Below are 144,179 nucleotides of genomic sequence, written 5' to 3' on the forward strand. Positions count from 1 at the left end.
ACAAAATATGATATATATATATATATATATATATATATATATATATCATGGAGTATTATTATTCTATAAAAAAATCATCAATTGGTGGATGCCAGAAAAACCTGGAATGACTTAAATGAACTAATGCTAAATTAGGTGAGTAGAACTAGTAGTACACTGTATACATTAACAGCAACATAGTTTGATGAACAAATATGACAGGCTTAGATCTCAGCAGCAAAATGATCAAAGACAATTATAAAGGACATGTGATTGAAAATATGATTCATATTCAGAGAAAGAACTATGAAGACTAAATGTAAACCAAAGCACAATATTTTCAATTTTAAAATTTGTTTAATATTTTATTTTTTTCTTTTTCGTTTTTTCCCTTTTTGCTCTGATTGTTGTTTCACAGCATGATCAATATGGAAATATGCTTAATATAGTTGCACATATATAACCTAGCATATATGTATTCAAGGAAGACTAGTAACTCACACAGAGTGTGAAGATAGTCGTTCAAAAGCTTTCTTAAAGCCTTTGGAATTGATTGTGCAGCATGGGAGACACTCTCACAGGATTGCTCAGCATGATTTGCCCTCATCAAAGAGGATTCTGTGCCCTTTAAGCATGATAAAATTGAAAGAAATGAAAGGAAATATGATTTACTTAATTTTAGAATGCCCACTGGAGTTGTTCACATGGGCTATTTGTGCCCAATAAGTGGAATTACTCTGAATAAGGAAAGCCTGACACACTGTAACTTGCCTTCAACATAGTGATGTCATTTTGGTCAATTTTGATAATGAAGGGCAAGAATTAATCAACCAGCCATATCAAATTACTTGCTGTCAAGGGGAGGTGGGAGAAAAGAGGGGGAGGGAGAAGAATGTGGAACTGAAAATCTTAAAAAAATGAAAATTGAAAATGATCTTTTCATGTAATTGGGAAAAAATAAATTTAAATAAATTTAAATAAAAGAAATTGTCAGTGGGATGCTCTCAGAAAAATTTGCAAAGATTTACATGATCTAATACAAAATGAAATGTTCTGCATACAAAATATTAAAAATATTGTAAAATGATCAGACTCAGTAATATAATCATCCAAGATAATACAGAAGTACATATGATAAAATTACTGTTCAACCATAAAAGAACTGATGGTGTCTGAATAGAGACTGAAGTATACTTTTAAAAAAACTTTCTTCATTTTCCTTATTTTGGGGGGAAGGGCCCATATTATTTCCCCAGAATGACTATTATGAAAATGTTTTGCATAATTAAACACATATCAACTATATCAAATTGTCTGTCCTTTCAATGTGGTGTGTGGGATTGATACCAAGGAAAAGAGAGGTTTTGGAACTCAAAATTTTTAAAAAACTTATTTTTATATGTAATTGTGAAAAATACTAAATAAAATAAAATGAATATAAATAGAGAATATTAGGATATGTTTTCAGGGAAGGAAAATTTGTTGTTTTATTTATATTGTATTTTTAAAGTCTGTAGGGCATTGTTATAAAAGTTCACTTATATAACTTATATACATAAATTGATGCTATACAATAGTATTCTGCTCATTGTCTTTCTAGAATACCTGTCTGACACTCATGGGTGAAATATAAATCAGAATAGAGGAAATATTTCTTTTTTATATGCTTAATTATCTGTATATATCTAAAATTGACAGGGTAAGTGGATTGTAAATACCATAATGGTTGATAGTACTATTCTAATTTAACTATTAACATTTGATATAATGATGATGATGATGATGATGATATTGATGGTGATGATGATGAACACCTGACATTATAGAGTACATCATAATAATTTCTTGTTTTCCTAATAAAAAATTATTAAGTAATGACTATGAAGAACACACAGTGCTAGATGTTATGGGTTCCTTTTAATTCTCTTATGAATAATATTTATTCATTTCCAGAGAACTCCTAGGGGGGAAAAAATGCTTTTACCGTGCAGATATGCAATTCTTTTTTTGTTTTTTTGTAATTTTTTTGGGGGGGCTATCTGTTTTATTACAAGACGGGTTAAGTGACATGCCCAAGGCCACTCAGATAAGTAAATTATCAAGTGTTTGTGGCCAGAATAAAACACAATTCTCCCTAATCCCAGGGCCAGTGTTCTGTCCATTGCACTACCTAGCTCCCCCACAAAATCTCATTTCTTACAGAATATATTTGGACATCAAAATTTCTCAGGGGTATTGTGAGGACAAAATTTAATAATATTGTAAAGTATTTTGTAAATCATTAAATATTAAATCTATTATTATAATTAGAATTAATAATATTATTTCTTTATTAATACAATTATTAATTAAATTACTAAGACAAGCATATGAAAAGCAAATGAAATTTTAATGGTTAGGGAACATTAACAATTTGAGAGGGGTGTGGATACTTTGTGGAGTGTACCTGTGCTAAAACTTAGACATGAGACATGAAATCAGATATACAGGAAGCAACTTGAGCCCAGTTTGAGAAGAAAAGAAAGACTATAATGAAAATAGAAGTAATTTATTTATAATAATATTTTAAAATAATCATTACAAATAATTTTGCCATCATTTTGTAGAAATGGAAAATTTGACTTGAAGTGCTTAAATGACTTACTTGCAGCCATCCCACCAAAAAGTGGTGAAATCACTCCTAATGAAATCTGGGGATAGTCCCATGTGTTTTTATTTTCCTTGATACTGCAATGCATGCTAATGTAACATGATGTCAATAATGTTTTAATATAATGACTGTGAAATTGTATTTATTGGCAAAAATGTACCAGTGTTGATATTCATATAAAATTATTTTATTTCATGTATCATGTTGTTATTTGGTTTGGGAATAAATGCACTATAGCATTTGTTCATCTTTTCTGATTTTTAGATTTTTTTGTTTTAATTTTTTTTGCTTAAGTTTAAATTTAAATTTAAGATGTTTTAATATTTTTAGTGTATCTTAAGGGCAATAGTGAATTCAAAGGAAAATATTACTATTTAAAATTTATTTTTGGAAAAATATTTTTCATAAATATGCAACAATTTATTTTGAAATTTGTATAATGATTTAGATAGAACTCAAAAATATTGGACTTGTTTCAGCAATGAACCATTACTGAATTTTTCACCACCATCTTGGAAAACATTCACTAACAAAGCAATATATGGCATCCTAAGACACAATTGGAAGAGACTTTATGTTCTATAATGCCAACTGTAAATTATATTTGATTGTTTTACCTTTGAATTATTTTTTATTTTGTCTTCTTTTCTTACTTCTTTTAACATCATTTTGGATTTATTTATGTGTAAATATACATGCATGTGTATGTGTATGTATAAATGTGGGTAATTAAGAGTTTGTATTCATGTATCCATGTGTGTATATGTATATGTTTATGTATATATATATATATATATATATATATATATATATATATATATATATGTTTGAACTCATTTCCCCTCAATTTATTTTGTTGAGATGAAGATACTCTCAAAGGAAATAAAAAACCCTAAATTATTCACTTCTTAATCTCTATGTAATTTGGGGGATACCTTCCTATCATGACATATTTTGTCTATTGGAAACTTTGATAAATGCCTTGTAATTATAGTGATGATTTCTGAGACAGCAGGAGTAGCTAAAATAGATTAAATTAATGTCGTAGGTTCACTTTCCTCACGACATGCTTCACTTTAATTGATTACTCTATAGCAAAACTTAAATTGCTAATATCAGTGCTGATGGAGGAAAATGAATATTTAATACAACATCCCTTGTGTCAAAGTAGCAAATTAATCTATGTTAATATGGTTTAAAATGTGATAAACTTTAAAGGTTGCTGTGATGGCTTAGAGACCCTCAGGGTAACAGAGCTTATAAATAAAAATTGAAGAAAGTGAAACAATTCAAGAAAGGGAAAAATTCATCTATTTCTGAAATATAAACTATTTATATTTTGAGATATAGTGGTATAGTTAACTTTGATGAAAAGAAATCAGTGGTGTTATAATTTACAATCGTGATACTGAAAAAATATTCTCATTGATCAATAAATTTGTCATATTTATATAAACTACAAGGCAAGAGAATTATTAATACATAATGTTTATTTGATATTATCTATATTACCTTATAGTTTAGAAAAGTGCTGACAGTCTTTATATGGATATGTATTCCATGAATCAAATCACTGTGGTTCATATTCTAATTAGATTAATATTATCATTAGAGCCACTGTGATTATTAAGGGAGTCTCCGGTTATGACAAGTAAAAGCATGCCTAGAATAGTCCAGAACTCTACATTAGTTGACTATACAGAACATAATAATACTAGTATATTAGTACTCACATTACAAAAAAGAAACATTCAAAATGATGGAAAAAAGGAGAAATTTCACATGTTCAAATTCTGCTTCTTTTTATTCCCACCAAACAATGCATATATACACACATACACATGTAATCTGTATATGCATATACATATAAAAATAACACAATATACTTACACACATGCATGCATCTTTATGCAAATGGACACACATGCACATATAGAGACAGACATATATAAAAAGGATACAAGTTTGCATAAACATGCACATTACATGTACACTCACACAAACAAATAATAAATATAAAACTTTATTGAAGTTAGAGTTAAAATAAAATGGTAGAGTATATGTTAGACAGGAAGTTGATTGTCTAAGATTTACTGAGAAAACATATACTTGGAGGTTACCTATTCAAGATGACCATCTGGAACAGAGAGGAGAGTATTTATAAACAAAGGATAAGGGAAACTACCTCTTGAGACTTGTCTGTTAGGTTGCACAATTGCTGGAAAAAGAATATCATACTTATAAAATGCTTTCTAGTCTAAATGAAGAGGAATTATTTTTTCTTCCTGGATTTGAAGAATAATGAGGACAGAACAAGTATTCTAGCTTTTCCAATCATTTGTCTTTCCGAATTTGTAACTAACTTAGTTAAAGATAACATTTCATTTCTCAAAACAGAAATAAGAGATCCAACTTTTTAACAGGAAAATAGATTTGAAATATGTGTTAAACATTCTCATTTTCCTTAAGTTGATGAAAGTTGACTTCTTTATGTCATCTGTAGATTCACCAAAGAAATGTAGGAAAAATGAGGGGCATATTGCTAAACTATTGGAGACCTAGTTACTAGAGGGTTACTAGAAGATAATATGATGTCTTTCTATAAGGGGGTATAAGATAGATGGCACATTTACTAAGTCAAAGGAGTAAGTTATATAGATCAGACATGGACAATTCCCTTTGATTAAATAGCCCATATGATTAGAAAGTGCTAAAGGAAGAAGTTAAACAACAAAACAAAATTCGAGTCCATCCTTTTCTTCCACAGATATCTTTGAGTACTCTCAAGGAGTAAATTCTTCCATGTAAGATTCAGGTTACTTGTAGATGTCTTCCTTTCTGGTAAAATAAACATATTATCATATAAATATCAGCATATTAACCTTTCTGTTAAAAGAAACATGCTTCCTTTATTTAAAAAATGAAGTATGGAACTTCTTAGACTATGGCAATTACAACTTGATTTATCCAGATGTCATACAGAGTTTTTAGTTATAAGTAGGAAATTTGAATACCAAACCAGTTTTTCACAAAACTGTATTAAAACTGTTTTGGAGGGGCGGCTAGGTGGTGCAGTGGATAGAGCACTGGCCCTAAAGTCAGGAGTACCTGAGTTCAAATATGGCCTCAGACATTTAATAATTACCTAGCTGTGTGGCCTTGGGCAAGCCACTTAACCCCATTGCCTTGCAAAAAACCTAAAAAAACTGTTTTGGATTTGACATTATTTCTCCCATGTGTAGGATGATTCTTTCATAAATAGAATAGCTTTCATAATTCTAAGAACTCTACTTAAAATTTTCTCAATTAATTGAATTTTTAGAATATACATTTGATAATCATTTTAGAATAATGTCTCTCTAATAAATAACTTTTAAATAAAAAGTTCTAACCTTTTTGCTTGTGATTAAAAATAATCATAGACTTTTAGGTGAAAATAAATTGCTATTTGAAGTTATTTTAAACATAGATGCTAGGGGTGGCTAGGTGGTGCAGTGGATAAAGCACTGGTCCTGGAGTCAGGAGTACCTGGGTTCAAATCCTGTCTCAGACACTTAATAACTACCTAGCTGTGTGGCCTTGGGCAAGCTACTTAACCCCATTTGCCTTGCAAAAAAAAAAAACCTAAAAAAAAACATAGACCACAGGTCTTCTTTCTTCAAATATACATGGTTCACAAGCCATTCCTCAATTGTCAAATGATTAAGGGATATACAAAGGCAATTTAGAGATGAGGAAATCAAAGCTATCCATAGCCATATGAAAAATTGCTCTAAATCACTGTTTATTAGATAAATGCAAATTAAAGCATCTTTGGTGTACCACCTCATACCTTTCAGACTAGTCAATATGACCAGAAAGGACAATGATCAATGTTGAAAGGGATGTGGGAAATCTGGGACACTAATATATTGTTGGTGGAGCTGTGAACTCAACCAAGAGCAATGTGGAATTGTGCCCAAAGGGCAAAAAAAATGCATACCCTTTGATCTAGCAATATGACTACTGTGTCTATACCCTGAAGAGATTTCTTCTTATATGCTTATATGCTTATATGCTTATATTTTGTCCATCATAGTAGTTTTCTATGGTTAAGGTTTTTCTTCCTTTTTTTTTTTGCAAGGCAATGGGGTTAATTGACTTGCCCAAAGTCACACAGTTATGCCAGTATTAAGTATCTGAACTCAAATTTGAACTCAGGTCCAGTGATCCATCCACTGTGCCAACTAGCTGCCCCTAAATTTTTCTTCTAAGTTTGGTCGGTTTTGAAATTTTAGTTCTGAAAGATGGTAGGGTAAAATCAAATCCTTGCTAATACTTTAAATTTTATTGGTAAACAAATTCTAGAAATGGCAGAATCCACAAAAAGATGGAATGATAAAATTTTCCATCCCAAGGCAACTTGGAAGGTAATGAGAAAATATCTATTGTACCAGAGCAGGAGTGCACAGTCTAGCATGGGCCACACCAACACAGACATGATTTCAACAAATTAAGAGCAGTTCTTGATAGTCACCAAATCAATAGTCCTAGCAGGTGCTTCTGTAACTCTCAGTCAACAAATGGTAAGGGGGTCAAAGAAATGATCAAAAGGAGATTACAGGAGTTTCTTTGGCAGCACTGAGACCAATCTTTGTTGCTTTCCCTTTACCTATACTTGTAATTGGTTTAATTGCCTGTGTGTCAGTCTCAGGGAAAGACAACAGAACTTGTGCTTGCAGAGTGATCCACCTCACATTTCCAGGACAATAAAGCATTTATGTGGTCATTCAGTGACTAGAAGTCAGTTCGGGAGAGTAGTAAATACTTCTCTTTAAATCATAACAATAAATATTTCATAAAAATAGCAGCAAAAATCCCTGAATTTTGTGATAACAGGCTCTCCACCCAGTAATAATAAACAACAAAAATAAAATAAAATCAACTGAATATGCTGGGAACATAAGCGAATAGAAAAAATATGACTGCACTAAGTAACTATGCAGACAAGAAAGATAAAAATACTAACTCAGAAAATCATAGTAAAATTAAAGCTCTTACATCCAAAGCCTCCAAGAAATAAATGAATCTAAAACCATGCAAGAACTCCAAAAGGCATTTGAAATCAAGTGAAAGAGCAAAAGAATCCAATATAAAAATACTAAAACAAGTTATCAAGTCTAGATATTGGAACTTCAGGAAAGGTCAAGGGGAGAATACTTTTGCATATACAGAAGAACTGAGAAGTCAGTTGGAGGACTCAATTGGAGTTATATCACAGTTTTTAGGTCCTGGATGAATAGGTCAGTGGTATAGCAGGCTAGCAGTAAAGTCCCACACCAGGTCAGAAGTGCAAGTTCAAGCCTGGGAACATTGGTGAAGTGGGTGGGATTGGGTCAGGATACTTAATCACAGGGAGCAAACCACTAGCTTCTAGAACTCCAGAGGTTTCAGGACCAGACCCCTGGTCCCCAACACAAAAAAAATTTGGGACTATTCCTGCTGTGCCCTAGGAGCAGAGCACTATCAAAATGAAGAAAATGAGCAAAGAGAGAACTAACCATAGAAAGCTATTATTCTGATAGGGAACATAAAGCTGTCATCTCAGGAGAGGAAAACAGTGACAAAATGCCCATATACAAAGCCTCAAAGGAGTTTATGAATTATTCTCCATTCCCAAATGACCTCTTTCAAGAATTCAAAAAGTACTTTAAAAATCAAAGAGTGGCAGAAGAATAATGGAGAAAAGATATGAGAATCTTGCAAGAGAATTATGAAAAATTGACTAAAGGAAAAATAAATTGCATCTTTAAAATTAAGCTCTCCCAAAAAGAAAAAAGAAAGCTATACATTTCAATGTAAAATAGACCAGTTTAAAAAGAAAAACTACTCCTTTAAAGACACAATTAACAAACTGGAAATGGAAACCCAAAAATTAACTGAAGGAATTAAAACCCAAAACATTAGAATTGAAAAAATTGAACTTAATTATGCTCTGAGACACCAAGATACAATCAAATAAAACCAAAAATGGTCTGAACTATAAAAATAGATTCAGTAGAGATAATTTACAAATTATTGGTCTATCTGAAAGACATGATAAGAAAAAAAGAGCCTAGAAAATATCTTGAAGGAAATTATTATTGAAAACTGTCTTAATCTCCTAGAACAAGAAGAGAACATTTTCTTTGAGAGAACCCATTGAACATATTCCCCTCCATCCACTGAACAAGATCCCAATATAAAACCTAAGGAATATTGTAACCAAATTTCAGAATTAATAGCTAAAGGAGAAAATACTGGCAAGCAGTCATAAAAATACAATTTAAGTACTAGGGAGCCATAGTCAAGATTACATAGGACTTATCATCTTCAATATTAAAAGGCTGGAAGCCTTAAATAGCATATTCTCTAGGACAAAGTAGCTTGAATTGCAACCAAGAATAAACTACTTTGCGAAGTTCAACATATTCTTTCAAGGAAAAATATGAACTTCAATGAAATAGAGGGCTTTTAAACTTACCTGATAAAAAGATAGAATTGATCAGAAAATTGGATTTTCAAATAAAAGCCCTAATATATGTGAAAAAACTAAACTCATAAAAAATGTTAGTCAATAAGACTAAACTACGACAGTAACTCCTGAGAATTGTATTTCTGCTAATAAAGTTGAAAAGATCATACTTAGAGGGTGTAGAGGCATATTGATTATGATTTGATGATACTTTTATCTCTTGACAATTTAATTTCTATTAGGGCATTTGAAAGGATCATACTTCCCCAGAAGGTATAGGAGTAAGTCAACAAATTGTATTTCTGTTGACATTTGAAGGGAGCATACTTGGATAGGAAATGTGGGTAAAAATTGATTATGATGTGATGAAACTTAGAAACTTTAAGAATTGCACTTCTAGGGGCGGCTAGGTGGTGTAGTGGATAAAACACTGGCCCTGGAGTCAGGAGTACCTGGGTTCAAATCCAGTCTCAGACACTTAATAATTACCTAGCTGTGTGGCCTTGGGCAAGCCACTTAACCCCATTTGCCTTGCAAAAGCTAAAAAAAAATTGCACTTCTACTAAGACAATTGAAGTGAATATATTTTGATTGAGGTTGTTCTAAGATAGGTATTAAAAATTAGCAAATGAGTAAAACAGATTATACTGGAAGAAGGCAGAAATATCAAAGGCTAAATAACATCTCATGTTTATGGGCAAAAAAGGTCTATTACAGTAGAGCTAAAGAAAGGATGGTGAGCATTTGAGTCAATCTTCCTCTCAATGGATTTGACTGAAAAAGGAAATAACATACTTGTAATTTAAGTTTAGAAATTTACCCTACTCTACAGGGAAGTAGAAGGAAACAGGTTAAAGAAAGGATGGATAAGGAGAAAAAAGGGAGGGAGGAAAAGTGAACAGGGAAAGGGAGAAGAAAAGGGGTGGCGGCTGATAGATCTAAACAAACGGAAAAATGTCAATTTCTTAGGAGTAAGCTATCTAATATTTTAAAAAACTGAAAATTCTATCCAAATTTAAATAATTGTTCAATATCATATCAATCCAACTATCAAAAACTACTGAACTTGTAAAAATAATGAAATTCATCTGAAAGAAAGTTCTAGTTTATCAAGAAAATTAGTGAAAAAGTATCTAAAAGTAGATTCACTGTATTAGATCTAAAACTATCTTATAAAGTCACAGCCATCAAAACTGTTTGATATGACGATATGACTAAAAAATAGAGAAGTAGACCAGTAGAATAGATTGGGTACAAAATAATTAGTAGTAAATAACAATAGTAATCTACTATTTGATAAATGCAAAGATTCTAACTTCTGTGATAAAAACTAACTAGTTGACAAAAACTGATGGAAAAACTGGAGAATATTGTGTTAAAATGTATGCATTGACCAATATCTCACCCCCTATACAAAGATAAGGTCAAAATGTGTACAGAATTTTGGCATAAAGGGTGTAAGCATAGGCTAACAGACTATTTGAGAACTGGAATAGTCTACCTGTCTGAAAAATTTAAAGAAATCAGAAATTTATGACCATATAAGAGATAGAAAACAGTATAAATTGCAAAATGGATGATTTCAACTACTTTAAAGTAATGAAAAGTTTTGCATGAAGAAAACCAATGCCACAACCATGTAAGCTGGGAAGAAATTTTTACAACTAATATTTCTGATAAAGGATTCATTTATAAACTATATAGATAACTGAGTCAAATTTATAAGAATGCAATATATTCTCCATTAATAAATGGACAAAGTATATGCATAGGTAGTTTTCATATGAAGACATTAAAGCTATCTAAAATCATATGAAAAATAATTCCCAATTATTATAATAAATTAGAGAAATGCAATTTAAAGTAATTATGAGGTATCACTGTGCACATATCTGGCTGCCTAAGACATTTAAAGGAAAATGATCAGTGTTGGATAGGGTATGGGAAAACTGAAACATTGATGCATTAGTGGTTTGTGAGGTTTGTACCTCTAAGAGATCATAAAAAGTGGGAAGGATCCAAATGTACTAAAATATTTATATCAGTTCTGTGTTTATAGGTAACGATTTCAAAATTCAGGGGTATCCATCAATTGGGAAATAGTTGAACAAGTTATGGTATATGAATGTGATGGAATACTATTGTTCTGTAAGAGTTCACTAGTGGAGGATGGAGCAAAGATAGCAACTTGAAAGCAGCATTTTCTGAGAACCTGGATCCCTTTAACCCCCCCAAAACAAAGGATAGCTCTAGCCAAAATTTAGGGCAGAACCCATAGAAAGACTGAGTGATGCATTTTCCCAGTCCAAGATAACTTAGAACTTCCGCGGGAAGGTATGTTTCACCAGGACCAAGGATTGGAAAAAAAGCCAGGGCACAGCCCAGCCCAACCTAGAAATCACCATCAATAGCTTGAAGGGGCGGTGAGAGAACTCTGCTGCACCTGGGTGTATGTGGAGTGAGGAGCAAGGCCACAGAACCTGCAGTGAGAATGGGGACCCCCAGAGAGGGTAAGGGAAGTCTGCAGAGATTTCTCTGCTCTTCCTGGGGTAGAACCCTGATGTTTGCCTACACTCACATATTGCCATTTTGGCTTCCTCCCTCCTTGTAGCCCCAGGCAGAGGGCAGTGCAGTGGTCATCTACATATCAAAGCACAGGCTAGAGAATGTAAGACCTTGGAGGAATAAAGGTCCCAGTGGGGTGTCCCCAAACAAAAAAAAAAAACCCAAAGCCTTGGAAGTGCAGTAAATTAGTCTTGGGCTGAGGAAATGAGTAAACAACAGAAAAAGAAGAATCTGATCATAATTACTGTAGTCCCAGGGAAGATCAAACACATACTCAGATGATGACAAAATGGAAGCTTCCATATCCAAAACCTCCAAGAGAAGTAGAAAATGGGCTCAGACTATGGATGAGCTCAAAAAAGACTTTGAAAAGCAATTAAGGGAGGTAGAGGAAAAATTGGGAGGGGAAAAATGAGAGTTATGCAGGAAAATCATGAAAAAAATCAAAAGCTTGGTGAAAGAAATAGAAATAAAAAAGAAGGAAGTTGAAAGTTGAGAAAAAGTCAGATGTTCTTCAGGAAGTTGAGTATTGTTTAAGGCAAAATGTCTTAATAATGATACTAGATCAATAATATAAGGTGAGTTTCACTCCTTATCTCAAAAACTAAAACAATCAAATGAATGAATGAATGAATAAACATAGAAATAAATATATAATAACATTCATGATTAGAGGAAAATAATATTTATTCAAAAGTACTTATTGAATTCTTAGCAAATATTTTTAAATGGAGAAATATAAATTTTGACATAATAGAAATATAATACCTTGAATTTAATGTTAATTAACTGTTCCTTTTTTCTCTGTGATTTGCGATAAGGTCAACACAAGAGTTGTTGACTAAATAATATTAGCTTGTCATCTTTAAAAGCATTTATTTAGGCAGCAATTGTCAATAACAATTTTTTTTAAAGAGGCTCTTTCTATTCATTTTCTCTCACTCTTTCTACTTTCTTGGTCATTTTCATTAGAACTTTAAGATTTTAGAGTTGAAAGTTACATTAGAATTTCTCTTGGGTAACCCATTCATTTATAGATGAAAAATCTGGGATCCAGAGAAATAAAGTCATTTGATCATTTTTACACAGGTAAATGTCACACTGGTATTCAATTAAGATGTTCCAACATTAAAATTAGAGATATCTGAGTGATTTCCTTTCTGCTCATTGGTATCTTAGACTAGAGAGTGTGACAACTAATTTCCAGGATCTTTAATTTAAAAAAAATGCTTTAATTTTTCTCAAAATTTCCCCAAAGTCACACACTATTGTGGACTTCATTTGAGTTCTGTCCCACCCTGCACTGAAAAACTTCTCTTGGCAATATACTCCACCAAATATTTTAATATATTTTTGTATTCTCTTTCTCCATTACAGACTATAAGTTCCTTGAAGTCAAACTGTCTATTTGTATTGATATTTCCAGAAATTATCACAGTGTCTGTTATATAATAGAACTCAAAAATTATTTATTGAGTTATCAGTGGTTTAGACTTAAGAAGATGTGACTCTCAATAAAGCCTCAGATGCTTCCAATCTCCTGGAGTTGTTATGAAGATCAAATGAGATACTGTAAAGTTCTTCACAAATCTTGAAGACATATAAAGCAGAGCTGTTATTCTTGAAGTTATTATAATTCTTATTTCTGGTATTCTGTTAGAGCCAATAATATTCATATTAAATCACATATTGGATTACTCATTGGATGAAAGGACTTTAAATACTTTCTCTGCACTGTCACCAAGACAAGCATTTGACATTTCTTTTGTTTTAAATAATCTTGTTTTTATTTTTTTGTATATTATTTTTCCTTTTCCTTTTCCTTTTCCATTTTCCATTTTTTCATTTTTTCTATTTTCCATTTTTTCCCATTTACTGTCTTATTTTTCCCTTTTTTCCATTTTTGTAAGATTTTAAGTTCCACATTTTTCTCCTCCCACTCTTCCATCTCACCTCCCTAAGTCATCAAGTAACCTGAAACAGATTATACGTTTAAAATCATATTACACTTATTTTCATATTAGTCTATTGGTAAAAGTAGAATCAGAACAAAAGGGAAAATTAAGAAATTGAATCAAATGTAAAAAAAATGAAAATACTCTACTTTGCCTTGCATTCAGATTCCATAGTTTTTTCCTCTGTATGTATATGGCCTTTTCTATCACAAGTCTTTTGGAATTTTCTTTGATCACTGTATTGTTGAAAATGTCTCAATCTTGGGGCAGCCAGGTGGTGCAGTGGTAGAGCATGGGCCCTATAGTCAGGAGTACCTGATTTCAAATCTGGCCTCATAAACTTAATAATTACCTAGCTGTGTGGCCTTGAGCAAGTTACTTGATCCCATTGCCTTGCCAAAAAAAAATAAAAAATAAATAAAAAAACCTAAAACAATATTTCAATCTAGCAATAGTTAACTCAATGTTCCTATTAATGTGAACAGTGTTCTCCTGGTTCTACTCATTCACTCAATATCAGTTAATATAAGTCTTTTCAGGGATTTATGAAATCTGCCTGCTGATGATTTCTTACAAAATTATAGTATTCTATCATATTCATATACCCCAATTTATTTAGCAATTCCCTGCTTGATGGGCATCACCTCAATTTTCAGTTCTTTGCCACCACCAAAAGAAGTGCTATAAATAGTTTGGGTCCTTTTCCCTTTTTTTATGATCTCTTTGGCATACAGATCTAGGAGTGGTATTGCCAGATCAAAGGATATGCAGTTTTATAATCCTTTGCATAAAGTTCCAAATTGTTATTCAGAATGGTTGCAAAGGTTCACAACTTCACCAGTCATACTTTATTTTTTCAGTTTCCCATATCATTCCAATATTTACCATTTTTCTTTTCTGCCTTATTGGCTATTTGGATAGGCATGAGGAGTACCTCAGGATTGCATTAATTTATATTACTCTAAATTAGGGTGACTTAGATATTTTCATATGATTATGGAAAGTTTAAATTTTTCCATATGAAAACTGCCTGTTTTAATCTTTTTACTATTTATCAACTGAGGATGACTTAGGTTCTTATAAATTTGTTTCAGTTCTCTATATATAATATAAAAATGAAACCTTTATCATAGGTACTAGTTGTAAAAATTGCTTCCCAGTTTTCTATATTCCTTCTATTTAATTTAATGTAATGTAATTTCAGAAAATGTACTGTAACATGTATTTTGAATTTTATAATGTTCTCTGTTTCTTCTTTGGTCATAAATTGTTCCCCTCTCCATATATCTGGTAGATAAACTTCTACTTTTCTCCTAATTAGTTAACAATATCAAGATTTATGTCTAAATCATGAACCAATTTCAATTATATTTTGGTATAGGATCTATGCATATTTTCTGCTATACTATTTTCCAGTTTGACCTAACAGTTTTTATCAAATAATGAGTTCTTGTCAGAGAAGTTGAAGCCTTTGGGATTATCAAATTGTAGATCACTATAATCTTTTGCTATGTTTCATTTGTAAGTAATTTATTCTGCTGATACATCATTCTACTTCTTGGCCAGTTCCAAATAGTTATGATGACTTACATTATAATATATTTTTTATAGAATATGGAAAGGCTACCCTTTCTTTTTCATTTTTTCTTTAATTCCCAGTATTGTTGATTTTTTTCTTGATCCAAATGAATTTTGTTACTACTTCTTCTATCTCTGTAAAATAATTTTGGAATAGTGTGATTAGTATGTCACAAAATATTGAAATCAATTTAGGCAAAAATTGTCATTTAAAAAAATATACTAGCTCAGCCTAACCATGTCAACAGAAATTTTGCCCCTTGTTTGTATTTGACTGTATTTGTGGGAAAAGTATTTTGGAATTGCATTCATATAGTTTCTGGGTTGGTCTTGGTAAGTAGACTCCAAAATATTTAATGTATCTAAAGTTTTGATTAGAATTTGGCTGCTTCTTGCTGCTGGACTTTGATAGTAATGCATAGAAATGCTGTTGATTTTGTGAGTTTATTTTATATCATGGAACTTGGTTGTCAGATGTTTCAAGTTTTTTTTTTAGTGAAATCTATAAGATTCTTCAAGTATACCAATATTATCTGCAAATGTTTTGCTTTGTTTCCTCATTTCTTATTCTAATTTCTTTATTTTATTTTTCCTTTTATTGCTAAAATTAACATTTCTGATTCAATATTGAGCAATATTGGTGATAATAGACATCCTTATTTCATCCCTGATTATGTTGTGATGCTACTAGCTTATCACCATTGTATATGATGCTTACTTAAGTTTTAGATGCTTAAGATTTTAAGGGAAAACTTTTAATACTATACTCTCAACTGTATTTTAAAATATGAATGTATGCTTTGTTTTAATCTTAAACTTTTTGGCCTCTATTGAGATAAAATTATTTGATAGTTTTATTATTTATTTGTTTGATTATGTGGAAAGGTTTCCTAATATTGACTAAAACTTTCATTCGTTGTCTAAATCCCATCTGGTCATAGCATATTATCCTGGTACTTACTTGCTGTAATCTGCTAATATTTTATTTAATTTTTTGAAATCAATATTTATTAGGGAAATTAGCATGTATAAGATCAATAGCTTTCTTACTTTCAATTTTATTAATTTCTCCTTTGATTTATAGGATTTCTACTTTGGTATTTCACTGGAGACTTTTTCTAGTTTTTTATTCACTTGCCCATGCCATTGATCTCTTTTTTCCTCTAATTTATTCATATAAGCATTTAATGATATATATTTTCTCCTAAGATCTGTTTTGATTGTATCCCATAGCATTTGATATGGCATATTATTTTCATTCTCTTGGGTGAAATTTTTGTTTGTTTCTATGATTTGTTGTTTTACCTGCTAATTTCTTAAGATTTGGTTATTTAGTGTATATTTAATTTCTTGTTTATCTTTCCATGACTCTGTGTTATTTTCTTCTTGTTTGTTCTTTTCTCTCTCCTTTCACTTTATATTTCCTCATTAGTATTTTGCTTGATCACTACGTTCCATCAGTTTTCCCATTTTTCTTTCCCTTTCCCCTCCTACCTCTGCCTTCTTTCCTATCAACTGCTCTTTTCTCTTTCTTTTCTCTTTCCATTCTTAATTCAATAAAGGACAAAATAAATTTCTTAACCCAATTAAATATATGTAATTCTTTCATTTTGTTCAATATGTCAGTGTAAATTGTAATGAATTCTCAAACCCTCCCTTCTTTCCCTCTATTACAAAAGGTTCTTTATGCTCTTCATATGATATGACACACCCTCATGTTTCCCTCTTCTCCCTGTAAAATCCTTTTTATGTCTTAATATTTTTAATATCTTCAGTCATAATCAACTTACACCCACTCTTTCTAAATATATTCCTCTCATGTGTTCTAATGGAAATATATTTCCCAGGAGTTAAATGTATTATCTTCCTGTGTGGGGATATTGAAGTTTAATATTATTAACTGACATTTTCTTTCTTTCAGTTTGCCTGTTTTATTTATCTCTTAATTTCTGTATTTTAACATCAATTCTTTTAAGTTCTATTCTTTATTTCAAATAAGTTGAAAGTTCCTTATTGTGTTGAATGTCCAGCTTTTGCACTGAAAGAATATGTTGAATTTTTCAGGGTAGTTCCTTTGCCCTTGTAATATCATATTTCAGGTTTTCTAATTAATTTTGAAGCTGATATATATCCTATGAAATATTGTGATATTTCTTTTTGATTTCTTAAAGTATTTTTTCCTTTTACTGACAATTTTGAAATTTGGTTACAATATTGTTTGAAGATTTTACTTTGGAATCTCAGAAAGAGATAGATGGATGATTTGAAAGATATTTTACCTTCTTATTCTAAGGTCCCAAGGCAGTTGTTCTTGATAACTTCCTAGAGATAATGCCCAGGGTCTTTATTTTATTTTATTTTATTTTATTTTATTTTATTTTATTTTATTTTATTTTATTTTATTTTATTTTATTGATTTTCTATTATTTCTATCAGGTAGTCCAGTTATTCTCAAGTTTTCTCCACAACTCTATTTTACAGATCAATCATTTCCCATTGAGGTAGTTTGCATTGTCTTCTATTTTTTTTCAATCTTTTTTTACTTTGATGAATTCTTTTTTTTTTAACAGTTTATGTAAAAATTTATTTGACCAAAAGCTAGAAAAAGGTGATACTATTACAAATGATAAATTTGGTAAAGATCTAAATGATAAGTACTGGTTTCATTCAGCTTCACATTTCCTAGTATGTTTCTGGGTAGTGTGATGCTTAATAAATAGTAATCAGAAGCAGGGTAATTTTTAAACACAACTGTAAACTTGAGTTTTCATATCTGCTCCACACTGCTGTGGAATGAGGAACGTTTTAGCACTGAGCTGTACACAAGAAAACTGTATAACAATGTCAAATAGGTACTGTGTATTTGATTCTCTGTATCCAGTTAAATCAGGAGGTTTTTGGTCTTTATGAATTGGTCCCAAAAATAAAGATTAAAATCCCTCTGAAATAGAACAAACAATCTTCTATTCACTGTACTATGGCAGTCTAAAATAAAATAAAGACAATTTGAATTTATTTCTCCTTTAGTGACAGTGAGGCACCATTAGAACTGTATTTCTAGCCAACAGATTCGTATTTTGATGAATTCTTGATGTATTACAGATTCATTTTTGAGTATTTGATTTCTTCAGCTAGCTCTTGTATTTTCTTTTCCATTTGGCCAATTCTATTTTTTTTAAGATAGTGTTTTCCTTTTCAGATTTTTCATATTTCTCCTACATTTTCAATACTTTCCTCAAGTTTTATTTTTCTTTTTTTAATCCCTTGTGAGCTTTTCCCAGAGGCTATTTGGATTTTAGACCAATTTATAATCTTCTTTGAGGCTTCAAAAGTAGGAACTTTGTCAGTGCTTTCCTCCTCTGAGCTGGTATTTTGATCTTCCCTCTCACTATAGTAATTTTATATGGTTTGGGCTCTTTTTAGTTTTTTGTTCATTTTGAAACTTGTGCTCAACTCCTTGAGTACAGGGATTATAGTCCCAAACTGCTTGTTCTTTGGGCCAAGGATCTGTTTATCAACTTTCTGCACTGGATTTTCAGATGCTGTCAATTTGTTCCCTGCATTTTTAGAGACTGACCCAGATTTGCTTGTTACAATGGCATTCCATGGCTAACAGTATGTCTTTTATGCTGGATCTGGGGCCCTCAAGGCTGGCTTACTGTACTGCCAACTTGATGAGCTTGGATATGTGCTATTGCTATTAGCCTCCCATTGGCTTACCTACTCCACACGTATGCTAGTCTGTGCTCTCCTTGTACCTATGTGAGACAGACCTTTTGTTAAGTGCCTCCAAGAAATCTTGAGCTGAACAGATGTTTCACTCTGTCTTTTTATATATTCTGAGAGTCTGTTTAGAGAGCTCATTTAAAATTGTTGCAGAGGGAAACTGGGGAAAGGTCAATGAGTTTCCTAACTTCCCTGCACTATCTTGGTTCTGCCCAGAAAATCTGATATTTTCTTGAAAGAAGTTCATGGCTTTCAGTTAGTCAAGCAATTCTTAAATTGTTTCTTCTGCATCTATTTTTCAGATCAGTTGTTTTTTTTCAATCAACTATTTTACATTTCTTCTATTTTTATGCTTTTGATTTTGTTTGACTGATTCTTTATGCCACATAGCCATAAAGGCTCAAAGAGTCATAAATTGCCATCTGCCAAAATCTAATTTTGGGGTTATTTCCTTCATTTTGTTTATGTATCTCATTTTCTATTTGGAAAATTTTACTTTTATTTTTTATTTTATTTTATTACTCCCTGGTTACATGCAAAACAAGCTTGAACATGAATTTTTAATTTTTTGTGTGTCCCAAATTCTCTCCTTTCTTTCCACTCCAGCATCCCTCATTGAGAAAGTAAGTAATTTGATATAGATTAAAAATGAGTTATCACAAAACATTTTCATAATATTCATACTGTGAAAATAAATAGAACATCCCCTGCAAAAGAAACCTCAAAAATAAAGTAAAAGAAAAGAATCCTTCAGTTTCTATTCAGAAATCTACACTTTCTCTTGGGATAGTCCTATAGAATTGTCTTGGTTAATAACACTGCTAAAAAATACCTAATTCATTTACAGCTAATCATCCTACAGTATTCTGTTTATTTTTGTATAGTACATTTCCCATTATTTCCCATTGTATTTACTCATGCAATCTTTTGAGGTTTTAGCAAGAAAATTCTGCTAATCATTTGTTATAACAGAATACCATTCCATAAACATCACATACTGTAGTTTGTTCAGTCATTCCCCAACTGTTTGGAATCTCCTCAATTATCAATTCCTTGGCAGCAGAAAAGAGTTGCTATAAATATTGTTGACATCTAAGTCCTTTTCCTATATTTTTAATTTCTTCTGGAACACAGAGTTAGTGATGGCAATACTAGATGAAATATATTTGTGATTTTATTTTTCTTTGGACATAATTCCAAATTCTCTACAGATTGGTTGAATCAGTTTACAATTCCTCCAATGGTGAATTAATGCCTCATTTTCCCTGTATCTTCTCCAATATATATCATTTTCCCTTTTTGTTTTAGTAGTCAATCCAAAAGCAAAAAGTACTACCTCAGAATTGTTCTAATTTGTGTTAATCCTGTCAATAGTGAACTAGAACATTTTTAATGTGACCATAGATACTATGATAATCTCATCTGAAAACTATTCATTTATTTTGATCCTTTATACATTTGATATAGCCATTGGAGAATGGATGTTATTGTTTAAATTTGAGTCAATTATCAATGTTTGAGAAATAAAATTTTTACCAGAGAACCTTTTTCAATATTCTTCCCACATTTGCTAATGCTATCTGTATTTTCCTCCATCCTATTCCCCCACTCCCATTTATTTTATTCCCTCTCTCCTTTCACTAAATCTCTCCTCAAAAGTGTTTTGCTTTTGAATACCCTCTCCCATAATCTTGCCTCCCTTCTCTCACCTACCATATTTTTTCCCATGCCCTTTACCTCCTACTTTCCTAGAGGGTAAAATAGATTTCTATACCCAAATGGAATGTATCTGTTAATACCTTTCTGAGACAATTCTGATTAGTTAGGCTCATTCACTCTCCCTAATGCCCCCCCCCATTTCACTGCAAAAGCTATTTCTTGTCTTTTTGTGAAATAACCCACTAATTCTTCTATATTTTCCCCCATTTCTCTGAGCATATTCCTCTCTCATCTCTTAATCCATCTATTTAATAATAATTGTCCATTCATATTCAACTCCTAACTGTACACTGTCCATTTATACTCCTAACTGCCCTAATAAATAAGAAAGTTATATGAGTTATCATTATCATCTCATGAAGGAAAATAAACAGTTCAACATAACTGTTTCTCTCTTTATTTCCCTTTCTTGTTTGTCTTATTATTCTTCACTTCAGGATCATATTTGATGATCAAATTTTCTGTTCAACTCTTGTCTTTTCACTATAAAAGTTTGAGAGTCCCCATTTCATTGAATGTTCATCTTTTACCCTGAATTAGTAGGTTCAATTTTACTGGGCAGTTCCCCTTTTTTTCAAGAGGTTTTTTTTTCCTTCCATGATCAATTGTCATTTTTAAGGCTTTTATTTTCAGTCACTTTTATTTCTTCATTTTTAAACTGTTGACTCTCTTTCTAGTCTCCCATTTCCTTTACAATTTATCTTATTGTTCCCTTAATTTCTAAAATTCTTCTTGAACTTCCAAGATAACATTTTCAATTTCAAACCACTTAATTTTCCCCTCTGCTTCACATAAATACCCTTTCCCAATATTTCTTTGTTGTAACCCAGTCTGCAATTTGCATTACAAAAATCATATTCCAACCCATTTGATAATTTGATATAGAAGTTGCAAAATCTTTTGTTGTCCTGACTTTGTCTCTCTTTCTGTTCACTTGCAATATTTTCAACTTGACCTGGGAGCTCAGAAAATTTGGCTCCAATATTCATGGCAGTTTTAATTTTGGGATTTCTTTCAGGAGGTGATCCATGGATTCTTTCTTTTTCATATGTTCTAGAATATCAGGGAAATTTTCCTTAATAATTTCTTGAAAGATGATGGTTAGGTTCTTTTTTTGACCATGGCTTTCAGGTAGTTCAATAAGTTTTAAATTATGTCTCTGGATCTGTTTTTCAGGTCATCTCTAATGAGATGTTTCACATTGTCCTTAGTTTTATATTATTTTGGTTTTATTTAATTGTTTCTTGTGTTCTCACAATTATCAGCTTCCCTTTGCTCCATTCTAAGTAATGAGGAGTTATTTTCTTCACTGAGGTTTGTACCTGCTTTTCCATTTGATCAACTCTATGTTTTAAAGCATTCTTATCCTCATTGACTTTGGTACCTTTTTTTAAAATTTAGCTTAGACTGGTTTTTAAGATGTTATTTTCTTCAGTACTTTTCCTGTCTTTCTTTCATGAAGCTGCTTACTTGATTTCATGATTTTTCCACATCACTCTCATTTCTCTTCCCAATTTTTCCACTACCTCCTGTAACTAATTTCAAAATTCTTTTTGACCTTTCTATGACCTTAGACCAATTCATATTTTTCTTGGAGGCTTTTGATGTAGGAACTTTGTCTTTATTATCTTCTCTTGAGTTGTATTTTGATCTTCCATATGACTATAGTGACTTTCTATGGTCAGATATTTTTTCTTATATTGTTTGTTATGACTTGATTTTAATTATTTACTAAGATAGGATTCTATTTCCATGGTGGGGGGCACACAGTCTGAACTATTTTCACAAATACTCCTGGGAACATGCAAGTCTTCAGGTCTTCTCAAGTTGTTATGACCTCAGGGGAAGTTTTTACTACTCTCCTATCCTTGTTCTGATCTGTAGGTGATCACAAGGACTCTTTTCTTCCCTGGAACTGTGAAGGGAGTGTCCACACCACTCTGGCAGCAAACTCTGTTGTGCTTGCTCCTGCTTCACCTCTTACTGGAACTGTGACCCAGGACTGCTACACAGATCGGCATATAAGTGAAACCACATAGTCCTGCCTCAGTGGTCTCCTGGCCTGTAATCACCTTATACTCTTAACATCTGTAGGCCAAGAGCTCTAGAAGCCTTTACTGCCACTGATTGAGTGCCTTCTAAGGACTGTTCCTGCTCTACTGAGGTTAGAAATGCATCCACTCTTAACCGGAGTGACTGACTTTCCTTGCTAACATTCCAAGTAGTCCTTGGCCGTCTTTGAGATGAAATGTCTGCCAGCTAGCAGTCTTGCCACTGACCCCTTCACCTGGCAGCCTGGCCGACACTGTGCTGTGCTGCTCTCCCACCCCAGTGCAACAGACCTTTCCCACTGATCATTCAAGTTGCCTTGGGATAGAAAATCATTATACTTCCTCTTTTTATGGAGTCTGCCATTCTAGAATTTGTTTAGACTCATTTTTAGAAGTATTTGGAGGGGTTTTTGGGGTTAGCTCATCCTCTCATATTCCAACTTTTACTGTGCCATCTTGACTCCTTCTTTATGCCCTTTTAAACGATATATAGAGTATCTTGCCAATTTTGTTTTTAAAGGAGTTGCTTTGTCTACTGAATTTTTTCTATTTTGTCAATTCCTTTACTTTAAAGAGAGTTTATTTTTGGTTTTTCTTCTGTGGTCAATTGTCATTTTTAAGGATTTTTTCCTCCAGTCAGATTTGTTGCTTCATTTTTCAAGATTTCTCTCTTATGAATTCCAATTTGTCTCTTGATTTTTAAAAATGTTTTCTGAACTTTTTCAAAGAGACCTTTGATGCTTCAAATCAGTAATTTTCCCTTTTGGCTTCACATTAAGGCTCTTTTCCAATATGTTCATCTGAATTAGTATTTTGATATTCCTTGTTGTCAGAGTATCTTTTTTGTAGTCAGTCTTTTCTGTTTGTTTCTTACCCAATTTTAGCCCAGTTCATGGTTTTAAAGAACATCTCTGCTCCTTGGCCACTGGGTACACTGTCCCAAACTTCTTGTACAGGAACTCAGGGATCTGCTCACTGATTGCTCACTACACTGGGGTGGCCTGGCGTAGTCATGCTGGCTATGCAGGGCTCCCAATTTGTTTTCTTATTGGGCTTCACAGTTTACTCGCTGCTAAGCCTTTTGATCCAGGACTGAGATGCCTCCATTGCTATTCCTTGGTGCCACTAAGAGTCTCCTGCTTACTTCTCTCCACCCTTTCAGCCTGGGCTGCTCTCTTCCTTCACTCAATTGATACAAACATTCCTAAAATCTATTCAAGATATCTTAAGCTAGAAAATTCCTCAGGGCGGCTAGGTGGTGCAGTGGATAGAGCATCAGCCCTGGAGTCAGGAGTACCTGAGCTCAAATCTGGTCTCAGACACTTAATAATTACCTAGATGTGTGGCCTTGAGCAAGCCACTTAACTCTGTCTGCCTTGCAAAAAAAAAAAACCCTCAAAAAAAGAAAATTGCTCCATCCATTTTATTTATTTATTTATTTTGGTGAATTCTATCATTCCACAATTAGTTGAAAGCTGTCAGGTGACTGACATTGTCCAGGCCCCTTTTGGGGTAATATTTTTGTCATTTACCTATTCTCTTGATGGCTTCTTCAATAAACTTTAAACCATTTTCTTCTCTCATTACCTTGGTGCTGAAGTTCATAAAGCAACACATTCCATTCCAGTTTCCAGGGACTGACATGGGATCAAATATCGTTATAATTCCAAAATCTTCACAAACTCAATGAAGAATGAAACAGAAAATCCTGAGATTTATTGACCACTTTGCAGCCTCACTGGTTGCTTGACTGGGTGGATTGGAGGCTCTAGACAGTGGCCATGGAGGTGACAGTTGTGGAGAAAGGAATGGCTCTAGCCCAGACAGAAGCTTCCATTCTCACCTCTGCCCCACAATTCTTTATGATTATAAAAAGTTCTGCTGTAAATAGTTAGGGGAACATGGGGTATTTCTGTTCTTTTTCAGTTATCCCCTTTGGATATAGACTTCTAATGAAACCTCTGGGTCAAAGAATGTGAGCATTTTAGTCTTTTTTATTTCTTGATAACCACTTTACAAAATGATTGCTCTAATGCATAGCTTATCAGCAATGAACACGGGTATTCATTTCTCCAGTATCATCCTACATTGACAATTGCCATTTTTTTCAGTTTTGACATTAGAACATGAGAAACAAAATACCAGAGATAGTTCATTTGTGATTCTCTTACTATTAGTAAATGAGAACATTAATCTATATTCTTAATACTCTGCACCTTCAATAGAAAATTATTTGTTCATATCTTCTGACTATTATTTGAGAAATTTTATTGCTATTAATCTTTTGTTATGCTTGCATAAGTCATAAAAGGCTTCTATCCTAACACTTGAATTTCAGTGATATGTTCACATATACATGTTGATGACTCATTTGTATGGCAATAGATCTTTACAAGAGTTAGGGGAAGGATCCTTTTGTATGCAGTGAAAGAAATTGTATATCCATTTCAAAGTAACATCAGGAAATATTAAAAAATGGGAAAAGTCCTACATGTTCCAAAATATTCATAGCAACTCGTTTTGCAGTGGCAAAGAACTGGAAATTGAGGGGATGCCCATCAATTGCGGAATGGCTAAACAAGTAATGGTACATGAATACTATGGAATATTATTGTTCTATAAGAAACCATAAATGATTGGACTCTAGAGAAGCATGAAATGACTTACAGGAATCTAATGGTAAGCGAAGGGAGTAGAGCCAAGAGAACAATGTATATATTATGAGATGAACAATCTTGATGGAAGCAACCCCTCTCAACAGTCTAGAGAGCTGGGACAACTGTATTTGATAATATATGGTCTATATTATCTCCAAATGGAGAAAACAAAACAAAACAAAAAAATACACAGAAAAAAGCACCCTTATTGAATCTGATGACCATGTTATAAAAATTATCTCTTATATATCTCTTTCCCTTAATCCTAATGACTCATGTCAAAAATTACTAATTTGTAAATATGTTTAACAAAATGCTAACATTTAAGAAATGTAAAAAAGATAACTAGACTCTTCCTTACTGAGGGAAAGGGGATGGGAAGGAAAGGAGGAGGGAAATTTTGTAACTTGGAAATATGCATATACAAATGGATGAAAAGAAAAAAATAAATAAAAAAATAACTTCAGAAAAATCTTTGAATTTAGACTTTTCTTCTGGGAACACTGTGTTTGCAGTGACTCCTTAGGTTATCTATAAGAGTTCATAACTAGGCAGTATGCTTTCTTGAAAAAAATATATATATATGAAAAAGCATAAATCATACATATATGGGGAAAAGTATATATCTTTATCTATCTATCTGTATCTATCTATCTACCTATCTATCTAGATAGGCAGAAAGATATGCTTTTTTTACCCTTTCTGGAAATATAAATTAAAATACAAAATCCTGAAAAGTAGAGGGGGATATGGTTTTATATTTTTCTTATGTCTATGATAAAATTGCTATGATAAAAAAATTCCTGATATTTTAGACAATTAATCAATTATTAAAATTCTCACCATAAACTATCACACTTGTTACAGCATCATAATCATATTTCAGCAGATTCTATATTAATTAAAGCAAGTAATTTGTTCTTATACACAATTGCTTAAATTGTGAATCTATTTAATAAAGCTATTCAGAATAAATAGCCAAATAATATTTGCAAGGGATGCAAAATGCATGAATGACAACTGTAGTATCCTCAGAAAACCTACATGAGGAGGACTGAAAGCATGGCAAAGACAGAGAGAAAAAATAAAAATCAAAATCACTCTATGTCTAAAATCTTAGATAAAAGGGAAAGGAATGAAAAACATAACATTTCAAAAAGTAAAATTAAAATATTAAAAATTAATTTTTTGGTTATAGAATAACAATGCAGATGGGAGGAGAGAGAGAGAGAGAGAGAGAGAGAGAGAGAGAGAGAGAGAGAGAGAGAGAGAGAGAGAGCTCATATGAACTATAAAATCATTAGCCTGCCTTCTGAGACACTATACTAGGTAGAAGAATGGACAGTCTATGGGAACAGAGAAACAATCTGAGAAACATAGAGCTTTCATTGCCTAGGCTAGTGGGTTATCATCTAATGACATGTAACATTGGTTGGAAAAGCAAAGTAAGAGGTATAAACAACAGTCAATTTTTTCCTGAGCAAAATATCAAGAGAATCTTGAGTTTCAGGACTAATAATTTCCTTTTTTCTTTTCTTTTTAAAATGTATTTATTTATTTATTTCATTCATATGCACATGTATATTTTTAAGCCACAACATTCCCTTTCACCCTCCCTTACCACCCCCCAACCCCAACCACAGGACTATTAATTTTCACATTTCTTTCTAAGTTCTTCAAAGTTCTCTTGGGTCACAACATTGCTGAGAATGGGTAAATCATTCACAGCTGATCTTGTTTTGAAAACTGAGATCACACTGTTCATTATTTCTTATAATAGAATTACATTTTTACCTTAATTACATATTACATTTTTTTCAGCCATTTCCCAACTAATGGGCATCCCCTCAGTCTACAGTTCCTTAATACCAGAAAAGAGTTGCCAAATATCCTTATGTATATAAGTACTTTTCCTTCCTCATGGTGACAATTGTTATCTCAAAGGGGAAGCATAATTCCAAATTCCTCTACAGAATTTTTGAATAATTTCATAACTCTTCCCCTCCAACATTTGTAATTTTCTCTTTCTGTCCAATAAGGTGGTTCCTCAGAATTTTTCTAATTTGTGTTTCTCCAATCAATTGTGCTAGAGCATTTAAAATATTTTTTGCCATAGATAGCATTAATAACCACATTTGAAAACTGTTTGTATCTTTTAATCATTTGTCAATTAGGGAATAGCTTTTATGCTTTATAAATTTGACTAAGTTCTCTATGTTTGAGAAATGAGGTCTTTATCAGAGAAATTTTGTTTCAATATTTTTTCCAAGTTACTATTGCTAGCTTTATTTGCCTCCATTCTATTACCCACCAGGTCAATTTATCCTTTTCTGTCTCCTTTTATCCTGTCCCTCCTCAAAATTGTTTTTACATCTGACTATCCCTTCCCACAATTTTCCCTGTCTTCTATACTCCGCCTTTCTCATATCCCCTTCACCTCCTACTTTCCTCTAAGGTGAGAGATTTCTATACCAAACTGAGTGTGTATGTTATCACTTCTCTGAGACAATATCAATGAGAATGAGAAAACTGCCCCATCTGCCATTCTATTGCAAAAGCCTTTTCTTTGTTCTTTTATGTGAAATAACACATTTTACCTCCCTTTTCCCCTTTCTCCAGGTATATTCCTTTCTTACCCTTCATATTCAACTTCCACTTGTATGTAATCTATATCTGTTCCTTCTAACTCCCCTCATAAGTGAGAACATTTCTATGAGTTATCAGTTTCCCATGCAGGAATATAAGCAGTTCAACATCATTAAATCCCTTAAGATTTACCATTACTGTTTAGTTGAATCTTATATTTGAAGATCATATTTTCTGGTCAGCTCTGGTCACTTTATCAGAAAATTTCAAATTCCTTTATTTCACTGAGTATCCATCCTTTCCCATGAAAGAATATGTTCAGTTTTCTTAGATGATTCTTGGATGTAATCCAAGCACTTTTTACTTTCTGAAATATCATTTTCCAGTCCTACTACCCCTAATTGCTAAACTGCTAAATCTTGTGTTATCCTGACTATGACACCCAATATATAATTTTTTTTTCTTTCTAGCTGTTTGCAATATTTTCTCCTTTTCTTGGGAACTCTGAAATGTCACTATAATATTCCTCACAATTTTCATCTTTCTAGAAATAATCAATTTCTATTTTTCCCTCTGCTTCTAGAATATCAGGCTCATTTTGTTGGTCTTGGCTTTCAGATAGTCCTTAATTTTTAAATTATTTCTCCAAGAATCCATTTTTTACATCAGTTGTTTTTCACTGAGATACTTGATTTTTTAAAGTTTTTAATTCTTTTGGTTTTGATTTATTTTTATTGATTTCTCACAAAGTCATGAAGTTTCCTTTTCACCATTCTATATTTTAAGGAATTATTTTCTTCAATGAGCTTTTGTATCTCCTTTTCCATTTGACAAATTCTGCTTTTTGAGGCATTCATCTCCTCATTGGTCTTTTGGATCTCTTTCCATTTGGTCCAGTTTAGTTTTTAAGATTTTATTTTCTTCAATATATTTTAGTATCTCATTCACCAAGCTGCTGACTTGGTTTTCATGATTTTCCTGCATCACTCTCATTTCTCTTTCAAATTTTTCTTCTATCTCTTTCACTTGAATTTCAAAATTCTTTTTTGAGTTCTTTTATAGCCTGAGCCCAATTCATATTCTTCTTGGAGATTTTGGATGTAGTAGTTTTGATTTTTTATCTTCTTCTGAGTATGTATTTTTATTGTTCATATGATCTGAGTAACTATCTATAGTAAAAAATTTTCTTCTATTGTTTGCTCATTTTCCCTTTCCAATGACTTTATTTTAACTCTGTTCAGAATGAAGGATGCATTGTCCCAAGCTATTGAAGGATTTTGCAGCTCTTTTCAGAGATAGTTCTAGGCACCTGTAAGCCCTCAGTTTTTCCAGGGTCTTATGGAAGTTTATAATTATCCTCCTGACCTGTGCTCTGGTATCTAGTTGACCACAAGCCCTCTTTTCTGCTTTAGAACTCTGATGTAAGTCCTTTCTCTGCTATGAAAATAAGCTTTGTTGCGGTTCTGCTACTCTGCTTGAGATTGAGACCCCACTGTGAACCAGAACTGAGTATGAATAAAGAAAGAGTGCTGCTTCAGTAATAGCAAAGAGACACCTTTAATCTCCTTCCCACCCAGAAGCAGATGCTGCTTCTGATTCAGTTGCTCCCAAGATCTGCTGAAGTTGGTTCTGCATTGCTGAGGCCAGTAATGGTCTGTGCTCCAAACTCAATCCAGTGTGACAGAGTTTTCTTACTTACCTTCTGAATTGACTTTGGAAATTCCTGGACTGAGAGCTGGAAAGCACCATGACTCTCATTGACCAGTACTTGAATTGGTGGGGTTGGTTTGCTCCAGCAAGGCTGGGGATGCACTGCAGGTCCTTACTAAATTTAGTCCAATAGATTTTTTCCACTGATCTTCCAAGTTGTCTTGGACTGGAAAATTGCTTCACTCAGTCTTTTTGTGATTTCTGCCAGTATAGAATTTGTTGAATGTATATGGAGTGGATGGAGGGAGAACTTGGGCAAGTCACTGCCTTAACTATACTTTTTTGGTTCCAGCTCCAAATAGTGAGTGGTTGTGAAGGAAATTAGGTTGGTCTAATGGAAAGAGTACTGGAAACCAGGAAACCCAGGTTGCAGTTTTACCTTGCTAATAATGGGATATTTGATGTCAGTTTTAACATCTCATTTAAAATTTTTTTTATTTGGGAGAATATTTAGGTAGTTCCCTTCAGGATTTAATAGGAATACAATTGTACTATAATTGCACTCCTTATTGAATATATCAGTTTTATATTTCCATCTCTTGATCATCCCTCCATTTAACTACAATAAATTATGTTACCATCTATTCCTGCTAGGTTCTAGTACCTCATATTTCTACCTTCCATATCTTTCACCCATAGACATTGTTCTTAATGCTACCATAACCTCAGTCCCTAATCTTCTGAACAAGCAAGTATATTTATTTATTTTTTGCTTATTTTACCTTCCTTCCTCCATATGGGCTACCTACCTTTATGAGGGTAAAATAAATCACTTGCCTAAACACTACATATTTTATGTACTTATTTTGTCCAACTTACTTTCATAACATATTATAATAATTTTAAATAAGAATTTCATGCTTTCTCTGCAAATTTGTGATCTATATTATAAATGACCTGCATAAATGTTAACTCTGGCCCTAAAAATAAATTTGAAAAGTTATTTTTTGAAAATAAAAAACTGAGGGCCAATTAGACAGTTTAAACATCTTTTCTCCATAGATGAAAGCTTCTTTTATAGTGCAAATACCTCTTAATTAAAAATCTACATTTAATAATCACAATCCTGGGAAGCTTCTCTTACTGATAGTAGCCTCAGGATAAATAACATTAATGCGAAAATGTACATCTTCCTAAGAAATCATAAAATAGTCTGTGAAGTAGTCTTGTATAAACAGAAGTGTCAATGTTGCTCATTTATCCTTTAAAGGGAAGTAGTATCTCAACTTCTATATTCTTAAAAGTAGTTTGGGTACATCAAACTGAACATGTCCAAAATATAACCAATTGCTCTTTGATGCCTTACTTCAAAGCTATTGAAATAAATTAGTTGAATCTGTTTATTCTACTTTTTTCTTTCCAGTTAAAAGGCACTTTTGGGGATGTATTTCTATAACTTCATGGATGGAAATGTGTAAAATGAAGTGGTTTTAAGGACAACCCCAAATAGTGTTTCTTTTTAATAGGTCTTTTACACTTTTAAGACTAGTTCACTAGAGAAACTGTTTTTTTAATGTTTTTAACACTTTGATAAATAATCAAAGTCAAGAACATTAGCAAGAATCATGAACTTAGAGTTAAAAAACAAATTAGCTTTTTTTAAAGGTTTTTGCAAGGCAATGGGGTTAAGTGGCTTGCCCAAGGCCACATGGCTAGGTAATTATTAAGTGTCTGAGACCAGATTTGAACTCAGGTACTCCTGACTCCAGGGCCAGTGCTTTATCCACTGCACCACTTAGCCGCCTATCTATATGCTTTTAAAAGTCAATCTTACCTATTTTTTTTCTTATATTCTCTCCCCTCCTTTTTTAATAATATAAGTATTTTATTTGGTTTCCAAATATATTCATTAGTAGTTTCGACCTATCATTGTTTGGTAAGGCTTTGAATTTTCCTCATGTACCCCACCCTCCCTTCCCTTCCCCATTAACCCACAGAAGGCAATCTGATAATCTTTACATTTTTTTACATGCTATGCATTGATGAACAATGAATGTGTTGAGAGAAAAAATATCTTTGAGGAAAAAATAAAATATTAGAGTTAGCAAAATTATGTAGTACATAAAACAACCTTTTTCTTAAAAAATGAAAGTAATAGTTTCTGGTCTTTGTTTAAACTCTACGGTTCTTTCTCTGGATACAGATGGTATTATCCAAGGCAGATACCCCTGATTATTGCACTGATGGGATAAGCAAGACCATTAAGTTTGATCATCAACCACATGTTGCTGTTAGGATATATAATGTTCTATTTATGCTCATCTTGCTCAGAATCAACTTCATGGAAGTCTTGGTTCCAGGTTTCTCTAAAGTCCCATACCTCCTGATTTCTAGTAGAACAATACTATTCCATAACATACACATACCACAATTTGATCAGTCATTCCCCATTTGATGTATATCCCCTGGAGTTACAATTCTTTGCCACAAACAGAATTGTAATGAACATTTTTGTACAAGAGATATTTGTATCCTTTTTCATGATCTCTTCAGGGTGTGGACCCATTAGTGGTATTGCTGGATTAAAGGTTATGCACATTTTTATTGCTCTTTGGGCATAATTCCAAATTGTTCTCCAGAAGGCTTGGATTGGTTCATAGCTTCACCAGTGATGCATTAGTATTCCAGATTTCCCACATCCCTCCCAATATTGATCATTTTTCTTTTGGCCAATCTGAGAGGTGGTACCTCAGAGATGCTTTAATTTGCATTTCTTTAAGCAACAATGATTTAGAGCAATTTTTTTCATATGACTATGGATAGCTTTGATTTTCTCATCTGCCTCTTCATATCCTTTGACCCATTTGTCAATTGAGGAATGTTTTTTTTTTAATAAATTTGACACAGTTCTCTATATATTTTAGAAATGAGTCCTTTGTCAGAAATTATTTCCCGATTTACTACATTTCTTTTGATCTTGGTTACAGTGGATTTGTTTGTTCAAAAGCTTTTTAATTTAATGTAATCAAAATTATCCAGTTTGTTTTAATGATGTTCTCAATCTCTTACTTGGTCATGATCTGCTTCTCTTTTCATAGATCTAATACTACCTAATTTTTCTAATGTGATAGTACTGTGAAAAATAGCAGTAAGACTCTACCCAATCTAAGGTAGATGAGTCAGGACTAGGAGCATAAGATTTTCATCATGTTTAAGGTATAGAAAATTAATCAGAAAGAAAGAGAACTATATCAGCATTTAGAATTCTGAATATATGATTTTTGCGGACTAAAGACCAGCAGTTATCTGATTTTATTTTATTAAACCCCTTGATAAACTTAATGGAAATATCTTAGTGCAGAGGTTCCCAGACCACACTTTGAAAACTGCTGTTGTAGAATATGCAGAAGGATACAATGGAATCAGGACTACTACTACTACTACTACTACTACTACTACTACTACTACTACTACTATTCTTACTGCCACTATTACTGCTACTATTACTACTATAACTACTTCTACCACTGTTGTATCCTTCTGCATTATGTAAAGCAACAGTTTTCAAAGTGCGTTCTGTGATCTCCTAGAGAAATCCAAAGCCCATTTTCAGAGGATCTGTAATGGTAGTGGTAGTGATAGTGGTAGTGGTGATAGTAGTGGTAGTAATGGTAGTAGTAGTAGTAGTAGTAGTAGTAGTAGTAAACTTTTCATCTAGGCATTTTGACACTATGAAGCAGCAGAAGCAAAGACTATGACAATGATAGAAGATCAATAACAAATTTCATTCCACATGAATAAATAAATAAGGTTCAATTCATTTATTTTGCTTTTCCTAGATAAATAATTATCAAATGTCACATTTGCACAAAAGTAGCAATTCTAAATTAGCACTTGTGAGGAGTCATTCTTTCTCTAAGCTGGCTTGTTGAACCATTGTTTTTCTTTCTGAGGAAAGAAGCAGTATTAGGTACCAACTCTATTTGTAATAAAGAAATCTGTCAGAATGGTTGATGCATTTAGGAAAGATACTACTTTAATGCCGATTGAATGTTATTCTAAAACACTTCTAAGTTGAACTTTCCATGTCATTAAAGGAATAATGAAAATAAAATGCTCTGTGAGCTGTTATTTGAAACCTGAAGCTTAAGTATAAAAGTTACACATCGAACTTTAAATTGCTTTCTCTTTTACTGTTCAGTTTCTGGCATGTGTTAGTATTCTTCAGGTTGGTAACTTTAACATCACACAATATATCCAGCTAATGAGATTGCAAGAACATTGTTCTCCTCCATCATCTTCTTATCAGTGACAGCCAGTCCATTAAAAACTGTAACCCTGAGAAGTGAACTCCAGGTTTAAACTTTTGCATTCTGGAAATGGTCTTCCTTGGCTGTTAATAGATAAGATGGATGCAGTATTTTGTGACAGTTCAAGGCTTACACCCTCCAAGGACTATTTTGAAATCAACAGCAGCTAACTTTAAAAATATTTTTTCTTCTTTTTAAATAGAATACTGTTTAGTAAATTTGGTAATGCATAATGCTGTGTTGCTTCAATGGACAGGGGTTTCATATTCCCTTACAAAACTCTATATAATACTTATGCTATATTTTCATTGCAAATCTCAAGGAAATTTGAAAGACATGTCACAATAAAAATATAATGAGACATCTGAGATGTCTAATATGAGTTCTGAGAATAGAAGGAAAATGATCCCACGGTGCACCTCTAGCTAGTTAATTTTTTCCAACCGGTGAAACTTAGTCTGAATTGATAGTACTCATAGAATGCTGCAGTACTCATAAGTCTTCTCATTCTTAAGTGGTAAAAGAGTAACAAGCTGAAACATGTAATGTTTCACTCAAATCAACATCTATTAAGTTATTCTATGAGTGCTTGAAGATCATGGCATAATCAACAGCAGTACCTATAGTAAACCCAGTAGATGTTGACAAAGGTAAGGAGAGGGGACAATATGATTAAATTAAGGAGCATTGTATTGCATGATAATAGGCCTCAGAATTGGAACAGTTATGTACCTGGCTGCATCCTCACCATCCCTCATCATTATAGCCTTTTTCAGTATTATGTTTGGTCAGTATTACTGGGCAATGAATGTTTCTCTAATGATAGTGATAACAATTGACATTTACCTAGGACATTAAAGATGAATAAATTTTTTACAATATATATTTTAACATTGATTTTATATTATCCTCATTCTATGGATAAAGACGCTCAGAGAGGTTGAATGATTTGCTTATGATACAACAGCCAATTTAGTGACTGAATATAAATGGATGACATTTTGATTTCAAATACATTAACTTTTTCATTACTGAATGACTTGGGGTCTATAGAGTATTGCATTATTCTTTCCCTTATATAACTTTACATCAATCTTATCTTGCTTTGATGGAAAAAAGTTTCAGGAGACTTTATGTATGTCTGTGTGTGTAATACACACACACACACACACATATACAAAGCACATATTTACACATATTAATATATACATATTCATATTAAAACCATACATACATACTTATAAATGCATATAATATTGTTGTTTGTTGTTCAAATACTTCAACTGTGTCAGACTATTTGTGACCCCATTTGAGGCTGTCTTGACAAAGCTACTGGAGTGATTTGGTATTTTCTTCTTAAGTTCAATTTTTAAATGAGGAATAGAGTTAAGTGATTTGATTAGGGTCATATAACTAGTAAGTTTGAGGACAAATTTGGACTCTAAGAGATGAGTCTTCTTGATTCTCTCTCAGTCTCTCATATACACATATGGATCTATATGTTGCACATATACATTTATAAGATAATTGACATTTATATTATTTAGTTAAATATTTTTATGGAGATTAGCAAAGGCAGTTAAGTGAAGCAGCATATAAAATACTGGGCCTGAAGTCAGAAATATCTGAGAGCAAATCTGACCCGAGACATTTGCTAGCTATGTGACCCTGGAAAAGTCACTTAATCTCCATTCCAGTTTCCTCTGTTAAAAAAGGGGGATCAAAGGCAGCTTGGTGGTGCAATGATTAGAGCACTGGCCCTGGAGTCAGGAGTACCTGAGTTCAAATCTGGCCTCAGACACTTAATAATTACCCAGCTGTGTGGCCTTGGGCAAACCACTTGACCTTGCAAAAAAAAACCTAAATTTTTTTTAAATGGGGATTACATTTAACTTCTAAGGGTTTTGTGTTGATCAAAGAACACACAAAAAATTATAAAACATAACATAGTTCCTAGCATAAAATAGTAACTCAACTTGCATTCTTCTTTCCTTCCCAGTATGAAAGCTATAAATCATTTCCACTGAAATACTTTTCTTTTTTACTACATGTTACTGTTTTGGTTCATTGAAATATTTGATACCTTTTAATTGCTTCATCTTAGTCCCAAGATCATATCTAGTATTTATTAAAGATTTGAAGGGTTTTAGAGATCCTTATATATTGTACCTCCTTTGATCTTTAGAACAAATTTTGAAGGTTAATGCTAATATTATTTCCATTTTATATTTGAAGAAATGTAATTTGAGATGTTTTAAGTGACTTGTACAGGATCACAAAGCTAAGATGTATCTGAGATCTGATTCAAATTCATACTTCACTACAAATCCTGAAATTTCTCCAACATATCAAATCTATTAAAAATACTCTTCCAAAAAGGTGTGTCATTGAAGGAGAACTTGTAGAAGGAAATGGATAAAATGCCTCAAATTAGAATATATAGAGAGGATTATAGTTCAGTATTGGGGGAGGAAGGGTCACTCTTAGGGAAATCATAGATCACTGAAAGGACCAAAATGCTTTATCACCTTTAGAAATTTTAAGTGAAGATGTGTTGTGTCTATAGTGACTTTGGTATATCATTTTCTTCTCAGTTCCATGAAATAATAATTATAATATTTATGTTTCATATATACAATTCCAAAGTTTTTATCTAGCCTATTACCATTTGTGATACTTGACTACTGCCAAGCTCACTCTGTTTGCTCTTGATAACTCTTTCTAATTCTCTGAGAATACTATATAAATGAAACACAAGTCTTCATTTCCTTCTCATCATGGAAATGTATAGTATTATGCATGTGTGTCAATCAAAAGATTGGACATATGAATAGAAAACAAACAAACAAAATCTACAAACTTGCTAAATATCATCACATTAAGCATCAAAAATATTTCATGGGGCATATAGGTGGAGTGGTTCAGTGGATAGAGCAACAACCTTGGAGTTAGGAGGACCTGAGTTCAAGTTTGATCTCAGACAGTTAATAATTGCCTAACTGTATGACTTTGGACAAGGCATGTACCTTTGGACAAGGCACTTAACCCCATTGTCTTAATTTTTTTTAAGAAAAAAAATATTTCAAAATGTGCTGTGTGCATCCTTTTTGGGGTCTGTGTGTGTTGCCTGTGTCTGTGTGTAATAACCAACCTTATTCTACCTACTAACCCTCTTGTTTCCTTAATTCCCAACTAAAATACTTTCTTTTATACGATCCTTCACATTTTTTTTCTGAATTCTGGTGTCTCCCCCCTTATAATTACTTCCTCTGTACACTGTATATACAGTATGGTTTATGTATATGTCTCTACAACTATATATATGTCTGTATCTGTCTATCTATTTCTATATCTTTATCTAATCTATATCTATCTATCTATCTATGTATTTAGACATATTCATGCTACCTCTCATGTTAGATTGTAGGATCCTTGTGGATAGAAATATTTTTTGCCTCTTTTCTAATTACCAGCTCTTGGAAACAGTGCCTTTCATATAGTAGTTGATTAATAAATATTTGCTGTTAATAATAGTATGTGGAGTTCTTTATTACAAAATGCTTTTGGATTTTTCCTTCATGTATTATGAGAGAATTAATGTTTCTTCCATTCACAATATAATTCCTAATCAATTGCATTTTATTGAATCTATGTAATACCCTAATATTTTTTGTTTGCTTCATTGTTTGTTTCTTTTTTTTCTTCTTTCTTTGTTTTTTTGCAAGGCAATAGGGTTAAGTGACTTGACCAAGGTGGCACAACTAGGTAATTATTAAGTGTCTGAGGTCGGATTTGAACTCAGGTCTTCCTGACTCCAGGGCTGGTGCTCTATCCACTGTGCTAACTAGCAACCCCTGCTTCATTGTTTCTTAATACTATCTACAAGGTAAAACAGAGAAGGAATAAATGTATTGGGCAAATATAGCTTATGATTTGGTCAATTCTATCTAATTTAACTAATGGTAATCAAAAAACTACTATGTGTAATGTGCAATAGTCAATATACATAATACAGATTACACCAACTATTTTGTATGGTAAATATTAATGTATGTAGAAACAGGTCAAATTTTCCTCCCAGAAAATATTTCTCCATATCATAAAGTTATTAGATCTATTTCAACATGAAAACTTTGATCTTTTGTTTTCTTGATTTGAAAATTCAAACAGGTAAATGCAACCAGGGCATAGGAATGATTTTCTTTTCAATTTTGGTATGGTTGAGGATATTGTTTTTCTCTCTGGCCAAAAAAATGACTATTAATTGGCCATGAGTTGTTATGATTCATTTTCTAACCATTAATTTAAAAGTGTGTTTTGTCTGCTCACAATAAGTTTGATGACCCTTTACATTAGAATATTATTTAAGAAGTATTTGATCTTCAAAAATATTTCCAATCTTACTGAAAACTTATTAAAGCCTTTCTCCTTTGAAAACAAAAGTCTTTATTTCTTTGTGTAAATTAACTTGAATCCATGAAGTTTAAATTCAGTTCCGAAAGAGAATTTATAAGTTTGGTCTATTTTAATCAAATAAATTGTGCTAGTAATAAAATAAGTATGAACTTGTAACAGACTAGAGTCTTCTGTAAAGATTTGCTATATATTTCATATTCTTCATGAGTATCAGTTATTAATAAGAATGAATATAAATTTAAAATGAGAACAAAATACAATGAAAAAATATTTTAAAATATTAAAACATGCCTTCAATTTTACATAGTCATCTTTTATTATTTTATATACTTTCCCACCCAAAGTTATATTATCTATACTTAGAATGTCCATTATAAAGAAATAATCAATTATAAATTTGAATCTATCTCTATCTCTATCTTTATCTCTATCTCTGTCTCTATCTCTCTCTCTATTTCTATCTACACCTATACCTATACCTATACCTATACCTATACCTATACCTATACCTATACCTATACCTATACCTATGCCTATACTTATACCGATACCTATACCTATACCTATACCTATACCTATACCTATACCTATACCTATACCTATACCTATACTTATATCTATATCTATATCTATATCTATATCTATATCTATATCTATATCTATATCTATATCTATATCTATATCTATATCTATATCTATATCTATATCTATCTGTATCTGTATCTGTATCTGTATCTGTATCTGTATCTGTATCTGTATCTGTATCTGTATCTGTATCTGTATCTGTATCTGTCTATCTCTATCTCTATCTCTATCTCTATCTCTATCTCTATCTCTATCTCTATCTCTATCTCTATTTCTATCTATTACTATGTTTTGTGAAGTGAAAAGAGATAGCCTTTGAGCCAGGAAAATGGGAATTCAAATACTTTCTCCTATACATATTGGCTATGTGAGTCTTGAAAACTCATTCTGTCATTCAAAATGTAGTGAATGACTCCAAACTCAATTTAAAAAGGGTGCCAATGAACAATACATAAAAATCTCTATTTACAACTTGTTAACATATTGAATTACAAACTTACATAATGGACATTATCTTCATTTTTAGACTTTTATGAATTTTGCAAACTATTATCAAACTGTATTTTATTTAGTTCAGGCTGTACATATAGCCAGTTGCAATAACTTATTAAAATGATGGACTACATATTTGATAAATGGGCCCTATAAGACAAGAAAGTCACAAATAAGATGGTAGTCTGCACTTGTAAAGAGTTTCCTAACAAATGATTTTCTTGAATGAAATCAAGGAATCAAGGATATAGTTCTATCCATGAACTGCTGATTAATTTAACAATGTTAATGTAGGATATATATATATATATATATATATATTGCAAAAAGATTAGCTTATGAAAGAATGGTGAGCTGATTTTACATATTATATATTTGCTTGTTTTACTGGCAGAATCTGATCAGAATGATAGGATAATTCTGGTTTTTATTTGAGAGTTTGATTTTTTTATCCCATCAATTATTGCATTCCCATTTGAGAGGTGTAAACAGTCTTAAGCTGTTCCTTTTTTCCCACCTGCAAATCAGTGATCAAGTTGACCAAACTCTCTGGATTACATTTTCTATATATTAGGGAGTATTATTTCTTCTTTAATAATATCTTACCCTGATGCCTCATATATTCTTAAATGATACCTTGGTCTCTATTCCCATTTCTCTATCACAACAGCATGCAATCTAACAGTTTCCACTAAGTTATAAGTGTTTGAACATGAGAGTGTTAATATTGTTTTTGAAAGTCATCTAGTGACCACATAGCTAAATTCTGTATTTAATCCATGAAGGAATTGCAATTCAGCTTAATGAAGTGCCCTTATGAGTGAAAACTCAGCTATTCTATTATATTGAAGTATAATATAAGTGCCATTGCTAACCCAACTGAAAGGAAGCATGGCATAATGAATAGAAACATATGCTTATCCCCAGAACTATTTGAGATTAAATCCTATTGCTTTTTGTCATCCCACATAAATTACAGTAGAAGTTGTTACTGCTTGAGAGAACTCTCTAACCCTATAAGCTATAGAATGTATGCCAACTTGCACTGGTATAGATAATTACCTACATGGACATGCTATTGAAATTTGAGGGTCAGATTCTCTCTAATTCTATTTACATTTAATAAAATTAAGGGATTTTTATAACCTCTCTGACTTCTTGTTGTTATGTTCTATCTATCTTTATTGAAATACCTCTAATTTATGTTATTTACCTTTGTATTTCTCATAATTTATCAGTACTACCTAGTACAGTGCTTAGCAAAGAGTAAATACTTGATAAATGCTTATTAAATCAAAGATATATAGTAAATAAATCTAAAAAAATAATCTACATTGTGATCCAAAAAGGAGGCTTTTGATTCCTAGGTTATACTCAAATCCTTCTGTATCAAAATTAAACAGTCCTTTTTTAGCAATTCCATCAAGACGTTGACCCAATTGTGTTGTCTAATTCCAAAAATGACTTTATGGAATTGCTAAAAAACCGTTAGTTTTAATGCAAGTTGAACATTTTTAAAATTAATGAGTTTAGAGTGTTGGAATGGCTGCAAATTTTCTAGCATTTAATAAAAATGAAGGAAAATAGTTGACAGTGCTTCAGTAATTTTTTGACAAGCTATTCAGTATAATATAGGATCATTGTTACAATTTTATTTTTATTACTGTAGATATAAATATCTATACTATATTAAAGCTAAGAAAGATGGTTTCTTAAGTATTATAGATTATAAGTCTTACAATAACTTTTCCCAAATACAAGAAAATAATCATTAGATAGTCTGTAAGAAAACATTGAAAGGTTATTGATATAACCCAGATCTCTAAAATTCATAGGGTTTTGCCCAACCAATTAAAATGTTACACAGCATAAGTTTTGTAGTTTGGAAACAAGTGTGTGCAAAATATGTGTGTTATAAAATTTGTTGTATCTAACTTTGCATGTCTTTCCATTTAGCAGATAATAATACGATCATATCCCCCTGAATACCAAACTGGCATTTAGTTTGGCTACTATTCTTTTAGACTTTCAGCATAATGTCAAATACATGGATAGAAAGAAAACATTTCAAATTTCTTATTATTTCTAGATTACTCAGTGTTCAACCATGCTGACAAAACACAAAAACACTGGGACTGAATCCTAACTATGTGTTGAGATGCTTTGTTGTATAGTCTCCTTATGGAGACTGAAGTTGAAGACTGGGTCTTCCAGCAGATCTAGTCAATAAGTTGGTTTTGATAGTCAATTTATTTGTTTTTCTCATGGTTTACTGAAGTCATTTAGAAAAATGTGTATGGAGAGTATAATTTTGCAGTTCTTCAGTTACTCCCTTCTCTCTTCATGTATCATTAAAGTAAAAAGACTCCAAATTGACCTAGATCAGCTCCTTGTGACCAGCTCAAAAAAAACACAATTTCTGGAACTCCAATTCTGAACATATTTTAGTCCACATTGTAGACACTTTTCTTTTCAAAATAATGGTTGTGGTATTTCTTTTTTCATATACAAATATTTTATTTGTTTTCCAATTATATACAGTAGTTGTTTCTGCCAGTTATTTTTTTAGGTTTTTGCAAGGCAAACAGGGTTAAGTGGCTTGCCCAAGGCCACACAGCTAGGTAATTATTAAGTGTCTGAGACCGGATTTGAACCCAGGTACTCCTGACTCCAGGGCCGGTGCTTTATCCACTACACCACCTAGCCTCCCCATGTCAGTCATTTTTTGCAAGGTATTGAACTATACATTTTTCTCCCTCCCTCCCCACCCTCCCTCTCCCTAGCCCCAACAGAAGGCAATCTTTATCAAAATTGAATGTGTTGAGAGAAATAACATATCCTTAAAGAAGAAGAAAAAAATATTAGTTAGCAAAATTATGTAAATACATAAGATGATATTTTTAAGAATTGAAGGTAATGATCTTTGGTCTTCATTTAAGCTTCCCATTTCTTTTGCTGGATATAGATGGTATTCTCCCTAAAATCATCCCTGATAATTGCATAGATGGAATGAGCAAGTTGATCAAGATTCATCATCATGCCGAAGTTATTGTTAAGGTGTACAGTGTTCTTCTAGTTCTGCTTATCTCCCTCAGCATCAATTCATGCAAGCTTTTCCAAGCTTTTCTTAATTAAAATAGAACAATAGTGCTCCATCTCATACATATACCACAATTTGTTCAGCCATTCCTGAATGGATGGGCATCCCCTTGATTTCCAATTGTTTGTCATTACAAACAGAGCTGCTATGAATATTTTTGTACATGTGTGGTTTTTACCCTTTTTCATTGTCTCTTCAGAATATAGATCTGATAGTGGTATTGCTAGACCAAAGGTTATGCACATTTTTATATCCCTACAGGCATAATTCCAAATTGCTCTCCATAAAGTTTGGATCAGTTCATAGATCCACCAGTAAAGCATTAATAACCCAGATTTTCCACCTACCATCCAACATTAATCATCATTTTTTTCTGGTCATATTGGCCAATCTGAGAAGTGTGAGATGGTACCTCAGAGATGCTTTAATTTGCATTTTGCTAATAAGTAATTATTTAGAACAACTTTTCATATGACTATCAATAACTTTAATTTCCTTGTCTGAAAATTGCCTTTGCATATCCTTTGGCCATTTGTCCATTGGGGGATGACTTGTTTTTGTTATAAATTTGACTCAGTTTTGTATTTTAAAAATGAGTACTTTATCAGAAACACTAGTTGTAAAAGTTGTTTCCCAATTTATTACATTTCTTTGGATCTTGATTAGGGTAGTTTTGTTTGTGCAACAGCTTTATAATTTAATGTAATAAAAATTATTCAGTTTGTTTTTTATATTGTATTCTATCTCTTCCTTGGGCATAAGCTGCTCCTCTTTCCATAGCTCTGACATGTAAACTTTTCTTTGTTCTCCTAATTTGCTTATAATATTGTCTTTTATGACTAAATCCTTGTTAAATATCTTGGTATGGAGTGTAAGATATTGGTCTAATCCCACTTTCTGCAATCTGATCTTCTAGTTTTCACAGCAGTTTTTAACAAAGAGTGTATTCATATCCCAGTAAGTGTACAATTTGTGTTTATCATACACCAGAGTACTATAATCATTTCCTGCTGTCTCTTTTGCACCTAGTCTATCCCACTGAGCCAAAACTCCATTTCTTAGCCAGCTTGATGCTTTATAATATAATTTTCAATCTAGTAAGTGGAGGTCACATTTTTTGCACTTTTTTTTCATTAAATCCCTTGATATTCTTGATATTTTGTTTCTCCATTGAAATTTAATTACATTTTTTCTAGCCCATTAAAACAATTTTTAGGAAGAATGATTATAATGGCACTAAATAATTAGTTTATTTCAGGTAGAATTGTCATTTTTATTTTATTAGCTTGACCTATCCATGAGTAGTTGATATTTGTCCAGTTATTTAGAACAGATGTTATTTGTGTAAAACATTTTTTATAAATTGTTTTCATAGAGTTTCTGCGTCTGCCTTGGCAGGTAGAATCCCAAGTATTCGATGTATTCTGATGTTATTTTAAATGGGATTTCTCTTTCTAAGTCTTGAAGCTATATCTTGTTGGTAATATATAGAAACTCTGAGAATTTATGTGGCTTTATTTTATATCCTGCAATTTTGCTAAAATTGCTAATTGTTTCCAGTAGTTTTAAGATGATTGTTTTAGAGTTCTCCAGGTATACCATAATGTCATCTGCAAAGAATGAGAGTTTTGCTGTTTTCCTTCACAATTCTAATTCCTTCATTTTTTCTTCTCTTATTGCTGAAAATAAAAATATTGAATAGCAGTGGTGAAAATGGGCATCCTTGCTTCACCCCTGATCTTATTGGGAATGCTTCTAGCTTATTTCCATTGCATATAATGCTTGTTGGTGGTTTCAGATAGATATTGCTTATCATTTTAAGCAACAATCCATTTATTTCTGCTCTCAAGTGTTTTTAGTACGAATGGGTACTATATTTTATCAAACACATTTTCAGCATCTATTGAGATATGATTTGATATAATCAATTATGTTGATGGTTTTCCTGATATTGAACGAACCCTGCATTCCTGGAATAAATCCTGCTTGGTCACAGTGTATTATCCTAGTGATAACTTGCTATAATTGCTTTGTTAATATTTTGTTTAAGATTTTTACATCCATATTCATTAGGGAAATTCATCTACAATTTTCTTTCTGTATTTTGATTCTTTCTAGTTTAGGTATCAGCATCATATTGGTGTCATAAAAGTAATTAGGCAGAAGTTCCAACTTCACTTATTTCTCCAAATAATTAATATAGAATTGTAAGCAACTGTTCCTTTGAATGTATCATAGAATTCTCTGGTGAATTTGTCTGGCCCTGGAGATTTTTTAGGGAGTTCATTGATGGTTTGGTGAATTTCTTTTTCTTAGATAGAGTTATTTAGATATTTATTTAATTTCTTCTTCATTTAACCTGGGCAATTTATATTTTTGTAAATATTCATCCATTTCACTTAGATTATCAAATTTATTGGCATATGTTTGGGCAAAATAATTCTAAATTATTATTTTAGTTTACCTTTTCATTTTTTTTTAGATTTTTTGCAAGGCAAATGGGGTTAATTGGCTTGCCCAAGACCACACAGCTAGGTAATTATTAAGTGTCTGAGACTGGATTTGAACCCAGGTACTCCTGACTCCAAGGCCGATGCTTTATCCACTACGCGACCTAGCCACCCACCTTTTTCATTTTTAATACTAGTAATTTGGTTTTCTTCTTTCTGTTTTTAATCAAATTAAGCAAAGGTTTAATCTATTTTATTTGTTTTATAATACCAACTCTTGGTTTTATTTATTAATTCAATAGTTTTCTTGCTTCCAATTTTGTTAATTTATCCTTTAATTTTTTAAATTCTATTTTGTATTCAAGTGGATAGTTCTAATTGGTCCTTTTCTAACTTTTTAAATTGCCTGCTCAGTTCATTGACTTCTGCTGCTTCTATTTCATTAATGGAGGTATTTAGAGCTATAATATATCCTCTAATAACTGCTTTGGCTGTATACCATAAGCTTTTTTTTGTTTGTTTGTTTGTTTTAGATTTTGGCAAGGCAAATGGGCCAAGTGGCCCACCCCAGGCCACACAGCTAGGCATTCACCAAGTGTCTGAGACCGGATCTGAACCCAGGCACTCCTGACTCCAGGGCCAGCGCTTCATCCACTGCGCTACCTAGCCGCCCTATATACCATAAATTTTGGAATGTTGTCGTATTATTGCCATTGTCTTGGATGAAATCACTAATTCTTTCTATAATTTGTTGTTTGATCCACTCATTCTTTAAAATGAGGTTATTTAGTTTTCAATTAGTTTTAGCTTTCTCTTCAAGGGCCATTATTGCAAGAGATTTTTATTTCATCATGGAGAGAAAAGGATGCATTCAATATTTCTGCCTTTCTGCATTTGATTATGAGGTTTTTATACCCTATTACATAGTCAGTTTTTGAATAGGTGCCATGAACTACAGAAAATTCCTTTCAATCCTCAGGCAATTATCTCCAAAGGTATATCAAGTCTAAGTTTTCTAACGTTCTATTTACCTCCTTAACTTCCTTCGTGCTTATTTTATGTTTAGATTTATCTAAATCTGGGAGTGGAAAGATGAAGTCCCCCACCATCTTTGCATTCCTGTAACTTATTCAGCTTCGCCTCTAAGTATCTGGATGCTATACAGCTTGGTGCATACATATTTAATATTGAAATTGCTTCATTGTCTATGATACCTTTTAGGAGGATCCTTATCTCTTTTAATGAGATCTATTTTGGCAATTGCTTTTTCTGAGATAAGGATTGCTTCTCCTGTCTTTTTCACTTCAGCTGAGTCATAGTATATTCTGCTCCAGTCTTTTACATTTGCTCTGTTTGTATCTCTCTGTTTCAAATGTGTTTCTTATAAGCAGCATATTGCATGACAGTTTGTAATTCTCCCTGCTATCTGCTTAAGTTTTATGGGAGAGTTCATCCCATTCATATTCAAAGTTATAAATATTAAATCTTTATTGCCCTCCATGCTGTCTTCCCTCGGTTTATATTTTTCCCCTTTTTTCATCTTATCCCTACTCCCCAGTATTTTGCTACTGAATACCATCTCATTCAGTGTGTTTGCCACTTTTTATCCAACTCCCCTCTCCTTTCTTTCCCCTTTTCCTTTCTCCCTTCTTTCTTCCCTTACTTCTATCAATTCCCCTTTTCTCCCACCTCACCTTTTCCCCTCTAAATACTTGAATGGTAAGATAAGTTTCAAAATTGAACTGAGTATGTATATATTAATACCTCTTTCAGCAAATCTGATAAGAGTATTATACGGATGGTTCTCACCTCTTCTCTTCTTCCTTTCTATTGCAATAGGTCCTTTGCATCTTTTCATGTGATGTAATTTGCTCCATTTAATCTCCTTTTTAGTCCCATCTTTTTACTCCCCCCCCCTTTTAAGGAGATATTTTTAAATGATTCTATCAGAGTCATGGACAAGTCATGAATATCTATTACTTCTGATGAAGTATATTCCCTCTAATATGCTTACAATTCTCAAGATTAAATAGCATCTTTCTCCCAGGTTGGGATAAAACCAATTTAATCTTACTAGATAATAGCTTCTTTTTTTATTTTCCCCTTAACCTTTATATATGCCTCTTGAAGTCTCCTGTTTAAAGACTAAATTTTCTGCTTAGCTCTGGTCTTTCCATCAGGAAAAGTTGTAAGTCTTCTATTTTGTTAAATGTCCATCATTTCCGCTGGAAGAAAAAGCTCAGTTTTTATAGATTATGAATTATTGGCTGCATTCCAACCTCCCTTGATTTTTGAAATAATCATATTCCTGGCCCTTTGATGCCTTAATGTTGATGTAGCCAGGTTCTGTGTAATCCTGATTGGGGCTCCTTGATATTTGAATTGTTTCTTTCTGGCCATTTGCCGGATTTTTCAACATGATCTGATACTTATGGAATTTAGCCACAATATTTCTTGGTGTTTTCATTTTGGGACCCCTTTCAGGAGGAAATCAATGTATTCTTTTTCTTTTTTTTTTAGATTTTTTGCAAGGCAATGGGGTTAAGTGGCTTGCCCAAGGCCACATGGTTAGGTAATTATTAAGTGTGTGAGGTAGGATTTGCACCCAGGTACTCCTGACTCCAAGGCTAGTGCTATATCCACTGCTCACCTTGCTTCCCCCCAGTGTATTCTTTCAATGACTATGTTGCTTTCTGGTGCCAGGATATCAGGGCAATTCTCCTGCACTATATATGTTTTCAAGCTATTTTTTTCCTCTTCAAAGTTGTCAGGAAGTCCTATGATTCTTAAATTGTCTCTCCTCCATCTCTTTTCCAAGTCTGTTTTTTGTTTCTGATGAGATATTTTACATTTTCTTCTATTTTTTTCATTTTTTTAAAAAAATTTTGTTTAACAGATTCTTGGTGTCTTATGAAGTCATTAATTTTCAGAGATTCCAATTTTTTTTTTTTAGTGAGGAGTTATCTTCATTTACCTTTTGCATCTCCTTTTCCATTTGGCCAATTCTATTTTTGTTTTTTGTTTTTTTTCTATTTTCTAAAAAATTTATTTAAGGCAATGTGATTAAGTGACTTTGCCCAAGGTCACACAGCTAGGCAATTATTAAGTGTCTGAGGCCAGATGTGAATTCAGGTCCTCCTTACTCCAACATTAGTGCTCTATCCACTGTGCTCCACCAATTCTATTTTTGAAAGAGTTGTTGTCTTTTACCATTTGCTCAATTGTGCTTTTGAGAGAATTATTTTCTTCTTGTACCTGTCTAATTGTATTTTCAAAGGATTTTTTTCTTGTAGAATGATCATTTTCTCTTGCAAAAAGTTAATTTTCTCTCATGCTCTTTTTTCCAATTTTTCCATATGATTTTTAAATTCCTTTGTGATCTCTTCTAAGAAATCTTTCTGGGCTAGAGACTGATTTATAAACTCTATTCCTCTCTGAGTTAGGATCTTGTCGATTCAATGGACTATCTATCCTTTGTACTGGCTTTGTTTCATTCTGGGCCTTTTACCTAGGGTCGTATGTTGAGGAAGAGGCTTGTTCACAGACTTGCAGTGTTGAGATCCCTAGAGGTCTTGTCCATTCCAGGGAGTTGCTCAGTGGGTTGGCCTGTAAAGGATGCCAGAAGCTTTATCTGGATTATCTATGATGTTGATTAGTGACCAATTCCATAGGCCAGTCTGGGCTGTACCTGAACTCTGTGGGCTGCACCCTAAGGCCAGATAATTAATCTACTTAATCTTCTATCTTCCATGAGAGAGCTGTGTGCACACCTGAACCTTGGGGCAAGGTACAAACAGAAAGGGCGGACTGATCTAGAGAAAGTTAAAATGTTTTCCCATAGGAATGGGGGGAGGAGGGAACACAGGCTGTAAACATGAGGACTCACAGCCTGGGTCTTCCAGACCAATTGAGCTCCCTGATAAATATCCTGCCTCCTCACTAGAGCTTTCTCATCTGCAATCTACACATCAAACACTTCCACTGCTATCCTCAGGTTAGTCTCCTGGTCTTACCATACAATCCCTACAATGGGTCTTTGCTCTCTGCCCACAGCTTGCCCACACTTCCCTGAGACAGACTTTGTTCATAGATGTTCGTCATCTCCTTTCTTCTCCTTCTTCTCCAAAATCTGTTAATAGCTTTGATTCATGTTCATTCTGAGGGAAAGTCAAGAAAGCTTAAAGCAGTGTCTGTCTTTTCTCTGCCATCTTTGTCAGAAGTGTGGTATTTCTTTTTATTTATCGATACTCAAAACTTTGCTATAATAAGCTAATTAATATGTTAATATTATTAGTAAAAAACTTCAGGAACATTATTAATTAATCAAGTTAAAAATACATATTTAATGACACATTTTATGGACCAGGAAAAAATATAAAATGTAGGCTTCAGCTATTAGATTTTAAATTAAATACTAGACTAAGGAGATTGTGTTTAATTCTAAAGTAATAAAAGTGTCACCAACATTTATTGAGGAAGAGAGTGAAATAGTTAGATTTGGCTTTTAAGGAAAACAATTTTGAACCTATTTACAAGATGACTTGTAGTTGAGTGGTGACAGATATGAAAAGACAAGTTTGATTTGAGAGATATTTGAGGCAGAGGAACCAATTAGGTGACTATTTCAATAAGGTAGTTGATGAGGGCCAGAATTAAGATGGTGAATGAGTAGAAAAGAAATCTATAAAAATACCCTAGAGAGTATTAGTGAGATGATGGTGATGAGGAGAAGAAGATGTTGAGAAGATAAATCTATTTTAGTGGATGGATATAGTTATCCACAAATATAATACTGAAGTTCAGAACAGAAAAATATTAAAAAGGGAAATATGAATTCAGTTGTAAACATATTGAGTTTCAAATATCTCCAGTACAAGAAGTTCAGAATGCTAATATATAGAATGGAGGTCTGGAGAAAAACTAGGACTGAATAAACAGATTTAGTAATATTTTGGAAGGAGATGATTTTATACACAGGTGTGTATGTACACATGAATGTATGTATGTATGTATATGATGAATGATAATTGACCTCATGGATCACAAAGTGACATTATAAAGTAAAAAGAATAGCAGATCCATAACTGATTGTTGAGATACACAGAAATTTAGTTAATTTGATTTGCATGATGAAAATTCTGAGGAGACTAAGGAGTTATAAAACAGGTTAGAGGAAAATCAAGAAAATAATTGAAATGAAAAAAAGTAATTTTTCAGTGTATAAGATAAATTAGTAAAATAATTAGCTTCAGCAAATATCTGGAAAATTTATCATACTGCTTTAAATGCATCAAGCATACTGTTTGACAAAGACCAGCTATTAGTTAAGAGTACAGTGGTATAGTCAGCTTCAAGTTTAATATTTTGATGTCAAAGACTAACTTAATTAGCATTATTTTATTACTTTAAGTGAAATAATAACAATAAGTTCAAATAGTAATACTAAAATATCAATTTAATAAAATGTTTTAAATAAAAATTATTGAACTGAATTTTAAAATTCAATATATAACATATATGTGTATGTATATATGTACATATATATAAGATAGATAGATAGATAGATAGATACATCCCCCCCCCAAGGTTGTTTGAGCCAGCTGAGCAGAAATGGTTTTTTCATTTGGTGTGAAGATTTTTCCTTCACTTTTTTTCTGACAAATTTTAGTAATCCTATGTTTCTTAGAGAAAGAAGTGACTTTGAAAAATCATTAATAATGAGGTAAACATAGAACAAAATATGTTCTATGATTTTTCCCTCATGATTTGTAGAATGTATGCTTTAAATATTGAACAGCTTTTACTATGTTAAAGTAAATAACACTGTTGTCGAATAACATAATCTAATGCATGCCTAGTATTCACTATGGCATGAACCAGGGAAAAGACTGTTATCAACCATGATGGTGGTAATAGAAACTGGAAAAGGGAAAGGAGTGAGAAGTATTAAGAAGAAATATTCAACAAATCTTGAAATTCCCTAGAAATATCTGTTAAGTGGGATGTAGGAGTCAAATATCTTACCAATAATTCCAGATTGATTGTTTATTCAAACCTTTATACTAAAAGGTGGTACTCTCAATGTAGCTGTGGCAAAAACAGAAACAAAAACCAAAAAAAAGCTTCATGAAAGAAAATTAGATATAGAGAGTAATTAGCTATTTAAAAATTCAAAACAGTAAGATTTCTAGACCAAGGTTTCTTAATAGTAGCACTAACAGTAGCACTCTCATCAGTAATTGGTAAAAGTAACAACTGCTACATCAATCAAAATTAGTAAGAGTAGTAGTAATAGTACTAAAATTAGTAGTAATAATTGTAACATTAACATTGTAACATTAATAATTGTAATAATTGTAAAAATAATGATTGTAACATTCAAAGACTCAACCAATCAACTTTTATTAAGTACCTTCTAACTTTAAGGCATTGTTCTAAGTACTGGAGGGAAAAATGTGTATATAAACAATTAAACAAAAAGCAAGTTTAGTCATCTTTTGCCTCAGTTCTTACATAGCCTTTAATTACTGAAAGGGCATTGCATCAGAAATGCTGTGACTTGGGAAAGAGTTTAGCTTAAAAAGGTCAAGATCTCCCTCTGCAACTGAGGCCATTGCCAGTTGTCTTCACTTACATCTTACCACTGGACTTTGTTGAATCTAGAGGAGACAGTGAAGGAGATGACTTTGCAAAGCTCTGCCTCACTTAAATCCAGTTTTTTATGCAATTAATATCATGGTTCATCAAGACTGAGGGATGAACACCAAAGAAAAAAGAAAAAGAAAAAACAGCAGCAACAATAGCAGTTCAAAAATTATAAGAAATGTGCAATGAGAGTAGGGGATTGAAAGAGCAAAAATTTTTTGTTTGGTTGTTTTATTTTCCAGGATCACTGAATCATGGGGATGGTTGTAGGCAATTACAAACTCAAAGTAACAAAATAGAAGAAGAACACAATCAAATTAAAATGAGGTCCCTGAAAAATCATATTACACAACTTCATCTAGGTCTTATATCTAATTTTAACTGATTATGTTTGAGACAACAAGAATGATTATAGCCATTTTATAATTGTAAAATCGTTAAGGTCTCTATATTTCAGTGAACCTTCTGGGTCACAATGTACCAGTGACGTCTTCTTAGAATTAGAGGGGATTAGAGTAAAACTTCATTATCATCAGTCTTTCTATCTTGTCTTCTATCAAAAACAAATATAAACTCTAGTTTTTGGATCTTGTGATATCTCACAAATTTAGAGCATAATCAGCACTTTTTTACTTAAGAACTAGTAAGGAAAAAACACAAAGAAGGAAAGAAAATGAGACGACATGTAAACTGCGGTGCAATGGCTTTGATGAGGATATAGACAATTTGGTGTAACTCTCCCTAAAATCTCATCTTCTTCAGGGAGACTTTCCATGCTTCATGCTTCACTTAATTCTAGTTCCTTGTCTCAGTCTATTTATTCAACTTATAGCTTGTTTCTTCACAAGTGTATGCTTGCTTATTTCCCTTATTAAACTATGAGCTCCTTGATAGCAAGAGCTTTTCATATCTTTTTGTATCTCCAGGGCTTAGCAATGTATTTGAAAGACAGTAGGTATATAATACATGTTTTTTTAACTGATTGAATGACAATAGGATATCACTTCTTTGATTGCCTCCAGTTTCTCTGGTAGATTTAGGACATTCTTGGATTTTTTCATTAACTGAAAAGATGAGTTCAGTTATAGGTCAGCAACCAATCAGAGATACTTTTCATCACCACAAGTTTATTAATATAGGAAAGAGTCGTGTAATACCTGTGTGTGACCTAAAATACACATATATTAGTTATAAATATTGGGACCCTTTACTAAATCCTTAAAATATATGGAATGCATGCATTACCTGATACAGTTCAAAGCTATTCAATATATTCAACGAATAAAATTGCATGGAAAATTTTTATCCAAAGGGGATTATGCTTATTAACTTGAGTGTCAGTCATCTTTATATATATAATATTTATATATATAATGTTATCAACTGGGTTGAAAAATAGAAATTCAAAGAATAGTTTGAAAAAATAATCAACATCTGCATTCAATTTTACAATTATTCCGTAAAACCACACCTCTAATTTTAACAAAATGTTCTTAGTCTGTTGTGACTATCCTAAGTTCATTGAACGTAATAGACTTTAACTAGTTTTATCATTTCTGGGTGGTTTTAAAATAGTAAATTGTAATGGAGCACTTTTTGATTAGGACAGCGATTTAGTATTTGAATATTTTATTTATTTATTTTATGATTTCCCAATTTGAATTTTAATATGTCTACATAATGATTCTGGCAACATGGGGAGCATTATTAAATGTTAGTTATAAAGATAAAATTTATATTAAATGTTGATAAATGCCAAATTAAATAAAAAATAAATATTCATGGCGTTAGACATCATGATGCTCCAATAATCATTTCTTCTAGTTTTGTAATATGAAAGTTAACTAAATAAAAGAGATTTCAGAATTTGAGGATGTAACTCTCCATCATCAATTGATATTTTTGCTTCCCCTTATTGTTCTTTTCAATAACATGCCTAATGCAAAAAAAAAAAACTAAGATCTGTCTCATGGATATACTTGTACAGGCAAAAAGGGATACCATAAGAATGCTATAATATACCAAGTATTGGCAGTGTTTGCTTAGCTTTTGTGTAGAGTGGTAGCTTTGTTTCATTAGAGCATGAAATGCATTTAGAATCTGAAAACCTAGATTCATGTTTGTCTCCAACCCTAAATTCATTTCCATCACCAGATAGGTTTTTGGTTATTTATTGATTAATTAATTTAATTTATTTCTTACCTATACCATTTACTATTTATGTGGTGTTGAACAAGTTACAAATTCTTAAAACTCAGTTTTTAATGAAGAACATTAAAAATAAAAATGGTGATAATACATTGGCAATACTTGCTTCAATACTGTAAAATATTTAAACATTTCTCTAGATACAATTGAGGAGAATTTGGTCAAATAAGTTGCATATGCTTAGGAGAATGCACTTTGGGATTTGAAGGGGCTGAGATCTAGAGGACTGGCTTTGTAAATGGGAGATTGGGCAAAGAAAGGAATTTGCTACAGATGATCACAATCAATTCATTAACCTAATTCACTAGTAAAGGGGGAAAAAAGTGCTAGTATTTCATCAAGGTTAGAGGGTGAAGTTTTAAGATAGAAAAGAACAGTAGTTGGAAAGATAGGAGGATTAACATGAGTGAGACAGAGAGCCATGTTATGAAAACCTAGAGAGAAAAGAATATAAAGGAAAAGACAGTGATTGGCAGTCAAGGTTCAGAGAGATTAAAAAGAATAAAAATATTTATTGAACAAATATGAACATAAGCCATATATCCCATATTTTCTTAAACTGTTATTTGGAAATTAAGATTAAAAAATATTTATAATGCTTGATGTCTCATTTTGAGAATAAATTTGTAAGATAACAGGATGAGATAAGTGATTCCAGTAGTTCTACCCACATGGAAATTGTGAAATGTTTTCCAATTCCTTTATAAAGCTGTTAAATGCATTTTAATTCACAAAAATAAATTTATTATGCAACAAATAAGGAGAATATAGTATATGGTGTCATATCTAAGTAGGTATGAAGGAAGAATAGTAAAATTAAATTACTGGGAATTTGAAAACCATTATTCATAAAAACTCTGGAAAATAAGTTATCCAATAAGAATCCAATTTTAAATTTTGGGATCAACAGGTATCTAAATTTAAATTGCTTAGAAATTAAAAAAATAAATCAATATTTTCCATAATTTTCTACATAAACATTCAGACAAAAATGATTTTATTGTAATATTCAAGGCATTTCTACGATTGAAGAGCAATCTTTGATTTTTTGGTGACACAGCTTTACATAGTTCGGCATCATTATCTGCACTAACATATGAACTCATTGGTATCTGCAAATGTGTATTAATTTCTGCTTCCTATGAAATTGTAATTTCTGCTTAATTTTCAGGAAAAATTTCTGAAATTGCTTGCCAATTGTAATTCATAACAAGACATATAATATACAATTTCAATCTGACTTTCCTGCATCATTTATTACTCACAGTTCTTAATCCAAGAAAAACAGCAACAACAACAGCAACAACAACATTTTGGTCCGAACTTTCTTGGGATCCCAAGCTCTTTGATCATGTATAATTACATCCAGTGTGTCTTCTAGAGCTTATCACTATCATAATACTTTGCCATAATACTTGCTGGCAGGGAAATCACATTTGCTTATGCAACCCTTTCTTTAAATGTTTAATTTTTATAAGTTACTTTTGAAAATTGAGTCATGTTTTTATCTTTGCATCTTTTCATATACTCCATCAATTTTGGTTTTATTTGTTATTGAAATTTATTTGTTATTGAAATAGGAACACATAAATGTTTATAAGTGCATATATGCAGATACAACACAGTAGAAATATTATACACTATCCACATTGGAATTAAAGGTGTTTTATAAATCTACATAAATAATTAACATTTCTTATAACAAAAAGAAAAAGATTTAAAATAAAAAAATCACTCAAAATAACTACAGACCTTATAAAATATTTGGAAGTGTTCTACCAAAATTCCAATAAAAATTGAAGTATAAGATCATATTAATGCAAATATAAATAATTTTTAATTCAAATCTAAATATTGGCAAATTCAGATCTAAACAATGAAGCAAGAATGACAACCAAAAGAATAAACATGTCAATAATACCCAAAATAATTAATTTATCCAGTCCTTAATCTATAAATTTTCAAAAATAATTTGGAGGTTAAGAAAAAATATGTCATATTGTTAATGATTCTCATGAATAATAATGAAAATAAGTGAAATATAAAGATCTACCAGTAACATATTGCAAAAGGTCTTATTGCAAAGAAGTCTTCATTAAAAGATTTGGCAACGATTATGAAAAAAATCAGGGAGACAGATAGAAAGACAGAGAAAGAGAAAGAGAAGAGATAAAGAGAGACAGAGACATATGTATATACAAAGACAGATTAACACAAGGGCACACCAGTTATTATTGCAAATAGTGTACACAACATTCACAAATAAGTACACTAGTATATTTTTTGATTAATCTAAAGAACTCAGTTTCTGGAGGAACCACTCCCTATCTGACAAAATCTACTCAGAAAATTAAAGAACAATCTGGCAAAAATTAGTTTTAGTTCAATATATCACACAAAACATCAAAAGCCAGTTAAACTTTAAATATATATCAATATTATATTAGGTCTAAAATTTCTCATCATAAATTATTTCAGGATAAAGGAAGTAATTAGAATAGACCTTGTTCTAGGGCTGAATTCATTATCATATAATTCATATAGAATATAACAAAAGTTAAAATGTGCAATTTTTACTATATAAGTATATAAAAAAGGTTTTGACTTAGTATGCTAAAAATAGTAGATAGGGAATGGGTAGCATGAGAAATATCTTTGTAATAAGTGTTTTGGTTATTTGTTTTCAATAATGATCTCATAATAATATCCATAATAAACATGTAATTAATAAGACTAATCACCCTTCCCCAAAATACAAATGGCAAAAGGATAAGAATTTGCAGGATTCAAAAGAAAAAAAGAAATTATAAAAATTATATGGAAAAAATTAAGGAAATGAGAGAAGAAAATTCAGTTTTTAAAAGCTTGTTAATAAAATAAAATAAAATATATACAACTTCAGATTAATTGTGATTTACACCTTAAGTTACAATATGCTCCTTGATACTGTCTGTTACCTAATATCTTTTTTCTACATTCTCTCTGTGACTTCATCAACTCACATACATTTAATTGTGATTTTTATATGACCTCTAATAAGCTTCATTCCCACATCACCAACTTTTTCCTGGACAGTTTGCACTCTTTTTAAAATTAGCTTTCTTAAAATTGATGTTTTCTATGCAGTATATTTTTCTTTAGCTCCATCCTTCTTTTGTACACATGCCTTTTAAAGGACATCAACATTGTTTAGTCACCCATATTTACAATCTACTTTCTATCCTCTAATATTTATTCTTTCCAAACCCATTTATCGATTTTTTAAATTATTATACTAATTTTAACTTCCCTATATTTCCATTCTACCTGTTCTCTCTGATCATTCAAATGTCATGGCAGTTTAGGTCTATATCACCTTCACCCGGGCCATTATGATAAATAACTAATTGGTCTATATGGCCTCAAACTAACCTTTCTTCAAACCCTCCTTCATTTCCACTAGTTGTTTGTTTGTACTTTGATTTTTCCTACTAAAACAGATCTCTGATCATGGCACTCCTTCTAATCAATATTTTTTTTCTTTTCTTGCAGGCTCTCTGTTAACTTTAGTAGCAGAAACAGATACTATTGTTTGACATTTAACATGCTTTCCAAGTGCTTCCAACCTTTCTTGCTGGGTATTCATTTCTCCTTTTCATATACTCTACAATTCAGGCAATATGGCTTTCTTGTGTTTCCTCTAATGAAAGACCCATTTTACAACCACATCTTATTTTATTTTTCTTCAAATCTCAGCTGAATAACAAAGTTGCAATATGAAATTGCAACCTTTCCATACCCCTTCAGTTTGCATGGACCCTCTCAAGAAAAAAAAAAGAAAATTAAAAATCTGTTGTACATTGTTTTTGATGTTGTTTGTTCTTTATTCTTAAAGAGAAACATGATAGCAGGGATGTGATGCCATGGAATGCAAGTGAATTGAATTTAAAAAAGGGAGGACTGTGCAAAATCACCAACCTCACCTTCTCCTCAGGAGCCATCTGGGTTCAGTGACCAGATATGGATCAGGATGGTTGGAGAGAGTCCTGGTTGAAATTTTAGGCCTTGGCGTTTTTAAAGTTAGTATCTTTAATAAGTTCAAGTTTGACTGAGACAATATCCATTCATTGATAAAGCCTATCTAGAAAATAAATGAGGCAAAGAATGACCTTTTAAATGACCTATTAAAATCCATCTGGGAGGGGTTGATCCTCAAGGTTTCTTGCCAAAATAGAAAAAATTTCTATTGACATTTGCTCAGGACCCAAACAATGACCAAGTAGAGACTGACCTGAGAGCTACTATGGTCAATCAATGAGAGCCAGTGAATTGAGATGTTAGCCTCAAGATATCATTTCAGCTTTCAGTCATCAAAATCTACATTCCTTTGGGCATAGCATTCACTGGCAAGGAAGTGATACCCTATATGCACAGAAAGAAGGTAGAGAGGAGGGAATGGGAAAGGAGAGAAGTAATGAATTGCCAACTGGCAAGCAGTAGGGCAACTCCTATTACTCTCATATGTTATTGTTCCTCATTATAGAAGAGGACCCTGGCATCTGTTGTGTATAAAAGGGAAATAATAAATATAGCAGTAACTTTAGAATAAGGGAGACCTTGGATATTAGAAAAGCTATGAGACAGCCACATTTAGTAAGCATTTCATATTTCAGCCAAGTTTCTTTGTACGTCCTGAAGCAAATCATGTAACATTTCAGGTTCTCATGATGTTTTGTAAATTGAAGAGTTGGTGCCAATTTGTGTTAATAAAGGTAGTTTGTAAGATGATGAAATTACAGGAATTGGATAAAATGGAAGTCTTCTGGATAATTGACTATGTACACAGTATTTTTCCTAATAGAACAGAAAATCCTTGAAAGGAAGAACTGTTTCATTTCTATATTTTCCCCTAACACAATATTTTGTGCATGGTAATTATTTAATAATTTTTGTAGTTACTCATCTCTGGATTTAAGAAATTATTAATATCCTTTCTAAACACTCAATCTTAAGCACTGAACAGATGTGGGATGACAGCATAGAACACAGATACTTTTTTAAAAATTTTTATTAAAGATATTATTTGAGTTTTACAGTTTCCCCCAATCTTGCTTCCCTCCCCCCACCCCCACCCCACAGATAGCATTCTGTCAGTCTTTACTTTGTTTCCATGCTGTACCTCAATCCAAATTGGGTGTGATGAGAGAGAAATCATATCCTTAAAGAGAACAGAATTCTCAGAGGTAACCAGATCAAACCATAAGACATCTGGGTTTTTTTTTTTCCGAATTAAAGGGAATAGTCCTTGTACTTTGTTCAAATTCTACAGCTCCTTATCTGGATACAGATGGTACTCTCCTTTGCAGACAGCCAAAAATTGTTCCCAATTGTTGTGCTGATGGAATGAGCAAGTCCTTCAAGTTTGAACATCACTCCCATGTTGCTGTTAGGGTGTACAGTGTTTTTCTGATTCTGCTCATCTCACTCAGCATCAGTTCATGCAAATCCCTCCAGGTTTCCCTGAAATCCCGTCCCTCCTGGTTTCAAATAGAACAATAGTGTTCCATGACATACATATACCACAGTTTGCTAAACCATTCCCCAATTGAAGGACATTTACTGGATTTCCAATTCTTTGCCATCACAAACAGGGCTGCTATAAATATTTTTGTACAAGTATTGTTTTTACCCTTTTTCCTCATCTCTTCAGGGTATAGACCCAGTAGTGGTATTGCTGGGTCAAAGGGTATGCACATTTTTGTTGCCCTTTGGGCATAGTTCCAAATAGCTCTCCAGAAGGGTTGGATGAGTTCACAGCTCCATCAACAGTGTAATAGTGTCCCAGATTTCCCACATCCCTTCCAACAATGATCATTATCCTTCCAGGTCATACTGGCCAATCTGAGAGGTGTGAGGTGGTACCTCAGAGAAGCTTTAATTTGCATTTCTAGAACACAGATTCTTACATAGTCATTCTTGCTAACCAAAGGAAGTTCATACAGGAACCATATATTTCTTTTGTGATCTTATGTATTTTATTTATTTATTTAATTATTTAAAACATTAGTCTTATAATATTCACAAGAAGAGAAGAGACTCCTAAGCTACTTCAAACTGCCAAAAGGGGATGGGAGTCAAACAAACAACTATTGTAAATTTTCTCTGTCAATGTAGCAGAAAATCATATTAGATTTCACTGATGATTTTTCTCATTATTGACTCATATTTAACTTACAGTCTAATAAAACTCAACAACTTTTTCTTTCACAATGCTATACAAACATGTGCACTTTATCTTCTACAGTTAAAATTGATTTAACTCAATCATAAGATATTTATCCCATTTAAATTTTGATATAAATGATTCAATATAGTTATATATTTTATCAAGATCTTCTGGAATATTGATCCAAAATCTCATTCACCTTTTATATTACTATTCCATGTTCAACTGTGAAAAGGATGATAGTTATGCCAAATTTCAACTTAGGATATAAAAATAGTTTCTTGGGTAGGCCTTCGGGGGTTTAGCCAAGATAGCAGCATGAAGATAGGACACTTACAGAGTTTTACTTCAAATGAAGCCTGTACCCAATCTCTAAAGCTACAAATGCTATAAAAAAGAGAGAAACAAGTTCTCAATTCAATGTATCATGGAGGAACTTCAATAAAGGTCTTTCTCTTCTGGGTAAAAGGGAAGTGTAGAAAAGGTGGGGAGGAGAGTTGGAAAGTCATCAGGAGATTCTTGGCTACAGCATAGTTTCAGGTCAAGGCTTAGTGAGCCATGTGACAGTAAAACAACAGAGAGGGTAGTAACTTCAGCTTAGAAAGGAAAGTTGGAGCCCTCTCAATGCTGGTGTAATAGCCAGAACTGGGTTATTCCAGGGCAGGAAACAAAACCTCTACAGAAGTAACACCTTCAGAAAAAGGAGAGGAGAAATCCCTGCATAGGCATCATTTTGGCAAGCAATAATCCAGGGATAAGATCCTGACTCCAGCATAAAATGTTTGGGACTAAACTCCCTGTACCCAGAAACAAAGTTCAACTATCAAAATGAGTAAAAAAGAAAAAAAAAGCACTGAGGAAAGAAAGTTACGATTCTGATAGGGATGTTAAAAATGTCATCTCAGAAGAGGAAAACAGAGACAAAATGATTTCATGGGAAGCCACAAAGGAGGTTATGAATTTACCTTTAATCCAAAAAGAACACTTATAAGAGTTCAAAAAATATTTTAAAAACCAAAGAAGAGAAGAATAAGAAAAATGGAAAAAAGAAATAAGAACCATACAGGAGTATTATGAATAATTGACTGGAGAAGTAAAAATGACCAAATGGAAATATAATTAATTCATCAAAAAGTAAAATCAACCAACTAAAAAAAAAGAATGAAATGCATCAAAATTGAAAATTAACCTACTGGAAAAGAAAAACATCTCATTTAAAAATAAGATTACTCAACTAGAATTACTATAAGACACGGAGATTGAATCTAGCAAAATCAAAAGACTGAAAAAATGAAAGAAAATGTAAAGAAACTCTTAGGAAAAAAACAACCCACATGAAAATAGTTCAAAGAGAGATAATTATGAATTATTCTCCTTTCTAAAAGTTTAAGTTTTAAAAAGAGCTTGCAATTGTCATGCAGGAAATCAACATGGATAATGCCTTAACATTGTAGAAGAAGAAGACAAAATTGTCCTTGAATGAATCCAATGATCATCTCCAGAAAGAGATCTTAGAATAAAAACTTCAAGGATGTTGAAGCCAAATTCCAGCATTTTCAACTAAAGAAGAAAATACAGCAAATCACCAAAATAAAGGAATGTAAATACCAAGGAACCATAGACAAGTTTGTGCAGAAATTTTCAGTTTAAACATTAAAAGATTAGAGAACCTTGACAATGGAACTTGGATTATAATCAAGGATCAACTAATCTGCAAAATCCAGCATACTCCTTCAGCAAAAAAAAAATGAGGTTTTCAATGAAATTGAGAACTTTCAAACTCATCTGAAAAAAGAACAGAGTTAAACAGTAAATTTGATCTTCAAATACAGGACTCAAAAGATGTATATCAAGGTAAACAGAAAGCTGAAAAACATGAGACAATAATGATAAATTGTATGCATTCCTACATGGGAAGACAATACTTGCAACTTTTGAGAATTACATCTCTCTTCGGATAGTTAAAAGAAACATACTTAGAGAGAAGGTATGAGTATAGACTGAACATGAAAGTGATGATGTTTTAGCCAAGATTTTATTAATGAGGATTAGAGATGGAGTGATTGATCTTAGAGGGTGTGGGTATAAATGTATCATAAAGTGATTTTGCTTTACAGGATACTTTAGTTAATGTGGGTTGTATAATGTTTGTTCTTCATTTTCAAAGAAGACCTTGACATCAAGAAGTTGATGTCAAAAAATTGATGACAAGCAGATGAATTCGATTTGAGTGAGGGGGGGAGCTGTGCTAAGTCACCAGTCTCACTTTCTTCTCCAGAGCTATCTGGGTTCAATGGACAGATATGAATCAGGATGACTGGGAGATGACCTTGGATGCAAGGCAATAAGAGTTACATGGCAATAAGGGTTAATGTAGATTGTATTAGTTTGAATACAGAAGGATAGAGAGTACTTAGAGATTGTGGACCTAAATAGATCATAAAGAAATTCTGATTCACTTGATATTTTAACTACAATTAGACATAGTATACTTAGAGGGAGAGAGTATAAATGGAACATGAAGTAATTTTCTTTTACCTGATGTTTTAGCTTATGAGGATTGTGTTTCTATAGAGACTGGAAAGGATGTGGTGTAAAGTGATCTGGTTATGCCCTTCAGAAGTGAATTTCTAATGGGACAGATGATGGCAGTGTACTTCAACAGATGCTATGGGTAACTATGAGGCAATGTTAATGATCAATCAATCAACCAATCCACCCTTGAGAATTGTTCTTCCATCAGGACGGATGAAAGTTGCATAATTTTGTCAGAAGGGTTGTGGGTATGACAGCATTAAACAATCAAGACATGAAAAGAAGTATTATACTAGGAGAAGGCTGGGCATGAGCAAATAAATAACCACATGAAGAGGCACAAAGACCTGTTATAGTAAAGGGAAAGAAGGGATCATGTGAACAATGAATAAATCTTACTCTTACTCTCAACATATTGGTTCTAAAGAGTGAATAACACACATTCTCAACTGAGTTTAAAAGTTTATCCTACCCTAAACAGAAGTGGGTCTGGGAGAGGAAAGAAAGGGGAATAAGAGCCTGAACAAATGGAGGAAAAAATAACAATAAAGGCAATGTTAAAGTCAAAGAAAAAGTTAAAAAGTAAAATGTAATGTGAAAGGGACAAGGAAAGGAAAAAGAACTGGTAGAAAATAAAGAGGCTGATTGAGAAGCAGAAGTCAGAAGCAAAGAATTTGTGAGTAAGATAAGGGGAAAGGAAAGATAAAAGTATAAATGGGGAAAGATAGCAGGAAGGAAAATACAGAATTAGCAATCATAACTGTAATTGTGAATGGGATTTACTCTCCCATAAAACAGAAGCAGACAATAGAGTGAATTATAAACCAGAATCTTGTAATTTATTGTTTACTAGAAACAAATTTGAACCTGAGAGTTGCACACAGGGTAAAAATAAAAGAGTTGAGCAGAATATATTATATTTTAATGGGAGGAAAAATAGCAAAGATAGCAATCCTGATATCATATAAAACAAAAACAATAATATAGCTTATTGAAAGGGATAAGGAAAGAAACTATATCTCCTGGAAAGTGATAACATTATTAAACTTAAATGCATTAATTGTTATAGCACCCAAATTTCTACAGAAGAAGTTAAAGAAATTGCGGGGAGATATGGAAAGCAAAACTTTCATAGTGGGTGACATCAGCATCCCTCTCTCAGAATTTCCGTCATTACTATTTCTTTATATGATCAATAAAGCCCAAGAGCAAAAAATAAAAGCAGATATTCCACTTAAAGTAACTGTCTTATTTTTTTTAGTTTTTACAAGGTAATGAGGTTAAGTGACTTGCCAAGGTCACACAGCTAGATCATTATTATTTGTCTGATAAAGTAACTTTAGACAACCTAAATTACTTGGGAGTTTACCTGCCAAGATAAACCCAGACATTATATGAATGCAATTATAAAATATTTTCCCTACACAAATAAAGTCAGATTTAAACAGATTTAGAAAATTTTCATTTGCTCATGGTTAGGCTGAGCTAATGTAATAAAAATGACAATTCTATCAAAATTAATTGCTTATATAGTGCCATACCAATCAAACTGCCAAAAAACTACTTTATAGAGCTACTAAAAATCATACCAAAATTCTTCTGGAGCATAATAGTTCAAGAAAATCAATGGAATTGAGGAAACAATGCAAAGAAAGGCAGCCTAGCTTTTCAAGATCTAAAATTATATTATAAAACAACAGTCATTGAAACTTCCTGGTACTTGTTAAGAAATAGAGTAATTGACCAGTGGATTAGAGTAGGTACAAAAGAAATGGTAGTAAATGACAATAGCAATCTATTATGCCATAAATTGAAATGCATTAATTTCTGGGATAAGAACTCACTAGTTGACAATAACTACTGGGAAACCTGGAAAATAGTAGGCCAAAAACAAGATATAGATCCCACATCTTACAAGCTATACCAAAATAAGATCAAAATGTTTATTGGATTTGGTTTTTTTTGTTGGTTTTTCTGTCCTTCATTTTCATGTCCATGGCATCAGGGGAAGTGATGTAATGACAAGTATATTTTTGAATTTTAGTGAGGGGGTGTTGTGCTAAGGCACTAGGCAGTCAGGTGCCACAGGTGCCATACAGACCACTAATCTTGGAGTCAAGAGGATGGGAGTTTGAATCCAGCCTCAGACAAATGACACTTGCTAGCTGCGTGACCTTAGGAAAAGTCATTTAACCCTTATTGCCTTGCAAACGGGGTCATCACCAGTTTTTGTGATCAATAACTAGCTACTGGACCCAGATGACTCTGGAGGAGAAAAAGATAGGAATTAGGCTTAAAAGGTGACACCATAGACCAATGAAGAGTGTAATAAATACTCTATAGTTTTGTAGGATACATGAAGTGGATAGTAATTTATGATCAAACAGCAAATAGAGAGCACTATAAATTAGTTTTTTCCCAAATAAAAATCACTGCAGCCAAGATTAGAAAGAAGATAATAAACTGGGAGACAACATTCCCAGCTAATGATAAATAGTAAAATCATATGAATAGGCAGTTTTCATGTGAAGAAATTAAATGCATATATCTTCCTCTCCCTCTCCCTCTCACTCTTACTCTCCCTCTCCCTCTCCATATCCATATCCATATCCACATCCATATCCATATCCATATCCATATCCATGTCCATGTCCATGTCCATGTCCATGTCCATGTCCATGTCCATGTCCATGCCCATGCCCATGCCCATGCCCATGTCCATGTCCATATCATCTATGTCTATGTCTATGTCTACGTCTATGTCTATGTTTACGTCTATGTCTATGTCTACATCTACGTCTATATCTACATCTATGTCTATATCTATGTCTATATCTATATCTATATCTATATCTATATCTATATCTATATCTATATCTATATCTATATCTATATCTATATCTATATCTATATCTATATCTATATATCATCTATCTGTCTCTGTCTCTATATATCTATATCATCTATACCTATACCTATACCTATACCTATACCTATACTTATACTTATATCTATACCTATACCTATACCTATACCTATACCTATACCTATACCTATACCTATACCTATATCTATACCTATACCTATACCTATATCTATACCTATACTTATACCTATACCTATACCTATACCTATACCTATACCTATACCTATACCTATACCTATACCTATACCTATACCTATCTCCATCTCCATCTCCATCTCCATCTCCATCTCCATCTCCATCTCCATCTCCATCTCCATCTCCATCTCCATCTCTATATATCTATCTATATATATTCATATGAAAAATGCTCCAAACTATTATTGATAAAAAAAATGAAAATTATAATAAATATATGGTACCACCTCACACTTATCAGATTGGCTAAGTTTATAAAAAAGGAAAATGATTAATGTAGGAAAGAATGTGGGAAAATTGATACATTAATACACTGTTGATACAGTTGGGAACTGATCCAGCCGTTCTGGAGAGCAATCTGAAACTTTGCCCAAAGAGCAAAAAAAAAAATTATTCCTATGCTTTGAAAAAGGGAAAAAGTCCCACATGTTCAAAAATTAGTTAAGGGCAGCTTTTTTTGATGTCCATCAATTGGTGAATGACTAAACAAGTTTTGCTTTTTTAATATTGCTGAGTACCATTGTTCAATAAGAGATTCTGAGTGATCAGACTTTAGAGAAGCAAGGAAAGATCTGCATGAATTGATAGTTGAATAAAGAGAGCAGAACCAAGGGAACACAGAACACATTAACAACAACATTGTAATAGCACCCAATACGATGCATGCAGCTCCTCTCAGCACTTCAGAGAACAATGACAACACTGAAAGATCTACTATGGACAGTGCCATTCATATTCATACATAAAACTATGGAATCTGATTATATACTATGTTCCCTTTTAAAAAACTTCTTTTTTGTTTTTTTCCCTTCCTTTCTCATGTTTTTTCCCTTTCCTATTGAGATGAAAATTCCTTTTCCACATCATGACTAATAAGGAAATATTTTAAGCACAATTTTACATGCACAGATTTTACAAGATTTTTCATCTCTATTGAAAGGGGTACTGGAAGGTAGGGTGTAGGAAAATGTGTTATTTATAAACTTGCAAATGGATAAATGTTGAAAAATCCCTTTTGCATGAAATTTGAAAAATTAAATGAAATTTTCAATAAAAATTTTCTACAAGACTTTCTGGGCAGAACTAAGATGGTGTAGGGAAGCTAGGAACATCCTGGATATTTTCCCAATCTTTCCTGAAAGAACTTTAAATGAAGCCTCTGTACCTACCTTAATGTGATAGAACCCACTCAAAGATAGAGGGAAAAAACTTTTTCAGTTCAAGATATCTGAGATGAATTTCAGGAAATGTCTTTCAGACACAGGTAAAGGGGAAATGCAATACAGCATAGGCAGTGTAACTGGGAAACTAATTTGACAGCCTTTACTTAGCAACCAAAACACTTAGGTCCTGGCTTAGAAGGACAGCTGTATAGTAGAATAGCAATGAGCCCTTATCAAACTACAGAAGTCATCATTTGATACTTTGAATGCTTGTGTCACAGGCTTCCTAACTCAGGGAGCAAGCTGTCAGTATTTGCAAGGGCCAGATCCCTAGCTTCTAGCATCAAAAAATTGGGATTATACTTCTGTTTCAGGAAAAGAACTCAACTTTCAAAATGAATAACAAAATAAAAAGAGGGCTAACCAAAAAAAAAAAAGTCACTATAGTGACAGAGAAGAAGTGGAAAGCCATGAAATGGTGCCTACATTTGAAATCTCAAAGGGAATTAGGAATTATTCCAACATCCAAAAAATTCTCTTTCAAGAGTTCAAAAATGAATATAAAACCCAGATAAGAGAAGAATAAAAAATGGGAAAAGAAATGAGAGTCGTGGGGGAGATTTATGAAGAATTGGAAAAGCAAATACCCAAATTGACTTAAGAAACAATATGTTTAAATTGGCATTAAATAAATGGAAAATTACAACTCCCTTAAAATTAAAATTCAGGGACTTCTGGGGCAGAACCAAGATGGTAGCATGAAGCTAACATGCTACCAGAGTTTTTCGATATCAAAGATAAATGAAGCCTCTACTCTGACATTCAAGCTACAGATCCCACTAAGAAAAAGAGAAGATAGATATCATGGAGGTTCTTCTGTGAAGGTCTGTCTCTTTGGTGGGGGAAAGGCAAATAAAGCCCAGCTCGGCCAGAGAGCTGGAAAGTCAGTGGTAGGCTTTTAGTCACAGAGCAGTTCATTTCCAGACAGCTTGACAACAGCATTGGTCTGGACAGCTAGATAGCAAACCAGATGGAAGAATCCCAACCCCAAACAAACTTGAAATACCAGTGCAAAAGATAGGCCTGGGTTGAGAACAAACCACTGTGTAGTCAGGGGACATAAGGGAAGAAATAAACATCTGCAAAAGCAAGACCTGGACTGCATAACCAATACCTTGGCACTGACAAGACAGGGATCAGACCCCAGCCTCAGCATAAAAAATTTGGATCTATACTCCCTTTACCCCAGGAACAGAGCTCACACAGTACAGATAAGCAAAAAAAGTTTAAAGACCATTCAATATAGAATACTATTTTGCAGATAGAGATGATAACAATGCTATGTTGGAAGAAGAAATCAATGAAAAATTACTAATAGGGGAAGTCTCAAAAGAGTCTATGAATGGACTCAAATCCACAAGCTCATAGAAGATATTAAAAAAAAAGAATTTACAAACCAAAGCAGAGGGGAAGAAGAAAAAAGGAAATAAAGAAATGAGTGTCATGCAGGAAAATTATGAAAAGTTGACCAAAGAAATCAACTCTTTAAAAGTAAAAATTACCAACTGGAAAAAGAATGTAACTCTTTAAAAAATAAAATTGACCAACTGGAAAAGGAAACAGAAAAGTTAATTGAAATTAAAAACCCTAGAAATTAGAATCAAACAAATAGAAACCAAGGAAGTCAAGATTCCATCAAACAAAATAAAAAAGGTGAAAAAAATGAAGAAAACATAAAGTACCTTTTAGTAAAAACAAACGGCCTGTAAAAAGAGTTCCCGGAAGGACAATTTATGAATCATCTGACTTACAGATATCCTAGATTAAAAAAAAAGACCCTGGAAAATATCTTGTAGGAAATAATTGGGGCAAACTGTTCAAAACTGCTAGAACAAGAATATAATATGGCCTTTGAAAGAATACACAGAACTTCAGAAAGAGACCCCCAGAATAAAAATTCCAAGGGCTGTTATAGCCAATTTCCAGAATTCTCAAATAAAGGAGAAAATACTGCAAGCAGAAAGAAGGAAACAATTAAAATACAAAGGAAACATAATCCGACTCACATAGGATTTATCAGCCTCAACATTGAAGGACTAGAGCATCTGAAATACCATAAAGAACCTGGAATCACAACCAAGAATTTACTACCCTGTAAAATTCAGCAGATACTATTAGGGGAAAAGATGATTGTTTAACAAAATTTCCAAAATTTCCTGACAAAAAGGCCAGAACTGAAGAGAGAATTCAATCTCCAAATGCCTGACTCAAGAGATGCAGAAAAAGGTAAAAGCAAAGGGGAAGGAAAAAAAACAAAACAAAACAAATGTTGGTCAAGACCATTAAATTGTATACATCCCTTAAAAGGGAAGATAAAACACTTGTAACTTGAGAAATATATTTCTCTTAGGATACTTAATGGGTCAAATGCAATTGAAAATATTGGACTTAAAGATAAAACAGGAATACATATAAAAATAATCCCTAATCATAAGGAGAGCCCATTATAATGGAGATGTACATTACTTTAATGGATGACAGTCAATGTAAAATCACAGCAATAGATTATGAACTATTTCTTATAATTTGTTAATAACAGTTAATAATATATAATTTCTAAAATCTCTTTTACTTTATTTCTTTTATTTTTCTTACTTTTTCTTACTTTATTTCTTTTAAACTGTACTTCTAATTTTCATTGATTTATCTTCAGAAAATAGATCATCTTAAGTAAGAGAGCTTTTTATTCCCTTTTGGTTCCCTCCAAGGTATGTTCAATAAACTGAGGTAATCTATTTCCATAGAGAAAGATATAATCTTAATAACAAGATTTTTATATTCTTTTATTATTCTTGCTTCAATTTAATGAATTCCATTTATAATAGCAAGAATAACAAGTGAAAACCCATTGAACACTAGTATGACATCTAAGAAAGAGATAAAACTTTTTACAACATGGGCATACATTGAAGTTTTGAATAATTAATTTATTTCTTTTGTATATATTATTTATTCAATTATTACAATTATGTCATTGAATGCAAATAATATTATTGGTATATTCAAAAGAATAGAGAAAAGTTTATTTATTTGCTTTGACATCAAGGCTGTGTGTGTGTGTGTGTGTGTGTGTGTGTGTGTAATATACCTATATATTTGTAGTTTGTCTTTCTTTAGATATGCCTATCAAAATTGCAAGAAATAAAGTATCATTAAGTTTATGATTGGCTGTCAATTATGCATTAAATGCCTATTGTTGAGAATAAATTTAAATTTCTAATATAATTTAAAGAGAAATTATTTCTGATAAAGATTTGCTAAATTATATATATATATATATATACATATTTGAGTTTTATTTCATTTCATGGTATTTTCAAAAATGGTAACTAAATACTTCCTAAATATAGCAGATTCAATTTGGAGAGAACATGAAGAGTGAATTGACCCAGAGTTAAGAAGCTGTGAGAGTGAGCAATTTTATAAAAATAGTGAAAAGATAAGTCTCATTCCTAGAACCAATTTCTGTTCTTCTTACAGAAGAAACACCCATAAAAAAAATCCAAGGCATTAATTAGGAAGCTACTATAGACAATATGTTGACATGAAAAGTCAGAAACAAAAACATAAATCATTTTAGTGTGAACATTCCACAGAAGTATATTTGCCTAAAGAAATAGTTTTCTATTTTGCAATTTAAAGGACTGGAATTTATTTGTCATATTAGCCAGACAGATCTGGTAAGAGTTTGGATTAAAAATTAGAGCCCTAAAAATAAACATATGATTTAGAATTTTGTTTGCTTTTGAGCTGATTAAGTCTTCTACAAATTGTCTTATAATCCAAGCCAAATCAAGCAACCTATGAATCTAAATGTATCCATCTTTGTAGTTTCTTGATTGATAAGCATGGAAATTTATAAACCTATTTGTACTGTTTTTCTATTGCACATCATTTGCATGTGTGAACATTGTACAAAAATACAATTTGATAAAAAATATTTACAAAAAATTACCCATGTACTTAAAGAAATCTTCTTGGCATACCCATTTCCTCCATGCAAATTTCATAGACTTACTGTTTTGAATATTATCAATTTATCTAAAAATAGTGTGATTTATAAATGCAAAGATAATTTACATAGATTTAAAAGACAGTTATTTCCTTGAGTCAAGATTTTGTTGTTCAAGGAAACAGTTAATTCTCAGAAAAAGTACAAAATATTAATTTTTTAACTTATTTGATTATCAACTATTAAATTCACCATGATGCTTCAAACTCAGGGCTTAATTTTACTATATCATTCTTAGTCTCCTTTCCATTTTGTTTGGAGGACTTCAAGGCTAAATGCCAAACTTCTCCCCATGCCATCCTTTATAGACAATGGAAGGAAGTAGAACTCTTGGAATTATTCCACTTTGCATGTGTTGCTCTGACTGCTTTGAATTCCACAGATTTCAGCACAGTGTCTGACATGGAAAATAAACATTTTTTTCCTTTTGTTTTATTTTACTTTACAACATCCTCATAGTTTCTCAAGCAGACTAATAGGAGCCAACATGGACTCCTCATTAACTTTCCCCATTCCAACTCAATTTTTTTTTATTAAAACTTATCAATTTCAATTTTTCAGTATTTCTTATATACACTTTCTTCTCTCCTGACACTAACACCACACTAATGCAACTCTTTTCACCTCATTTTATAGGTAAATTACTTTGCTTCAAGTCTCTTTCCACTCCAACTAATCCTTCATTCAACCACCTAAGTGATTTTCCTATAGAGCAGAACTAATCATATCACTCATACCCCACTCAATAAACTCCAATGACACTATATTGCTTCCATATCAAATTAGTCTTGTTTTCAAAACTCTTCATAACTTAGCCTATACAAAAAGCTGCAACAACAATTTGAGTTCTTGAATTCCTTCAATAATGTTGAAATTTGTAATAAATGATCATAGTTATTGAAAAGTGATCATAGTATAAGTGAAATATGAAAAATGAGGACAAATTGGTATTATATGGACATAATTAGCATTAGTAATTATATTTAGTACAGAATGTTTATATTATTATGACTTCTCAATTGTATCCTTGCTTTTGAACTTTTCTCTACTTCAACTCATCATTTGATTCTCATTAGATGTTTAAAGATCACAGTTGCCTTTATTAGTTTTCTTAACCTTGAAAGTTTCTTTCTAATAGCTTTAATTGATTTTTATGAAATTGCTATGATATTCTCAAAAGCAATTATAGAAATGAAAATACTATAATTTGTATCCTAATTACCATCATCTTGAACCAATGAAATAGACTTTTAATTGGCTATTTACTTCAGTGACAAGTAAAAAAGGAATTCTTCTAGTGAAGCAGAGTTGCTTTCTAAGCCTCTCAGGAGTAGATTAAAAAATGTCTCTGGAAAGCTAAGAAGTGCCAGGAATATGAGGAAATAAAAAATTCTAAGCAATATTTAAGGTGGGAAAAACTTTGAAAATGTTCTGGGAAGTAAGAAAATATATAAGAAGTCACTTCTCAGTTGAAATAAATTCTAAATTTTTGCTTCTAGATGGAACTAAATAGCAGAGCTTTTTGCTTTGTTTTTAATATCACAACTCCATTCAAACATCCTGAATGAGAGCTAAGATAACAATTGGTGGGAGTAATTCAAAGATGAGGTTTATTTGCAGTCTTCCCTACATATTTATTGTATTTAACAATGTTGATTGTCCTTTCCTCCCAGATATGCTCATCTCCTTGTACTTTCATAATTGCTTTCTTTTTACTCAGTTCATTTCTGTATAACTTTTCAGTCACCTTGGTTTTTACATAAAACAGTTAAGTGTAAATATTAGCCAAGAACTTCCCAGACCCTCCCTCTCCCCTCTGTATACTCTGTTAGTGTGAATGTTGTTGTCTCTCACTTTGTTTCCTCATTCCTTTTAAGAAACTTACAATAGTTCCTAATGCATAGAAAAAGTATTTAATAAAATATTTCAGGATTGATAAATTGATTTAATATAATGCTACATGACTCCAACTTGACCATTGAAGAAAGAGGACAAATTAGAAAGAATGTATCAATATGATGTGATAAAGAAATATATTTGTTAATTGTATTTATTTTGTTAATTGCATAATTGTTAATTGTATATCTATTTAACCATATATTGTTTAAAAATCATCTGCAAAATAATTTAATAAGTTGTTTCCTATATATTATTTTGCTGCTAGTCACATAGTTTTGAGTGGGATAAAGTCTGAGTTTCTTCAGCAGAGTATTATAGATTGGAGAATAGTTAACTATGTGCTTCTCCTCCCTTGACAAAGCAACTTCTGGGATATTGGTGAAGAATCAACTGACCCCACTTTATCTGTAGAATTCTGCATGGCCATTCAGTTCCTGGGACTGAAGAGATAATCTGGTTTTGGTTTGAATTTTATGCTCTTTTCCCCCTAGATTAGTTTGCCAGTCTAGATTATAAAAACCATATTCCTCATTAAGGAAGGTGGGTCAGTGGGGGTTGGGAATCGAGTTAGGATAAGTGTGATTCTTAGGCCTTTTGCTTTTGCCTCAATCTCTGTAATTGATTGGGTCCCATTCCTCAAGAAAGGAATTAAATTTTCTCTTCATACCTTGAGAGATCTCTGAAATTTATTTAAGTGACATTTGTCCCACACAGTTTGGGGCTCGTTGGGGATTGCATGCCCATTGGGGACCTCGGCCTCTCAGGACTTGGCAAAATGTGCTGCTACCACAAATTCTGGCAGTTTGCCATTTTCTGGAAAGCCTTGGTTTGGAAAGCCTTGGTTTCCCCTCTGTGCAAGTGACCCAAAATGGAGAGACTTGGTAGGAAGAGAACAGCAAATCGGCAGCAAGAACTTGACAATCAGTGAAGACAAAGAACAGTCATTAAACGTCTGTGCACAGAGACCCAAAAGATGGTAAGCCTAGACCTTGGAATCTGAAGGCACTAGATTCCTGGAGGGTCCATTTGGGTGACTGAAGGTTGGGGGTGACCCCTTCTGGTTTGGGTGTAAGAGACTTGGATCTAAGGGCACTTGATCCTGAGAGGTCTCTGTCAGTATTTAAAATGGCAAGGATCCTGTCCTAAGCCTTCCCCCATGGTAAATCAGGTAAATAAGACTAAAATATAAAGGGAAAAAAGTAAGAAGAAAATGATTAAGTAGTGTTGTCTTCCATGGGAAAATAAAGATATAGGTGAAGGATTTGCATTTGGTCTGCCTTTGGGAGGGAGAGATTGTCAGAAGAGAGGCTTTAATCTCCCCTCTCTGCATTCCTGAGACATCAGGAATTTGCCATAGGCCTGTCTTTTTAAATTGTCAGTTTGAAAAATTCTGTTGCATTTTGTGTGATCTGTGTTTGTTTGTGCCTCATCTGACTTTGTGTGTTTAGAATGTCAGTTTACTTGTGTGATTTGTTAAACAGGGAAAGGAGGATTTAGCAAGTTACCCTAAAGAGTTCCTTGGGTAGCCCCATTTTGTCCTAGATTTTTAGGCAGTATTCATCTATCACTGGCTCTTCCCTTGAGCCTGCTTTCTGCATGTGTTACAATGGATAATATGATCCCTCCCTCCTCACTCCTAGATTGTTTCTTGAGCACTTAAAAGAGGGATTTTTATTTTGATTAAAAAGGAATGGATATGGAAGCCAAACTACTCACCCTGTTATTCTACCATTATGAGAAGGGTCCTCCCTTCCCTGCATATATTCCCTTCTCTTCGCAGTTCTCCATGATTTTGTGCTGCTAGAATGTTTTCCCTCACTCTCTCTTAGAAAAAGGACTAAGAGAGAGAGTTATGTCAGGAAGAATTAGTAAAATATATGTTCAAAGGGACCTTATTTTGAAGTTAAAGAAACAGGAAAGAAACAGTGAATATTATCATAGAAAGAAGTGCGATTTTAATTTGAAACAAAAAGGTTGTTAGAAAATAAATTTCAGAAAAACTAGTCAGGTCAATCCTAAAGTATATAATGTGGATACCAAGATATATGCCAGTATAGGGGAAACTAAATAGTTAATTTTTTTTCCACAATGGTATGGTAACAGAGCTTCAGGAGTTTATCAATTTAGATTCTGGTAATGTTGGTTATTACAGAAAATTATGGGACATGTAAGGATTTAAGAATAGAAAATCAACTGCTCCCCTCCCCCAGAAAAGATTGTCCCCCCAGAAAAGTTATTCAGCTTACTCTATTTGAAGAAAGGGGTGGCAGGGAATATTCTGATTAAGCTAAGGAATTTTTGGATGTCAGTTTGTCTTCTCCAGGGTTTTAGCAGTTCTAATCATGAAATGATAACTTTTAAAAGCTTGGAAAGGAAAATGTATTCTGAAAAGTGGAATTATATCTGTGGTTTATATAGCTGTATAAGCTATGTGATTCTAATTCAGAATAATATGAATTAAAGTCAAGAAGAGCTAATGAAAAGGAATTAAGTATGGAAATTGGTTGAAGCATGTAGAAAGAAGGTTTGAGTAGGTTTGACTTTGTATACCAAAGATGGATTTTGGTAATTTTGTTAAGTGGTTTACAAATCATTCTAAGAGGAGAAGGAAATGTCTGTACAGCAGCCCGCACATAGAAAGCAGCCCCTCCCTCACTGAGCAGGTGGTAGCTGTTCAGAGTTAAGGGAAGGGAGGTGGAGTTTAGAAGAAGTTCAAGAGAAAAAAGAACCTTTAAGGGAAAGATTCAGAAGTTCTAGGAGGGAAGACTTTTTTATCCTTAAGAGGGTCTGAGAAAGATTCCATGCTTTCTCCCTGGTTTGAGGGAAGGGTTGATGGGTTGGACACATGGTGGTCTCAATCCTATTCACCATCTTGTTAAGGCTTGAACCTTAGACTGATTCCACCTGAGAGTTCCACCTGCTCATGGAGGGAGAGGGGATAGACAGGAGAGCTCAAGTGCTTAAGCCTTAAAAGGAAAGAGACCCCTCCACAGGTGGGATATGTGATTGGGAAAGAAGGAAAAAATATATAAGATGCAGGGGTTAAGAGACTCCTTTATTGAAAGGAAATCATGGGGACTTCTGGCCAAGATGGCAGAGAGAAGACAGGCACAATTCTACAGTCTCCTGATCTTTCCCCATCTATCATATGAAACAAACCTCTTAATAGGAATCCAACCCACAAAACCCAGAAAGAAAAGCCAGGAGAAAAAACACGTACCTCAGGATTTGTCTTTTACAGCTTTGGGTGAGTTCAGGCAGTTGAGTCCTGGTGCAGAGGGCGGATCAGCCACGGATCAGCCAGATTAGTGGCTGAATTGGAGCCATGGAGTCTGAGGGACCAAGAGATGGACCTGCTGGATCAGTGGTGGGTCTAGACTACAGGGGCTTGAGTCAACTAGGGAGCAGAGGCACTGGTGTTGGTGCTGACCCTCTGGAGTTTGCCAACAGGGTGGGGGGGGGAGTTCCGGTGCATGAGAGCTGTGGACACCATCCCTGGGCTCCTCAGGTCTGAGGAACTCTGAGTCCACCCCTCCATTGCAGCTGAGGCCCCATCTCAGAACAAACAATTGCAGGCTACGTCTGCCTCAGACACAGGTGTGTGAGTAGAAGAACCAGCCCAGCTGACCATAGGGAGAAGAATGACCTCACCCCAGGGTAAAGTCCATCATTGATTAAAGGCAAAAGGATTCAGTAGTATCATCCGCTGCCTTCAAGCTAAGGGAGAAGGCCTCAATCAAGGTCACAGACATGCCAAAGAAAGCAACCAGCACCTCCTACTGGCCATCCAGAGAAATTACACTCAGTGAGTAAAGCCTCTAGCAACCCTAACACCAAACCCCTGTGAACCAGCTCCTCCCCAACTCAAGGTCTTAGCAAAATGAAGAAGGATCAGCCAAAAGATGGATCCACAGAAAAATTCTTGGAAGGAAAAGACCCTAACTCAGAGAGACTTAGAAACTTTGAGGAGAATATGCTCTGGTCTCCAGTACAGAATGAGTCCCATGAAGAAATAAGGAAGGAGTTTAAAATTGTATTGGAAAATTTGGCAAAAGAAACCCAAGAGAAGATTAATACCTTGCAAGAAGAAAACAAATCCTTAGAAAATACAATTGGACAAATACAAAATGAAAATAAATCTCTCAGTTCCTCAATTGGACAAATGCAAAAATAAAATGATTCTCTCAAAAGCTCAATTGGTCAAACAGAAAGCTTTTTCAAAAGTAGAATTGATCAATTGGAAAAAGAATTGCAAAAGGTTAATGAAGAAAATTCCTCCCTAAAAAAAAAAAAGAATGGAGTCTGCAGAAACTAATGACTTCATGAGACAGCAAGAGCCTGTCAAATGAAATCAAAAAATAGAAAAAAATAGAAGAAAATGTAAAACACCTCATCAACAAAACCATTGACATTGAGAATAGGTCAAGAAGGGGCAACCTGAAAATTATTGGACTTTCTGAAAACATTGAAGAGAAAAAAAAGCCTGGACTCAACATTACATGATCTAGTGATGGAAAATTAGCCTGATATCATGGAACCAGAGGGCAAAGTAGTTATTGAAAGAATACATCAGTTCCGCCAGGAAAAGATCCTAAAATGAAAACATCAAGGAATGTTGTGGCCAAATTCCAGAACCATCAGATAAAAGAGAAAATCCTTCAAGCAGCCAGAATGAAACAATTTAAATATCAAGGAGCCAGAGTAAGGATTACACAGGACCTGGCTGCAACAACATTAAAGGATCAAAGGGCCTGGAATGAGATCTTCCAAAGAGCAAGGGAGCTTGGAATGAAGCCAAGAATCCACTATCCCACAAAGGTGAGACTTCTCTTCCAGGGAAAATGATGGACATTTAATGAAATGGAAGAATTCCAAAAATTCCTGATGAAAAGGCCAGAGCTAAATAGAAAATCTGGATATCAAACATGAGGTTCAAGAGCTGTATGAAAAGGTTTAAAAAATGGGGAGTGGTAAAAGGAAAAAAAATACTGCTATCCAACAAGTTGAAATTTACTATATCCCAGCATGGGGCAAAGATTCTCATAAATCTTGAGAATTGTAACTCTAATAGAGAGAAAATACCTAGCCAGAAGTGATGGACATTCATGACCTATCCATGAGACTGCTATCCAATGGGATATAACTGGCTTTAACCCCACTTGGGAGAAAGTCTCTAATAACTCTCAAGAACTGTAACTCTATTTGATAGAATGTACTTATGTTGAAGTGATGGATACTTAGAATTTTCTATGACTCAGATAGGATGATTTTTAAAAAGACTACCTCCTTAAAAAGGGGGACAGGAAGGAGATGGGAGAAAGGAGGAATTGAATGGGGTAAATCTCATTACACCAAGAGGTACAAAGTACCTATGGTAACAGAGGGGAAGAAGGGAGGAGATGAGAAACACCTGAATCTTCTTCTCATCAGACTTGGCTTAAAATTAACTTACACATAGTTAGTTAACTTAAAATCATCTATCCTTTCAAGTATTAAAAGGGGAAAAGGGGAGTGGGGATGGAGAAAGGGAGGGGGAGGGGGGAAAGGGGAACTACCAAAAGGAAGGGAAGGGAAAAAGGAAAAAGGGATAGGGGAAAGAAAGGTGAGGGAGTGATATAGGAGGGCAAACACACTGAAGGGGGTGATATTCAGAAACAAAATACTGGGGAGTATGGATAAAAGAGGGGAAGGAGGAAAATACAGAGGAAAGATAGCATGGAGGGCAATAAAGAATTGGTAATCATAACTTTGAATGTGAATGGGATGAACTCTCCCTTAAAACATAAGTGAATAATAGAGTGGATTAAAAACCAGAACCCTACAATATGATTTCTCTCTCAACACACTCAATTTGGAGCAATGTACAACCTAGAAACAAAATAAAGACTGACAGATTGCTTTCGGTGGTGGGGTGGGGGGAGGGAGGTAAGATTGGGAGAAAAATTGTAAATCTCAAATAAAATCTTTAAAAAAAGAAAGGAAATCATGTTGAATGAATATCTGCTGGCCATGTGGCCTGAGTGATGACTCTCATTGTTTTTAAAGTTTCTGAACTAGAGTTTTGGCACGTGCTCTGAGAATCTTAAAAGAGGGATACTAGTTTTGTGACATTCTGACAAAATTTGTACAGAATGGGAGGAATTAAATAACCTAGATTGGTAAATTAGTTTGGGATTAAACTATTTTAATACTATTGTAACTTTTACAAGGAGTTAAGTGGTTTGGGAATTTAAACTTTATTGTAAACTTTATCGTAACACCTTTGGGTTAAAGAAAAGTGTTACTGGGTTAACTAAGAAGAGAAATACCTATGTTTCCAGGGATGTTTACTGATTTCTTTTGGGAAAAAGCTTGCATTGGTTTTATTGTTAAGTTGAATGATGCTAAAAATTGTATTTTTATTTTGGATAGAGCTTTTGGAATGTGAATGCTGGATTTTCTGTATAAGGTACTCTAAAGTTTTAATCAAACTAAACTGTTGGAAGTTAGTTGAATTGTAATTCCATTGGATTTTTAAATGTATCATGTGTGAGATTGGATTCTGAGAATTCAGGTAAAGAGACAAAGTGTAAAGAACATGTTATATTCATTTTTCTCTTATTTTGAGGGAAATGAGATGTTTAAATAAGAATTTTATGATTAATGTATATTAACAACGTATGTTTAATTTTAAAGAAGTCAAGAATGTGGACTTCTCTTACAGTAGACAACTGATGGGGGGCTCTAAACAAATTGCAATTGTGGGCCCTATTGTAAGGAAACTTATTGATGAATAAGATGCTTTTATCAGTTATGTGATATTCTTTTGTAACTGCAAGTTTGCAATATTTAGCTGCCTAGTGTGAATATATTATTTAAATATTGTTTTGTTAAAGCCTGGGATTAATGTGATTAATTTGAAGGGCAATAAGGAAAATAAGAAAAAGTATGACCCTTTCTGGGATAGATCTGTGGGTTCATTAATAATGTAATAATAGAGGAATTGCTTTGTACAATCTAGTAATTTTTGTGTTACTCTGTTACTCTTATTGCTGTCCTGTTATAATGAAATTTAAAACTACCTAAGATATTTAATGTTTTAAAGAATTCTGAAAAGTAATTTGTATGTTAAGGGGCAGCTAGGTGGTGCAGAGGATAGAAAATTAGGCCCAGGAGTCAACAGACCTGAGTTCAAGTCAGGCTTCCCTTAGTGATTATCTAGCTGTGTGAACTTGGGCAAGTCACTTAACCCCAAATACCTTGCCAAATCAAAAAAATAACTACTTGTATGCTGAGAATGGCTAGTAGGTAAACAAGTTTAATGTATAGAAGTTTCTAATTATATATGTGAATTGGGAACATTTTGGATGTATATGTATATTCTAAAGAGGTGATTGTTTGCTTTGAAGCAAAAGAATGTAATATGAGAAAGATAAACACAAGATAATTCAACATTTTTCTATGCAATATCCTGGACAAAGGAGGCATTTATTTGTTGTAAAATACAACAGACTAGAAGGAGGTTTCTCTAGCCATGGCAAATCTGATATGCCATCTTTATATAAAGATAGAGTAGATATGATTTCAGACAAAGGTATGTCTCTAGTAAGAGGTAGGAGGCAGGCCTGTAGGGCCAGTCATAGTTAGAATAACAGACTTTAGGCAAAGACCCAGGAAGGATAATCCAAGCTTTACTTAGGGGTTTCATTAATTGGGACTCGATTAAGATTATAATTGGAATTTAGTGAATTGCATTCACTGGAAGTTCTAATTAGGTAAAACAACCATTTTAGATCACAGGGCATTTAAATGATTTTCTCTTATGTCAGATACCAGGATGGTCAACAAAAAGAAATGCTACTGGGTTAATTGTTATGTTCATGGAATCAAGGAATTCAATGGGCCAAGGATGTCGGGTGACAACGATGAGCAGCCAAAGGGGTGGCTTCTCAGTCTGGTTGAGGTTGGACCCCTTCGACTTGATTTCTCCAAAATGACATTTGGATAATATCTCACCTGGAAGAATAAATCTGGCCTAAGACATTTGAATTACCCACGTGACCTGCCTGGACACTGACATTCAATACTTACATCTGTAAAGGAATTTTCCTTCAATGTTATATTGAACTATATGCTAAGATAGGAATTAAATTTTCTTATTTTTTATGTCAGGGGGATATTTAGGTAAGGAGAAGAATGGGAAATTCTTAGGATTATTATAGTTTCAAATTCTAGTTTAAGGAAAGGAATGTGAGTTAGATAAGTACACCAGGAAAAGGAAAATATGGGAATATTTGGGAAAAATCATTTTGCTTAAGGATGATTCAGTCATTATTGTAATGAGAACAAAGATTAAAATTGTTTTATTTTAAACCAGATTTTGGATACTCTTAGAACAAAGATGACTGGTGAATATATATGTTACAAGCTTGAGTCAATGTGGTAATTCTCATTGGGAGTTTGCTTATGTAGTAAAATACTAATGGAAGTTAAAAGTGTTAAAAGTGAAGTATGTGTTTCAATATGGCAATAAGGCAAAATATAAATTGCAATAAACTCCAGAATCTCATTGTTTAGTGATGGAAGCATTTATTTTGATCTCAATAAGATGTTAAGAAGTTTCTCTACCAGAAGACAAGGTCTCAAGGAGTCAGAGCTGAAGAGGACTTTTTTGGAATAGACTCAGAAGATGATGAAAGACATTGGATGCCTCCAAGGGAGAAGAGAAGAGAAGAGAAGAAAGGAGAGACGCTGGACCAGTTATCTCCACCATCTCACCTATATGTACATTGTTTATCTGTAACTTCCCCATTACTTTGCAAGTGTGATGCCCCTACTTATGTCCTTCTCCTTATGGAAAAGAAGAGGGGAGGCAGGGTGAAAATGTTCTCCATTGAGAGAGAGAGAATAGTGGGTGGCAGTACCCCTGGGTCTGACTTAGATTCTAATTCCCTTATCAGAGGTGCATTGTGGCACAGGATTCTGATCCAGAGGAGAGAAACACCAGTGGCATATGACTGAGTCAGTTCAGGGTACTATTGTTTATAACTGACTGGCCAGGATATTTAGCTGGAGAGTAGAAAATGTCCAAATATGTCTAGAAGTGGGATGCATATATTCTGGATTGTACAACATAAAGATAGATGGCCTCAGATTCATGTGAGATTAATGATGGTACCTGGATCTCTTGTAAAGATGTGCAAACTGGGGCATTTATTAAGGGAAACTGATTATGGGTTAGTATGGACTTGCAATGAAAGTGCAGAAATGGCCATTGGCAAGAAAAATAACTTAAGGAACATCACTAGGTATATTAGCTATTCTTGGGGTTGATCCAATGGCACAAAATCAGGAATTTAGTTTGATCAATTTTGGAGCCAGGAAGACCTTTCTAAAGAAATTGGTATAAAAACTTGCAGTGGAAAGAGGTGCAGTAACTTCGGAAATGTACCTGCTATTCATGGTGATTATAGAGCTTATCTAAAAGGGTCCCTGGTAAGTAAGGAGGTGATCAAGGAGTTGTTATTTAGACTTAAGGGCCAACTCAGAAATTTGAAGAAATCTCATCAAAATAAAAGAGGAGGGATTGAGTGGGATAAAGTCTGAGATTTCTTCAGTAGAATATTATACATTGGAGAATAGTTAACTATGTGCCCCTCCTCCCTTGACAAAGCAACTTCTGGGATATTGGAAGAGTCATCTGACACCACCTTATCTGTAGAAATCTGGATGACCATTCAGTTCCTGGGGCTGAAGAGATAATATGGTTTTGGTTTGAATTTTATGCTCTTTTCCCTAGATTAGTTTGCCAGTCTAGATTATAAGACCTCATTCCTCATTAAGGAGGGTGGGTCAGTGGGGGGCGGGGATCGAGTTAGGATAAATGTGATTCTTGGGCCTCTTGCTTTTGCCTCAATCTCTGTAATTGATTGGGTCCCATTCCTCAAGAAAGGAATAAAGCTTTCTCTTCATACCCTGAGAGATCTCTGAAATTTATTTAAGTGGCATTTGCCCCACACAGTTGCCTTATATCGAGTTAAAGAAATAGTTAATATATGAAATCAACGTTTTAACAAATGTTTGAGAATGCTGAAAAGTTTGCCTAAGTAGTAGGAGAGATAATTTGATCAAATTATGGGAAAATAGGATGTGAAAAATGGTATCTATTTCACATCAAGGGTAGCTGCATTTTCTTTTTAAATATTTATATGTGAACAATATATATTTATATAAATATGAATATATGAAATTATATATAATCTATATAGACTTGTTTTCTCAGTACATTTAGAAAAAATAAATTGCAGACACATAAATTTAATTTGTTCTGCTCTTTTATATAATAATGGAAAAAAAAGAGAAAACAATGTCAATGATTTTTTTTTAGTTAAAATGGGTTCAGGTAAGAAAAAAAATCTTCAAAATGTGCTTTTTTATATGTGTATGGAATTGAATCCTTGAACTAAAGTTAATTCCCACACTTCAGTGTAAGTTAATGAAAAGTCTTTGTGATATCTACAGAAATATTAGGAATATTTTATTTATTCATTGCTGTAATTGCTGGGTGTCATGCTGAAGGTGATGGGTAATAAAGGACATAAAATTACAAACAATTTGTTTTCCAAACTGTATCTATTTGCCAAAAACCACAATAATTTACAACCTTCAGGCTTCTGCATCAGTTACACTGATTATGATTTAAATAGATAGTGAAAGGATTTCATGGTATCTCTCCTTTTTAAGGGCAAATCACTTTGCTTAGGATAATTTGAAGACTTTGAACATTTAATCCAAACCATACTGCCAAATTTAAATATTCAGCATGCCTTATTGCTTTTATGCTATTTGAAGGAATGGAGCAAAGAGATAGAACTTGCCTAAGGAAGTCAGCAAGCATTCATTATGGCACATTTCAGGCTATGTGATTAGGTCAATAAATTACTATGTGTAATTTTACATAAATATATATGTAATGTAAATGTACGTGTGTGTGTAAACATTTTGCTCTATATATTGCAAAAAAATGTTCTAAATACAGTTATTTGCAACTTTTCCATCAATAAAGGATAAAAATTTCAGTGATGATCCAAATCATTGGACCTTGTATAGATTTCTTTTTGGTATGTGGCAACTTTTCTCAGTAAAATGATGAAGTAAGAACCACAGAACTGGGAGCCAAGAAGAATGAAAAACTATAGTAGTAATCCAAACTAGAAATTAAGGTCTGTCATGAAGAATGAGAAATTGTAATAGTGGTTAAAACAAAGATATCAGTGATAATAGGGTGGGTCTTAGGCCTCTAAATAATTTTTAAAAAATTAATCTGGAAGGCTAGGAAATGCCAGGAGTACATAGAGATAAAAATGCTAAGGAATATTTGAAGTTGGAAAAATTTAAAAAGACACTGGTGGGGGAGGGAGTCAGCAAGACAAAGTATAAGAGATCCCTTTTGAGACTGTCTTTTAAAAATAGATTTAGAATTAATTGGCCCTTGATTCTGCTTTTATTAGAATATACCCATTATGACACAGGAATCAGACACTTAAGAAACTAAGTTAATAAATTACAGAGAATCTATGAAGAGAAGTACAATTTTATCATGCAGCATAAATAGATCTTTTTTAAATGTCAAGACCATACATTTAAAAATAGTATTACTATGTTTGAAATGATGACAGAAAATTAAGATGCACTTACCAAAATATAGCAGCCATTTTGATGAAATTCCAGTAATAAATAATAATCTAAAATAAATCAGAAAAGGATGCATCAATGTAAGGATGTATTTAATTAGATACACTAATATACTACTGGTAGGATTGTGACCTGGTTCTAACTTTTGGAGAATACAAAGAGCAATAAAATTATGCATATTTTTTTAGGTCTAAAAGACCCACATGTATAAGAATATTCATTGCAGCTCTTGTGTGATGGCACAGAATCAAGAATTGGGTGATACCTATCAATTGGGAAAATGCTGAAGGAATTTTTGCATGCAAATTTAAGGGAATATATTGCTCTATAGGAAATGATGAGCAGGCAGACTTTAGAAAAAACTTGGGAAGGCTTACAAGATGCTGAATGATGTGAGCAGAACCAAGAGAACATTGACTATCTTCAGAGCAACACTATGTAATGATCAACTATGATAGTCTCAGCTCTTCAAAGCAATACAGCAAAGACAATTCTAAAAGAAATTCAATGGAAAATGCCATCAACACTCAGTGAAAGAACTATTGAATATGAATATAGAACAAATCATACTATTTACCCCTTTTTTAAATATGTATTTTTGCTTTTTCCATGTTAAGATTTTACCATTTTTCCTCATTTTGCTTTTACAATATGACTAATATGGAAATATATGTTACATGATTTTACATAGTTTAATCTATATCAGATTACTTGCTATCTTAGGGTGGAGAGAGGGAAGAGTAGGTGGCAGAAAATTTCATAAAAGTAAATGTTGAAAATTATTTTTTCATATAATTGGATAAATAAAAAATCATGTAAAGTATAAAAAGGGATATCAATCAGTGTAGTTGTAGAATCATTATCACAAAAGTGCTGGACAAATGAGCACTATATATATATATATTTATATATGTATCAATAAATTTTCTAAGTGCTAGCAAATATCCAGGTGTTCATGATCCATATAGATTCCTTATCCATGACTATATAATACTCAACTTTAATTAAGTGTAGGTGGCTGGAGGTGTTTGTGTGAAGCGGGGATGGCATTTGTATTGAAAATATAGGGACTTGATATGTGGGAACACAGGCTATTCCAATGGACTGCCACCTGGCAGGAGCTGGCATGCAGCCCTAAGAGATAAGGTGTGCTGGAGCCCTTGGGAGCTGGACATTCCACCCCACAGCCCAAGGTCACAAGACACAGCTGTGTTTTACCACCTCCCCCCTAATGTACCTCCTTATCCTGTAACACAAGACACTGCACATACACCCTGCTTTTGTATCCCCCCATTACCTCATTTTCTTTGTTCTACTCCAGAAGACCTAACAGTATATATGTAGAAGCTAAACATTAATAAAATTGAGCTGGAGGCATAAGGCAGTGATGGCTTGACCCTTATTCTCAACTGCCCTCTGGGAGGGAGGTCATCGCTGTGGGCCCCAAGGTGAAGCAAGCCACAACATTGATAAATGTAGCCTGTTTCACTAATTTCTTATAGAAAAATTGCCTTTGACTTTCCACATTTCCCCATCTATTGGTAATTTTTCTGACCTTAACTTGATTACATTTTCAACACTAAATTCCTCCAACTATACTATTCACAAACATTTGAACCCTTTGTTCCCAGAAACATACATACATGCATGCATGCATGCATATATATATATATACATACATACATACATAGTCATTGTAACTAGATAAAAAGAAAGACAGATGGATGGATATATAGATATGTTGGTGGTCTTCTGAGAGGGGGTCCACCTTCTTTCTTAGAACTACCTCTCTGTATCCCCTCAATGCTTTTAGCTGAATGTTCCTCAGGACCCAAACCATTTACTTTGTTGGGTTTTTTTGGTTTGTTTTAGGTTTTTGCAAGGCAAATGGGGTCAAGTTGCTTGCCCAATGCCACACAGCTAGGTAATTATTAAGTTTCTGAGGCCGGTTTTGAGCTCAGGTACTCCTGACTCCAGGGCCGGTGCTCTGAGTTGCCTGGAAACACCAGCTAGGAATAATTTTGTTGGTTTATGGAACTGGGTCCATGATTAAGAGGGATGACTGGGACATTTGTATTAAACAACTAGATGTGAGTTTCTTAGACTGGCACAAGAGGGACCAAAGTGAAACATTTGCCAGTAATGTTTTCATTAAACAAGAATGAAGTTCAGACATTTGAAGATGATCAGATACCACCCAAGTTATGATCATAAAGGAAGCTGATTAGCAATTCAGTGGCATTATTCCCCTGGTCTCCAAGGCAGCATTTGGAGTCTTTAAGTTCAGCAAAAGTATGCTTGCAGAGCTACTACTACTAGTAGTCCTTCCTATTGAAGATGGCAATACCAATAAAATTATTGACAGCCTTCATTGCATGATTACGTTTATTATTGTGTGGGGTTTGCTGTGAATGCAACTTTATCACTTAACTTTAAGAGAATCATTCCATCCCAGGGTCTGATTTTTAGGAAATAAGACTATTGGAGATGGTCTGCAGGAGTCTCTTGGTTTTACATGGTTTTGAATCCTCCCATATGCCAATTATAACATATCAATGTCAGGGAAAGCAATAGCCTTTGCTTTGTGATGACAATATTTGACAACCAGATACATCATAATCTGTCACTTTATGGAGTAACCATCAGTATGATCTTTTTTCTCAGACCTTCCATGTTTGAGTCATAATAATCAAAACTGTGATGTTATCTGATTGTTGGCTCCCTAAACACTGCTGGTACTGTGATGTTCTCCAAGGCTTGGACCCCTCTCTTTTGAAAAACTCATCCCAGAGTGGCTCTGACCTTTACAAAGAAGAGAGGACTCTCCCTGGGACACCCATTGACTTCTACTTAATAGTGACATTACCTTACCATGCCTGAGTTACTCCAGAATTGTGGATCTGAACCCAAATCCTTTTTCAGTTGAGAGCAAGAGAGACCATTTCCCATTGACTCAAAATGGCTCTAACCTATCTCTCAGAACCAACTAAAATGTATTCAACTTCTATTCACATAGTACCCTTCTCCACTTTGGTTTTCAAATGTCTCATTTAAATATTTACTACTGCCACCAAGATCTGCACCCATGTTAGTTTCACCTGGGCCCGCTCCTTAGGCTTCCAGGTACACCTCTTCAACCTTCCTTATCTTTAGAGCCTAGGCCCCAAGGAGATTCAAATGTCAGTGCCTACCTTTGCACTGGTGCTTTTGGGTCCAACTCTCCAGTGCCATCCATCTTCAGATATAATTGATTTAACAGTTGAATTTTGCAATTCAGTCGTCTTACTGATGATCAGACCATCAAAAGAAAGGTTTTCTATGATGCCTTGAAGGCCATTTATGGACCAAAGACATATGGTGTATATCAACTTCTCAATGTTGAATGGAAGGGCATTAATTAACAATAAGAGCCTGATCCTAAAGAGACAGGCTGAGCAATGCAGAAACCATTGACCATTTACCTCAAGTTTAAGTCAATCTATCCCTAACTGAATTTCCTACTAAAGAATAGCTTTTGAATACTTCCTTTCAAATGGTAAAGTATGTTGCACTAATTCTATTCCAACTGAGATCTACAATGTGGAGTATCCATTGCTCATTCAAAAACTAAATGAAAATTTTCAATTTATAAGGCATGAAGAGGTAATCTTCCAAGAATTCAAGGGTTCCTCCATTCTCCATCTTTATAAATGTAAAGGGAATAGATTACCAACTGACAATAAGAGGGGTTTTTTTCTCTTTTAGGCATTGTAAGATTTGCTAAGATTCCTGCCAGATAGTTTTAAATAGATTGATGCTTCACCTGAAAGTTGGTAACCTTCCTGAGAGCCAGTGTGGCTTCAAAAATTGTCACAGAAGAGTTGATATGGTATTTGCTGCCTGACAACACAAGGAAAATGCCAAGAGTAGAACGGAGGTCTGTTTACATTTGTAGATCCAACCAAGGCCTTTGAAATTGTCAGTCATGATGGCATGTGGAAAATTATGTCAAAATTTGGTTGCCTGGAGAAGTTAATTAGTTTTGAACATCAATTTCATGATGGCACACTTGCCCAAGATCTGGATAGTGGATATAGATCTCAAATTTCCCCTTTGACTAATAGAGTGAAACAAAGATGTGTTCTTGCTTTTTAGCATGCAATTTTCAGACATGTTATCAAATACCTTCACTAAGGATGAACATAGAATCAATATCTGTTATTGCATTAATGCTAAATGCTTCAACTGGAAAGGACTACAAGCCAAAACCAAAGTGGAGGGGAAGTGCTGATGCATGATCTTCTGTTTGCAGATGATTTTGCACTCAATCTGGCCCCTAAAGCTGAGATACAACAAAGTACAGATCAATACTCTGCTGCTTGTGCTAATTTTGATGGAACCATTAACACCAAGAAAACACAAATATTCCATCAGCCAGCACCACACCATTCATATGTGGAATCATTGGTTGCAGCAAATGGAGAAGTTTTGAGTACTGTGGACAAGTTCGCTCACCTTGACAGTGTCCTTTCCAAGGAGGTTTACATTAACAATGAGGCTGACATTCTCAATGCCAGAGCTAACACAGTATTTGAGAGGCTCCAGAAGAAAGTGCGGGATAGAAGAAGTTTTAGACTGACTATCAAACTGAAGGTCTACAGATCTGTTGTGCTGACCTCATTGCTATATGCCTGTGAAACATGAACAGTCTACTAGAATCATGTCAGGATTCTGAAGATCATTTGGCAGGAGAAGATACCAGACACTGAGATCCTTTCTTGGACTAAAGTGCCTAGCATTTACTACAGAGAGTGCAACTACAATGGACTAGACACATTAGAATAACAGATGTATATTTGCCAAAAAAGACTATTTTATGGAGTAGTCACACAGAGCAAGTACTCACCAGAAGGTCAGAAGAAGTGATATCAGAACACCCTGAAGGTGATAAGAAATTTAGAATTTATTGTACAGCATGGGATACACTGGTCTAACTTAGGGTGCTCTCATCAGAGTAGGTGCTATGTTCTATGAGAAAGGCAGAATTGAAATAATTAAAAGGAAATATTAAGTTTGCAAATTTAGAGTAAGCACCCCATCTATTCACATGGACTATTTGGACCCACACTCTGATAGAGCATTCTGAGCTCTATTGATCTGATCAACCACAGTTAGACACACTGTAATTTGTCTCAAATAAAATGACGCCATTTTGGTCTTCTTCATTAAGGAAGGCCAAAAACCAATCAATAAACTAGCTATATCATATTGTCAAAAAATCATAAATGTGCCTTGATGACAATGAGACCATCCAGAGTTGCTGGAGGGCTGATGCAAGAGGGAATCTTATCCATAAAACAAAAGAATCTTATAATATCCAGACCTTCACCAGAGGTCCTGTTTCCTGTATGTGGTTCTAGAGAAGGATTCCTTTGTACAACATTGCCCTCGTTATAATAAATGCAATGCACAAATCATGGCATCATTTATAATATGGCATGGTTTTCAATTACAAAGGATAACTTCAGATGTATAGATAGATAGCTAGGTAGTTGTATTGCTCAATAGATCAATTGAGAGATCTACTGATATACAGATACATGATTGAGGCAACTGGGTAACAAAGTGGATAGAGTGCTGGATCTGCAGTAAGAAAGAGATAAGTTCAATTATGCTATCAGATACTAGCTTTGTGACTCAGGGCATGTCACTTAATTGTGTTTTTTCTTCTTATGTAAAATGAAGAGAAAGAAATGGCAACCACTTTAGTATCTTGGCCAAAAAAGCACAAATGAGGTTACAAAGTCAGACACAAAGAGATCCCCCCCGCCAAGATGTGATATTTCAGTAAAATATTAGAATTGATCAACAAGATTTACTGATCTTTAGATGGAATACAATGAACTTCCCTTCAGATTTCTATATGGAATTTAGTATATAATTAATTCTTCTTTATAACATTGTGACAAATAAATTACAAACTGTCTCTTTCACTGTCTCTCTCAGTCTCTCTCTGTCTTTCACTCTGTCTCTCCCTGTCTCTCTGTGTCCCTGTGTCTCTGTCTCTATCTCTCCGTCTCTGTCTCTGTCTGTCTGTCTGTCTGTCTCTCTCTCTGTGTGTCTCTCTCTTTGTATATAAATGTCTCTTACTAACCAAATTAACTTATTAACTGTCCCTTATTAACTGAACAATCCAAAAATTTCAGTCCTTAAAAATTCAATTCATATTTTATGGGAAAAGATTAGTAGCAATTTTTTGGATATTAAGATACCAAATGTGAGAAATACTTAATTTTAATTCCCATAAAAGAATAAGCAGAATTTGAGTGATGAGCCTGGGAAGGAATCTGGTTGACACAGAGAGAAAGAGACTAGAATAAGATTTGAGGAAAGCAATGTCTAGAAATATTATAGTCAGTTGATAAGAATGGTGAAGGACATTTTTAGGTTAGGGATAAATTAGAACTACTGCAGGGGTAACCTTGCATACTTAATAAGGTTATGAATATTAACACCCTTAGGGTGGAGACTATTTAATTTTTATGCACATGCATTGCATGTTTAAGGTGAGGGGAACATGTCAAGGGAAAACATGTACTAGTAAGTTGTATACTCCTTAGTATTTAACCAATGAGTTGAAGGAGAAGGAATTTTGTGGTTGGTGGGAGAGATAAAAATTTTATGGCTCAAAATTGTGGATCTGCCTACATTTGGACACCACTTCTTGCAAAATTGTAAATAAAACCTTTTCCTGGCTTCATCAGTGAGTCTCAGTCTGTGGGAGGAGAGGAGAAGGGAGGGGAGGGGAGGGTGGAAGGAGGAAGATGGGAAGGGCAGGAGAAGTGGGGAGAGAGGGGAGGAAAGTAATTGATTGTATATCATAATTGTGAATGTAAATTTGATATGATTTGGTTTTAGAAAAGATACGGCTTTTTAAAATTTATTTGTTTATTTTCATCCATATGCACATATACATTTTTAAGTTACAAAATTTCCTTCCACCCTCCCATCTCCCCTCAGCAGCAAATAGTCAGGTTTGCATTGGACATATATATTTTGATAAAAACTGTTTACAGATTCATAATTTTCGGTATGAAGAAATAGGATAAAGAAAAAGGAACACATAAGAGATAATTTTTATAAAATATTCATGAGATTCTGAAGGGTTGTTTTTGGTTTATTTTTTGGGGGAGGGGGTGGGATGTTTTGTTTTAGTTGTCTTCCTCTGGATGAGGACAATACAGTCCATACCCAGTCTAATATGGCTGTCTTAGCTCTCTGAACTGCTGAGAGGAGCTGCTTCCATTAAATTTGTTCATTGTAGAATGTTGTTCCTACTCCCTTGATTGTGCTCCCTTCACTTACAGATCCTGTAAGTCATTCCTTGCTTCTCTAGACTCTGACCATTCATGGTTTCATAGAATAATAGTATTCCATAGTATTCTTGTGCCATAACTTGTTTAGTCATTCTCCAATTGATGGCAGGATATATAGTTGAGTTGAAAGCAAAGAGTCATAAATGAGAGCAAATTTATAAGGTCAGTTAAGTGGACTGGTTGTGGTGCCATTGATTTATTTTTTTTGAGTGGAGAGAGTGAAGATATTGTGCTATATTTCAGAAAGGCTGATTTTGAGATTCCTACTGGACATTCAATTCAAAATGTCCAACTGGAAGCTAATAACTTATACTTACCCATCAAGATAAAGACCTGGTAAATATATTTATATCTGGTATTTATAAACTAGATATCTCAATTTTACTGATGGGTACTGATAAGATCACAAAGTGGGATATTATTGAGAGAAAAGATGAAAAGGTCCAATAAGATGGCATGAGTTTACATTCAAATAAATTTAGCATGACATGGATGAAGAACTAGTCAAGGAGACTGAGAAAGAACAGTTAACTAGCTAGAAGAAAAAAAAAAGGAAAGGACAAAGATAAAAATATTTAGAGAAGAGAGTTACTAGATAAACAAAGTGATCAGAAGCATCATATGAGAGAGAAATCAAGAAGGGTCACAACAGAGAAAACAATAAAAAGTTGTTTTTATAATTTATGAGGGAGAAATAAATCTCCAGCTAAATAAACTATGTTATAAAGTTAAAGTAATGGAAATATCATTTTAGGAAATTGTAATCAAATCAATTGTAAGTATTTTCCCTGTGTACAAATAGGATCAAAGAAAAATTCCATTGGCAAATAATTCTTTTCTTAATGTTTTACTCAAGGTAACTGCCAAAATTTGATGAATATTATTCAGTTTATTTTTAAGGTATCTCAGACAATGGAGGTTTGCATTTTAAGCACTGAGTTTCCTTCCTGAATTGACATGAAAATAATTCCCTCAATATTTTTATTTTTCTTTGAAAATTGTGCAAAAAGCTAGCTTTAAAAAATTTATCATACTATTTTGATATCTTTTCTAAATATCCTTTTAAATTTCATTTTAAAGCAGGAAAATAATAAACCAAATGTCATTGAATAGTTCTGTTTCCATAATACCAAACACATTTTAAAAAAAATTGCTCCCAACTTGCTGCAATAGAGACCACCACAATTTAAGAATTACACATGCTTGTCATCATCAACAGTTAGCCATTGTATGAATTTTTTGATATCAAAGGATTTAACTCTTGTAAAAGTGTTCACAACTATATTTTCCTTTATGAGCAAATAGCTCAGAAATATAATATTGTGTAAATGGACTCAAGTGATGATGGTTTCATTGTCATGGCCATTAGATTCTAGAACCACAGATCTGATATTATTTGGAATGACTGTGCAAGGGAATTAAATCATTACAACTCTGCACAATTGTAACGTGTTAAAATGGGTCTCATAATGCATGTTATTTACCTGAAAACATTTCTGGATAAGCACTATATATAGCCACTATAAGTAAAATGCTTTTTTTTTTTATATTACAGACCACTAAAGTTCTCACTCCTCACTCTTCTGTGGATCTAAAAAAATTCAATTGCTTTATAATATTATTAATTCAGGAACTCTCACCACTGATACATAAAAATTTCAATAATACATTCCTTCTTATCTGGTACAATTCTTCTGTATCCTCTCGAATTTTAATATGGAATTCATCAAGTACCTGGTACATAGCTAGTGCTTACTTAGACATGTTAGCTAAGTGTACTAATTGATGAAAATTTTCCTGCAAAGTGAAATGTCATCCATGTAGTAAGAGTGAAGAAAAACAGATATGTAAAATTCACATGTTCTTTACATATCTGTTTTTCTTCACTCTTACTACATGGATGACATTTCACTTTGCAGGAAAATTTTCATCAATTAGTACACTTAGCTAACATGTCTAAGTAAGCACTAGCTATGTACCAGGTATCATGTTTCAAATTGGAATACAAATACAAATATAACAGTTAGACAATCTATTCTATGAACGAGCTTATATTCTACTTGACATTGGGACTAAGAGGGGTAGCTAGGTGCTGTAGTGGATAGAGCAGTGCCCCTGGAGTCAGGAGGACCTGAGTTCAAATCTGGCCACAGACACTTAGCTGTGTGACCTTGGGCAAGTCACTTAACCCCATTGCCTTGTTAAAAAACAAAAACCAAATAAGTCTAAGAAATTGTGTTGGCTCTACCCGAGCTCACCACTTCTCCAGTTAATACTAAGAACAGTTAAGTGACTGAATGAAAAATTATTTATTAAACAATCACTAGGGTCACCATATAGAAAAAAAAACAAACAAGACAACATCTGGCCTCCAGGAACTCTTATTTTAAATGATGGGAGACAGCAAATGCAAGAATTTTCAGCTTCAAGTTAATTTTTAAAGACCAATTTGGTTCTTAAGAGTACAACAACAAAGAACATATTAATTCATATCCTTTCATGTCATTCCAAAAGATGGAAAATCATTTTACGATGTTGAGCGCCAGTGCCAAGAAATTTGGTAGGGAGAACTTTCTGCATCTTTAAATACTAATGTTTGCCGGACACATGCATAAGCAAATGAAAAGCTGAATCTCCAAAAGATTCTTCAGGATTGGGCTGAAAATCAACTACTAAGTCACATAAATGATGATGTTTTTCCTTTGTTTTCAAAGAAGACCACGACATCAGGAAGGTGATACCATGACAATCATACAAATTGGATTTGAGTGAAAAGGTGCTGTGCTAAATCACCAACCTCATTTTCTCCTTCAGATGCATCTGGGTCCAGTGGCCAGATATGGATCCGGAAAACTGGAGATGGTCTTGGATGGGATCAATCAGGAATAAGTGACTTGACTAAGGTCACACAGCTAGCTAGTGATAAATGTCTGAGGCTGTATCAGCTCTCCCATACTCCTAACTCCAAGATCGGAGCTCCATCTGCTGTGCCACCTAGCTACCCTTCAGTCAGATACAAGGAAGATGATAAAATAGGAAATGCTATTATGATTATTATTGATATTCTTGCACATATCTGACTATTATTGACAAACATTCTGAAATAGATGCTAGAAGTACAGATATTGGAGCTATTCAACTCACAAGAAAAGATAAAGAAATATGGGGAACATACATAGAAATGATTGCCCATACTGAACATACATGGCCAGGGCACAATTGTAGAGTAGTATCTAATGCCTATAATTTTTCAGTGCTATTCGTATTTTCTATTGCTATCTTGTAATCTTGTCAACATAATTCTCTTCTTAAACCTGCTCTGTAGTGGTATACTGGACAGTGTGCTACTGAATACTATTTAGATGGATGCTTCCATATTTATTTTACTTGAAAAAGGCCTTTAATACAAAATTGAAAAAAAATTCCTTGCATCAGAAAAATACTTTCCTTACCAAGATACACACACACACACACACATACACATAAACACAAACACACACAGACACACAGACACAGACACACACACACACACACACACACACACACACACACACACCACTTGAATCATTCTTTTTTGTTCTTCTTCAAAGTCATGGCAACAAAATCTCCTATAACTTCAGAAGATTATACCCTCAAGTCACCAAGGATTCAGAATAAAGCACAGCATTATCTTAACTAATACCTTTAGGCTTATTCTGTTTTTTAAGTGAAATTCCTCTCTTTTGGATATCGTATCAAGATGACCAAACCAAACTTAATGTATGATGAACATGTTAATTATTTCTTCATTAAATAACAGAGTTGATAATCTGTTTCCTACCACTGACACTCATACTTCTTTGCTTTTTCAGGTATATGAATGATCAGGAGCAAAGGTAGAAAAAAAAAGTTAAAACCTTGGAAAAGTGTGTTGTCTCTCTGGTGTTTTTAAAGTTGTCTTCTTGCTTTTTAATGCTCAGATGCATCCAGGAAGAATAAGAAAGGGTATTTTATGCATATATAAGCATGTACATATACACACATATACATGTATATACACAGACACATATAGAAATAGAAAAATATTGGTGGGTTTCATCAACTAAATGACTCAGGAATGGTCTCTTGTAGAATGGTTTATCAATTTCCAATTCTTTGCCCTCAGAAAAAAGGCTGTTAAAATATTTTGTACATATAGGTCCTTTTTCTTTTACTATTTTAACTTTTGGGGACATAAACTTAGTAGTGGCAATCTTGGGTCAAAGTGTATGCATAGTTTTATATTCCTTTGAGTATACTTCCCAATTATATACTTAATATAATGGCTGAATCATTTCATAATTTCATGATCAGTGCATTAATGTCTCAATTTTTTTAAAACCCCTTCATTTGTCCTTTTAATATTCTGTCCTATTAGCCAGTCTAAAAATAAATGTGAGGCAGTACATCAGAACTACTTTAATTCCATTACTCCAATCTATAATTTAGAGCATTCATTTTCATTTGGGAACAGACAGCTTTGTTACTTCAGCTGAACATTGTTTATATCTTTTGATCATCTATCAATTGTCTTATTTTTACAAATTCAACCCAATTCTCTGTATATTTGAGAAATGAATTTTTTAATTAGACCAACTTGATGAAAACATTTTTTCACAGTTATGATTGCCAGTTATATTTCTTTCCATCCTATTTTCCATGATTATTCTCTCTCTCTCTCTCTCTCTCTCTCTCTCTCTCTCTCTCTCTCTCTCTCTCTCTCTCTCTCTCTCTCTCTCCTTTCACCCAGCACCTCCTCAGACATATTTTCCTGCTGAACCTATTATCTCTCACAACCACCATCCCTTCGATCATCAAAACCAACTCCAATCTTATGCTATTCCTTTCCTTTGTTAGGGTGAGACAGATTTCTGTATCTAAGTGAATGTGTCTGTTATTCCCTCTTTGAAGTTATACTAACGAGAGCAAGCTTTTTATTTTTTTGCAAGGCAAATGGAGTTAAGTGGCTTGCCTAAGTCACACAGCTAGGTAATAATTAAGAGACTGAGTCCGGATTTGAACTCAGGTACTCCTGACTCCAGGGCCAGTGCTCTATCCATTGTGCCACCTAGCTGTCCCAATGAGAACAAGTTTCAAGCCTTTCCCAGAACTTTCCTCTTCTTCCCCTACACTCTTACCTCTTTTATGTAAGATAATTCATCGTGTATCTTCCTTCCCCTTCCAGTGCATTACTTTTTCTCATTGTTTATTATTATTTTTTATAGATATCCTATTATATAAATTTCATACCTTTGGTCCTCTGGTTATGTATGTTCCTAATGAGTTGTCAGTGCCATCTCCCTATGTAAGAATATACTGTTTAATTTTGTTGTCAATTATGATTTTTCTTTACTGTTAATTTTTTATGCTTTTTGTATTTGAAAGTCAAAAATTTCTATTCACCTCTGATCATTTTATCAGAAATCCTGGAAATTTCTCTATTTTGGTGAATATCCATTTTTCTCTAGAAGGAATATACTAACTTTTGCTGGTTAGGTGACTCTTGGTTGTAATCCTAGGTACTTTGCCCTATGGAATAACATAGTCCAAATTTTCTGATACTTTAATGTAGAAACTCCTAAATCTTATGTTATCCTAAATATGCCTCTACAATATTTTGTTTCTTTCTGTCTCAATATTTTCTACTTGACACAGGAACTCTTTAATTTTGCTATAATATTCCTAGGGGTTCTTATTTTTAGATTTCCTTCAGGAAGTAACTGTGGATTTTTAAAAATTTCTATTTTACCCTCTGGTTCTTGAATTTCAGAGCATTTTTCCTTGATAAATTCATGACAGATGATGTTGCTTTCTTTTTATCTGGTTTTGAGTAATTCATTAATTATTAAATTATCTCTCTTTTATCAATTATCCAGGTCAGTTGTTTTTCCAATGAGATATTTCATATAGTTTTCTATTGGTTTATTCTTTTGGTTTTGTTTTACTGCTTCTTGATATATTATAAAGTCATTAAATTTTTCTTGATCAATTAGGAATTATTTTCTTCAGTGAACTTTTGTAACTATTTTTACCCATTTGACCAGTTCTACTTTTTTAAAGGAGTTGTTTTATTCTATGAATTTTTATGCCTCATTTACCATTGGGCTAGTAATGTTTTTCAACACATTCTCCTGCTTGGATTTTTTCCCCTCTTTTTCATTTCCCATTTTCCAAATTTTAAAGATGTTATTTTCTTCATTATTTTTATACCTCCTTTACCAAGGCTTTCTATCTTTTTTTCAAGATTTTCTTGTATCTTTCTCATTTCTGTTCTCATTTTTTTGTTTGTCATTCAGACAGGAAACAATCTCTAATCTGCAGACAGTAAGAGCCCAAACAGAGAAGTCTATAGATAACAGTATCAGACAGACCATAATGTTAATTAATTTCCAAAAGGAAAATAATACAGACAGAACCCTCACAACCCCTTAAGAACAAGGGTTTAACACTGCTGTGTATATACCTGAAAGGGGTTGTTCCACTACATAATCATTCCTGGTTATTAAGACAGTTCTCCTGGTTGGCATCTATTGGGATGTTGTCAAGTTCCATGGGAATGTACATTGTTTCTAGTCTTGGGAGTCATTTTTATCCTGTGAGGTATAGAACCAAAGTTCTGTGATGGGAATGTAGTCTGAGGAACAGGGCTTGTGAAGAAGTGATGCATGACTCTGGTATATAGTGAGAGTTAATTACTTAAGTGAATGCATGGTGCTGATCCAAGAAAGACACTGCCTGAGGGTGGGGTTACTTTGATGTTTAACTTTGACATAGCCTAGTTATGGACCACAAATCTGAGAAGCAGAGCATCTCCAAAATATTTTTATATCCTGTACTAATTCCTTGATTTCTTAAATCCTTTTTGAGCATTCCATCCCCTGAAAATAATTTCTTTAATAATTTCAGAATTCTGAGGTAGGCATTTGGCTTTGTTTTCTTCTGAGTGTATATTTTGGTCTTTTATGTCACCATAGTGGGTTTTTTCATAATAAATTTCTGTATTAATTTTTTTCTGTTTTATGCTCATTTGCAAAACTATTTTTGACTTTTAACTATTTGTTAAGTGAGACTCCATTTCCAGGGAGAAAGGTACACTGTCCCAAGTTTGCATAGTTCCTTTCAGAGAGATTTCAGTTCTTCAAAAATGTTATTATTTAAGGAGTGAAAATTTTAGTATCTTGGTCTATGTTATGATCTGTGAATGATCACAAATACTATTTACTATTTTCTGCCTTGGAACAGTGAAAACGGTTTCTGTTCTACAAATACTTTAAGATCTGGGGTGTTAGTGCTCCTCCTTGTCTTGGAATTGCCAACTTAAACTGGAATCCAGATAAAAGAAAGGGCAAAGCAACAGTCTTGCCCCCATCCAGACTTAATGTCTGTGGGTTGAGAGTTCTGGAAACAGTTACTGATACTCCCTTTGCTAAACCAGTTTCTCTCAAGGCTTCCTCCTGGTCTGTTGGGGTTTAATCTGGGTGTGTGCTTTGTGCTCCACTTTCACACTTTCCTTTTGCCTTTTATGTTTCCTTGGACTGGAAAAGTGTTTCTCTCTATTCTGTTGTGGCTTTTGCTGCTCTAGAATTAGTTTTAAAGCATATTTAAAGTTATTTAGAGAGGTTTGGGGGAAGGGTTTAGGTAAGTCCCTGTTTTACTTTGGCATCTTTGTTCACCCACTTTTTTGGGACTACCTTGAAAGAAGAATGGTAGGGGATGAGAAAGAGAAATGTGCAAGTAGAAGGTAAAGGGGTAGAATGAATTGGATAATTTTCTAAAATAAACTTGTGCACAATAAAATGTTTCTAAATGGAAGGAAAAATGGAAGTGGTGGAATAATAATTCTTGAATCTCACTTTCTCCTTTTAACTAGTTCAAAAAGGGTAAATGTATGAATATACCCATTTTACCAAGCAGGGAAATAGGAAAAAAGGGGTTTAAGAGATAAGGGGTCTGTACTGAAAAGACTGAAAATAGGTTAAACAGGGCAGTGATCAGAAAGAAACAGATTTTAAGGATGAAAGAGGACAGGAGAGAGAATGAAAAAGAAAGTAGAAATAAAAAAAATCAGACTAGAGGTGAATACACAATGAGCAAACATAACTCTGAATGGAGTAAATTACACCATCAAATGGAAGAGGATAACATATAATTAATGAAAACAGTGCCGCTTTTTGTATGAAAATAGTTTTAAAACAAAAAATGTGTTTAAAATGAATGTGTTAAATGAATGTGTTAAAAATGAATTATTAATAAGAAAGAAAATCCAATGAAAACAAAACCAATAAAAATGCAATAAAGTCAATTTAGAAGTAAATACCATTTATATGTGATTACAACTAGTAAATGGATAAATGTTTATGGAAATATCAATTTTACAGATTTAAAAATGAAATGAATATATATAGAACATTTAAATAATTTCATCTTTAAAAAATGAATAATATATTTTATAAGTTTCTTAGAGGTTAAAAAAATTAACCAGAAGATATAAAATTGCATTTTAGCCAGCGTTAAATAAACAATTCATTCTAATATTAAATATGTTTGAAAAAAATAGATGAGATAGACTTCCAAGATGAAACCAAGATGGTGGTATGAAGCTAGTAGATTTCATATCTTTTCCCTAAACAGCACTAAATGAAGCTAGGCAGGAGAATGGGAAAACCAGAAGGTGATTTATAACACAGTGCAGTCCAGGTCCAATAGCTTGCTTATTTTAGGACTGCATTAAAATAAAATAATTATTTGATAGCCACTCCCAGAATAAAAACTACAGTACACTAACATAATAGTTAATTTGTAGAAACTGGTTTTCTCTTCTGAGATGGCATTTTTATCATTCCTCTCTGAATAAAAACTTTTATGGTTCACAATATTTTCACTTTTCATTTTTCTTTTTTGTTCATTTTGATAACTGAGCTCTGAACCTTGGGTCAAATACAGTGAAGTCCTAGCTTTTTGCCAGGGCAGACTAATGTCTTTTCAATTCTCCTGTCTTTTCTGGGTTATATTCCTCTTTTACCAATGTGACACAGACCTTTACCTAATTTCTCCATGATATCTTGATTTGAAAAATTGTTTCTCATTTTGATGTGAATTGATCTCTCACTTTAGACTCTACTTAGAGCAGGGCTGTCCAGCCATAGGTTATTTTAGCTGCATTAAAATAAAATAATTATTTGATAGCCACACCCAGAATAAAAACTATAATACATTGACATAATAGTTAATTTGTAGTCACTGCTTTTCTCTTCTGAGATGGCATTTTTATCATCTCTCTCTCAATAAAAATTTTATGGTTCACATTTTTTTCATTCTTCATTTTTCTTTTTTTGCTCAATTTGACAATTGAGCCCTGAACCTTGGGTCAATACAGTGAAGTTCCTAGCTTTTTGTCCTGGGGCCAGGAGTCTGATCCTTGGTTTATATCTTGCCTATAGAGTTGATTATGGTGTTTTTCAAGTTCTAAAAGTTTTTTTTTTTCTGGATTAGGGTAGCCCAACATAGTCCTGCCCATTGCCCCAGCATTGCTGGGACTCCAAATTTGTTTTTCAAGAAGGAGCTATGAACCTCATTCCTGGCCTGCTTCAACCACTGGTTTGCTGATGCCAGACTAATGTCTTTTCCATTCTCCTGTCTTTTTTGTGTTATATTCCCCTTTTACTCATGTGACACAGATCTTTACCCAGTTCCTCCATGATATCTTGAGTTGAAAAACTGTTTCTCTTTTTTTGTGAATTCAGCTCTCAATTTTAGACTCTACTTAGAGCAGGGCTGTTCAGCCATAGGTTATTTTTAGGGCTGCATTAAAATAAAATCATTATTTGATAGCCACACCCAGAATGAAAATTACAGTACACTAACATCATAGTTAATTTGTATTCTTGCCTTAGTTAGATTTAGCAAGTGCTTCAAAAAATCTTCTTCCTTTTAATTTATTGGAACGTGAGAGAACTCACATAATCAATATGATAGCCAAAGACAAAACAACAAAGAAATACTGAATAGTCTGCATTGCACAGATGTAATGGATTACACAGATCGATTGAAAATTCTGAGATATGTTCAGTCTGTAATGCAGTTTTAAAAGACCAAAGAAAATCAATACCAATTATATTATTTATAATGATGAAGTTTAAAAATCTAATATGTATTCCATAGAAATTATTAATTTTTTTCTCATGAAAAATAAAACCTTTAGAAGGGTCATTTAAAATCTGCTAGACCAAGAAGACAAAATAACCATTGAAAGAATCCACAGAACTCCTCCAGGAAGAGACCACAGGGTAAAAAGTCCAAGGACTATCATAGATATATTCCAGAATTCTCAAATAAAAGAGAAAATACTGCCAGCAACAAAAAAAAGAAGCAAAATAAACACAAAGGAAGCAGAGTCAGACTTAAATAGAACTTAGCTTCAACACTGAAGAACCAGAGAATCTAGAATGCCATATTTTGGAGACCAAATGATCTTGGATTACAACCAAGAATTTACTACCCTGCAAAATTCAACATATTCTGTCAGGAGAAAAGATGGTTGTTCAAGAAAATAGAGGACTTCCAAAATTTCCTACTAAAAAGACCAGACCTGAACACAGAATTCAATCTCCAAGCAAGACTCAAGAGATTCATAAAAAAAAGGTAAAAGAAAGGGGAGGGGGAAGAAAAAATGTTGGTTAAGAAAATTAAATTTTATACAACCATTCAATGGAAGAAATAATATTTGTAAGTTTTGAGAATTGTATTTCAAGACTTCCAGGACAGAGCCATGATAGTGGAGTGAAGTTAACAAGCTTCCAGAGCTTTTCACTACCAAAGCTAAATTAAGGCTCTACTCTGACATTCATACTGCAGATTCCAACAAGAAAACAAAGATTCAAAGAAGTTTTCAATTATAGACATTGTAGAAGATCTTCAGTGAAGGTCTGTGTCTTTGGGAGTAAAGGGGGAGTAATGTCCAGGAGGATAGGAGAGAATAGGAAAGCCGCAGAAGAGGTTTTTGCCACAGGGCAATCCAGATTCATATACTTTAACACAGCAGAGGTCCCAGCAGCTAGATAGCAAGCCTGCAAGGAGGACTCCAACTCCAAACAACATCTGAACCCTGAGAAAATTGGGGTAAAAGACAAGACTGGGTTAGGAACAAACCTCTGTTAATTCAGAACCTAGTCATAAAGGAGTATAAAAAAATCCAAAAATCTTTGTAAAGACAAGACCTGGATTGCATAGGCAGCATCTTGGGCAATGACACCCCAGTCCCAGGAAAATAATAAGAAAAAACTTGGTTTTATACTCCCTATACACCAGGACAAAAGGCAAAGCAATAAAGAACAAAAAAGCTAAAAGAGCACTCACTATGGAAAGCTACTTTACAGACAAAGATAATAACCATGGAATATCTGAAGAAGAAAAATCAAACACAGATGAAGTAGCAAAACAGTCTAAAAATTGGACTCAAATACAAAAACTCATCAAAGAGCTTAAAAAAGAATTTAATAACCAAATAAGAGAAGAAGAAGAGAAATGGGGGAAAAGCAATGAAAGTTATGCAGGAAAATTAGAAAAATTGACCAAAGAAATCATCTACATTAAAACTAAAAATAACCAATTGGAGAAGGAAACACAGAAGCTAATTGAAGAAAATAAAGCCCTGAAAATTAGAATTGAACAAATAGAAACCAATGAATCTACAAGACTATAAGATTTCATCAAACAAAATAAAAATACTGAAAAATTTGAAGAAAATGAAAATTAACTTTTAGGTAAAATGAATGACCTGGAAAATAGATCCAGGAGAGACAATTTACTAAATATCAAATTACCAGAAAACCTGGATCAAGAAAAGAACCTGGAAAACATCATTCAGGAAATTATAAGGGAAAACTGTCCAAATGTACTAGAACAAGATAAAAATATAACCATTGAAAGTATCCGCAGAACCCCTCCAGAAAGAGATCCCAGGATAAAAACTCCAAGGGCTATAATAGTCAAATTTCAGAACTCTCAAATAAAAGAGAGATTATTACAAGCAGCAAAAATACCCAATTCAAATGCCAAGGAAACACAGATTCACACAGGACAAATCAGCCTCAATCTTGAAGGATCAAAAGACCTGGAATAGCATATTTCAGAAAGCAAAGGACCTGGGATTACAACCCAGAATGTACTACACTGAAAAATCCAATCTATATTGATAGGGAAGAGTTTGTTGGTCAACGAAGAAGAGGACTTCCAGAATTTCCTGACACAAAAAACAGAACTGAACAGAGAATTCAATAGCAAAATAAACAAGTCAAGAGTTGCATAAAGAGGGGGGTGGAGGCAAGAGGGTGACAGGAGAAGAGGCTCTCTTAGGTGTTCTCTCTCTCTCTAATATTTCAAAACTTATAAAATAAGGACTCTAACTAAATTATTGAGAGACAGAACCCACAGAGGGATCCAGTGAAGCAATTCTCCAGCCCAAGGTAATCTGGAAAATAGCAGAAAGGCTCGTCTCCACAGGGTTAGAGGGGCAGCTGTCAGAGTGAAGGAACTTCAGCTTCTCAGAGGCAGCCCCAGGGCACCTGGGAGCCATGGCTCACTGCAGTGGGTGCAGTTTCCTGACCTACATCCTGGGGATCACTGGCACAACTAGGAAGATCAGCTGGGGAATGTCATCAGAGACAGAGCTTGAAACCCAGCCCTCAGGGCACTCAGCAATCAGGGTGGCTGCAGCCCAGAATCAGGAACTAGAAGCAGGTGGAGCTGGTAAACAGGAGCCCCCAGGCAACTCAGCTTTGAGTACTCAGCCTAGGTAGGGGACTGGAGAGAGTCTTCTGAGGTCTGTCCTTTGTACCTGGAACAGGATTCTGGGGCTCTGACCACCTTCAGATCCTGATAACAGTCTAGGCTCCCCATAGAACAGCAGAAGACCCATGCTTGTAGCCATTCACAGAGCAGGAGGGAAGACAGAGCTTCACACACGGAGATCCTCATGGGGGGATATCCCAATAATACTCAAAAGCTCAGGAAGCTCCCCAAAACCAGGCACAGCCTGGGGGAATGAGTAAACAGAAAAAAAAAACAGGAACACCATTGAGAAATACATTGTCTATAATCCCAAAATGGATCAAAATACTCAATCTGAAGATGAAGAAGTACAAGTTCCTGCATCTAAACACTGAAAGAAAAACAGAAATTAGGATCAGGCTATGACAGAACTTAAAAAAGATTTTGCAAATCAAATGTGGGAGATAGAAGAAAAATTGGGAAAAGAAATGAGAGAGATGCAGGAAAAAGAAGCTTAGTCAAGGAGATCCAAAAAATGCTGAAGAAAAAAACACATTAAAAACTAGCATAGGTCAAATGGATTAAACAGTTCAAAAAAGTGTTATTGAGGAGAAGAATGCTTTAAAAAGAAGGATTGGCCAGTATTGTCAGCAGACTTCCTGTGTTTCCAGTTGAGTCCTTCCCCCATCCTTGAGAGAAAGGGACTCTTTCCAGTACAAACATAGTAACACCCCCCCCCCCCCAACACACACATACACACACATGCTCAGGTGTGGGCAGCAGATCTCTATCTTGGCTGAGTGAATAATAAGATTAAGTAAATAACACAAGGGTCCAGTCTACATAGTCCAGGGATAATTCAGATGCTTCTAATGACCCCACCACCCCAGACCCAGGGATGTGGCCACAAATCAAGGTCACAGAAACTCCAGAGAAGGAGCCTAGCACCCCCAAACTGGCCAGCCCATTTGGAGCTACTAAGTTCAATGAGCAAAGCTTTTAGGGTTTTCAAATTCAGAGGACTGGGAATCAAACCCCTGTCCCCCAACACAAGGTCCTAGGAAAATGATGAAAGGCCAGCAAGGGGGGGGGTCCATTGAAAACTATCTCAAAGACAAACACCAGAACTCAGAGAGGACTAGAACTTCTGAGGAGCATATGAATTGATCTCCAGACCAGAAAGGCTCCTTAGAAGAGATCAGGAAGGAGTTACAAAATCAATTGGAAAAATTAGGAAAAGAAAATCAAGAAAATTTAACACTTTGAAACAAACAAAGCCTTAGAAAATGCAATTGGACAAATGCAAAAAGAAAATAATTCTCTTAAAACCTCAATTAGGTGAATGGAAAACTTTAAAAATAGAATTGACAAACTAGAAAAAAGAATTGCAAAAGATGAATGAAGAAAATTCTTCTCTTAAAAAAGGAATCTGTGGAAACTAATGATTTCATGAGATAACAAGAATCTGTTAAACAAAACCAAAATATCAAAAAATAGAAGAAAATGTAAATTACCTCATTGGCAAAACCACTGACTTTGAGAACAGATTCAAGAGGGGCAACTTAAGAATCACTGGGCAAGGGGTGGCTAGGTGGCACAGTGGATTGAGCATCAGCCCTCGAGTCAGGATTACCTGAGTTCAAATACGGCCTCAAACACTTAATAATTACCTAACTGTGTGGCCTTGGGCAAGCCACTTAACTCCATTTGACTTGCAAAAAAAAAAAAAAAGAATTACTGGGCATCCTGAAAGCAATGAAAAGTTATGTGTAAATAAATTTTAAGAAACATTTAAAAAAATAAATACTAAAAAAAAGAATAGCAAGGGAACTGATAGGAAAAAAATATAAAGGAAGGGGGCCTAGCTCAACTAGATCTGAAACTATACTGTAAAGCAGCCAGTCATCAGAACTGCCTAATACTAGTTAGGAAACAGAGTAATGGATCAGTGGATAAGGATAGGTTCAAAAGAAACCAGCTTCTCAGAGGCCGCCCCAGGGCACTATAGCATTCTACTATTTGACAAACCCAAAGACATCAACTTCTGTGATAAGAACTCATTATTTGATAAAATGTTGGGAAAACTGGAAAATAGTATGGTAAAAATCCACATCTCACACCCTATACCAAATAAGCTCAAAACAGACATTGGATTTAGACCACAGATAAATTAATAGAACAAATAGAACAAAAATATTCTATGAGATTTATGGAAAGGCAATAAATTTATAACCAAGCAAGAATTATAAACTTCAAAATGAATGATTTTGACTATATTAAATTAAAATATTTTTGTACTAATAAAATCAATGCTGTCAAAATTAGAAAAACTGCAGGAGACTGGGAAACAATCTGGCCAACTAGGACTTCTAATAATGGTCTCATTTATAAAATATATGGAGAATTGCATCAAATTTATAATGTCACAAATCCCTCTCTAACTGATAACTACCAAAGGCTATGAACAGACAGTACTTAAATGAAGAAATTAAAGCTATGTATAATACATATGTAAAAGTACTCCAAATTATTATTGATTAGAGAAATGAAAATTAAAGCAACTATGATGTATCGCCTGACACCTATCATAATGGCTAAGTTGACAAAAAGGAAAAACAATCAATGTTGGAGATGTTGTGGGAGGATTGGGACATTATTGCATTGTTGGTAGAGCTGTAAACTGATGTAACTATTCTGGAGAGTAATATGGAACTATGCCCAAAGAGCTAAAACTGATCATATCCTTTGACCCAACAATACCAATACAAGGCCTATATCCAGAAGAAGTCATAAATATGGGAAAAGTCCCACATATTCCAAGATATTCATAGCAAGTCTTTTTTGTAGTGGCAAAGAATTAGAAATTGACTGGATGCCCATCAACTGGGGAATGGCTGAAGAAGTTATGGTATATGAATGCTATGAAATATTATTGTTTTATAGGAAACAGTGAATGGCTGAACTCTAGAGAAGCATGGGATGAATTATAGGATCTGATGCTGAACAAAGGGAGCAGAACCAAGAGAACATTGTACACATTAACAACAATACTGTGAGATGGTCAAACTTGATGGTTGCAAATCCTCTCAGCAGTTCAGAGAGCTAGGTCAGTCCTATGGACATATCCATTTCTAGAGGATGAAATACAAAACAAAACAAACAAACTAAAAAACCCTACAAAATCTGAATGAAAACTGCATTCACTTTTGAAAATTTTTTCTTATGCTTTTTCCTATCTGGTGACTTTTTTTTCTTTTCCCTAAATCCTCATTCCTTATACAGAGAATGACTATTCTTTAAACATGTAAAACATAAATGTGTTTAATAATATTTACCAGAATGTTGCCACTGAGGAGAGAGAAATAGGAAGGGAGGGTAGAAATTCTGTAACTTAAAAATATGCACATATGTGTAGATTAATATTTGAATAACTTGCAAAATCTAATTAGAAGAATTAATAAAATATTTAAAAAAAGAAAAAAATGATAACAAGATTTTGCCAGGGGTGTCTAGGTGGCATAGTGGATAAAGCACCAGCCCTGGAGTCAGGAGTACCTGGGTTCAAATCTGGTCTCAGACACTTAATAATTAACTAGCTGTGTGGCTTTGGGCAAGTCACTTAACCCCATTTGCCTAAAACCTAAAATAAATAAACAAACAAACAAACAAACAAATAAATAAATAAATAAGGATTTTGCCAAATTTCCATTATTAAACAAATATGATTCACATGACTAAACCAAGGGTAACAGAAATAAAAAAAAATACTATTGGCAAATTTGCCTTATGAATATTGTTTTAAAAGTTTTTAAATAAAACGTTAATAAAGAAATTCTAATAATATGCTATAAAAATCAGATACTAAAATCAGGCTTGATTTCTACCAGGGATTCTTGGCTTCTTCAGTATAATGAAAACTATCAATATAACTTACCATATCAACAACAAAGTTATCAAAATTTTTTTAATTTTTTAATATATGTAGAAAAAACTTTTGAACTGAAAGTTAAAATAAAATTGAATCAAAATTACATTAAAAAGGTAGATCACCTGCATTATTTCATTACTTAAATCTTTTATTGAACTCTATCTTCAAACATTTTCTTTTTTCTTTATACTTTGTGAACTTTAGACACACCTATTTTGTTTTGTTTTTATGTCTTAGAATATATATTTCCAAAGACAAAATCCATTGCTTTTTTGGTAGGGAAAAAAATCTCCTTTAATTGCTTTAGTCATTTTTTTTTTTTTTTTTTTTTTGTGAAGTGAATCACTCACCAAGGAATATGTTATTACTGCTATGACCAAACTAAGAAGGTATGGAAACAATCCAATGAACCAGATTAACTTAGTCAAATTTATTAATGCCAATCCCTCAAAATTCAGTTCTGATAGAAAGTCTATGGTGAGACACCAATTTTGAACATGATTAACAGCTTATGGAAGAAATCAGAATTGGCAATGAGGAAGCAAAACTTTCACTCTTAGCAGATGATATGATGGCATACTTAGAGAACCCAAGAAAATTGTCTGAAAATCTCCTTGAAACAATTAACAAATTCAAAAAAGTAGTAGGAAATAAGATAAACCCACATAAATCATCAGCATTTCTGCATATGAACAAAAAAGCCAAGAACAAGAGATAGAGAAATTCCATTTAAAATTACTATAGACAACATTAAACATATGGCAATCTACCTACCAAGACAAACCAAGAAAGTGTATGAACACCATTATAAAGCACTTCTCACCCAAATAAAGTCAGATGTAAATAATTGGAAAAAATGTCAAATGTTCATGTTTAGGTCGAGTTGCTATAATAAAAATGACAATTCTACCCAAATTAAATTACTTATACAATGCCATGCCAATCAAACTACCAAATAACTATTTTACTGAACTAGACAAAATAGTAGCAAAATTTATTTCATTGCAACAAATGGACAAGAGTAACAGGGGACAGATAAAAAAAAAATTGTAAGGGAAGGTGACCTAGCTCTACCAGATCTAAAACTATACTTTAAAGCAACAGTCATCACAATTGCCTGGTACTAGTAAAGAAAAAGAGTAAGGGGCAGCTAGGTGGTGTGGTGAATAGAGCACTGGCCCTGGAGTCTGGAGGACCTGAGCTCAAATCCAGCCTCAGACAGTTAATAATTACTTAGCTGTGTGACTTTAGACAAGGCACTTAACCCCATTGCCTTACCAAAAAAGAAAAAAAGAAATAGAGTAATGGATCAGTAAATTAGGATGGCTTCAAAAGAAACTGTAGTAAATGACTACAGCAATCTACTATTTGACAAAACAAAGACATCAGCTTCTGGGATAAGACCTCAGTATTTCGCAAAATTTGGTGGAAAAACAGGAAAATAGTACAGCAAAAACTAAGCATAGATACACATCTCACACCCTATACCAAGATAAGGTTGAAATGAGTATAGAATTTAGACATAAAGAGTGACAACATAGATAAATTAATGGATCAAGAAATTATTTATTAGATATATGGATAGGGGATAAATTTGTAACCAAATAAGAAATTAAAACACATTATAAACTGAAAAATGAATGATTTTGACTATATTAAATTAAAAAGTTTTTGCACTAATAAAATCATTGCTGCCCAAATTAGAAGGAAAGCAGAAAGTTGGGAAACAATCTGCACAACTAGGAGTTCTGATAAAGGTTTTATTTCTAAAACATAAGGAGAATTGTATCAAATTTATAAGGTCACAAGTCATTCTCCAATTGATAAATGTTCAAAGGATATGAACAGAGAGTTTTCAAATGAAGAAATTAAAGCTTTATAAAGTCATTTGAAAAAATGCTTCAAATCATTATTAGTTAGAGAGATGCAAATTAAGACAACAATGAGGTATCATCTCATATCTACCAGACTGGCCAAGATGAGAAAAAGAGAAAATGATCAATGTTGGAGAGGTTGAGGGAGAATTGGGACACTGATGCATTGCTGGTGGAGTTGCACAGGGATCCAACCTTTCTGGAGAGCAATATGAAACTATGCCAAAGAGCAATAAAACTGTTCGCACCATTGAACCCAGGAATTCCAATTCTAGGTCTATATCCTGAAGAAATTATGAACAAAAGGGAAAAGACCTACATGTTCCAAAATATTAACAGGAACCCTTTCTTATAATGGCAGAGAATTGGAAATGAGGGGATGCCCATCAATTGGGGAATGGCTAAACATGGTATGGTACATGAATACTTAGGAAAACTATTGTTATATAAGAAACCATAAATGGTTGGACCCTAGGGAAGCAGGGAATAACCTTTGGGATCTGATACTGAACTATGGGAGTAGAACTAAGAGAACAATGTACACATCAACAACAACATTGTGGGATGAACAACCTTTTTTTATGGAAGCAGCTCCTCTCAGCAGTTCAGTGACCTAGGACAACTGTATTAGACTGGCTGTGAACTATGTTATCCCCATTCCTGAGGAAGAAAAACTAAACACATGCAAAAAAACCCATTTCAGAATCTGATGAAGAATTTATAAAAATTCTCTTTTTGTATCTCTTTCCTTTAATCCTAATTCGTCATACCCAAAATAACTGATCTGTAAACATGTTTTATCAAATTATTGATATACAATGCTAACCTGACTGTTCACCATTGAAGGGAGAGGGATGGGAAGGAAGGATGGATGGAAATTCTGTAACATAAGAATGTACATATGCATATGGTTGAAAATAAATAAATAAATTTTGAAAATGGCTTCCTTGAAGAGTCCACTGTGATTTTTAGATTATTTGAGAGGTGGAGGGAAAAAAATTGAGAAAATAAATGAGACTGATGCCAAAAAATTCATAAAAAGTTTGACTTGAAAGATAAAAAATTGAAAATATTATGTACAAAAATTCATTGAAGAGCTGCTGAAATGGAAAAGTACATTCAAAATCTTTCTGAAGAAAAGACAAGTCTTAAAAATTCAAATCAAGCAAGTAGAAAGTAATGTCTTCATAAAACATCAAGAAATATCAAAGAAAACCAATCAAAAGAATGACAATAGAAAAAAATTTGAAAAGTATCATTGGAAAAAATATTGACTTAGAAAATAGTTCAAGAATAAATCATTTTAAAATTGTTAAACTTTCTTAAAATGATGAACAAAAATAAAATGAAGAGGTATAATTACTTAAAATTAGAATTGTTAAAATGATACCTAATACCATCATTAGGCTTCAAAAATAAACAAAATAATGTCACAAACATAAAAAATGAGAAGAAAATATGTGGGCATGAAGTTAGAAGTTAGAAGAACTAACCCCATTGTCTTGCAAACATCCCCCCCTAAAAAAAAGAGAAAGAAAAATCAGGATATTTTACCTAAATTCCAGAGCTCCCTATTCAAAGAGAAAATACTCTAAGAAAGAAAAAAAAAAAAAGAAATAAGTCAGCATTCTGGCATCATAGCCAAGTTTAGTAGCTTGAACATCAAAGGAATGAATGATTTGAATTATGATATTCTTAAAGACAAAGGAGTTTGGATTAAAAGTAAGAGCAATGTATACAGTACATAGTACACTATGTAAAATTCTTCAAGGTAAAAGGATATTTAATGAAAAAGTGGACTTTTAAGTCATGCTTATGCAAAGGGAACTAGGAAAGAAGGATGATAAAAGTTTAGATGATTACAAAAGTGAAATCAGCTTAGAGGAAACAGTGATCAGAAAAAAAGAGATAAGACATAACATGATTAAATTAAAGAAAGGAGAATAAATAGAAGAAAATAGGATGGAGGGAATAACAAAATTATTGATTGAAACTGTGAATGTGAAAGGGTTAAGCTCACTATAAGTAGAAAAATATAGGAAATTGGATTATAAACAGAATTATACAATATATTTTTAAAAAACTCTTTAAACATAAAGATACAAATCTAAAATATAGGAATTAAATAGAATTTATTTTACTTCATAGGAAATTAAAAAAAAACAAAGGTGGTAATCATAATCTAGACAAAGAAAAAGAAAATAGAACAAACTCTTTCAGTTTGTTCAGATAATCACAGAAATTACATTTTGCTAAAAGGCACCATGGATAATAAAATAATAACAAAAAAATTGACAGTATGGTTCCACAATAAAGACCTCATATCTTGGATACTTAAGAAAGTAAGTCACATTTTTATAAAAAAAGGGTTATTACCCATATGATAAAATAATCAAAGGTATTTGAAAAGGTAGTTTTCACAATAAAAAATTGAAACAATTTATAGTAATACTGTAAATGAGTATTGATTAGAGAAAATCAAATTAAAATAACTTTAATTTATCAACTCTCAATTATGAAAAATTAAATATACTTGGCATGATGAGAGAAAATGGGTACAATAATAATTTGTTGATAGGTTGTGAACAGGTCTAACTCTTCTATAGAGTAATATGGAACTAAGCCCAAAGGACGATAAAGCTCTGTATACATTGAATTAGCTATTATCAGCTTGAATTCTAAAAAGGTCAAAGAAGAAAAAAAGAAATGGGATATAGGCAGAGAAAAACTAATTTTAGCTGGTAATTTTGTATTGTAAAAATTGAGAGAATAATCTTAATCTTAAATTAGGAAATGGTTGAACAAGTTTGGGTCTATGCATGAAATAGGGTAGTATTGTGCTTTATGAGATGACGAAGGAAGTTGTTTAAAAAATGGCAAGATTTACATGAATTTATGTAAATTTAAGTTAGAAGAACTAGTTGATCATTGTGTTTAGTATCAGCATATTACTCTATTACAATATACATCAGTATATTATCTTCTGTTTAAGACTTTACTACTCTTATGAAATGTAAGATGTTCACAGTCAATTCTAAAGTACAAATGATAAAAATTCCTTCTATTTCCTGAGGAAGAAATGGTAATTCTAAGTTAAATATAAAGTATAATTTCATAAATTATTTTTGTGACATGATAAATATTGAATTTTGTTTTCATGATATCACATGTATAATTGAAATCATTTTAATTATCCTTTCAAAAAGTATAAGTAGTAGAAAGAAAATTTACAGCTTAATTTTAAAAAAATGTTAAAATAGGTAAATTTTTGATTAAAAAGAAAAATATGCATTATTAGATTCACAATTATAGTTGGATTTTATATATAAATGCAAAATATTTAACATCCAATTCAACTTATAATATTTACCCAATTACTTGCTTTTAAAAATTGTTTATTGTAATTGCACTTATGTGAATAAAAATAATGAAATGGAAATATTGATCATAATAAAGAACAAGAGAAAATAGGAAAAAAGACAGGAAAAGGAGAAAAAAGGAAAAAATATGACAAAAAAGGAAAATGAATGGAAAAAAATTCAAGAAAAGAAAACTGAAAATGGTAAAATTTCAGATAGATTTAAAAAGAGAATCTAACAATATTTTTTATTTGTCTTATTAGGTCTTATGATCTCAAGACCCTTGCTTTGGGAAAAGTTTCTATTTGCATATATAATTTGGTAAAACATGAATCACTGAAAGGTTATTTTTTTTTCCAGAATGAAACTTCTCTGAAGTTTCTCCCTTATGACTGGATATATGACTCAAGAAGTTAGAAGAATTATTTAATTTTACTGGCTTAAATTTAGAGTAATTTTTTTCAAATCTATAATTGGCTATTTACATATTTTTGCCATATCCTTTAGAAGACTGAACCAAATACTACAGAAATACATAGTTTTTACCACCATCCTCCTAAATTTTTTCCACCATTCACATTCACATTTTTCCATCATTTTTCTTCTACCTGACTTTCTTAATACTTGGTTCTAGTAATGATTCCATAAAGTAACTGGGTGCATCTCCAAACTCACTGATCTACTTCAAATAAGTACAATCATGATCATATTGTAACCTCAGTATGCGCTGTCAAATACAGGCCAGCTCTTTTTCTGCTTAAAAATTGTCTTAAAGTGCAAATTGCAGTCCTTTTTAATCTAAGACCTGATCTGTTTCTAATTCTCAATAATGAGCTATACTCAATTAAGTCATAAATACTCCCTTCAATTTGCATGATGTGAAAGCCACTTCATATTCTTCCCTGTGGGGCTAATGAACATTTAGTATTTTGAAAATCCTATGAACACATTTAGGACAAAAGTAGACCATGGAGTAAATTGAAGTTTATGAATCATAAGAGTTAGAATTTGTGATTTTAATTATTTGAGTAAACATGTATAAAGCATTTACTATGTGCAATGTGTAGAAGGTAAAAAGATAAAAAAGAAACAATTCCTTCCCTCAAATATCTTAATTTATATTGGAAACATGGAATCTTAATTTATATTGGATATATGTGTGTGTGTGTTATATACATATATAATACATCTAACACACACACACACACATATATATATATATATATATTTAATTGAAAACCAAGATTTCAAGGAAAACTTCATGAAAAAGATGACGTCTGAAATGAATCTGTAAAACTATGGGCTTCTGAAAGACAAGATGCAAAAGAAGAATGTTATCATGCCACAGAGATAGTTGGCATAAATGTAGAGAGGCAGAAACTAAACTCATGACCACTCAAAAGATCAGAGACCACAAGTTTTCTGGGATACATAAAAGAAATGAGGAGTTATGTGAAATTAGGTCAGAATCATGTTGTAAGGATATTAAATGTCAATATAAATAGTTTTCAGTTTAACTCAGAAAGAATAGGAAATTGCAAGTGATTTTGAGGAGGCCATAATCAGACTGTTCTGTTAAATTATTTTTTATAATGATGTGCAAGATGAATCGATCAAAAGAATATCTAATTAGCAACTATTATAATAATCCAAGTGAGAGGAAATAAAGACTTGTACTCTAGGGTAATGGTCATGTGAGGAGGAATTGCAGAGGAGAGAGTTTTTATTGAGAAAGACTCAAGAGGACTAAGGATATCATAATGTATTACATATTACAGATTACTTAGAAGAATTAATTTTCATGGCCAGTAAAAAACCTGAGCGACAGATAGGATTACAGAGAATTTAATATGTAGCAAAATTGCTAAAATTTACTCATTGAAGAAGAAAAAAATTGTTGAGATGATGGACATGTTGCATTTGGGGAGATAAAGGGATAACACACACACACACGTGTGTGTGTGTGTGTGTGTGTGTGTGTGTGTGTGTGTGTGTGTGTGTATAGTCAAAATTAGGAAAAAAGGAGAAATCTGAAATCAAAAGAGCGATGGTGCTCCATATTTGTTTACATGGAATTCTATTAGGTTGAACTTTTTTGAATGGAGATCAATAAGAGAAGTTAGAAGAGAGACTTTAGATAGAGTCTTAAGTATCACAGACTTGGAAAACTGATGATAGATATTTACTAATATATCTTTAGCATAATTACAGGTGCCTTTATTGTGCTTTCTTTTGCAACTACATGCCTTCTCAAGCATTCTCTAATTCCATTTTTGTTCTATTTCCTTCTGAATATTAAAACTGATCATTTTGGACTCTAAGTGAAACCTTTAAAGAGAATAAACATAGGAAAAAGCATTTCCTCATATAACTGCTTTGCTGAGTAATGAGCAAATGTATGACAGTAAAATTTAACTTTCAAAGTTTTCCTATGCCATTTTTCTAATACACTTATTATTTCTTTTGCTCACCTGTACATTTCTAAGAATATGGGAATCTCATGACAATAATTTAATAATTCATATTTCACTTTTTCTGCATGATGTGAGAATCCATTTCATGACATCATCTGTAAAAGTTTGCTTCCACTATAATTAGTTAATTAATTTCCAATTAATTTTCAATATCTTTCTATTGACTGCTTCTTAATGTCTACAAAACTTTTATATTTTTCCTATATTTCAAAAACCCTCACTTAATCTAATTAAAACTTCTACACATTGTCCCATATTTCTTTTACTCTTCTGTCAAAAAGTTCATTTCGAAGGCTGCCTCCAATCAGCCTCCACCTTCTCCTCACTCTTTTCTTAACTCTATACAACACAACTTAGTGCACAAACTTGTTATTCAACTGAAATTACTTTCTCCATGGTTACCATCAATATAGTAACTGTCAAATTTAAATATTGTTTCTTGATCCTTTTTCTTTCGAACTTGAGCTTTTTAAAAAAAATTCTCTGCATCCTTTAACACTATTAATTACTTTATTCTCCTTGACATTCTCTTCCCCACTTCCTCTATTATCTTTTGATTCTTAATTTCATTGATTTTTCATGGATTCATCCAGTACTTAAATTTTATTTAAGATTTTTGCCCTCAATATTCATTAAGTAGATTGGACTATAATTTTCTTTGTCTTTTTAGTACTTCCTGGTTTAGGTATCAGTACTATGATGTATCATAAAAGAAGTTTGGCAGAACTCCTTCCTCTCCTATTTTTTAAATTGTTTATGTAGAAAATGAATTCGTTGTTCATAAAATGTTAGATAGAATTCACTTACAAATTATCTGAATCTAGAGACTTGCTTTAGGAAGTCTATTATTGGATTATTCTATTTCTTTTTCTGAAATGGGATAATTTAAGTAATTTATGGCCTCCTCTGTTAATCTGGGTGGTTTGTATTCTTGCAAATGTTCATCCATTTCACTCAGGTTATCAAATTTATTGGCATATAGTTGAGTAAAGTAGCTCTGAATTAACTCTTTAATTTCCTTCTCATTGGTTGTTAATTCTCCCTTTTCATTGTTGATAATGGTAATTTGATTATCTTCTTTTTTAAATTAGATTAACCAAAGATGTGTTTTGTTTATTAGCTTTTACATAAAACCAACTCATAGTTTTATTTATGAGATCAATGGTTTTCTTGTTTTCAAATTTATTAATCTCTCCTTGATTTTCAGAATTTTTAACTTGGTATATATTTGGGGATCTTCATTTTGTTCTTTTTCTAGCTTTTTTAGTTTGCATATACAATTCATTGATCTCCTCTTTCTCTATTTTATTCATATAGGCATTTAGAGATAGAAAGTTTGCTCTCAAAAGGGTCTTGGCTGTATCCTATGAATTTTGGTATATGTCATTATCATTTTCTTGAATATAATTTTGATTATTTCTATTACTTCTATTTGATGCACCCATTATTTAAAATAAAGTTATTTAATTTCCAATTAGTTCTTATCTTTCCATAAAATTATTTATTACAAATAATTTTTATTGCATCTGGGTCTGAGAAGTGTTTATTTATGATTTCTGCCTTTGTGCATTTGAATATAAGGTTTTTGTGCCCTAATACATAGTCAATTTTTGTATAGGTGTCATGTACTGCTGAGAAAAAGGTATATTCTTTTATATTCCTCTTAGATTTTCTCTGGAGGTCTCTCATATATGTTTTCTACAATTCTATTCACCCCTTGTCTATTTTGTTGTTAGATTTATATAGTTCTGAGAGAGGGGGCATTGAGGTCTCCCATTATTAAAATTTTGCTGTCTATGTCTCTTGTAATTCACATAGCTTTTCAACTAACAGTTTGGATGCTATATCACTATGTACATACATGTTTAGTAATGATATAGTTTCATTACCAATGGTGCCTTTTAAGAACACATAATTTCCTTCCTTATCCCTTCTAAGGAGACTGATTTTTGCTTTTATTTTATCTGAGAGTAGGATTGCTACCCAGGAAGATTTTACTTCAGCTGAAGCACAATATATTTTGCTTCAACCTTTAGCCTTTTCCCTGTGTGATTCTCTCTGCTTCAAATGTGTTTCTTTTAAACAATATACTGTAGGAATCTGTTTTGTAATCCACTCTGCTATCTTCTTCTGTTTTATGGGACAATTCATCACATTCATATTTGTAGTTAAGATTACTAATTTAGGGGTGGCTAGGTGGTGCAGTGGATAAAGCACCGGCACTGGAGTCAGGAGTACCTGGGTTCAAATCCGGTCTCAAACACTTAATAATTACGTAGCTGTGTGGCCTTGGGCAAGCCACTTAACCCTGTTTGCCTTGCAAAAACCTAAAAAAAAAAGATTACTAATTTTTATTTACCCTCCATGCTCTCTTTCTCTCCTTATAGTTTTCTCTTCCTTTTCTCTTATTCCTCCTCACCAAAATATTATGACTTTTCCCCTTGGACTTTTCTATTAAAAATTTAATTTTCAGTTTATTTTCACTTATACCTTCACCTTCCCTTTTATCAGTCCCTTCTTCCCTTATCTCTACCTTTCCCAGTCCTCCCCCTTTCCCTGTAGATTAGGGTAGATTTTTAAACCCAAATTGGAATATGTCTTATTACTTCTCTGAGTTTAAATCTATTGAACTGAATTAATTCAGCATTCACATTCTCCCTTCTTTCCCTCTAAAATTATGAATCTTTGTGCCTCTTCTATTCTCGTCAATTATCACTCTAGTACTAATAATCAGGTATCATCAATCACAGTCTGATTATTTGATTGCTTAAGAAGTTCATATTGTTATCAAGTTATCACAGATTGTTTGATTGCTTTATAAGCAACATTGTCTCAAATTACATCAAATTATAACTATAATCATATTTACCTTATCCCATTTTCAAGTCTCTTTCAAGTACACACAATCTTCCTCAAAGCCAAAGTATCATCCAAAAGCCTATCATTTCTTGAACTATTTGTGCCCTTCCCCCAGGCCTATTTTCTCTACCACTTTAACCCTTCCCCAAGCAGAGTACTTAACCCCTTGTTAAGTGAGGCATGGGTTAAGTCAAAACTTGATCTAATTATTTTAACTAATTAAGAATCTTAAAGATCTCTACCTATTGGGAGTCTCTGAGGATCTCACCTGAGAACTTTACAAATGATTGTAGGTTAAAGAGATACTGACTCAGGACTTTGAAGTACATGATTGCCTCATTAGAGAAAGTACTAAGGACAGTAAAATTAAAGTGGGTCAGAGGATAGTCAGACACTTAAGTTTAAAGTTAACCCTCTGCTTTTCTTCAGGGCATTTTTCTGTCAAACATAGTGATTTGGTCCTGGACCTCTTCAAAGGAGAGACAAGACCTATCTATATCCATATCCTTTAAGGACATTCTCTTCAATTATATTTGATCCTTAAATTATACTAAGAGAAGTAAATATCTAAAGAATTAGAAGTGTTTTATCTTAACCATTTAGGGTTGTATACAATTTTATGGTCTTGAACAATATTTGTTTTGTTTTGTTTTCTTCCCCTTTTCATTTACCTTTTTATGCAACTTTTGAGTCATGTATTTAGAGATAAATTTCTCTGTTCAGTTCTGGTCTTCGTGTCAGGAAATTCTGGAAGTCCTCTATTTCATTGAACATCCATCTTTTCCCATGACAACATATGCCAAATTTTTCACAGTAATACATTCTGGGGTATAATCCCAGGTCATTTGCTCTCTGGTATATGGTATTCCAGTTCTTCCTATTCTTTAATGTTCAAGCTTATAGGTCCTCTGTGAGTCTAATTGTGGTTCCTTTGTATCTTAATTGTTTTCTTTTTGTTGCTTTGAGATTTCTGGAATTTGGCTATTGCAGTCTATATAGTTTTTATCTTGGTGTCTGTCTGAAAGGTTTCTGTGAATTTTTTCAGTGCTTATATTGGTAACTTGTTCTAGTAGATTAGGACAGTTTTTCCTTATAATTTACTACATGATGTTTTTCAGGTTCTTTTTTTGATCTAGGCTTTCTGGAAGTCTGCTGATTTGTAGATTGTCTCCCTTGCATTTATTTTCCTGGTCATTTGCTTTCCCTAAAAGGTACTTTACATTTCTTCAAATTTTCAGTCTATTTATTTGGTTTGATGGAATCTTGTAATCTTGTAGATTAATGGATTTGTAATTTTTTAGTTCTAATCTTTAGTGTTTTTCTTTTCTTTTTTAAATCATTTTATCTTTCCATTGTTTATTTATTTTTATTTTTGTACAAATGATGCTTTTTTATACATTACTAAAATATTCTTGGTTAAGAGAACTACCCCCTCCCCACCCAAAAATAGATGCTCATGAGCAATAAAGGAAAGAGAAAAAAATTAAAAATAAAATTAAAAAAATAGGAACAGTCAGGTGGCCTAGTGGACGGAGCACCACCCCTGGAACCAGGAGCACCCGAACCCAAATCCAGCCCCAAACACTCCAACAGTCATCCAGCTGTGTGACCCTGGGCAAGTCACCCCAAACCTATTGCCCCACAAAAACCAAAACAAAACCAAAACAAAACAAAAGAATAATAGTAGGGGCAGCTAGGTGGCACAGTGGACAGAGCACCGGCCCTGCGGCCAGGAACACCCAGGTCAAAATCCGGCCTCAGACAGTCACCCAGCTGTGTGTCCCTGGGCAAGCCACCTAGTCCCATTTGCCCTGAACCCCCTCCCCAATAATGATGATGATGATAATAATAATAATAATAATAATAATAATAATGATAATAATAATGAATTTGCTTCAGTCTGTGTTCCAACACCTCCAGCCCTATCGCAGATGGATCACATTCCTTAGGATAAGTCCATCACAAAAGCCACTTCCATATTTTTCCACCCTTGTTATTGCTGATCTCTCCCTCTATTCATACTTCCCCACTACCATATACTATATTTTCTCTCTCCTTTCCCTCTGTCCCTCTTTTTAAATGTGCTGTAGGGTGGCTGAGTGGTGCAGCAGACAGATCACCAGCCCTGGGGCCAAGAGGTCCCAAGCCCACATACCATACCTTAGGCCCAGCAGCCACCCGTCCCTGTGTTCCCAGACTGGCCATCCAATCACAGCCCCTTGCAAGAAGTAGAAAAGAAAATGTGTTATATCTGACCACTCTTGCCCATGGTCTACACTCTGCTCCATCACTCACTTCTCCCCATTCCCCCTGTCTGCCTTATCTCCTTCTTATTCTAGATGTCTATATTTCATTGAATATTCATGTATATATGTATATATATATGTATATATATATATGTATATATGTATATCTGTGCCCTCTCCTAGCCACCTCTGATGAGAGAGAGCTAAGGTTCCCTTATTCCCCCTCACCTTCCCCCTTCCATATCATTGCAATAGCTCATTGTAATAAAAAAATCTTATTACATGAAATATCTTAGCCTATTCCACCTCTCCTTTCTCTTATAGCCATTACATTTCCCTTTTATCCATTGAATCCATTTTTACAATATATATAATATCTTCAAATTCAGCTCTCTCCTTTGCTTCATCTATAAAAGCTCCTTCTACCTGCTCTATTAAATGAGAAGGTTCATATGAGTATTATCAGTATCATTTTTTCTATTCAGGAGTACATGCAGTTCATCATCATTAAGTCCCTCATATTTTACCCTTCTCCTCCACTCTCTATGCTTCACCTGAGTTTTGTATTTGAAGATCAAACTTTCTTTTCAGCTCTGGCCATTTCAACAGGAACACTTGAAATTTCCCTGGTTCATTGATTGTCCATCTTTTTCACTGGAAGAGGATGTTCAGTTTTACTGGGTAGTTGTTTCTTGGTTGCATTCTGAGCTCTTTTGCCTTCCAAAAAATTATATTCCCAGCCCTATGAGCCTTTAATGTAGTTGCTGCTAAGTCCTGTGTGATCCTGACTGCAGCTCCATGATATTTGAATTGTGTCCTGGCTTGCTTGTAATATTTTCTCTTTGACTTGGGAGTTCTGTAACTTGGCTATAATATTCCTGGGGGTTGTTTTTTTTTATTTCTTTCTCGGGAAGATCAGTGGATTCTCTCAATTTCTATTTTGCCCTCTACTTCTAGGATATTTGGGCAATTTTCCTGTAGGATTTCTTTAAAAATGATGTCAAGACTCTCTTCCTTATCATGACTTTCAGGTATCCCAATAATTTTTAATTTATCTTTCCTGCATCTGTTTTCCAGTTCAGTTGTTTTCAATGAGTTGTTTCACATTTTTTCTAATTTTTCATTCTTTTGGTTTTGAAGTATTGTATCTCAATTTCTCATAAAATCAGCAGCTTCCCTCAGTCCCATTCTAATCTGAAGGATTTGTTTTCCTCAGAGAGCTTTCTTATCTCTTTTTCCATATGGCCAATTCTGCTTTTTAAAGCAGTCTTCTCCTCAGTAACTTTTTTTGAACTGTTTGATCCATTTGACCTATGCTGGTTTATAACATGTTATTTTCTTCAGCATTTTTTGGATCTCCTTGACTAAGCTGTTGTCTTCTTTTTCATGTTTTTCTGCATCTCTCTCATTTCTTTTCCCAGTTTTCCTTCTATCTCCCTCATTTAATTTGCAAAATCTTTTTTGAGCTCTGTCATAGCCTGAGTCAAATTTCTGTTTTTCTTGCAGTCTTTAGATGCAGGAGCTTGGACTTCCTCATTTTCAGATTGAGTATTTTGATCCTTCTTGGGATCGTAGACAAAGCATTTATCAATAGTGTTCCTCTTTTTTCCTCTGTTTACTCATTTTCCCAGCCTGGTTTTGCGGTCCTTCCTGAACTTTTGAGTATTATTGGCACCCCCTCCTCAAGGATCTGTGTGTGAAGCTCTGTCTTTCTTCCTGGTCTGTGAATGACCACAAGTGCACCCTTCTGACATGGGGCTGGGGGGTGCTCTGCTGTTCTATGGTGGGGCTGTACTGCAATCAGGATCTGAATGTGGTCAGAACCCCAGAGTCCTGTTCCAGGTACAGAGGACAGACCTCAGAAATCTCTCTTAGTGTTTTATTTTCTTCAATTAACTTTTCAATTTCTTTTTCCAGTTTGTTATTTTTACTTTTAATAGAATTGATTTCTTTAGTCAATTTTTTCATAATTTTCCTGCAAGACTCACATTTTTTCCATTTTTCTTCTTCCTCTTTTATTTCCTTTTCAAATTATTTTTAACTCTTCAATAAGTTTTGTGTTTGAGTCCACTTCATAGACTGTTTTGATACTTCCTCTGTGAATGATTTTTCAGTGCTTTCTTCTTAAGATATGGTATTGTTATCATCTTTGTCTGCAAAGTAGTATTCTATCATGAGCACTCCTTTAGCTTTTTTGCTCATCTTTGTTCTTTAGTTCTATTCCTGGGGTAAAGGAAGCATAGATCCAAGCTTTTCTTTCTTTTTTTTTTTTTTTACAGGGGCTGGGGTTTGATCCCTGGCTTGTTGTTAGCCAAGATGTTGCCTATGCAGGTCAGGTCTTGCTTTTGCAGAGGTGTTTTTCCTCCTTTATGTTCAGGTTCTGACTTTGCAGTGGTTTGTTCTTGACCCAGTCCTCTCTTTTACCACGGTGTTCCCAGGGCTCATACTTTGTTTGGGACTAGGATCTTCCTGCATTGTATCTAAAAACCTTCTACTGGCTTTCCAACATCCTTCTCAATAGGTAGATCCTTCACCCTTAAATTGGTCACCTTCCTGAGAGCCAGTGTAGCTCCAGAAAGGGTAGAGAAACAGTCAATATGGAGCTTACTGCTGGATAAATCCAGGAAAAATTTTAGGATCAGAAGAAGAACTTTAGAACTTTTACAAGGTCTGTACACAAAATTTGTAACACTGACCAAGGTCTTTGATACCATCAGTCACGAGGGTTTGTGGAAAATTATGTCAAAATTTGGTTGTTGAAAGAAGTTCATCAGTATTGTACATCAGTTTCATGACAGAACATAAGCCCAGGTTCTGGATAGTAGATGATGTTTCCATGACTTCCCAATCACCAATGGAAAAACCAAGGTTGTTTTTGCTCCCTTACTTGTTAGCATTATGTTTTTAACGATGTTATCAAACACCTTCATTGAGGATGAACATGGCCTCAAGGTCATCTTCCACACTGATACCAAATTCTTCAACTTGAAAAGGCCACAGTCCATGACCAAAGTGGAGGGGGTGTTGATGCATTATCTGTTTGCAGATAACTGCATTCAATGCAGCCTCTGAAGCTGAGGTGCAATTAAGTATGAATTGATTCTTTTCTGCTTGTGTTCATTTTAGTCTGCCATTTAAAAGAAAAGCCAGGTACTCTAACAGTCAGTAACACACCATCCATGTGAGTACTGTGGGAAAATTCACTTACATTGGCAACAGTTTCCGAGGAGGAACACACTACAATGAGGTTGACACTTGCATTGCCAGAGCTAGCTCAGAATTTCAGAAGCTCCAAATTAAAGTATGGATGAAAAGAGGTATTAGACTGACTACCAAAGTGAAGGTCTACAGAGCCGTTGTACTGACCTCATTGCTATATACCTGTGAAACCTGAACAGTCTTCTCGCACCATATCAGTTACACTGAATCACTTCCATTTAAATTGTCTTAGGAAGATTCTGAAGGTAACCTTGTGGGAGAAGACACCGGACACTAAAAGTCCTTTCTCAAGCTAAACTGCCTAGCATTTCAACATTACCATGGTGGGTTGGAAATGTTATTACAATGCTAGCCATACACCTGCCAAAGAAACTATTTTATGGAGAACTCACACAGGGCAAGAGCTCACAAGGAGTTAAGAAGAAAAGATAATATACCCTGAAGTTTTTGTTGAAGAACTTTAGAACTGATTGTGCAGCATGGGAGACACTGGCACAAGGCCATCCAGCATGGCATGCCCTCATTAGAGAGAGTGCTGCATTCTATGAGGAAGGCAGAATTGAAGCAACTTAAAGGAAACATGATATTCATAAGTTTATAGTATCTGGCCCAGGTGTTCACTTGGACTCTTTGTGCCTAACTGTGGTAGAGCCTTCCGAGCTCATATTGGTCTGATCAGCCACAGTAAGACACACTATAATTTGTCCCAAATATAGTGATGTCATTTTGGTCTTCTTCAATAATGAAGGACAAGAACCAACCCACTAATCCTAGTTGTTTTCTGTATTCTTTCAGATTTATTTCATTGCATTTCCATGTAGCTGCCCATGTCCTTGGAATTGCTCCTTAAATCACTTCTTCCAATCTTTTGAAACTTCCGTTAACCTGCTACAGCACTTTATTACTTCACACCTGAACTATTGTTATAGGCTTCAAGTTATTGCTCTACTTCATATCTCTTTCCACATAAATCCGTTCTTCATTCAGTTTTCAAAGTGATTTTATTTAAGTAGAGGACTGACTACATCATCGTCTGTTCAGTTAATTATAGTCCCTTTCTACTACCTTTAGGATAAAATATAAACTCCATATGCTTACTCTTTTCTATATTTCCAGTCTTCTAACACTTTTATCATAGTTGTATAACAAAGGCTTATTGACTGAGTGACTGGTCTAGGATTTTAGTCATGCCATATCAATACAATGTCCCATTCTACAAAACCATTCTTGCCTCAAGAATCTCTGGGTGCTTCATTTGTAAAATGAGAATGACCTGTTAAGAGGTCTTTATTTCTCTCCATAAATATTATATATAATAGTTGTTTGTAAGATGTCTTCCTTTCACAAATGAGATTTTCAAGGACAGACAACCATTGATTTTAGTGGGTTTTTTTTCCTCTTCTCATTGCCAGTGGCCCATGGAAAACACTGAATATTGCCTTGAATTTATTGGTCTACATAGAGAAGTTATTTGTAAATTATAAGCTTTTCTGCTAATTTAAATTTATTTTATCAATGGCAAAACTTCAGGAAAGAGAGATACTGAGCAATAAGAGGAACTATCTGACTTGACATCATATCATATAGATATCAGAGATTATCTGTAAGTTAAAGTAACACTATAGTGTTTATGTTTAAACATAAAATCACATTTTCATCTTTTTTTTCCTCTGGTTGGCAAATTCATTCCACTATACATAAATCTTTATTCAAAAGTTAATTATGCTCTAGAAGGATTTGTGTTTTCAAACATACTGCTAACAGAAACTACCAAAATATTAATGATTCAAGCCTTGATCCCACAAAAGACTTTATGTATATAATGTCATGATCACCTTAGATTACTTTTTAAAAAATCTCCCCACTAATTGATTTTTTAAACCTCAATGAGTTTAATAAGGTACAGAGGATCCAAGTCTGTGAAAATAACAGTCATGCTTTTGAACTTGGAAGTAGTTGAGTGAGTATTATCTTAAAACTCAGTGCTGTCTCACTTGTCTATTAAATAAAGTCAATTTTATTTACTGTCCTACCAGAACATTATCTTTAACTATCAGAATCACATGGTTCTTTTGTAAAGGCCTTGAAAAAGCATGAGACTTCTGTCTTTCCAGAGTGATTACCAATATTTTATTTCATTTGCTGCACTATTATTAAACAATCATATCTGTATTTGGGATAGAAGATTCTTTTTTTTAGGTTTCTGCAAGGCAGATGGGGTTAAGTGGCTTGCCCAAGGCCACACAGCTAGGTAATTATTAAGTATCTGAGATCAGATTTGAACCCAGGTACTCCTGACTCCAAGGCCAGTGCTTTATCCACTGTGCCACCTAGCCACCCCTGAAGATTTTTTTTATTAAATGATCCACTACAAAGGAATTTATTACGACTAATAGTTCATCTGTTACACTAATGTGACACTTAAAAGTGATGTGAAATATGGGTCTGGTTAAATTATGACATATTCAAAACCTGATATAGCATTAACAAACCTCATGATGTTGCAAAATGAATAACTTTTAAAAAACTTATGATGTTACCTATAGATAACACTAAGGAGTAATAAAATTTACACATGCTCTAATGGTGTTAAAACCCATGACAAAATGACACAAAATAGAAAGGAATAGAAAAGAGCTCTTCTAGAAGAGGTTACATTTCCTTTACTTAGGCAATTATTTAAATCTTAAAGTTAAGTAGGGACTCATTTTTAAAATGATCACTTGAAAGTATGAGAAATTAGTAAATAACTTAAATGTATGATAAAAGTTCATGTACCAAAAAGGAAAATTACCTTAACTTCATAAAATAAAAATTTTGTGTCATTTAAAATTTTCTATTTTCTCATTATTCCTGAGTTATTAAAAATATGGATGAAAATCTTGTTTAATTGAATAATTACATTCTCCATTCCATCAGATTTTATCTTAAATATTGAATCTAATATACCTAAATTAAAACAGATCTTAAAATTTCATGGGAAATATATTTTTGAGTCATGTGATATATATTTAATATATCATACCAAATTTTTCCCAAATGATATTTTATTTTGGTTTTCCAATTACATGCTATGAAAGTTTTTCAGCATTCACCCAGATGTATGTGCATATTTTAAAGTTGTATAATTTTCTTCCACCCTCCCTTCTCACCCCACTCCCCTCAGTGATGAACAGTCTGGTGAATATTGTACATACATGTTTCTATTTGACATGTTAATAGATTAGTCATTTCCTGTATGAGGAATTCGGATTAAGGAAAAAGAAAGAAAACCATGAGATAGGACAGAAAAACCGAAGGGAAATTTTTTTTTAAGTTTATTCAGATTCTGGAGTGTTTTATTTTGTTTGTTTTCTTTGTTTTCTATTGTTTTGTTTTTTCTTTGAATGTAGATAGAATTTTTCATAGCAGGCCTCCTAGGATTTGTCCCAGCTCTCTGAACTACTAAGAGGAGTGACATCCATTACAGTTGATCGACTCACAATGTTATTGCTAATGTGTACAATATTCTTTTGGTTCTGCTCCCTTAACTCAGCATCACTTCCTGTAAATAGTACCATGCTTCTCTAGAGTTGGACCATACATGGTTTCTTATAGAATGATAGTACTCCATAATATTCAACCATAACTTGTTCAGCTTTTCCCCAATTGATGGGTATTCCCTCAAATTCAAAGTTTTTATCACTACAAAAAGAGTTGTTATAAAATTTTGGAGGATGTGGGAATTTTCACATTTTTTATGATTTCTTCTGGATATAGACCAGTATTTGAATCTCTTGGTCAAAAGCTATGATCTGTTTTATTGTACTTTGAGCATATTGCCCTCCAGAATGTTTGGATCAGTTCACAACTCCACCAAGAATGCATTAATGTTCCAATCCCCCTACAATCCTTCTAATATTGACCATTTCCCTTTTTTTCTCATCTTAGCCAATCTGATAGGTGTGAGGTAACCTCATTGTTCTTTTAATTTGCATTTCTTTTATCAGTAATGATTGGGAGCAATTTTTCATATGATTATATATAATTTGAAGTTCTTCATTTGAAAACAGCCTGTTCATATCCTTTGACCATTTATCAGTTGAGGACATCATATTACTTTTTTAAAAATATAGAATTCTATATTATTATTTTTTGCATTCTGAGTACTTTGCATGTATCAGTTACAAATTTATTTTTAATTACTTAAAAATGCTTATTTGGGGACAACAAGGTGGCATAGTAGATAGAGCACCAGCTCTGGAGTCAAGAGGACCTGAGTTCAAATCTGACCTCAGACACTTAATAATTGCCTAGCTCTGTGAACTTGGGCAAGTCACTTAACCCCATTGCCTTAAATAATAAACAAATAAATAATTGTTTAACTGAATGTCTTATTATTGTGACCCAAGGGCTAGGATCTATTTAGTATATTAGCCAATATTGATCTGCATACTCAAATTCAATGTTATATAATTCCTTATAACAATGATTAGAATCATTAAATTAAAGACTACTAAAGTTAGAAATAAAATCTTAAAGTCAGTTTATCTGATTGCTTTCCTAGTTTATGAATATTCTCTCCAACTACTTTTAGAAATAAATCCTGAGAACATCATTTCATAATATGGGCAATATATATGGGTTTTAGATAATGCCCTTTGTAGAGTAATGCCACCTCTTATTGAAAAAATCATCTTTGCAATTTCCATTCTTTGCTTCTAGTCTTTTTCTACAATAATTTCTACATTAATATTGCTTGTGCAAAAGAGAAAACATCAAATATTGAAGTCAGTTATTATGTGTTCTTTAAGTCTTTTCAAATTTAAGTGATTTAAATTCTTTCATTTGATTTTTGGATAGTAATATGAATATTCTCATAATCTTGTTCATTCTCCACTGATCAGGATCTAGATGGTTAATGTAATATCTATTCCGTGTCATAGCATCATTTAGAAGAAAAAGAAGCCCTCTAACAATTTTAGCCTCTAATACAAACTTACCCATAATCATTTCATCCTTTTGCAAGAAAATGTTCATTCTCTTTGAAAAATAAAATGGAAAGAAATAGACTTAATTAATTCTTTACTCTTTCTTTCCTCTGTTTTTAATTAAAGAACTCACACCAAACTGTATGATTGGTTTGTCCTCAATTTTTGTCTTTAAACAGTTAAAATAAAGACATTTCTTTGTAAAGATTTGTTCAAGTACTAAATTATTCTAGTCTTTAGTCTTTAAGTACTCTTGTGTAATCCACTCCTTTAGTTTATGATTATGTGACCATTCTTCCATCTTTTGTATAATTAGATCTACTAGCTTTGACTACTATTCCCTGAACAATTCCCTTGATTTCTTAAGCTGTCTTCTTATCTATCCTTTTCATCCTAGTGCAAATGACTTGGTATTGAATTTTGTTTTTGAAAGTTTCTCATGTCCCTCAAAATTTCCTTGCTTCTGAACAATTACTATTTGTGTGGGATCTCAAGTTTTTAATTTATCTTTTCTGAACTTCAGAGTCCTCATTGATAATATATAAAAATAATATTTTCTGCTTTGATTAACATATACTTCCATCTGAAAGATGTTATTATATGAATGTTTTGAGTGTGTATATACATACACAAACATAATTACATGGGCAGCATCTGACACAGGACTGCTCAGTATGACTGGTTTTCATGAGAGAGGGTGCTGCTCCCTATGAACCATAGAGAGATACACAGTCTCTTGTCTCTATCATAGTAATGCCATTTTGATCTTTTTTTAATAACAAACGAAAAAAAATAGAATCTACAAATGTGTATGTATATATGTATAGTCACATATGAATATAAAGATAAACATAGGACTTTTCCTAAAATTTTTATAAAAGGTGACTTATTGTGACAAATTATTCTCTATTTTGCTAACTTTCTAATTTGCTCAACTGCTAACACACGCAGATACACCCACAAAGAAAACAAACTGAAAAACAGAAAAACAGCCACCCAATTTTCAACCTATTTTATTATATTTAACTATTGGCCTAAGAATGCATAAATGTTTTATACTTTCTGATTATTTCTCAGGTGGGCATTTATCCAGTGTAATATCAATAAGCATTAGATAATATTAGTGACCAGCAAAATAAGTCAACATCCAGAAACCATACTGAACAACATACATAATAGATATAAATACTGAACCAGTACTATAGATACATATTTTACATCTATCTATCCGTTTATTTATATCCAAGAAATTATATAATAAAAAATTTCAAAGGAATTAAATGCTTTTAATAATTTTTTAGGAAAAATTTCCTACATAACAAAAATTTGAATTTTCCCATTGATACTGCATCTTGCATCTATGTCATTTGTCCTTTGTATATGAGGTATGCTTAAGCCATTTACCATTTAACTCAGATTGAAATCAATGTCCCCTTAAAAATAGTTTCAACTTAAGTAGAGGTTTTGAATGTTGTTAAATTAATTTTTGGGGTCAAAGCACCCGGCGTTCAAATCTCAACTGAGATTTACAAGGTAGAAATCATTGCTCATAGAAAAACTGGCTGAAAATTTTCAAGTTATATGTCAGGAGATGGTTATCTCCCAGGAGTTCAAGGATGCATCTACTATCCATCTCCATAAAGATGACAGGAAAAGATCATCTTGTGACAATCATGGGGTTAGGGGTGGGAAATTCTTTCTATTGGTTATTGCTGACAAGATTCTTGCCAGAATTCTTAATAATCTGATTCTTCAATGTGAAGAAGAACATATACCAGAGAGTCAATGTGTTTTCAGAAAGGCCTGAGGAATGATTGATATGGTTTTTCTTGCTCATCAACTCCTGGAGAAATACAACAGGTGAACAAAGATCTATTCAAAACATTTGCCTATCTGTGATCCTTTGATTTTCTTTCTGAATTCCAGGTTAGCTTCTTTCCTGTTCTTCCTTCTCAACTTCAGTGTTTTCCAAAGCAGAAGTCTTAGAGTTGAAAAAGAACTTAAAGATAAACTAAATTTTGTTTTATGTTTTGCATTAAAATACTGAGGCCAAAGACATTTGCTTAAGAACACTGAAATAAAAGAAAGAAATCTTAGAATTGAGTCAATATTGTTAGCTACACCACATTTTCTTTTGCTGTTCCTTTGAACAAGGTACTTATTTTCATTGCTATCTTTCAGTTGTTTATTCCAACCCACTAAGACATTTTGGGAAAACCTATGATGCCATATTTTTAAACTTATATTAACATATAAATAAATTATTTTATTGCCACAATAAATATATATGCATATATAGTGTGTGAATATTTATATATACATATATCAGGACATCTTTCTAGACTTTATGCCATAATTCCATTTCAAATTCTTTCCAAAAATTTTACATTATATGGAAATATATTGATCATTTTATCTTGCAAAAAATCTAAATAATGCAATCCTATAGCGCCAATGAGGATCCCTTTGTCTAACTTGTATATCAGAGTGACAGTCAGCATTTTTGATTAGAAATACAGTCTTATTGACTTTTCCAGAAATTTTTAAAGGTTAGCTAATTGTGACAAACTATTCTCTATTCCACAAACTTTTGAATTCACTGAGCTACTAAAACTCAGATATACACACAAAGAAAAAAACAAAAAAAAATAGTCACTCAATTTTCATACTATCTTATTGCATATATATATATATATATATATATATATACATATACATATATATATGTATATATTTCATTTTGGCCAAAGAATGCATCAATATTTTTACTGTTTGATTATTTCTCAGGTGAGCATCTGGTTTTTTTGTAAAGATTTTATTTATTTTGAGTTTTACAATTTTTCCCCTAATCTTACTTCCCTCCCTCCATCCCCCACAGAAGGCAATTTGTCAGTCTTTACATTGTTTCCATGGCATACATTGATCCAAATTGACTGTGATGAGAGAGAAATCACATCCCTTAAGGAAGAAACATAAAGTATAGAAGATAGCAAGAGCAGACCATAAGATATCAATTTTTCCCCTAAATTTAAGGTAATAGTCCATGGTCTTTGTTCAAACTCCACAGTTGTTTCTCTGGATACAGATGGTATTCTACATTGCAGACAGCACCGAATTGTCCCTGATTATTTTCACTGATGGAATGAGAGAGTCCATCAAGGTTAATCATCACCCCCATGTTGCTGTTAGGGTATACAGTGTTTTTCTGGTTAGCTTCATCTCACTCAGCATCAGTTCATGCAAATCTCTCCAGGCTTCCCTGAATTTCCATCCCTCCTTATTTCTAATAGAACAATAGTGTTCCATGACATACATATACCACAGTTTGCTAAGCCATTCCCCAATTGAAGGACATTTACTTAATTTCCAATTCTTTGCCACCACAAACAGGGCTGCTATGAATAATTTTGTACAGGAAGTTTTAACCCTTTTATCCTTTTAAATCATCTCTTTAAGGTATAGACCCAATAATGGTATTGCTGGATCAAAGGGTATGCATATTTTTGGTGCCCTCTGGGCATAGTTTCAAATTTCTCTCCAGAAAGTTTGGATGAGTTCACAGCTCCACCAGCAATGTAATAGTGTCCCAGATCATTATCCTTTCTGGTCATGTTAACCAGTCTGAGAGGTGTGAAGTGTTACCTCAGTGAAGCTTTAAATTGCATTTCCCTAATAAGTAATGATTTAGAGCAGTTCTTCATAGGACTATGGATTGCTTTGATCTCCTCATCTGTAAATTGCCTTTGCATATCCTTTGACCATTAGTCAATTGGGGAATGGATTTTTTTAGTATGACTCAGTTCTCTAGTCAAATATAGAAATGAGTTCTTTGTCAGAAATATTAGTTGTAAAGATTGTTTCCCAGTTTACTATATTTCTTTTGTTCTTGGTTACAGTGCTTTTGTCTGTACGAAAATTTTTTAATGTAATGTAATTGAAATCTTCTAGTTTGTTTTTAGTGATATTCTCCATCTCTTCCATAGTTATAAACTGCTTCCCTTTCCATAGATATGATAGATAAACTAGTACTTGATCTTTTAATTCACTTATAGTATTGCTTTTTATGTCTAAATCCTGTATCCATTTGGATCTTATCTTGGTATAGGGTGTGAGGTGTTGGTTTAATGTAAGTTTCTTCCATACTAACTTCCAATTTTCCCAGCAGTTTTTATCAAAGAGAGTGCTTTTATCCCAAAAGCTTGGACCCATTGGGTTTATCAAACAGCAGATTACTATAATTGTTTCCTACTATTGCAGCTAGTCTATTCCACTGGTCCACCACTCCATTTCTTAGTCAATACCAGGCAGTTTTGATGACTAATGCTTTATAGTATAATTTTAGATCAGGTAGGGCTAAACCCCCTTCATTTGTACTTTTTTTTTCATTAAAACCCTGGAATTTCTTGTCTTTTTATTTCTCCATATGAATTTACTTATAACATTTTCTTACTCATTAAAGTAATTTTTTGGAATTTTGATTGGTAGGTCCCTAAACAGGTAGTTTAGTTTTGGTAGAATTGTCATTTTTGTTAGATTAACTCTACCTATCCATGGACAGTTGATGTTTGCCCAGTTATTTACATCTGATTTAATTTGCGTGAGAAGTGTTTTATAATTGTTTTCAAAAAGTTTCTGACTCTGTCTTGGCAAATAGACTCCCAGTTATTTTGTATTGTCTGAGGTTACTTTGAATGGGATTTCTCTTTCTAGTTCTTCCTACTGTATCTTGCTAGTCAAATATAGAAAAGTTGAGGATTTATGAAAGTTTATTTTATATCCTGAAACTTTGTTAAAATTGCTAATTGTTTCCAGTGTTTTTTTGGATGATTTCCTGGGATTCCCTAGGTATACCATCATGTCATCTGCAAAGAATGAAAGTTTTTGTTTCTTCCTTTCCAATTCTAATTCCTGCAATTTGTTTTTCTTCTCTAATTGCTGAAGCTAACATTTTTAACACAATACTGAATAGTAGTGGTGATAATGGTCACCCTTATTTCACCTCTGGTTTTATTGGGAATGCCTTTAGCCTCTCCCCATTGAATATAATGCTTGTTGATGGTTTCAGATAGATACTGCTTATTATTTTAAGGAACAGTCCATTTATTCCTACACACTTTAGTGTTTTTTTAGGTTTTGTTTTATTTTGTTTTTTGCAAGGCAAATGGGGTTAAGTGGTTTGTCCAAGGCCACACTGCTAGGTAATTATTAAGTGTTTGAGGTCAAATTTGAACTCAGGTACTCCTGACTCCAGGGCCAGTACTCTATCCACTGCACTACCTAGCCGCCCTAGTGCTTTTAATAGGAATGGGTGCTGTATTTTGTCAAAAGCTTTTTTAGCATCTATTGATATGATCATATAATTTTTGATAGGATTGTTGTTGATATAATTGATTATACTAGCAGTTTTCCTAATATTGAACCAACCCTGCATTCCTGGTATGAATCCTACTTTTTCAAAATGTATCATCTTGGTGATAACTTGTTGTAATTGTTTTGCTAAGATTTTATTTCAGATATTTGCTTCTGTATTCATCAAGGAGACAGGTCTATAATTTTCTTTCTCTCTTTTACCTCTTCCTGGTTTAGGTATCAGCAGCATATTGGTTTCATAGAAAGAGCTAGGCAGAGTTCCATCTTCCCCTATTTTTGCAAAGAGTTTATATAGAATTTGTACCAATGGTTATTTAATTGTTTGATAGAATTCACTTGTGAATCCATCTGGCCATGGAGATTTTTTCTTACGGAGTTCAATAAAGTCTTGCTGAATTTCTTTTTCTGAGATATGGTTACTTAGGTATTTAATCTCCTCTTCATTTAACATGGGCAGCTTATATTTTTGTAAATGTTCATCAATTTTACTTAGATTGTCAAATTAAGGGGCAAAACATTGGGCAAAATAATTCTGAATTATTACTTTAATTTCCTCCTCTTTGGTGGTAAGTTCACCTTTTTCTTTTATGATATTAGCAATTTGACTTTCTTCTTTCTTTTTTTAAAATCGAATTGACTATATTATCAATTTTGTTGTTTTTTTTTCATAAAACCAACTTTTGGTTTTATTTATTAATTCAATAGATTTTTGGCTTTCCATTTTATTAATTTCTCCTTTAATTTTTAGAATTTCTAATTTGATATTTAATTGGGCATTTTTAATTCGTTCTTTCTCTAATTTTTTATTTGCATATTTAGTTCATTCATTCCCTCTTTTTCTAATTTATTCATGTAAGCATTTAAAGATATAATATTTCCCCTGACAGCCATTTTGCATGAATTCCATAGGTTTCAGTATGTTGTTTCATTATTGTCATTATCTAGGATAAAATGATTAATTCTTTCTATAATTTGTTGTTTGATCTACTCATTCTTTAAAATGAGATTATTCAGCTTCCAATCAGTTCTGGGTCTATATCTCCCTGGTCCAATACTGCATATAACTTTTATTGCATTGAGATCTGAGAAAGATGTATTCACTATTTCTAATTTCTGCAGTTGATCATTAGGTTTTTTATGCCCTAGTACATGGTCAATTTTTGTATAAGCATCATGTACTGCAGAGAAAAAGGTATATTCCTTTTTATTTCCATCAAATTTCCTCCATAAGTCTTTCATATCTAGTTTTTCTAACAATCTATTTACCTCCTTAACTTCTTTCTTGTTTATTTTATGATTCGATTTATCTAGATCTGCCATTGGGAGGTTGAGGTCTCCCACTAGTAGAGTTTTGCTTTCTGTGTTTTCCTGTAGTTCCTTCAGCTTCTCCTCTAAGAGTCTGGATGCTATCCCATTGGGTCCATATATATTCAGTATTGAAATCACTTTATTACTATGGCACCGTTTAGGAAGATATAATTTCCTTCTTTATCTTTTGTAAAACTATTTATTTTTGCATTTGCTTTGCTGAGATAAGGATTGCTACCTCTGCTTTTTTCACTTCAGCTGAAGCAAAATATATTTTGCTCCAACCTTTTACCTTTACATGTATCTCTCTGCTTTAAATGAGTTTCTTGTAAGCAGCACATTGTATGATTCTTGTTTTTAATCCACTCTGCTATTCACTTATGTTTTAAAGGGACAGTTTATTCTATTCATATTCAAAGTTATAATTACTAACTCTATTGCCCTCCATGATATCTTCCCTCTGTTTGTATTTTCCCCTTTCCCCCTTTATCCATATTCCCCAGTATTTTGTTTCTGAATACCACCCCCTTCAGTGTGTTTGCCCTCCTATATCCTCCCCACTCTGTTTTCTTTCCCCTTTCCCTTTTTCCCTTTTTCTTTCCCTTCCCCCTGTTAGTTCCCCTTTTTTCTCCCCATCACTTTCTTCATCCCCCCTCTCCTTTTCCCCTTTTAATACTTGAAAGCTTAGATTTTTTTAAGTTAACTGAGTATGTTTGTAAGTTAATTGTAAGCCAAGTCTGATGAGAAGATTCAGTTGTTTCTCATCTCCTCTCTTCTTCCACTCTATTGCCATACTTTTTTGTTCCTTTAACTGTAATAAGATTTACCCCATTCAATCCCCTCCCTAAAACCATCTCCTTCCTGCCCTCCTTTTTAAGGAGGAGGCATTTTTAAATTATTCTATCTGAGTCATAGAAAATTCTGAGTATCCATCACTTCTAGCTAAGTACATTCTATCTAATACAATTACAATTCTTGAGAGTTATTAGAGTCTTTCTCCCGAGTAGGTTGATAGCCAGTTTCATCCCATTGGATAGCTGTCTCATGGATAAGTCATGAATGTCCATTACTTCTGGCTAGCAATATTCTCTCTATTAGAGTTACAATTCTCAAGAGTTATTAGAATCTTTTCCTCATGCTGGGATATAGCCAGTTTCAACATATTGAATAGCAGTTTTTTTTTCTTTACCCCCTTTTTCATTTTTCTTTTTACCTTTTCATGTGTCTCTTGAACCTCCTGTTTGATGCCCAAATCTTCTATTTAGCTCTGGTGTTTTCATCAGGAATTTCTGGAAATCACCCATTTCATTAAATGTCCATCTTTTCCCCTGAAAAAGAAGGCTTAGCTTTGCAGGATAGTGGATACTTGGCTGAATTCCAGGCTCCATTGCTCTTTGGAATATATCATTCCAGGCCCTTGATCCCTTAATTTTGATGCATCCAAGTCCTGCATTATCCTTACTGTGGCTACTTAGTATTTAAAATGTTTCTTTCTGGCTGCTTGCAGGATTTTCTCTTTTATCTGATGGTTCTGAAATTTGGCCACAACATTCCTTGGTGTTTTCATTTTAGGATCTCTTTCCAGAGGAGATTGATGTATTCTTTCAACAACTATTTTTCCCCCGGTTCCATGATATCAGGGCAATTTTCCATCACTAGATCCTGTAATATTAAGCCTAGGCTTTTTTTTCCTCTTCAATGTTTTCAGGAAGTTCAATAATTCTCAAGTTGCCCCTCCTTGATGTATTTTCAAGGTCAGTGGTTTTGCCAATGAGATATTTTACATTTTCTTCTATTTTTTCTACTTTTTTTTGGTTTTATTTATCAGGCTCTTGCTGTCTCATGAAGTCATTAGTTTCCACAGACTCCATTCTTTTTTTTTTTGAGAGGAGTTTTCTTCATTTATCTTTTGCAACTCCTTTTCCAGGTAGTCAATTCTATTTTTGAAATAGGTTTCCATTTGAACTATTGAGGTTTTGAGAGAATTATTTTCTTTTTGCATTTGCCTAATTGAAGAACTGAGAGAATTATTCTCATTTTGTATTTGTCTAATTGTATTTTCCAATGATTTTTTTTCTTGTTGAAAAGTGTTGACCCTCCCAAATTTTCCAATTGATTTTTAAACTCCTTCCTTTTTTCTTCAAGGAAGTCTTTCTGTGCTGGAGACCAGATTATATTCTCCTCAGAGGTTCTAGGTCTCTCTGAATTAGGGTCTTTTCCTTCCAAGAATTTTTCTATGGATCCACCTTTTCAATGACCTTTCTTCATTCTCCTAAGACCTTGAGTTGGGGAGGTTCACAGATGTTTGGTGTTGGGATCTCTAGAGGATTTACCCACTGAGTGCAATATGTCCAGCTGGCCAGTAGGGAGTACTAGAAGATTTGCTCCGTGAGTGTAACTTCTCTACCTGGACAGTGGGAGGTGCTGGTTGCTATCTCTGAAGTATCTTTAACCTTGATTGAGGCCTTCTACCTCAGCCTGGAGGGAGTGATTGAAGCTGTTAAATACTTTTGTCTTCAATCAATGGTGGGCTCTACCCTGGGTTGAGGTCATCCCTCTCCCTATTGTCAGCTGGGCTGGTTCTTCTGTTCACACACCTGTGCCTGGGGCTGAAGTAGTTTGTAACTGTGTCTGTTCTGGGAAGAGGATGGAGGTGTGGACTGGGAGTTCCTCAGACCATAGTAGCAAATGTATAGTGTTCTCAGTTCTCTTGCATTGGAACTCTCCCCCCCAAACCCTGTTGGCAAACTCCAGATGGTCAGCATAAATGCCAATGCCTCTGCTCCCTAGTTGACCCAAGCCCCTGTGGTTGACCAGGCTCTAGCCCTGCTGATCAAGCAGATCCAGCTCTTGGGCCCTCAGGCTTCGGGGGCTCCAAACCCACAGCTAATCAGGCTGATCCACTGCTGATCTGCCCTTTGCACCTGGATTCACCCAGACTGTGGTAAACAATTCCTTAAGTAAATGTTTTTTCTCCTAGCTTTTCTTTCTGGGTTTTGTTGATCACATTTCTGTTAAGAGGTTTGTTTCATATCATAGATGGGGAAAGATCAGGAGACTTTAAAACTGTGCCTGTCTTCTCTCCACCATCTTGTTCCACAGGTGTGCATTTGTTCAGTGCAATATCAACAAATTGTAGATACCATTACAAAACAGTATAATAAATCAACATACAGATATTATACTCAACAACAATAATAACAACAAAATAACTCATTAATATCTTCTGGCAAGCTGCATATTTGGTTTGTTGTTCACAGCAATGGATTGAGTTGTTTAATATATTGGCTGTGCTTTCTTTAATGACCTAATAGTGTTTGCCATATTTTAAGTATATAAGAACTTATTGATTAGATCTAATTACAGATATAACTCTTTCACATTAGTCTATTTAATGGAGAGTAGGCATTAAAACTTCATTTGACAGTCAATCTGAATGTGGAAAAAGACTTTTCATCTTTATTATGTTGACAACCTGGGAAATCAGAAAAATTCTGTTTGTTACACACAGTTTCAAACACATACAAAAATTAGATGTCTGCTAGGTGTTTTTGCATTGAAGAAGATATAGTATATATGTAATATAGTGGAAATCAGTAGATAAGTAAAGAATAATAAGTCTGTAAGTAAATAATGAATTACAACTGTTATCTCAAATAAAAACTAAGTCATCATGTTGTTCACTAATACATTTGTCTAGAGTCTTCAATAGCTAGAAAAAATAACAAACAACAAAAAACTACTCACTAGTGAAGATGAGCTGAAAAGTGGAAATTGTCTCCTTATGAAAGTTCCTATAGAACATTCATGGATAACAACATGGTTCAGATAGTAATGGAAAGATATCTTTTCCCTTTTACTAAAATAGGTCAGATAATAGATTTTTTCCCCTTATGCTGAAATGTTGAAGAGCAGGAAATCCATTTATTTCTGCTTGACATTGTAGCATTTATTAATGGCTCAGGTTTTGACTGACTGCCATCCTTGATGGTCTGTTAGAGAGCTCAAATAACCACCTCAATGAATGACTTTGATTTTTGTGAGTGCTTTTGCTTTGAAAATAAAGTATGAGTAAAAAGAATAGGCACATTCTAGCAAAACAGAAAATGTCTAAATCTTACCCCTTGATGAACAAAAATACCTTAAGATATCTTGCAACGATATCTTTAACAAATGGCCCCAGCAACCTTGACCAGTGTAATGAATAATAACTTTACAAGCTAAGTTTTATTCAATTCTTGAGTTAAGTGTGATATAGTCTATACAGTCTTTGATTCTATTTTAAGTATCAGTTATTTTAACATATAGATTGGTTATTTGGCAAATTATCTTTGGGAACTTATAATGCTTTGGTTGATATGTTCCTATACAGAGGATCTGGCTTTAGAATTAGAGGATGATTATAATAGAAGTAGTAATAATAGTAGTAGTAGTAGTAGTAGTAGTAGTAGTATATCATGCATATCAAGAAGGGCATATACAATTATAAAGTAAGGGAATGAAAGTAACAAAGATGTATGTGGGGACTTTTTAATGCCTTGAGATGATTGTGGTAAGTGGGAAGACCTGCTGAGAATATATACTCTCCAAAAATTATTATATATTGTTATATGTCATACTATAAATAATATAACTCCTAATTAAATAAGTAAACAATTTTAAAAGAATAATGTATCAAATGGTTAATGAAAAGCTCATGTCAAAAAGTTTCAGAAATTCAGACTCAATAATTATCAGTACACTGATAGAAAAATACCATGTCATCTCTTTTGCCTTTGCAAAATATTTCAAAGCTTTCATTAGACACTCATGGTTTATTTACTTACTAAAATATATAATGCTAACTTAAATATTATTAGAATGCTAGAGCATTTACCTCCATCATAAAATGAATAAAATTGAAGACATATCCTTAAAAAAATAATATATAGAAAATTTCATATAATATCACATTTCGCAGAGATATTTAAGTTCAAATTTAATTTAATTCCTCAGTACTTATAATTTCAACCAAAAGAGAATAGGTTTTCCCAATTAAAACAGTTGAATCAAAATACTCTTGTAACTACTCAAAAAGTATAGGTGACATGCACAGAGTTTCATCAAAAATAATAAATTACCTTTTTCATCTCATGAAAAATTGTCCAGATATGTAAATATAATTTTGACTTGACATATGTTCAATTCTGAATTTATGAAGCAAAAATATAGAAATTAAAGGAATTTATCTTATATCTGGGTCCATGCTGAATCAATGACTGAAGGTAACATATAAAATGATTTTTTCTTAGTCTAGCAAGACACATGAAAACTAAAGATATCAAACACATGACTGGCATCTTGAAAGCAAAATTTTATAGTGAGGTAGCTGAAAGTTGAAATGACTGAAGAAATAAAGATTTGAACTTCTAAGCATATAGATTTATTATGCAATGTCTGCTAATTACCCAACAAATCAAGACCAATTTTGGTACTAGACTCTGAATACATGGGAAATGTTTTCTTTTAAATACATTAAAAAAATAAATGAGATCAATTAATTAAAAGAAAATAATTAGCCAAGATGCAAAAGTAATCTGATTTCTAATTGGAGTAAAGATTGGAGACTTTTCAAATTCAAAAGAGAAAACAGGTACAATTCCCTGAAATCAAAAGAAATGTCCTTCTCCCTCTAATTATCTGTATTTAAACAAAAAAGATAAAAATCTAATAATTTATTGATACATGACTAGTTTTCATATAATATATAGTATTTGATTGAGATGAATATTGAGAAAAAAAATTGTTGCAACACTTCGGATCTATCTAGGCTTGGGGTTATAATGTTCTAGGTCCCTAGTCTAAGTAGCAGGTAGAGGTGGTCTAGTTTCCCTGTCAAACACAACTAAGTGCAAAAAACTGAAATAAGGTTTTTTCTACAATTTCTACAATTTAATGCGATTTTCTCACAAGGTGGAATTTGAACTAGACACATAATTGAATAGAAAGGGAATTGCTCAGGCTCCAGAACTGAGTCACAATATGGAGTCAGTATGGTTCACTCAATTCCCACTATCAACCTCTTCCTATCCTAATCTCCTCAATTCCCCACTTTAAATTCATCAGGGAGTTCAGCCTATCCAACTAACCCTTTCATCTCCCTCAACCTTCCCCTTTTAATCTATGGGATCTTAGGGGAAAAAAAAAACTTTCAAAAAAAAAGAGCCTTCACAGAGAAAAACAAAACCTGTTTTGAAGTGAGTTTATATGCATATACATCCTTCTTCCATGTCTTCTACTGGAGCTATAATAGAGATGCTATCATTGAGCTAACAATGAGTTTTCATTGAAAGATTTATCTAAAGCTAGGCTATAGCACTTTTATTTGGTTAGTAAACGGAAATATTTCCCCTAGTCATTATATTAAGTATAAAAGGAGGATGGACACATGTCTCTGAAATATTTCTATCTGTATTATATGTAATGATAAAAAAGAGATTATGACAAAAATATTTTTTGTACTTCTGATTATGTAAAGGAGTGGTAGAAACTGGTAATGCTTCACTCTATATTGAAACAATACAACAGAAAACTTAGCAAAATATGCCTTAGCATATTATATAACTGTAAATTAGGAGTTTGTTATCTTTCATAAAAAAAGTAGACCACAAAACTGTTTACATTAAACAGACATATCAAAAGTAACTTTGAAAATGGAACATAAATCATCACATCTATAAGATTTTTGTAGATTGAACTGTACAATTTCTATTTTAATTATATAAATATTTTATTTGTTTTCCAATAATATACAATAGTAGTTTCTACCAATCATTTTTTGTAAGTTTTAAATTTTGCAATTTTGTCTCTCCCTTTCCTCCCCCCTCCCCCAAAAGAAGGCAATTTGATATAGTCTTTGCATTTGTTTCCATAATATGCATGTCAAAATTGAATATGCTGAGGGGAAAAAAAGCATTTCCTTAAGGGAGAAAGAACATATTAGAGATAGCAAAATTATGCAAAACACACAACTTCTTACAAATTGAATATAATAATCTTTAGTCTAAGTTTAAATTCCTTAGTCCCTTCTCTGTATACAGATAGTATTCTCTATCTCAGATTTCCTAAAATTGTCCTTAATTATTGCACTGATGGAATGAGGAGGTTCATTAAGATTGATCATCACCACCATGTTGCTGTTAGGGCAAATAATGTTCTTCTGGTTCTGCATCAATTCATGCAAGTTTTTCTAGGTTTCTCAGAAATACCCTCCCTCCTGATTTCTAATAGAACAATAATGTTGCATCACATACATAATCCATAATTTGTTCAGTCATTTCTTAATTGATGGACATCACCTCAATTTTCAATTCTTTGCCACCACAAGAAGAACTACTATAAATATTTTTGTACAAGTGGGGTTTTACCTTTTTCATAGTCTCTTCTAGATATAGACCCAGTAGTGATTTTTTGGATAAAAGGGTATGGACATTTTGATTGACCTTTGGGCATAATTAGAAATTGCTCTCCATAAAAGTAGGATCAATTCGTAGCTCCACCAACAATTCATTAGTGTCCTAGATTTCAAACATTCCTTCCAATATTGATCATTATCCTTTCTGGTCATATTGGTCAATCTGAGAGGTGTGAGTTGGTACCTCAGAGATGCTTTCATTTGCATTTCTTTAATCAGTAATGATTTAGGGAAATTTTTCATATGACTATAGATAGCTTTGATTTCCTCATCTGAAAACTGCCTTTGAGAATCTTTTGACCATTTGTCAATTGGGGAATGGCATGTTATTTTTTTATAAATTCAACTTATTTCTCTGTATGTTTTAAAAAAAAACACAAGTTGTCAAAATTGTTTCCAGGGAAGCTAGGTGGCACAGTGAATAGAGCACAGGACCTGGAATCAATAGAACCTGGGTTCAAATCTGGCCTCAGATATCTAATAATTACCTGGCTT

Source organism: Macrotis lagotis, chromosome X (assembly GCF_037893015.1).
Source record: "Macrotis lagotis isolate mMagLag1 chromosome X, bilby.v1.9.chrom.fasta, whole genome shotgun sequence".
Lineage (NCBI taxonomy): Eukaryota > Metazoa > Chordata > Mammalia > Peramelemorphia > Peramelidae > Macrotis > Macrotis lagotis.